Here is a 144,179-nt window from a genome sequence, read left to right as displayed (position 1 = left end):
TGATATCACTGTATATACATCACTGGTGAGAGGTCATCTAGAGTATAGTGATCAGTACTACACCCGGATCTCCAGTATATAGAGCTAGTGATAACACTGTATATACATCACTGGTGAGAGGTCATCTATAGTATAGTGATCAGTACTACACCCGGATCTCCAGTATATAGAGCTAGTGATATCACTGTATATACATCACTGGTGAGAGGTCACCTAGAGTATAGTGATCAGTACTACACCCGGATCTCCAGTATATAGAGCTAGTGATATCACTGTATATACATCACTGGTGAGAGGTCATCTAGAGTATAGTGATCAGTACTACACCCAGATCTCCAGTGTATAGAGCTAGTGATATCACTGTATATACATCACTGGTGAGAGGTCATCTAGAGTATAGTGATCAGTACTACACCCGGATCTCCAGTATATAGAGCTAGTGATATCACTGTATATACACATCTCTGGTGAGACGTCATCTAGAGTATAGTGATCAGTACTACACCCGGATCTCCAGTATATAGAGCTGGTGATATCACTGTATATACATCACTGGTGAGAGGTCATCTACAGTATAGTGATCAGTACTACACCCGGATCTCTAGTATATAGAGCTAGTGATATCACTGTATATAGATCACTGGTGAGAGGTCATCTAGAGTATAGTGATCAGTACTACACCCGGATCTCCAGTATATAGAGCTAGTGATATCACTGTATATACATCACTGGTGAGAGGTCATCTACAGTATAGTGATCAGTGCTACACCCGGATCTCCAGTATATAGAGCTAGTGATATCACTGTATATACATCACTGGTGAGAGGTCATCTAGAGTATAGTGATCAGTACTACACCCGGATCTCCAGTATATAGAGCTAGTGATATCACTGTATATACATCACTGGTGAGAGGTCACCTACAGCATAGTGATCAGTACTACACCCGGATCTCCAGTATATAGAGCTAGTGATATCACTGTATATACATCACTGGTGAGAGGTCATCTAGAGTATAGTGATCAGTACTACACCCGGATCTCCAGTATATAGAGCTGGTGATATCACTGTATATACACATCTCTGGTGAGAGGTCACCTAGAGTATAGTGATCAGTACTACACCCGGATCTCCAGTATATAGAGCTAGTGATATCACTGTATATACATCACTGGTGAGGGGTCATCTAGAGTATAGTGATCAGTACTACACCCGGATCTCCAGTATATAGAGCTAGTGATATCACTGTATATACATCACTGATGAGAGGTCATCTAGAGTATAGTGATCAGTACTACACCCGGATCTCCAGTATATAGAGCTAGTGATATCACTGTATACACATCACTGGTGAGACGTCATCTAGAGTATAGTGATCAGTACTACACCCGGATCTCCAGTATATAGAGCTAGTGATATCACTGTATATACATCACTGGTGAGAGATCATCTAGAGTATAGTGATCAGTACTAGACCCGGATCTCCAGTATATAGAGCTAGTGATATCACTGTATATACATCACTGGTGAGAGATCATCTAGAGTATAGTGATCAGTACTACACCCGGATCTCCAGTATATAGAGCTAGTGATATCACTGTATATACATCACTGGTGAGAGGTCATCTAGAGTATAGTGATCAGTACTACACCCGGATCTCCAGTATATAGAGCTAGTGATATCACTGTATATACATCACTGGTGAGAGGTCATCTAGAGTATAGTGATCAGTACTACACCCGGATCTCCAGTATATAGAGCTAGTGATATCACTGTATATACACCACTGGTGAGAGGTCATCTAGAGTATTGTGATCAGTACTACACCCGGATCTCCAGTATATAGAGCTAGTGATATCACTGTATATACATCACTGGTGAGAGGTCACCTAGAGTATAGTGATCAGTACTACACCCGGATCTCCAGTATATAGAGCTAGTGATATCACTGTATATACATCACTGGTGAGAGGTCATCTAGAGTATAGTGATCAGTACTACACCCGGATCTCCAGTATATAGAGCTAGTGATATCACTGTATACACATCACTGGTGAGCAGTCATCTAGAGTATAGTGATCAGTACTACACCCGGATCTCCAGTATATAGAGCTAGTGATATCACTGTATATACATCACTGGTGAGAGGTCATCTAGAGTATAGTGATCAGTACTACACCCGGATCTCCAGTATATAGAGCTAGTGATATCACTGTATATACATCACTGGTGAGAGGTCATCTAGAGTATAGTGATCAGTACTACACCCGGATCTCCAGTATATAGAGCCAGTGATATCACTGTATATACATCACTGGTGAGAGGTCATCTAGAGTATAGTGATCAGTACTACACCCGGATCTCCAGTATATAGAGATATCACTGTATATACATCTCTGGTGAGAGGTCATCTAGAGTATAGTGATCAGTGCTACACCCGGATCTCCAGTATATAGAGCTAGTGATATCACTGTATATACATCACTGGTGAGAGGTCATCTAGAGTATAGTGATCAGTACTACACCCAGATCTCCAGTATATAGAGCTAGTGATATCACTGTATATACATCACTGGTGAGAGGTCACCTAGAGTATAGTGATCAGTACTACACCCGGATCTCCAGTATATAGAGCTAGTGATATCACTGTATATACATCACTGGTGAGAGGTCATCTAGAGTATAGTGATCAGTACTACACCCGGATCTCCAGTATATAGAGCTAGTGATATCACTGTATATACATCACTGGTGAGAGGTCATCTAGAGTATAGTGATCAGTACTACACCTGGATCTCCAGTATATAGAGCGAGTGATATCACTGTATATACATCACTGGTGAGAGATCATCTAGAGTATAGTGATCAGTACTACACCCGGATCTCCAGTATATAGAACTAGTGATATCACTGTATATACATCACTGGTGAGAGGTCATCTAGAGTATAGTGATCAGTACTACACCCGGATCTCCAGTATATAGAGCTAGTGATATCACTGTATATACATCACTGGTGAGAGGTCATCTAGAGTATAGTGATCAGTACTACACCCGGATCTCCAGTATATAGAGCTAGTGATATCACTGTATATACATCACTGGTGAGAGGTCATCTAGAGTATAGTGATCAGTACTACACCCGGATCTCCAGTATATAGAGCCGGTGATATCACTGTATATACATCACTGGTGAGAGGTCATCTAGAGTATAGTGATCTGTACTACACCCGGATCTCCAGTATATAGAGCTAGTGATATCACTGTATATACATCACTGGTGAGAGGTCACCTAGAGTATAGTGATCAGTACTACACCCGGATCTCCAGTATATAGAGCTAGTGATATCACTGTATATACATCACTGGTGAGAGGTCATCTAGAGTATAGTGATCAGTACTACACCCAGATCTCCAGTATATAGAGCTAGTGATATCACTGTATATACATCACTGGTGAGAGGTCATCTAGAGTATAGTGATCAGTACTACACCCAGATCTCCAGTATATAGAGCTAGTGATATCACTGTATATACATCACTGGTGAGAGGTCACCTAGAGTATAGTGATCAGTACTACACCCGGATCTCCAGTATATAGAGCTAGTGATATCACTGTATATACATCACTGGTGAGAGGTCATCTAGAGTATAGTGATCAGTACTACACCTGGATCTCCAGTATATAGAGCGAGTGATATCACTGTATATACATCACTGGTGAGAGATCATCTAGAGTATAGTGATCAGTACTACACCCGGATCTCCAGTATATAGAGCTAGTGATATCACTGTATATACATCACTGGTGAGAGGTCATCTAGAGTATAGTGATCAGTACTACACCCAGATCTCCAGTGTATAGAGCTAGTGATATCACTGTATATACATCACTGGTGAGAGGTCATCTAGAGTATAGTGATCAGTACTACACCCGGATCTCCAGTATATAGAGCTAGTGATATCACTGTATATACATCACTGGTGAGAGGTCATCTACAGTATAGTGATCAGTGCTACACCCGGATCTCCAGTATATAGAGCTAGTGATATCACTGTATATACATCACTGGTGAGAGGTCATCTAGAGTATAGTGATCAGTACTACACCCGGATCTCCAGTATATAGAGCTAGTGATATCACTGTATATACATCACTGGTGAGAGGTCACCTACAGCATAGTGATCAGTACTACACCCGGATCTCCAGTATATAGAGCTAGTGATATCACTGTATATACATCACTGGTGAGAGGTCATCTAGAGTATAGTGATCAGTACTACACCCGGATCTCCAGTATATAGAGCTGGTGATATCACTGTATATACACATCTCTGGTGAGACGTCATCTAGAGTATAGTGATCAGTACTACACCCGGATCTCCAGTATATAGAGCTAGTGATATCACTGTATATACATCACTGGTGAGAGGTCATCTAGAGTATAGTGATCAGTACTACACCCGGATCTCCAGTATATAGAGCTAGTGATATCACTGTATATACATCACTGGTGAGAGGTCACCTACAGTATAGTGATCAGTACTACACCCGGATCTCCAGTATATAGAGCTAGTGATATCACTGTATATACATCACTGGTGAGAGGTCATCTAGAGTATAGTGATCAGTACTACACCCGGATCTCCAGTATATAGAGCTAGTGATATCACTGTATATACATCACTAGTGAGAGGTCATCTAGAGTATAGTGATCAGTACTACACCCGGATCTCCAGTATATAGAGCTAGTGATATCACTGTATACACATCACTGGTGAGAGGTCATCTAGAGTATAGTGATCAGTACTACACCCGGATCTCCAGTATATAGAGCTAGTGATATCACTGTATATACATCACTGGTGAGAGGTCATCTAGAGTATAGTGATCAGTACTACACCCGGATCTCCAGTATATAGAGCTAGTGATATCACTGTATATACATCACTTGTGAGAGGTCATCTAGAGTATAGTGATCAGTACTACACCCGGATCTCCAGTATATAGAGCTAGTGATATCACTGTATACACATCACTGGTGAGAGGTCATCTAGAGTATAGTGATCAGTACTACACCCGGATCTCCAGTATATAGAGCTAGTGATATCACTGTATATACATCACTGGTGAGAGGTCATCTAGAGTATAGTGATCAGTACTACACCCGGATCTCCAGTATATAGAGCTAGTGATATCACTGTATATACATCACTGGTGAGAGGTCATCTAGTGTATAGTGATCAGTATTACACCCGGATCTCCAGTATATAGAGCTAGTGATATCACTGTATATACATCACTGGTGAGAGGTCACCTAGAGTATAGTGATCAGTACTACACCCGGATCTCCAGTATATAGAGCTAGTGATATCACTGTATATACATCACTGGTGAGAGGTCATCTAGAGTATAGTGATCAGTACTACACCCGGATCTCCAGTATATAGAGCTAGTGATATCACTGTATATACATCACTGGTGAGAGGTCATCTAGAGTATAGTGATCAGTACTACACCCGGATCTCCAGTATATAGAGCTAGTGATATCACTGTATATACATCACTGGTGAGAGGTCATCTAGAGTATAGTGATCAGTACTACACCCGGATCTCCAGTATATAGAGCTAGTGATATCACTGTATACACATCACTGGTGAGAGGTCATCTAGAGTATAGTGATCAGTACTACACCCGGATCTCCAGTATATAGAGCTAGTGATATCACTGTATATACATCACTGGTGAGAGGTCACATAGAGTATAGTGATCAGTACTACACCCGGATCTCCAGTATATAGACCTAGTGATATCATTGTATATACATCACTGGTGAGAGGTCATCTAGAGTATAGTGATCAGTACTACACCCGGATCTCCAGTATATAGAGCTAGTGATATCACTGTATATACACATCTCTGGTGAGACGTCATCTAGAGTATAGTGATCAGTACTACACCCGGATCTCCAGTATATAGATCTAGTGATATCACTGTATATACATCACTGGTGAGAGGTCACCTAGAGTATAGTGATCAGTACTACACCCGGATCTCCAGTATATAGATAGTGATATCACTGTATATACATCACTGGTGAGAGGTCATCTAGAGTATAGTGATCAGTACTACACCCGGATCTCCAGTATATAGAGCTAGTGATATCACTGTATACACATCACTGGTGAGAGGTCATCTAGAGTATAGTGATCAGTACTACACCCGGATCTCCAGTATATAGAGCTAGTGATATCACTGTATATACATCACTGGTGAGAGGTCATCTAGAGTATAGTGATCAGTACTACACCCGGATCTCCAGTATATAGAGCTAGTGATATCACTGTGTATACATCACTGGTGAGAGGTGACCTAGAGTATAGTGATCAGTACTACACCCGGATCTCCAGTATATAGAGCTAGTGATATCACTGTATATACATCACTGGTGAGAGGTGACCTAGAGTATAGTGATCAGTACTACACCCGGATCTCCAGTATATAGAGCTAGTGATATCACTGTATATACATCACTGGTGAGAGGTCATCTAGAGTATAGTGATCAGTACTACACCCGGATCTCCAGTATATAGAGCTAGTGATATCACTGTATATACATCACTGGTGAGAGGTCATCTAGAGTATAGTGATCAGTACTACACCCGGATCTCCAGTATATAGAGCTGGTGATATCACTGTATATACATCACTGGTGAGAGGTCATCTAGAGTATAGTGATCAGTACTACACCCAGATCTCCAGTATATAGAGCTGGTGATATCACTGTATATACATCACTGGTGAGAGGTCATCTAGAGTATAGTGATCAGTACTACTCCCGGATCTCCAGTATATAGAGCTAGTGATATCACTGTATATACATCACTGGTGAGAGGTCATCTAGAGTATAGTGATCAGTACTACACCCGGATCTCCAGTATATAGAGCTAGTGATATCACTGTATATACATCACTGGTGAGAGGTCATCTAGAGTATAGTGATCAGTACTACACCCGGATCTCCAGTATATAGCGCTAGTGATATCACTGTATACACATCACTGGTGAGAGGTCATCTAGAGTATAGTGATCAGTACTACACCCGGATCTCCAGTATATAGAGCTAGTGATATCACTGTATATACATCACTGGTGAGAGGTCATCTAGAGTATAGTGATCAGTACTACACCCGTATCTCCAGTATATAGAGCCAGTGATATCACTGTATATACATCACTATTGTATGTCGCCTGTGTGATTATTTTGGTAATGTCTCTCTTTGTGCAGTGGCCCCCGGTTGTCCTCTTTCTTCCTTGACACATAACGAGGGAATTTTACCAATCGTACCTCCACAGCAGATGGTCTCCACATCTCCCCCTTCTACACCAAACCACAATTCGCAGAGCAATGGGTACCCATCACCCCCCAAGCAGCCTTATCACAGTAAGTATAGCACATACACTATATCGACAAAAGTTGTATCCCGGTGTTTCCTCCATCCAGTGTATAACATCCGGCACTCGCAGTCGCTTTACAGACATTAGTGATAGAACGGGTCGTGGTAAAGAGATCAGTGACCTCCAGCGCGGTCCTGTAATAGAACGTCACCAGTGTAACATGTCAGTCCTGGAAATGTCTCCCCTCCTGGATATCCCCCCCCCCCCCCATAACCTGTGGCTGATATTATTAGAAAATGGGAGGAACCGACGCAACTCAGCCACGAAGTGCAGACCACGTAATGTTACAGAGCGGGGGGCCGAGTGCTGAGGAGCAAGTGCAGAAATGTCACCAACGCTCAGCTGACTCGGTCGGCTCGTTGTTGGTTGGTTGGTTCGTTGTTGGTCGGTTTGTCGGTCGGTCGGTTCATTGTTGGTTGGCTGGTTTGTTGGTTGGTTGGTTCGTTGTTGGCTGGTCGGTCGGTTCGTTGTCGGTCGGTCGGTTCGTTGTCGGCCGGTCGGTTCGTTGTCGGCCGGTCGGTTCGTTGTCGGCCGGTCGGTTCGTTGTCGGCCGGTCGGTTCGTTGTCGGCCGGTCGGTTCGTTGTCGGCCGGTCGGTTCGTTGTCGGCCGGTCGGTTCGTTGTCGGCCGGTCGGTTCGTTGTCGGCCGGTCGGTTCGTTGTCGGCCGGTCGGTTCGTTGTTGGCCGGTCGGTTCGTTGTTGGCCGGTCGGTTCGTTGTTGGCCGGTCGGTTCGTTGTTGGCCGGTCGGTTCGTTGTTCGCCGGGCGGTTCGTTGTTGGCCGGTCGGTTCGTTGTTGGCTGGTCGGTCGGTTCGGTTCGTTGTTGGCTGGTCGGTCGGTTCGGTTCGTTGTTGGCTGGTCGGTTGGCTGGTTCGTTGGTTGGTTCATTGTTCGTTGGTTCGTTGTTGGCTGGTCGGTCGGTTCGTTGTTGGCTGGTCGGTTCGTTGTTGGCTGGTGGGTCGGTTCGTTGTTGGCTGGTGGGTCGGTTCGGTTCGTTGTTGGCTGGTGGGTCGGTTCGTTGTTGGCTGGTCGGTCGGTTCGGTTCGTTGTTGGCTGGTCGGTCGGTTCGGTTCGTTGTTGGCTGGTCGGTTGGCTGGTTCGTTGGTTGGTTCATTGTTCGTTGGTTCGTTGTTGGCTGGTCGGTCGGTTAGTTGTTGGTTGGTTTGTGGTTGGTTCGTTGTTGGCTGGTCGGTTCGTGGTTGGTTGGTTGGTTGGTTGGTCGGTTGGTTCGTTGGTTGGTTCATTGGTTCGTTGTTGGCTGGTCGGTCGGTCGGTTCGTTGTTGGCTGGTCGGTCGGTCGGTTCGTTGTTGGCTGGTCGGTCGGTCGGTTCGTTGTTGGCTGGTCGGTCGGTTCGTTGTTGGCTGGTCGGTCGGTCGGTTCGTTGTTGGCTGGTCGGTCGGTCGGTTCGTTGTTGGTTGGTTCGTTGTTGGTTGGTTCGTTGTTGGCTGGTCGGTCGGTTCGTTGTTGGTTGGTTCGTGGTTGGTTCGTTGTTGGTTGGTTCGTTGTTGGCTGGTCGGTCGGTTCGTTGTTGGTTGGTTCGTTGTTGGTTGGTTGGGGTAGTTTGCGGTGAAGATCTTGACCGGCCGCACAGAGTCCTGACCTCAACCCCATCCGACCGCTTTATCATTAGCTAGAACAGAGAATACGAGCCCGGCCCCCTCCCCCAACATCACTGTCTTACCTCACAAATGATCTTCTGGATGAAGGGGAAAAAATTCGCACAGACCCCAAAATCCTGTAAAAAAAATAAAAACAGAAGAGGGGAAGATGTTTTACTGCAAAGGGCGGAACAACCCCATATTAATGTGTGGATGTAGAATGGGACGGGATAAAAGCCCCTGCAGTGTAATGTAGGGGGGGGGGTCACATACTTTCCTCCATATAGTGTAATGTGGGGGGGGGGGTCACATACTTTCCTCCGTGTAATGTGGGGGGGGGGGGTCACATACTTTCCTCCATGTAGTGTAATGTGGGGGGGGGGTCACATACTTTCCTCCGTGGATCTTCTCACTATGGCTTTGCCGTTAGACTGAGTCTTGGGATTTGTCACTGACTTTTCTTCTCCCCGTTTGATTTTCTGCAGATAATTGGACCGGAAGTAACACGGCGGTCTATGCCCCCGCTCCGGTGTCCCAGCCTAACGGGAGGGGAAGCCAACAGCCCCCCCTGCACCACCCGAACCATTACTGTACGTGCGTCACTCCACCGGCTGGAAGCTGCCGCATAAAATAATTCCTCCCGCCCCCCTGTAACCCCGCGATTAACCCCTGGTCTTCTATGTCGCCCCTGCAGGGCCCCTACATCAGAGCTCTCCCCAGTACTCCCACCCTGTATCCAACCACCCAGGTACGTCACCCCTGCAGCCCCCCCCCCCCCCCTACACTCCCCCCTCCCCCATCTTTGTGTGTTAATGATCCTCCTTCCTGCCAGGCCCTGAGTTTTGGTGTTCGGTCGCCTACTTTGAAATGGACGTTCAGGTGGGAGAAATCTTTAAAGTGCCGGCGAACTGCCCGGTGGTGACCGTGGACGGATACGTGGACCCATCAGGAGGAGACCGCTTCTGCCTCGGACAGTTGTCCAACGTGCATCGTACAGATACGAGCGAGCGGGCGAGGTGAGGCCGGGGGGACCGCTGCCGTCTCTTCTGTGGACTGTTTACAAAGATCGGCATCTGTGTTGTTTCTCCTCAGGCTGCACATTGGGAAAGGAGTCCAGTTGGAGTGCCGCGGGGAGGGGGACGTCTGGATGAGGTGTCTCAGCGATCACGCCGTTTTCGTGCAAAGCTACTACCTGGATAGAGAGGCGGGCAGAGCTCCGGGGGACGCCGTGCACAAGATTTATCCCGGAGCTTACATCAAGGTAATCCGTGATCAGCGGCGATCACCGGCGGAAAGATGAAATAAACAGCCCGGGAATCGGGATCAGCTGTTTCTGGGACGTGACCGCTTCTCTTTAACCCCTTAGTGACCCGCCTGTTTTGGGCCTTAATGACCAAGCAATTTTCTTTTTGTTTTTTTTTTTCGTTTTTCCATCATTGCGTTAAAAAAAAATTAGCTCTTTAATTTCCCCGTCTACACGGCTGTATGAGGACTTTTTTTTTTTTTTTTGGGGGGTACATACCATTTTTTTTATTACATTTTATTAACTTTTTGTTAGGGGGTAGAAAAAAAACAAAAAAACTCTTTTGAACAAAAATGATTTGTTTTTGCATCGTCGCTCTCCAAGAGCCGTAACTTTTCCTTTTTTTGTTTATTTATGGGGGCTTGGTTTTTGGCGGAATGAGACTTGGTTTTCATTGGTGCTTTTTGGGGGGTACATGGGACTTATTGATTAACTTTTATTATGACTATTATGGGGGGCAATGTAAAAAAATAGCCATTCCGCCAGTTTATTTATTTTTTCATTTTTTCACGGCTTTCACCTTGCAGTTTAAATTACACGTTAACTTTTTTATTTCTTTTTTTTACCGTAATTTTTATTTCACATTTGTTTTGTATTTTTTAGTCCCAGCAGAGGATTTACTATACGACCTGATCGCTGCTCTAATGCTTTGGTATAATTAGTATAGTGTAGAACTCGCAGGCAATCTGTTAGGACGCACCTCTGGCATGGCTCAATAGGTATATACCCAGGGCAGACCCATGGGCCTTAGTTAGGCACCATGACACCCTGTCGGATGCCCGCGCTCCCTACCTCTGTAAACAAATCAAATGCCGCGGTCGTTATAGGCCGCAGCATTTAACAGGTTAAACGGCGGCGAACTAAGTCAACTTCGATCGCTACCGAGCCGAGCACCCGTTTTAGCCTGCAGGGGACACTTGTGAAAAGGCGGCAGCTTAGCCTAAGGCCCCTTAGTGACCGCTGTAAAAAAGGCGTATTGGTGGTCACTAAGGGGTTAACCTGACGCTTACTGTTTATTTTTATTAATAGAGCGCCGTCTGGTGGCCAAAAAAATAAATAAATCTTGTCTGCCACTTTAGGCCCCATGCACACGACCGTAATTGTGGACCTGCCCGGTTCTATTGGCCGCGGACACCTTTCCGTATCGCTACTGGAGGGTGTCTGTGCCGTACAACCGTGCCGGGCAATATGGAGCATGTCCTACTTTTCGGATTTTGCGGTCCGTGCTCCCATACTTTGTGTCGGCGGCCGGTCGTGCCGTGGTTACTGCCCCGGCCGTGTGCGTGAGGCCGTATTCCAGGACGTGAATGAAGCGACTACAGCGACACCATTCGCATGTAATCTCGTGCCTGGAGAGTCGCGATGGCTTGAATGTGACTTGTTGCGGCACGAGGCCCCGCACTTTTCTCGGTGTCGGCCGCTGAGTATATTTGCGGCCCCGCTCGTCACCTGAATGTCCTCCATCTATTGGATATGACTTTAAACTATTTCTTTTTTAGGTGTTTGACCTTCGGCAGTGTCATCGACAAATGCAGCAGCAGGCGGCCACAGCGCAGGCAGCAGCGGCAGCCCAGGCGGCAGCCGTAGCCGGAGCAATCCCAGGCCCAGGATCTGTGGGTGGCATCGCACCCGCTGTCAGTGAGTATGGGCGGAGGAGGGGCGGTTGTATTTAATAGATCCATCTTTAGTTACTTACCCTGTCGCCATATTATCCGCGCCCGCTCCGGTGTATGGCAGAGACGCCATCATGGTGAGGACTCCACGCCTGGCGCTGTATGTGAGTACCCGGGAGATCGCTGCTCCATGCCTCATGTGTCCTCTCTCCGCACAGGTCTGTCAGCGGCTGCCGGCATTGGTGTGGATGATCTCCGTCGCCTCTGCATCCTGCGCCTCAGTTTCGTGAAGGGCTGGGGCCCCGACTACCCTCGTCAGAGCATCAAGCAGACGCCGTGCTGGATAGAAGTTCATCTCCACCGAGCGCTGCAGCTTTTAGATGAAGTTCTTCACACGTTGCCAATGGCAGATCCGAATTCGGTCAACTAGCAATGAGGGGTCTCTAAGAAGAGACGGGGACTGTGCCGATTGCTGCTTGATGCCAAAGGAAACGTGCGGGGGGTGAAGCAGCTGCCGATCGGGAGCCGGACGTCTTATATGGTCTGATTTTTCATTGGAACTACTTGGTTGGGACTGGGACTTCGAGGGGCGACGTTCTTGGACTTCATCTCGTCCTCATTTTGTCGTGTGCAGAAAAGTCCCATATTTGGGGTTTACCTTGGTGCGCGGGCGCTGTGAACACTACGCCAGATGTTTTATTTGAACTCTGAAGTCCCACACGAGGACGGAAACCCTTCCTGTCCTGAGGACAACATTGCAAAGACTGGTGGAAACCTTGAAGCCTCCGAATTGTAAAAAATAATAGTCCTTGTCTTTTTATGTCATGATGAGACCGCTCTGTGGCTCCCTCACGTGCGCGCTCCCCACCTGGAAACGGACAATCCTGACTTTTTTTTTTATGTTGGTTTTAGGGCAGAGCAGGGACTGCATCTTAATAACAATGTGCAAGGCCGAAAATACCAAAAACTTCAATGAGGAGGAGGAGGAGTAGTTGTCTGCTTACTGATATTTCCACATCCAAACTGACTTATTAAATAAACTATTTATGTACTGCTGCTGACAGGCCTCTGTATATGAGCCCACGTGGGCTCTTCACTGAACCGGCATATGATTTATGGGTAGAGAAAGCCGAACACGTCAGGTCTTCATGGAGCTCAACAAATGTTCTACCAGCTAGAAAACAATAATCCCAACCAGGAATATCTAAACAAACCGGAAACTAATCCTTGTACATCTCTTCATGTGACCACAGGTCTATATAATCCTCACACGTCTTTTCGTCTTCATGTGATCACAGGTCTATGTAATCCTAACACGTCTCTTCATGGTATCACAGATCTATAGAACCATCATGTCTCTTCTTCATGTGACCACAGGTCTATATAATCCTTACATGTCCCTTCTTCAAGTGACCACAGGTCTATATAATCCTCACACGTCTCCTCTTCATGTGTCCACAGGTCCATATAATCCTCACACGTCTCTTCATGTGACCACAGGTATAATGATGGGGGTAGGGAAACGGACAAGTGAACCCTAATCTACCCGCCACTCAGTCCCTGCCTACTTGCAACGACCCGCCCTAGGCGACGGGGTACAACTGGGCGACGGTCCCTACGCTCAATAAGTGCACGACAGACAAACCGACAAGGATACACAGAAGCTGAGGGAAATGGGGCAGTTGCCCACGGCAACGCTGTGAGCAACAAGAGTGGTGAATGAGTCAAACCAGGAGTGTACGAGGTACCAAACGCAGAGCAGGAGAGTAGTCAGTAAGCCAGGGTCAGTAAGAAGCAGGGACAATAGTACAAGGCGCTGCAGCAGGGCCAGGAAACCACACGAAAGAATCACAAGCAAAGGAGGAACAGGAAAGGCAGGTATAAATAGACAGAGGGCGGGAGCTAGCTCCGTCTGGCCAGGCTGTGATAGGCTCTCCCACTCCTAAGCCTGCCATGCTGAGTGGTGGAAGATGAAGTCAGTCTCACAGACATAGAAGCAGGTGCAGACTGATTACCTATGGGCGTTGACACAGAAGCTGTGCCTGGCAGATCCTTTACAACAGGTCTATATAATCCTCACATGTCCCTTCATGTGACCACAGGTCTATATAACCCTCACACGTCTCCTCTTCATGTGACCACAGGTCTATATAACCCTCACACGTCTCCTCTTCATGTGACTACAGCTCTATATAATCCTCACACATCTCTTCATGTGACCACAGGTCTATATAATCCTCACATGTCCCTTCTTCATGTGATCACAGGTCTATATAATCCTCACACGTCTCTTCATGTGATCACAGATCTATAGAACCATCACGTCTCTTCTTCATGTGACCACAGGTCTATATAATCCTCACACGTCTCTTCATGTGATCACAGGTCTATATAATCCTCACACGTCTCTTCTTCATGTGATCACAGGTCTATATAATCCTCACATGTCTCTTCATGTGACCACAGGTCTATATAATCCTCACATGTCTCTTCATGTGACCACAGGTCTATATAATCCTCACACGTCTCTTCATGTGATCACAGGTCTATATAATCCTCACATGTCTCTTCTTCATGTGATCACAGGTCTATATAATCCTCACATGTCTCCTTCATGTGACCACAGCTCTATATAATCCTCACACGTCTCTTCTTCATGTGATCACAGGTCTATATAATCCTCACACGTCTCTTCATGTGATCACAGGTCTATATAATCCTCACACGTCTCTTCTTCATGTGACCACAGGTCTATATAATCCTCACATGTCTCTTCATGTGACCACAGGTCTATATAATCCTCACACGTCTCTTCATGTGATCACAGGTCTATATAATCCTCACATGTCTCTTCTTCATGTGATCACAGGTCTATATAATCCTCACATGTCTCTTCATGTCACCACAGGTCTATATATCCTCACATGTCTCTTCTTCATGTGATCACAGCTCTATATAATCCTCATGCGTCCATAAGACATGGGTATTAGGGATCTCTATTATGTGGTTGGGGTCTGTATATTCTTACTAGACTCTTGCCGGTTTCATAAAACTTTCAACATGTCAGTGATTGGTAAAAGTCCGGGTGCTGAGACCCCCACCGATCACTGAGACAAAGCCGAGCATAGTGCCCCTTTGACTGTGATCACTTTGGCTCTCCTCGGGGGGATTGGGTCAGACGTCTGAGAGCCGGTGTTCAGCTGACCCTGCCTGAGAAGAGCTGCCGTTACAGTGTTAGGGTATGTTCACACGGCTTATTTACGGACGAAAATGCGGCTCGATAGCGTTGGCAAACATCTGCCCATTCATTAGAATGGGTCTTACGATGTTCTGTGCACACGGGCATTTTTTTTATGCCCCGCTGTCAAAAGGCGGGGCGTAAAAAAGACGCCCGCGTCAAAGAAGTGCCTGTCACTTCTTCAGACGTAAATGGAGCCGTTCTCCATGGAAAACCAGCTCCATTTAACGTCCGTAATGGACACCGCAAAATCGCCTCAACATGCCATTACGGCTGAAATTACGGAGCTGTTTTCTCCTGAAGCCGTTACGGACGCTGCCGTGTGAACATACCCTTACAGTGGAGGGGCGCTGGGCACGGCTGATACTTCTGCCCCTCAGTGATCAGTAAATATGGGCTGTATTTTTATTTTTAACGTGGAATTTGCTGCGAATACAAATTCGGATGAAAAGCCTGCAGGGTGTTCGCTACGTGTGAACGTACCGCAAGTCTGAGAGCCGCAGACAGGTGCTGGCTCCCTGTACCTCATCCACTGAGGCACATCTGTGTGCGCCGGGAAGGATAGAACCGTGCCAGCTGCGCGGGGGGGGGGGGGCATAACTGCTAGAATTAACTGACGCAAAGTAATGCATTTTCCAACGCTAAGTCGTCGCAAAGTTTTCCACAAATTGCGACTTTCTACGCGCCCTTGATCACCCCCCTTATGTGGGTTTTTTATGTGAGTATTTTTGGAAGATTATTGCTTCGGTTACCCCGTGATCCCTATGAGGTATTCTGCATCCTGTGACTCTCATTACCTCAGAGAAGCCTCTTGTATATCGCGGCATTTATGTCTTCACAGTCACTGGGCTCAGGCGCCATCTTCTCGTAGACTGAATGTAATAGCGCGGGCGCGGCTGTCTCCGGCAAGATGGCGGAGTTACTGGAGACTATTTGTATGTCGCCCTCTAGCGGCCGTGCCCTATATTTACTCGATAAGGCGGCGGACCGGAGTTGTTGTGGTGACGTCACTCCCTGTTCAGTGATGATGGCGGCGCCGGTGTCTCCGGGGCGGGATGTGTTCGCAGAGGGGCTCTTGGAGCTGCTGAAGCCGGCGGTGCAGCAGCTCGACTCCCACGTTCATGCTGTTAGGTGCGGGGTCCCCAACATTGACCTTGTAATAACTAGAAGAGGGGGCATTCTATGGAAGGTATCGGGGTTCGGTGTATATATACCTGAATAGGGGAGGGGGGGGGGTGCAGTGCCCTCTGTTATGGGCAGGGATATAGGGGATATGCTCGGTGGCAGTGCCCTCTGATATTATGGGCAGGGATATCCTCAGTGGCAGTGCCCTCTGTTATGGGCAGGGATATAGGGGATATGCTCGGTGGCAGTGCCCTCTGTTATTATGGGCAGGGATATAGGGGATATGCTCAGTGGCAGTGCCCTCTGTTATTATGGGCAGGGATATAGGGGATATGCTCGGTGGCAGTGCCCTCTGTTATGGGTAGGGATATAGGGGATATGCTCGGCAGTGTCCCCTGTTATTATGGGCAGGGATGTAGGGGATATGCTCGGTGGCAGTGCCCTCTGTTATTATGGGCAGGGATGTAGGGGATATGCTCGGTGGCAGTGCCCTCTGTTATTATGGGCAGGGATGTAGGGGATATGCTCGGTGGCAGTGCCCTCTGTTATGGGTAGGGATATAGGGGATATGCTCGGCAGTGTCCCCTGTTATTATGGGCAGGGATGTAGGGGATATGCTCGGTGGCAGTGCCCTCTGTTATTATGGGCAGGGATGTAGGGGATATGCTCGGTGGCAGTGCCCTCTGTTATTATGGGCAGGGATGTAGGGGATATGCTCGGTGGCAGTGCCCTCTGTTATTATGGGCAGGGATATAGGGGATATCCTCAGTGGCAGTGCCCTCTGTAATTATGGGCAGGGATATAGGGGATATGCTCGGCAGTGTCCCCTGTTATAATGGGCAGGGATATAGGGGATATGCTCGGTGGCGGTGCCCTCTGTTATTATGGGCAGGGATATAGGGGATATGCTCGGTGGCGGTGCCCTCTGTTATTATGGGCAGGGATATAGGGGATATGCTCGGTGGATGTGCCCTCTGTTATTATGGGCAGGGATGTAGGGGATATGCTCGGTGGCAGTGCCCTCTGTTATTATGGGCAGGGATGTAGGGGATATGCTCGGTGGCAGTGCCCTGTGGTATCTGGGGTGTCTTCTATAATGAGGGGGTATAGGGAAGATCTGTGGGGGTCAGGGGTCCCGGTGTTGTATATCTGCTGTGATGAGCAGTTTTGGGGACCCCTGTTTCATTACTGTCCCTCTTTTCCCAGGGAGAGCCAGGTGGACCTGCGGGAGCACATTGACAGTCTGGCGTCCGGTGAGTGGGAGGGGCCTGTGATGTCACCGTTCTGGTTCTACGTCCTCCCGGTTCGTTGACCGCCGTGTTCGTCTGATCGTCTGGGTTTTCTCTCCGTAGAGCTGTGTAAGATAAACGAGGATCAGAAAGTGGCTCTGGACCTGGACCCGTACGTCAAGAAGCTGCTGAATGCCCGACGCCGTGTGGTCCTGGTGAACAACATCCTGCAGAACGCACAGGTAGCGGCGATCAGCCGGGGCCCCTCCTGCCCGATATTGGGGTGGGCGACTACGCCTTTAAAAGTCTGGCTGCCGTCCGTTGCCGTTCTTCATGCTTTTCTCTGGTTTGTTTTCAGGAGAGACTGAGACGCCTCAATCACAGCGTGGCCAAAGAGACGGCCCGGAGGAGAGCCATGCTGGAGTCAGGACCCCACCATCCCCAGACGTCCCCCAATAAGTGAGGAGGCGGGGGAGGAGCTCTGGAGCTGAGCCACGTGTAGCGCCCGCGGATGAGGTTTCTGGCGTCACCTTCCCGGGATCCAAGAATGAGGCGGCCGGTGATCCGCGCTCCACCCACGACCGCCCGCGCTCCACCCACGACCGCCCGTCTTCCATGCATGAACATTACCATGTAGCAGGGTCCTCGGCGGAGGGGACGCATCTCCGGCCGGCTCAAGGATTTTCGCAGCGTTTCATTGGCTAGTGATCCATGCGCAGGGGGTGGAGCTTCAGAGGCGTTTCGGTGGCTGTGTATATATGTATACAGTCTAGGTGGAGCCTTTTCAGCTTGATTCTTCATATCTGCAGGAAAAGCATTGTGATCAGAGACGATGGGGTGACACCCGGCTGTGGGCGGGCGCTCGGGGAGGGGGGGGGGGCAGGGTTTGTTGGACGCTTTATATCCCCTTTGTGCCGCCATCTGTTGTAGCGTGATCCTCAGCCGTCCGCAATAAATGTTCTGTATATCAACCAATGACGCCTCTCGTCTGGAATCCTTATTCAGGTAGAAATGATGCTATGATGATGGGGGGTGATGGTGGCCGCTGTCCGGGGCTTATACCACCATCTGGAGGTTATTTAAAGTACTGCACCTCTACAAGGGTGAGTAAGTTTAGAAAATGTCCTGTATTATAAGCCACTCCTATAAAGTAGAGAACAATTCCCCTCCAGCGGGTGAACACAGGCTGCAGTTCACCGGGCTGCCCTCAGGGGGCAGCGTTATCCTTCTATCCAGCCATCACATTGATCGCAGGAACTTTGTTGGTGAACCAAGCCCAGGATGGAGTCTTCCCGAATATGAATGCTTTATCACTATGTCCCCCTCGCCTCTCGCACTAAGGGATCACGGGTGTTCTGTAACCTGAAGGCCTCCAGCTGTGGAAACTACAACTCCCAGCATTCCATGATCTCCTGCCTCAAATGACTGATAACAGAGAGAAGTAGCTTACATTCACCTGCATTGCAAATACCTCCACTAATGAACCAATAAACATCTAGTAATTTGGAGGTACGAGCCCGATGTCTGCGGGGGAGGGGTCTGAGCGGAGGTTCTCCACACCGCAGCAGTTGCAGATTCCCCGCTTTGTCTTGCTGACACTTGTAGTCCCACAATTATCTCGCTGTTGCCGTTTGGTCCTATTTGCATTTTAATGAGAAAATCTATAGAATGGTTAATGTGACCGGGGGGGGGGGGGGGTCTCCATTGACCGTAGATGATTGTGTGTTCCACATGACTGCGCACGTCCCGGGTCCTCCGCCGCTTATCTCGCAGCTCCTAATAAGTTCTATGGAATATTCATGAAGCCTCATTGTGGCCGCGGCGGTGACGTCAGCGCTGATTGTCAGACGGTGTTTGGAGCAGTTTTACCTTCTATCCCACGCCCCCCCCCCCCCCTCATCACGGCCCGGACAACGCAGGACGACGTTATTATACCTGTTATTAACTGTCTGTGTGCCGGACGTTACACCCGGACCCCCGTATTGCTACTGAACCAAATTTACACCACTATGAGGATTTTGATTTGTACAACTGTGGAGGGTCCGGGACAGATGAACACGGGTACAATACATATTATATCAGTAACAGGGGGCGGGGCTGTGACAACCTCTCACACATGATATACAGGCTGGTTGTCAGTAGTGATAGATGAATAGCTGTTACTGTATATAAGATGTGTGGATCTCATGTCTGATCACAGTGTAATTATATTATATATCAGTGATGTCAGTAACAGGGGGCGGGGCTGTGACAACCTCTCACACATGATATACAGGCTGGTTGTCAGTAGTGATAGATGAATAGCTGTTACTGTATATAAGATGTGTGGATCTCATGTCTGATCACAGTGTAATTATATTATATATCAGTGATGTCAGTAACAGGGGGCGGAGCTGTGACAACCTCTCACACATGATATACAGGCTGGTTGTCAGTAGTAATAGATGAATAGCTGTTACTGTATATAAGATGTGTGGATCTCATGTCTGATCACAGTGTAATTATATTATATATCAGTGATGTCAGTAACAGGGGGCGGGGCTGTGACAACCTCTCACACATGATATACAGGCTGGTTGTCAGTAGTGATAGATGAATAGCTGTTACTGTATATAAGATGTGTGGATCTCATGTCTGATCACATGTAATTATATTATATATCAGTGATGTCAGTAACAGGGGGCGGGGCTGTGACAACCTCTCACACATGATATACAGGCTGGTTGTCAGTAGTGATAGATGAATAGCTGTTACTGTATATAAGATGTGTGGATCTCATGTCTGACCACAGTGTAATTATATTATATATCAGTGATGTCAGTAACAGGGGGCGGGGCTGTGACAACCTCTCACACATGATATACAGGCTGGTTGTCAGTAGTAATAGATGAATAGCTGTTACTGTATATAAGATGTGTGGATCTCATGTCTGATCACAGTGTAATTATATTATATATCAGTGATGTCAGTAACAGGGGGCGGGGCTGTGACAACCTCTCACACATGATATACAGGCTGGTTGTCAGTAGTAATAGATGAATAGCTGTGACTGTATATAAGATGTGTGGATCTCATGTCTGATCACAATGTAATTATATTATATATCAGTGATGTCAGTAACAGGGGGCGGGGCTGTGACAACCTCTCACACATGATATACAGGCTGGTTGTCAGTAGTAATAGATGAATAGCTGTGACTGTATATAAGATGTGTGGATCTCATGTCTGATCATTGTAATTATATTATATATCAGTGATGTCAGTAACAGGGGGCGGAGCTGTGACAACCTCTCACACATGATATACAGGCTGGTTGTCAGTAGTAATAGATGAATAGCTGTGACTGTATATAAGATGTGTGGATCTCATGTCTGATCACAATGTCATTATATTATATATCAGTGATGTCAGTAACAGGGGGCGGGGCTGTGACAACCTCTCACACATGATATACAGGCTGGTTGTCAGTAGTAATAGATGAATAGCTGTTACTGTATATAAGATGTGTGGATCTCATGTCTGATCACAGTGTAATTATATTATATATCAGTGATGTCAGTAACAGGGGGCGGGGCTGTGACAACCCCTCACACATGATATACAGGCTGGTTGTCAGTAGTAATAGATGAATAGCTGTCACTGTATATAAGATGTGTGGATCTCATGTCTGATCACATGTCATTATATTATATATCAGTGATGTCAGTAGCAGGGGGCGGGGCTGTGACAACCTCTCACACATGATATACAGGCTGGTTGTCAGTAGTAATAGATGAATAGCTGTTACTGTATATAAGATGTGTGGATCTCATGTCTGATCACTGTGTAATTATATTATATATCAGTGATGTCAGTAACAGGGGGCGGGGCTGTGACAACCTCTCACACATGATATACAGGCTGGTTGTCAGTAGTAATAGATGAATAGCTGTTACTGTATATAAGATGTGTGGATCTCATGTCTGATCACAATGTAATTATATTATAGATCAGTGATGTCAGTAACAGGGGCGGGGCTCTGACAACCTCTCACACATGATATACGGGCTGGTTGTCAGTAGTAATAGATGAATAGCTGTGACTGTATATAAGATGTGTGGATCTCATGTCTGATCACAGTGTAATTATATTATATATCAGTGATGTCAGTAACAGGGGGCGGAGCTGTGACAACCTCTCACACATGATATACAGGCTGGTTGTCAGTAGTAATAGATGAATAGCTGTGACTGTATATAAGATGTGTGGATCTCATGTCTGATCACAATGTAATTATATTATATATCAGTGATGTCAGTAACAGGGGGCGGGGCTGTGACAACCTCTCACACATGATATACAGGCTGGTTGTCAGTAGTAATAGATGAATAGCTGTTACTGTATATAAGATGTGTGGATCTCATGTCTGATCACATGTAATTATATTATATATCAGTGATGTCAGTAACAGGGGGCGGGGCTGTGACAACCTCTCACACATGATATACAGGCTGGTTGTCAGTAGTAATAGATGAATAGCTGTTATGTATAAGATGTGTGGATCTCATGTCTGATCACATGTAATTATATTATATATCAGTGATGTCAGTAACAGGGGCGGAGCTGTGACAACCTCACACATGATATACGGGCTGGTTGTCAGTAGTAATAGATGAATAGCTGTCACTGTATATAAGATGTGTGGATCTCATGTCTGATCACAGTGTAATTATATTATATATCAGTGATGTCAGTAACAGGGGGCGGGGCTGTGACAACCTCTCACACATGATATACAGGCTGGTTGTCAGTAGTAATAGATGAATAGCTGTTACTGTATATAAGATGTGTGGATCTCATGTCTGATCACATGTAATTATATTATATATCAGTGATGTCAGTAACAGGGGGCGGGGCTGTGACAACCTCTCACACATGATATACAGGCTGGTTGTCAGTAGTAATAGATGAATAGCTGTTACTGTATATAAGATGTGTGGATCTCATGTCTGATCACAGTGTAATTATATTATATATCAGTGATGTCAGTAACGGGGCGGGGCTGTGACAACCTCTCACACATGATATACAGGCTGGTTGTCAGTAGTAATAGATGAATAGCTGTTACTGTATATAAGATGTGTGGATCTCATGTCTGATCACAATGTAATTATATTATATATCAGTGATGTCAGTAACAGGGGGCGGGGCTGTGACAACCTCTCACACATGATATACAGGCTGGTTGTCAGTAGTAATAGATGAATAGCTGTGACTGTATATAAGATGTGTGGATCTCATGTCTGATCACAATGTAATTATATTATATATCAGTGATGTCAGTAACAGGGGGCGGGGCTGTGACAACCTCTCACACATGGTATACAGGCTGGTTGTCAGTAGTAATAGATGAATAGCTGTGACTGTATATAAGATGTGTGGATCTCATGTCTGATCACAATGTAATTATATTATATATCAGTGATATCAGTAACGGGGCGGGGCTGTGACAACCTCTCACACATGATATACAGGCTGGTTGTCAGTAGTGATAGATGAATAGCTGTTACTGTATATAAGATGTGTGGATCTCATGTCTGATCACAATGTAATTATATTATATATCAGTGATGTCAGTAACAGGGGGCGGGGCTGTGACAACCTCTCACACTTGATATACAGGGACTATTGATAGGAGTTTCCCCTTATTTCTGATAATTCTCGGCTGCCTGCAGGGTGGTCCCCGGCTCTCCCAGTGGGTGGATATCAGGTGGGACTTCCTGTACAGGGCTCTGGTAGATCTCGGTATTGGGAGCGGTTGAGTCACTCTTGTTGGTTGTCACTCGGCTTTACCGGGAGCAGAACTTTCAAATTGCTGATAGAAATATTCGGAAACCTCCAGGAGAGGAGAATCCGCCCGTCCTGCCGCCATTGTTATGTCCTGGAGGTTTATATGCATCTCAATCAGACAGGAGGGGCTGATAACAGATGACAATAGCACAGACCGGGACTGTAAACACTCCTGACATGAATAATTCATTTCTGCAAATTACATCATCTGAGATGGAACTTTATGTATGAATGTAGAACTGTGAGACCGTACCACACATAAGATTAGATACACAGCTCAGCAGACAGTACCACACATAAGATTAGATACACAGCTCAGCAGACAGTACCACACATAAGATTAGATACACAGCTCAGCAGACAGTACCACACATAAGATTAGATACACAGCTCAGCAGACAGTACCACACATAAGATTAGATACACAGCTCAGCAGACAGTACCACACATAAGCTTAGATACACAGCTCAGCAGACAGTACCACACATAAGATTAGATACACAGCTCAGCAGACAGTACCACACATAAGCTTAGATACACAGCTCAGCAGACAGTACCACACATAAGATTAGATACACAGCTCAGCAGACAGTACCACACATAAGCTTAGATACACAGCTCAGCAGACAGTACCACACATAAGATTAGATACACAGCTCAGCAGACAGTACCACACATAAGATTAGATACACAGATCAGCAGACAGTATCACACATGATAGGATTAGATACACAGCTCAGCAGACAGTATCACACATGATGGGATTAGATACACAGCTCAGCAGGGAGTATCACACATGATGGGATTAGATACACAGCTCAGCAGACAGTATCACACATGATGGGATTAGATACAGCGTCACATTTATTAATCTTGATATTTTTATATATAAGAAGACGGTTGAGGTTTTTTACTTATGTTTTTCTTTGAATGAGAGACGTTTTGTATTGTTCGTGTATAAAGATCATAAATAAAGTTTTTTTCAAATTAATGGAACATCCGCCATTTTGTTAAAAACGTCTTAAGGGCGGGAGCAATTCGAGATTTTTCATTGGCCTATTACCTTGTCAGTCTACCTGACGTAGATATGTGAAGGCTTTTCATTGGAGTAAAACCGTTCAGTGGGCGGGGAATTAATAACGTCCTCACTGGTTGGACGTTCCGCCGGCGTTTATACCCAATACCAAAGTCGCTTGTTCGATCAGTGTCGTATCCTCGAGGGTCGAGCGGGTGTTCATTGTCCGGGAGCGTGTGGATTTGAAATCGGAACCATGAGGTAAGAGAGGCCGCGGTCAAAGCGGAGGACGCTGCCGGAGAAGCCGCGGGCCGGGGTTCATAGATCCGCGCCCTGGTTCTGCGCTGCTGCCGGATGCGGCCTCGGGGCCTGATAACGTTGCAGATACTCCGGCGGTCTCCCGGGGTCTGTAGAGCCTGGAGCTCGTGAACTCCCTGCGTCCTGCAGTTTCCCGCTCCCCAGCCCCGCGCCTCCTCCGCTGCCGCCACCTGGTCACTTCGGCTTTTCATATTGTTCATAATTTCTGGGGCCCCCATTGTGTTGGATTCCAGTGAAGAGTATAACCCCCATCATCTCCTCCTTCCTGGTGCAGGGACTTGACCCCCTGTAACGGCCGTGCCTCCTCCAGACTGTGGCTGCTGTGGGGTTCGTGAAGCGCCTCTGACTGCTGTATTGCCGGGACGTGTAGTCCTCCAGTCTGTGGGGGGGATGCCGGGACGTGTAGTCCTCCAGTCTGTGGGGGGATGCCGGGACGTGTAGTCCTCCAGTCTGTGGGTGGGGGGATGCCGGGACGTGTAGCGTTGGGGGAGATGACTCCTCGGACCCCCACTTCTGAGCCTCCCCCATATACAGGAGGTGCCCTGTTTTCCATACATATTGTGTGGAGGAGGGGTCAGTCCGGTCCCTTCTCTGGAGTCCCCCTTTACTTCCTGTCATGTGACCTGTGTTCTCGTTTTTCAGGGGAGAGCGAGGCCGCGGTCGTGGACGTTTTGGCTCCAGGGTGGGCCCTGGCACTAAGTATGTATGGTCCTCGCTGTTGCCACGGTAACGCTTCTTTGCCGGCGCCGCTCATTAACTTCTCTTGTCTTCCAGTTTCAGGCCCTTCGTTCCGCACATTCCCTTTGACTTCCACGTGGTGAGTGATTTCCGTCGTCTGCCGCGTCTCCGGCCGCTCGGCTCCTCCTCCGGTAAATAACGTGTGTTCTGTCTCCTCCGCAGTGTGAGATGGCGTTCCCCCGGGTGAAGCCCGCCCCCGACGAGACCACCTTCAGTGAAGTGCTGCTGAAACGTAACCAAGACCTGGCCCCGACACCCGCCGAGCAGGTAACGTCTGAGTGGACGGGGTTAATATCGGGTCAGCGGCGCCTCTAGAAACGCCTTCCCATATATGGTCGTCCTCCCTCGTACACTGTGCCGGTCTCACGTCCCGCTCCTTCTCTCTTAGGCTTCCATCCTCTCCCTGGTAACGAAGATTAACAACGTCATCGACAACTTGATTGTGGCCCCCGGAAACTTTGAAGTGGTAAGAACGTCCCCTCTAACCTGGTCCTGCTGACTCCTCTTGGGGTTTGAACTCCTCTGACTCCCCCGTCCGCACGCACGCTGGTCTCGTCTGTGCACGTGTTCTGCATGGGGTGTGGGCAGCAAAGGATCGGGCATGGTGACATCATCGGTCCTCGTTGTATGAGCATCTTTACAGTAGGGAGCGGAGCTGCAGGATACGGGGGTCCTCAGTGCCATATCCCCACTTTAGCCTGTGATGCCGGTTCTGATGTTGGAGCGGCGGCTTCTTATTGGTCAGAATATAACATTCTTTATCTTGCAGCAAATTGAAGAGGTGCGGCAGGTGGGTTCTTACAAGAAGGGCACGATGACCGCCGGGCACAACGTGGCAGACCTGGTCGTCATCCTGAAGATCCTCCCCACATGTGAGTCGCTGATTCTGGCTGCCTGAGCTCTGCAGCCCCTCCCCCTTAAGATGACCCCTCCCCCTTTCTTGCCCTTGTGCTGACCCCCTCCCCCTTTCTTGCCCTTATACTGACCCCTCCCCCTCTGGTCTTTCAGTGGAGGCCGTTGCTGCTCTGGGAATGAAGGTGGTAGAAACCCTCCGGACACAGGACTCGTCTGAAGGTGAGTGCCCCCTCCGGGCTCTGCTACATGTGGCCGGGTGACTTTCTCTCGCTCACGTCTCGCCTGTCTTCTCTCTCCAGTTCTGACAATGCTCACCAACGAAACCGGCTTCGAGATCAGCTCCGCGGACGCCACCGTGAAAGTCTTGATCACAACCGTTCCACCAAACCTGCGGAAACTGGACCCCGAGCTGCACTGTAAGTGACGGACCCCCGGCCTGGCGTCATGCTGGATCCTGTGTGGTCACTAACCCCCCCCCGCTCCTCTCTTACAGTGGACATCAAGGTCCTCCAGAGCGCGCTGGCCGCCATCAGACACGCCCGCTGGTTCGAGGAGAACGCGTCTCACTCCACGTAAGTTTCGCAGATTCTCCTATAGATCATGTGGAAAGGGGTGGTTGTGGGGTAACCAGTGGACGTATGTGACCCCCCCCCCCCCTGGAACGTGGTTCGTGGCCGGGTCTCGTGGACCTCACTGTCTTTTTTTTTTTTCTCCAGAGTTAAAGTTCTGATCCGATTGTTAAAAGACGTGCGTGGCCGGTTCCCCGGGTTTGAGCCTCTGACTTCGTGGATCCTCGATCTCTTGGTACGTCTCCTCCCTCAGTGGCCCCGTGTCATCCTCCTCTGGGCCCTGGCTGTAATACTCATGGTCCCTTTCTTTTTCAGGGACATTATGCCGTCATGAACAACCCCTCCAGGCAGCCGCTGGCACTGAACGTGGCTTACAGGCGGTGCCTCCAGATCCTGGCCGCTGGCCTTTTCCTTCCTGGGTCAGTGGGGATTACCGATCCCTGTGAGAGCGGCAACTTCAGGGTCCACACAGTGATGACCCTGGAACAACAGGTGGGTGAACGGCCTCTCGTCCTCGGAGGGCGAGTGCTGCTGAACTAGACGACACTTGGGATCGCGGTCACACAGCTGGCTGTCCCCTTCCCACGTGGTCCTCATGTTGTTGTCTTGTGCCCCCTGCAGGACATGGTGTGTTACACGGCTCAGACCCTCATCCGCATCTTATCGCACGGCGGATACCGCAAGATCCTCGGCCTGGAGGGCGATGCCAGTGGTAAGTGTCCTAGTGCATTATGGGGGAGGGGGGGGGCCTTGTCCTGAGATCTGTCCTCATCGCCATCTCTCCACAGCTCTGGCTTCAGAGATGTCCACCTGGGACGGAGTCATTGTGACCCCCTCAGAGAAGGCTTATGAAAGACCCCCAGAGAGGAAGGAGGGAGAGGAGGATGGGAGTCCGGGTATTCCAGAGGGAGCGGAGGAAGAGGAGAACATGGAAACGCAGGAGTGACCTGTAAAGGTAGGAGGATGCTGGGAGTAGTCGCTCTATCATCCACGCTGGGTCACACGGCCCGGAGGTGGCGCTCCCTGTCTATTCAGTGTGGTACTACATGTGGGGACTCGTCTTAATGGCTGAATTTTTCCTTTTTTCTCTCCGCAGATTGTGAAATGTTTCTAGTTTTTTGCCCTCGGCCCCGGACCGCGCGACGCCATATTTTTTCCCGCCTGTGTTGTGACTTGTTTTATACTGTAGGGATTTTCAGTTCTACAATAAATTTTTATTTCAACCATTTGTTCCGGTCCCTTGTGATTGTGGGGGTGGGGAGGAGATAATCCCGGCAGCGAGCAGGGTCATCGTCCGCTCGTACGTCTTTCCCGGGCTCCTGCAGGGCTCATCTCTCGTGTAGCCGCTGAGGATTCTCTGGTTTAGGTGTTTGAACGTGTAAGGGTTAACACGTGACCTGTTTCCCGGCTGCGCTCGCTTATTACGATGTCTTTTCCGTGAGCGTTTCTAGATCTACCGCGCCCCAGGGAGTCCAGGCGGCGGCGCTCTCCATGCGGCTGAGTTATTGTTTAATTTGTCTTTGACCAGCGCCGTGCACAGATCGTGCGTCGTCATGGCAACGTGTGTCCAGCTGCCAACTCGTCCCCACTACACCAGCAGCCGCCGCGCGGAGACGGTTTAATCGCTGCTCCTGGGTTATTGTTACTGGTTGCGCCGGTAAGGACTCAGATCCTCGCTGGTACTGGCGTTATATAGACGGAAGTCTTCATGTCACATCAACTGAAATACTCTGTGCTGCTGGGGGTTTCTGCTTCCATTGTGTCTGGTTGTTATCTGCCACAAGATTAGCAGTCTCCTGAAATACTCTGTGCTGGTGACCCTGATCTTTTCGTTATTGAAAGCCTCATAATTTGAGGGGCTGTCGGAGGTTCTGTGCATGAATAAGTTGGATCTGCAGTACCGGACGTGTGCGGCGGAGCCTCTGTCTGCGAGGGAGCGTAACCTGGCGTCCAATCTCACCCCGCCTCTAGTAAATGATGGGGGGGGGGGGGGCTGAGTGGTGCCAGTCTTGTGTGCTTCATGACAATTCCTGTTCCCACATTTGTCCACAAGAGGGCGCCCACTTCCTGCTGTCCCACTAATGCTGACCTCTGAGTGCAGTTCGTGGCTTCCGTGGAGAAACTTTTTTTTTTCTTCATCAGTGAATCGAGGTCACGGGAAGGTTTATATTATATGTGAAGAGCGCGGCCGACGCAGCGACGATGTTCTAACACGGAATGCGTCGTATAATGGAACATGGACATCCTTTTACTAGATCACATGACGCAGCGTTTCCGGCTCAGGAATTCATGACCGCGACAATCTGACAAACGGTGTCTTATTAACAAACCCCAATAGAATGGAACGTCTCGGCCGCCGCAGGAGACTGCACAGCGGAGCCCCATTATCACCACCTCCTACTTTCCACGTCAGCAGTTGCAATAAGGGCTGATTATCGGCTTTTCGGGCCGGGGTGTTGGTATTTCTCTCACTGCGCGGTTTGTGTACTGTCCGCGTGCTGCTTTGGTGACTGTCGTGAGAGGAGAACCGACGTGGAAACTGCGGAGCACCAAGCGCCATTGATGTGAGAGGTGAACGGCGGCTGCGAAGGTGCGCGAGGCCTGAACACGCTACAGTGGAGCAGCTCATTGAGAAAATCGTCCAGGGGCGACCAGACGTGTGTCTAATAACTGCAAACTGACTGCACATGTGGCTCCGGAGCCGACTGGATCTCTCCTCTGCCAGGCTGGAATACGGGGTGACACCGCCACCTGCTCTGACGTGTACGTTTATTACACACTTATAACCAATCTGTTAACCCCGTCATCCTCACCCAGCGACGCTATAGCCCCTCCCCCACTATCCGTGATCACTGGATCTCATTATGGCAAGCGAATGTCAATCCAAGATGGCGGAGACTGGAAGACTCCCCGGCGCCATGTGCGTTTAGTTCTGCGCTGATCAGCCTTAACATTACAACCACCGGCCTAATACTGTGTGGTCGCCCTCGTGCCCCCGCAGTTCTGACCCGTCGTCATGGACTCCACAAAATGTCCTGTGGTCTCCCGCATTAGACTGCAGTGTGGCAGGGCCATTGTCCCGCAGGGTGGCGGTGGCGTTGTCCCGCAGTGTGGCGGTGGCGTTGGCGTTGTCCCGCAGTGTGGCGGCGGCGTTTTCACGCAGTGTGGCGGTGGCCATTGTCCTGCAGGGAGCTGGTTGCCTGTCCTTGGAGCACTTCAGTTAGGTACTGACCACTGCAGACCGGGGACACCTCCTCGAGACCGGGGACACCTCCACGAGACGTGGCCGTTCTGGAGATGACCCCGTCGTCTACACATCACAATTTGGACCTTGTCACAGTCGCTCAGATCTTTACACTTCTCCATCTGCTTCCAACATCAACTTCAAGACCTGGGTGTATGTCTGTATGTGAGAAGCGATATGAAGGTGTGAATGAGACATTAGAGCCCCCCCCCCCCCCCCCCACGTTGTCAGGCGCCATTATAACCAGATGATCAGAGTTATTCACTTCACCTGGCAGAGGTATTATGTCATGTCAGATCGGTGTATAATGTACATGTATGATCAGATCACATGACTGTCCTACAGAAAAGAGGCGGGGCTCTGACACGACAAGCTGTGACTAGAGTTGTCAGATACCCGGCAGAAGTCATCAGGACAGAGATGCCGTATTGAAGGAATGTTCTATCAGCCCCACCGTGCCGGTCACACGGATCTTCTCTGATTGTCACTGTCATTATCGTGTACCTGTGACCATCGCAAAATCACAAACATTGTCCCATAAATTCAGCGTAATGCAGATTTTCCCACATGAAATGATCGAGGGGGGGCGGCGTTGCCCCCGGGCAGTCCGCTCTCCAGGCGACGCCCCTGAGGTAAGTGATTGGTTTATGAATGCCCCGTTTATACCATCTCCTGGCTCTGGATGCAGCAGGACGGGTTTATCAACACAACAAAGTTCCACAGATAATGCCAGAAAAACGGCATGACACCCACCAGTTGGCACAGCCCCCAGCGTATCATCCCTTACAGGAGATAAGAGCGGTGGGATCCTTGGGCTGGTGTCTCCACCCTTGGCTGCTAGGGGAGGGGGAGCCATTAAAGTGTCATACCACCCAAAGGGAAGGGGGATAGAGAAAATTTGCTGCCCCTCTCCACAGGCCCCATAGATTATATCTGATCGTAACGCATGAATCTCCACAAGTGTTATGTCTTCTCTGATTTTCAGTGATGTCAGAAACAGGGGGCGGGGCTGTGACAACCTCTCACACATGATATACAGGCTGGTTGTCAGTAGTAATAGATGAATAGCTGTGACTGTATATAAGATGTGTGGATCTCATGTCTGATCACAATGTAATTATATTATATATCAGTGATGTCAGTAACAGGGGGCGGGGCTGTGACAACCTCTCACACATGATATACAGGCTGGTGGTCAGTAGTAATAGATGAATAGCTGTTACTGTATATAAGATGTGTGGATCTCATGTCTGATCACAGTGTAATTATATTATATATCAGTGATGTCAGTAACAGGGGGCGGGGCTGTGACAACCTCTCACACATGATATACAGGCTGGTTGTCAGTAGTAATAGATGAATAGCTGTTACTGTATATAAGATGTGTGGATCTCATGTCTGATCACAGTGTAATTATATTATATATCAGTGATGTCAGTAACAGGGGGTGGGGCTGTGACAACCTCTCACACATGATATACAGGCTGGTTGTCAGTAGTAATAGATGAGTAGCTGTTACTGTATATAAGATGTGTGGATCTCATGTCTGATCACAATGTAATTATATTATATATCAGTGATGTCAGTAACAGGGGGCGGGGCTGTGACAACCTCTCACACATGATATACAGGCTGGTTGTCAGTAGTAATAGATGAATAGCTGTTACTGTATATAAGATGTGTGGATCTCATGTCTGATCACAATGTAATTATATTATATATCAGTGATGTCAGTAACAGGGGGCGGAGCTGTGACAACCTCTCACACATGATATACAGGCTGGTTGTCAGTAGTAATAGATGAATAGCTGTTACTGTATATAAGATGTGTGGATCTCATGTCTGATCACAGTGTAATTATATTATATATCAGTGATGTCAGTAACAGGGGGCGGGGCTGTGACAACCTCTCACACATGATATACAGGCTGGTTGTCAGTAGTAATAGATGAATAGCTGTTACTGTATATAAGATGTGTGGATCTCATGTCTGATCACATGTAATTATATTATATATCAGTGATGTCAGTAACAGGGGGCGGGGCTGTGACAACCTCTCACACATGATATACAGGCTGGTTGTCAGTAGTAATAGATGAATAGCTGTTACTGTATATAAGATGTGTGGATGTCATGTCTGATCACAGTGTAACTATATTATATATCAGTGATGTCAGTAACAGGGGGCGGGGCTGTGACAACCTCTCACACATGATATACAGGCTGGTTGTCAGTAGTAATAGATGAATAGCTGTTACTGTATATAAGATGTGTGGCTCTCATGTCTGATCACAATGTAATTATATTATATATCAGTGATGTCAGTAACAGGGGGCGGGGCTGTGACAACCTCTCACACATGATATACAGGCTGGTCGTTGTGCTTGTGATTTGCGGTTTCATTCCTCTGGTCTCATTTCTTTTTATTTCTCTTTTTCATGGTTTTTATGTTTATTTGTAAAAGTGTCACTACCGCTGCTTATAATAGTGCAGGAGCGTTATAAGAGGAGCGGCTGAGATCAGTCACAATGGAATGTAAATGTCTATGGACGTTCTCCGCACTGGAAATATATGACACAAAGTAGAGATCCCAGGGGTGATGGGGGACGACCCTCATGGAACCTGCTCCACTGGCGACAAAACACGTGGCTTTTCCTTCACGCTGTTTCTAGGTGACGCGTGGCTCTTCCTTCACGCTGTTTCTAGGTGACGCGTGGCTCTTCCTTCACGCTGTTTCTAGGTGACGCGTGGCTCTACGTTCACGCTGTTTCTAGGTGACGCGTGGCTCTTCCTTCATTCCTTCACGCTCTTTCTAGGTGACGCGTGGCTCTTCCTTCATGCTCTTTCTAGGTGACGCGTGGCTCTTCCTTCTCGCTCTTTCTAGGTGACGCGTGGCTCTTCCTTCTCGCTCTTTCTAGGTGACGCGTGGCTGTTCCTTCACACTGTTTCTAGGTGACGCGTGGCTCTTCCTTCACACTGTTTCTAGGTGACGCGTGGCTGTTCCTTCTCGCTCTTTCTAGGTGACGCGTGGCTCTTCCTTCACGCTGTTTCTAGGTGACGCGTGGCTCTTCCTTCACGCTGTTTCTAGGTGACGCGTGGCTCTTCCTTCACACTGTTTCTAGGTGACGCGTGGCTCTTCCTTCACGCTGTTTCTAGGTGACGCGTGGCTCTTCCTTCACGCTGTTTCTAGGTGACGCGTGGCTCTTCCTTCTCGCTCTTTCTAGGTGACGCGTGGCTCTTCCTTCACGCTGTTTCTAGGTGACGCGTGGCTCTTCCTTCACGCTGTTTCTAGGTGACGCGTGGCTCTTCCTTCACGCTGTTTCTAGGTGACGTGTGGCTCTTCCTTCTCGCTCTTTCTAGGTGACGCGTGGCTTTTCCTTCACACGGTTTCTAGATGACGCGTGGATGAGAATTTTTGATATTTCGATTTTTGCTTTGATTTGAATAATTTCCCACAAGAATAACATTCTAATGAGCCCCAATAGTGAATGTACGGCTTGTAATGCCTGCTTTGTCCAGCAGGTGTCAGTGCTGCCTCCTGATCTGGTACCAGACCCAGGTAGCTGAGATAAAGCGCGCTGCTTATTTATTGCGCTGTTTCCGCCTCTGCACATCCTGACGGTCACAGGACAACGCTCATGTTTACGGGGCTCATTCTCTCTTCCAAGCAGCAGTAAACCATGAAACATCCCGGTGTGTGCACCGACGTGAGGAAACGTGGAGGACGTGACCAGGGCCGGAAGCGTAGAGGCCCAGAAAAGAGGGACGGTAGAGTGGCAAAATAACACCGCCATGCAGTCCCAAATAACACCGCCATACAGTCCCAAATAACCGCCATACAGTCCCAAATAACCGCCATACAGTCCCAAATAATACTGCCATACAATCCCAAACAACACCGCCATGCAGTGCCAAATAACACCGCCATACAGTGCGAAATAACACCGCCATACAGTGCAAAATAACACCGCCATACAGTGCAAAATAACACCGCCATACAATGCCTACATAATACCACCATACAGGATCTACATAATACCGCCATACAGTGCTTACATAATACCGCCATACAGTGTCTACATAATACTGCCATACAGTACCTACATAATACCGCCATACAGTGTCTACATAATACCGCCATACAGTGCCTACATAATACCACCATACAGTGCCTACATAATACCACCATACAGTGCCTACATAATACCGCCATACAGTGCCTACATAATACCACCATACAATACCTACATAATACCGCCATACAGTGTCTACATAATACCGCCATACAGTGTCTACATAATACCACCATACAGTGCCTACATAATACCACCATACAATACCTACATAATACCACCATACACTGCGTACATAATACCACCATACACTGCGTACATAATACCACCATACACTGCCTACATAATACCACCATACACTGCTCACATAATACCGCCATACAGTGCCTACATAATACCGCCATACAGTGTCTACATAATACCACCATACAGTGCCTACATAATACCACCATACACTGCCTACATAATACCACCATACACTGCGTACATAATACCACCATACACTGCCTACATAATACCACCATACACTGCGTACATAATACCACCATACAGTGCCTACATAATACCACCATACACTGCCTACATAATACCACCATACAGTGTCTACATAATACCGCCATACACTGTCTACATAATACCCCCATACAGTGCCTACATAATACCGCCATACACTGCCTACATAATACCGCCATACAGTGCCTACATAATACCACCATACAGTGCCTACATAATACCGCCATACAATGCCTACATAATACCACCATACAGTGTCTACATAATACCGCCATACACTGTCTACATAATACCCCCATACAGTGCCTACATAATACCGCCATACAGTGCCTACATAATACCGCCATACAGTGTCTACATAATACCGCCATACAGTATCTACATAATACCACCATACAGTGCCTACATAATACCACCATACAGTGCCTACATAATACCGCCATACAGTGCCTACATAATACCGCCATACAGTGCCTACATAATACCATCATACAGTGCCTACATAATACCACCATACAATACCTACATAATACCGCCATACAGTGCCTACATAATACCGCCATACAGTGCCTACATAATACCGCCATACAGTGCCTACATAATACCATCATACAGTGCCTACATAATACCACCATACAGTGCCTACATAATACCACCATACAATGCCTACATAATACCACCATACAGTGTCTACATAATACCGCCATACACTGTCTACATAATACCCCCATACAGTGCCTACATAATACCGCCATACAGTGTCTACATAATACCGCCATACAGTATCTACATAATACCACCATACAGTGCCTACATAATACCACCATACAGTGCCTACATAATACCGCCATACAGTGCCTACATAATACCGCCATACAGTGCCTACATAATACCGCCATACAGTGTCTACATAATACCGCCATACAGTGTCTACATAATACCGCCATACAGTGCCTACATAATACTGCCATACAGTGCCTACATTATACCGCCATACAGTGCCTACATAATACCACCATACAGTATCTACATAATACCCCCATACAGCGCCTACATAATACCCCCATACAGCGCCTACATAATACCCCCATACAGCGCCTACATAATACCGCCATACAATGTCTACATAATACCGCCATACAGTGCCTACATAATACCACCATACAGTACCTACATAATACCGCCATACAGTGCCTACATAATACCACCATACAGTACCTACATAATACCGCCATACAATGTCTACATAATACCACCATACAGTGTCTACATAATACCGCCATACAGTGCCTACATAATACCGCCATACAGTACCTACATAATACCGCCATACAATGTCTACATAATACCGCCATACAGTGCCTACATAATACCACCATACAATGTCTACATAATACCACCATACAGTACCTACATAATACCACCATACAATGTCTACATAATACCGCCATACAATGTCTACATAATACCGCCATACAGTGCCTACATAATACCGCCATACACTGCCTATATAATACCGCCATACAATACCTACATAATACCACCATACAGTGCCTACATAATACCGCCATACAGTGCCTACATAATACCGCCATACAGTGCCTACATAATACCGCCATACAATGTCTACATAATACCGCCATACAGTGCCTACATAATACCGCCATACAGTGCCTACATAATACCGCCATACACTGCCTACATAATACCGCCATACAGTGCCTACATAATACCGCCATACAGTGCCTACATAATACCGCCATACAGTGCCTACATAATACCGCCTGGGTGCACAAACTACTGCACGTCCCTCATGTGTAGATTGTAAGCTCTTGGGTCTACTCCACTTCTACAGTCAGGTCTCCTGGATCCCACGAGTTGTGCTGGTGAAGGCCCGGCCCCCCCCCCCATCGGAGCGATAATCTATCTGTAGTGACGATCTAACCAATGGAAATCTGTTCAATCAGCCCCACAATTTCTCATTGGTCGCGGCGGCGGTCGTCGCGTTTATTTGCAGTCGTCGAGGTTTTCCAAGGATCTTTGTACTTGATGTGATCAATATCCGGTCGTGTGCGATGCCAACGTTACCACAATTATACACCGGATGAGGCACCTAAATATCTGCAACGCGCTTCATCGTTCCCGTTAAATACGACACAGCCCATCCTGCCCTGCCGCCATCTAGAATCCATGTGGAATGTGATTCCGCCTGTCCTGCGCCCGCCTCGGTGTTCGTCTCTGTGTACGCGGTTCTGACATGGTGCCCGGGAGTCAGCAGGAGCTGAGTGCAGGGCAGCGGATACAGTCACCCCTCCCTCCGGCCTTATCATTTCCATGCAGATTGGAGAAAATTTAATTATAAACGTGGCATGGACCAGAGGCGGCCATGTGGTCAGCCCAAAACGATGCCACAGGGGCTGCTGCCTGGCACCAGGGCTCAGGGTGGGCAGAGGTCACCGGCTTCAGGCTGAATAACTGGAATAAGCTCCCACAGAGAGGCGGCAGAATCCATAATAAAGGGGCAGCGCAGGGGGCAAAACATTGCGGGTAGTGGTCGGCGGGTCAGAGGAGGTCACACTGCAGGCTGGACAACTCTTAAAGGGTCCGAACGTCACAAAATCCCCAGCAACGCCCGATCCTGGATTCTCCCCTTGTGTTTCTTCGTTATATCTGTATGTATTAGACACCAGGGTCCGGGCGTGACTGCCCCCTATAGTTATGCCCCTGTTTTTCAGATATGTTATGCAGGGCGCATCACTGCCGTTCAGGAGTCTGGGACAGCTGGGTGAGCACTCCTGTGAGAGCTGCGGTGGTCATGATGGTGTGAGGCAGGGATGAGCAGCGCCTCCACAGTGGAGGTGGCCGCTGTTCTCCTGCTTCCCCTTTATATGAGGAGTCGGGGAGATATCTTGGACTATAAATCATGGCGGTGACACATTTATAGCAGCGTGGAGCGGGTGTGACTCATGTGAGAACCTTGTTACATGTTACAGGCCGGTGAGAATCCTCATGTAACAAGGTTAATAGAATCCATCACGGCTCTAAACGTCAGAAGTACGTCGCTATGTGGGCGCAACTCTGAGAAACGGCGGCGGATCGGTCAAGGAAGAATTCTGAGGCTGTGGAACCACAAGTTCAAGAATGACCGGGAGGGCCTGATAATACTAGGAGGAACAACAGTGTGTCACAAGATGGCAGGATTATTTCTACAGGCTTTATACTTTATAGAAATACACATTATACCCATATATATATATATATATATATATATACACATCATACACACATCATACACACATCATACACATATATACACATTATACACATATATACACACATCATACACATATATACACACATCATACACACATCATACACATATATACACATTATACACACATATATACACATATATACACACATCATACACATATATACACATTATACACACATATATACACATATATACACACATCATACACATATATACACATTATACACACATATATACACATATATACACACATCATACACATATATACACATTATACACACATATATACACATATATACACACATCATACACATATATACACACATCATACACATATACACACATCATACACATATATACACACATCATACACATATATACACACATCATACACATATATACACACATCATACACATATATACACATTATACACACATATATACACATATATACACACATCATACACATATATACACACATCATACACATATATACACATTATACACACATATATACACATATATACACACATCATACACATATATACACACATCATACACATATATACACATTATACACACATATATACACATATATACACACATCATACACATATATACACACATCATACACATATACACACATCATACACATATATACACACATCATACACATATATACACACATCATACACATATATACACATTATACACACATATATACACATATATACACACATCATACACCTATATACACACACATCATACACATATACACACATCATACACATATATACACATATACACATATATACACACATCATACACATATACACACATCATACACATATACACACATCATACACATATATATACACATATCATACACATATATACACATATCATACACATATATACACACATCATACACATATATACACATCATACACATATATACACACATCATACACATATATACACACATCATACACATATATACACATATCATACACATATATACACACATCATACACATATATACACACATCATACACATATACACACATCATACACATATACACACATCATACACATATATACACATTATACACATATATACACACATCATACACATATATACACATTATACACATATACACACATCATACACATATATACACATTATACACATATATACACACATCATACACATATCATACACATATCATACACATATATACACACATCATACACATATATACACACATCATACACATATATACACACATCATACACATATATACACACATCATACACATATATACACACATCATACACATATATACACACATCATACACATATATATACACACATCATACACATATATACACACATCATACACATATATACACACATCATACACATATATACACACATCATACACATATATACACACATCATACACATATATACACACATCATACACATATATATACACATATCATACACATATATACACACATCATACACATATATACACACATCATACACATATACACACACATCATACACATATATACACACATCATACACATATATACACACATCATACACATCATACACACATCATACACATATATACACACATCATACACATATATACACATATCATACACATATATACACATATCATACACATATATACACATATCATACACATATATACACATATCATACACATATATACACATATCATACACACATCATACACATATACACACATCATACACATATATACACATATCATACACATATATACACACATCATACACATATATACACACATCATACACATATATATACACATATCATACACATATATATACACATATCATACACATATATACACACATCATACACATATATACACACATCATACACATATATACACACATCATACACATATATACACACATCATACACATCATACACACATCATACACATATATACACATATCATACACATATATACACATATCATACACACATCATACACATATACACACACACATCATACACATATATACACATATCATACACATATATACACACATCATACACATATATACACACATCATACACATATATACACACATCATACACATATATACACACATCATACACATATATACACATATCCTACAAATATATACACATATAATCCTGCAGATTTACCATACACATACCACATATATATAGTCATTCATATTTGGACACATATGAACGCACACTGATGTGCAGATATACAGGCGGCTTCGCTAGTTTCCATCCCCCAGCCAAGATCAATAACTCATCCCGTCTTTCTTATTCTGTTTCATATTCATACTTCTCCTCCTATTAATATTTAGCAGTGAATCCTGCGTCTCCGATCTCATCCCTGTACTCTCATCACTAATATGTGCTCCCCTTTATTACTCTCACTCACCCCTCACTCTGTCTCTTCATATAACGTAATCTGTATCTCCATCTCTCATACTCACCTGTGTAGTACTGTCCAGGAATCATACTCACCTGTGTATTACTGTCTAGGAATCATACTCACCTGTGTAGTACTGTCCAGGAATCATACTCACCTGTGTATTACTGTCTAGGAATCATACTCACCTGTGTAGTACTGTCCAGGAATCATACTCACCTGTGTAGTACTGTCCAGGAATCATACTCACCTGTGTAGTACTGTCCAAGAATCATACTCACCTGTGTAGTACTGTCCAGGAATCATACTCGCCTGTGTAATACTGTCCAGGAATCATACTCACCTGTGTAGTACTGTCCAGGAATCATACTCACCTGTGTAGTACTGTCCAGGAATCATACTCACCTGTGTAGTACTGTCCAGGAATCATACTCACCTGTGTAGTACTGTCCAGGAATCATACTCGCCTGTGTAATACTGTCCAGGAATCATACTCACCTGTGTAGTACTGTCCAGGAATCATACTCGCCTGTGTAATACTGTCCAGGAATCATACTCACCTGTGTAGTACTGTCCAGGAATCATACTCACCTGTGTAGTACTGTCCAGGAATCATACTCACCTGTGTAGTACTGTCCAGGAATCATACTCACCTGTGTAGTACTGTCCAGGAATCATACTCACCTGTGTAGCACTGCCCAAGAATCATACTCACCTGTGTAGTACTGTCCAGGAATCATACTCACCTGTGTAGCACTGCCCAAGAATCATACTCACCTGTGTAGTACTGTCCAAGAATCATACTCACCTGTGTAGTACTGTCCAGGAATCATACTCGCCTGTGTAGTACTGTCCAGGAATCATACTCGCCTGTGTAGTACTGTCCAGGAATCATACTCACCTGTGTAGTACTGTCCAGGAATCATACTCACCTGTGTATTACTGTCTAGGAATCATACTCACCTGTGTAGTACTGTCCAAGAATCATACTCACCTGTGTAGTACTGTCCAAGAATCATACTCACCTGTGTAGTACTGTCCAAGAATCATACTCACCTGTGTAATACTGTTCAGGTATCATACTCACCTGTGTAGCACTGTCCAAGAATCATACTCACCTGTGTATTACTGTCCAGGAATCATACTCACCTGTGTAATACTGTCCAGGAATCATACTCACTTGTGTAGAACTGTCCAAGAATCATACTCACCTGCGTAGTACTGTCCAGGAATCATACTCACCTGCGTAGTACTGTCCAGGAATCATACTCACCTGTGTAGTACTGTCCAGGAATCATACTCACCTGTGTAGTACTGTCCAAGAATCATACTCACCTGTGTAGTACTGTCCAGGAATCATACTCATCTGTGTATTACTGTCTAGGAATCATACTCACCTGTGTAGTACTGTCCAAGAATCATAATCACCTGTGTAGTACTGTCCAGGAATCATACTCACCTGTGTAGTACTGTCCAAGAATCATACTCACCTGTGTAGTACTGTCCAGGAATCATACTCGCCTGTGTAGTACTGTCCAGGAATCATACTCGCCTGTGTATTACTGTCCAGGAATCATACTCACCTGTGTAATACTGTCCAGGAATCATACTCACCTGTGTAGTACTGTCCAAGAATCATACTCACCTGTGTAGTACTGTCCAGGAATCATACTCGCCTGTGTAATACTGTCCAGGAATCATACTCACCTGTGTATTACTGTCCAGGAATCATACTCACCTGTGTAGTACTGTCCAAGAATCGTACTCACCTGTGTAGTACTGGACAGGAATCATACTCACCTGTGTAGTACTGTCCAGGAATCATACTCACCTGTGTAGCACTGTCCAAGAATCATACTCACCTGTGTAGTACTGGACAGGAATCATACTCACCTGTGTAGTACTGTCCAGGAATCATACTCACCTGTGTAGCAATGTCCAAGAATCATACTCACCTGTGTAGTACTGGACAGGAATCATACTCACCTGTGTAGTACTGTCCAAGAATCATACTCACCTGTGTAGTACTGGACAGGAATCATACTCACCTGTGTAATACTGTCCAGGAATCATACTCACCTGTGTAGTACTGTCCAAGAATCATACTCACCTGTGTAGTACTGTCCAGGAATCATACTCACCTGTGTAGCAATGTCCAAGAATCATACTCACCTGTGTAGTACTGGACAGGAATCATACTCACCTGTGTAGTACTGTCCAAGAATCATACTCACCTGTGTAGTACTGGACAGGAATCATACTCACCTGTGTAATACTGTCCAGGAATCATACTCACCTGTGTAGTACTGTCCAAGAATCATACTCACCTGTGTAGTACTGGACAGGAATCATACTCACCTGTGTAGTACTGTCCAAGAATCATACTCACCTGTGTAGTACTGGACAGGAATCATACTCACCTGTGTAATACTGTCCAGGAATCATACTCACCTGTGTAGTACTGTCCAGGAATCATACTCACCTGTGTAATACTGTCCAAGAATCATACTCACCTGTGTAATACTGTCCAGGAATCATACTCACCTGTGTAGTACTGTCCAAGAATCATACTCACCTGTGTAGTACTGTCCAAGAATCATACTCACCTGTGTAGTACTGTCCAAGAATCATACTCACCTGTGTAGTACTGTCCAAGGATCATACTCACCTGTGTAGTACTGTCCAGGAATCATACTCACCTGTGTAGTACTGTCCAGGAATCATACTCACCTGTGTAGTACTGTCCAGGAATCATACTCACCTGTGTAATACTGTCCAAGAAACATACTCACCTGTATAAGTATGAGTATGATTCCTGGACAGTATTACACAGGTGAGTATGATTCCTGGACAGTACTACACAGGTGAGTATGATTCCTGGACAGTACTACACAGGTGAGTATGATTCCTGGACAGTAATACACAGGTGAGTATGATTCTTGGACAGTACTACACAGGTGAGTATGATTCCTGGACAGTACTACACAGGTGAGTATGATTCCTGAACAGTACTACACAGGTGAGTATGATCCCTGGACAGTACTACACAGGTGAGTATGATTCCTGGACAGTACTACACAGGTGAGTATGATTCTTGGACAGTGCTACACAGGTGAGTTTGATTCCTGTACAGTATTACACGGGTGAGTAAGATTCCTGGACAGTATTACACAGGTGAGTATGATACCTGGACAGTACAACACAGGTGAGTATGATACCTGTACAGTACAACACAGGTGAGTATGATACCTGGACAGTATTACACAGGTGAGTATGATTCTTGGACAGTACTACACAGGTGAGTATGATTCTTGGACAGTACTACACAGGTGAGTATGATTCTTGGACCGTACTACACAGGTGAGTATGATTCCTGGACAGTAATACACAGGTGAGTATAATTCTTGGACAGTATTACACAGGTGAGTGTATGATTCCTGGACAGTACTACACGGGTGAGTATGATTCTTGGACAGTACAACACGGGTGAGTATGATTCCTGGACAGTAATACACAGGTGAGTATGATTCTTGGACAGTATTACACAGGTGAGTATGATTCTTGGACAGTACTACACAGGTGAGTATGATTCTTGGACAGAACTACACAGGTGAGTATGATTCCTGGACAGTATTACACAGGTGAGTATAATTCTTGGACAGTATTACACAGGTGAGTATGATTCTTGGACAGTACTACACAGGTGAGTATGATTCCTGGACAGTATTACACAGGTGAGTATGATTCTTGGACAGTACTACACAGGTGAGTATGATTCCTGGACAGTACTACACAGGTGAGTATGATTCCTGGACAGTACTAAACAGGTGAGGATGATTCTTGGACCATACTACACAGGTGAGTATGATTCCTGGACAGTACTACACAGGTGAGTATGATTCCTGGACAGTACTACACAGGTGAGTATGATTCCTGGACAGTACTACACAGGTGAGTATGATTCTTGGACAATACTACACAGGTGAGTATGATTCCTGGACAGTACTACACAGGTGAGTATGATTCCTGGACAGTACTACACAGGTGAGGATGATTCTTGGTGTAGTACTGTCCAAGAATCATACTCACCTGTGTAGTACTGTCCAGGAATCATACTCACCTGTGTAATACTGTCCAGGAATCATACTCACCTGTGTAGTACTGTCCAAGAATCATACTCATCTCATTCTGTCTCTACAATAAATTCAATCTCATACTGTGTCTCTCTAGAATACTCTCCATCTTTCATACACCATCTCTCTATAATACTCCCCATCTCTCATACACTATCTCCCTATAATACTCTTTATCTCTCATACACCATCTCCCTATAATACTCTTTATCTCTCATACACAATCTCCCTATAATACTCTCCATCTCTCATACACTATCTCCCTATAATACTCTCTATCTCTCATACACCATCTCCCTATAATACTCTCCATCTCTCATACACTATCTCCCTATTAGGCTCTCCATCTCTCATACACTATCTCTCTAGAATACTCTCCATCTCTCATACACCATCTCTCTATAATACTCTCCATCTCTGATACACTACCTCTCTAGAATACTCTCCATCTCTCATACACTACCTCTCTAGAATACTCTCCATCTCTCATACACTATCTCCCGATAATACTCTCCATCTCTCATACACTATCTCCCGATAATACTCTCCATCTCTCATACACTATCTCTCTAGAATACTCTCCATCTCTCATACACTATCTCCCGATAATACTCTCCATCTCTCATACACTATCTCCCGATAATACTCTCCATCTCTCATACACTATCTCTCTAGAATACTCTCCATCTCTCATACACCATCTCTCTATAATACACTCCATCTCTCATACACTACCTCTCTAGAATACTCTCCATCTCTCATACACTATCTCCCGATAATACTCTCCATCTCTCATACACTATCTCTCTAGAATACTCTCCATCTCTCATACACCATCTCTCTAGAATACTCTCCATCTCTCATACACTACCTCTCTAGAATACTCTCCATCTCTCATACACTATCTCCCGATAATACTCTCCATCTGTCATACACTATCTCCCGATAATACTCTCCATCTCTCATACACTATCTCTCTAGAATACTCTCCATCTCTCATACACTATCTCTCTAGAATACTCTCATACACTACCTCTCTAGAATACTCTCCATCTCTCATACACTATCTCCCGATAATACTCTCCATCTCTCATACACTATCTCTCTAGAATACTCTCCATCTCTCATACACCATCTCTCTATAATACACTCCATCTCTCATACACTACCTCTCTAGAATACTCTCCATCTCTCATACACTATCTCTCCAGAATACTCTCCATCTCTCATACTCCCTCCTTTCCCTTCTATCTTGTGTAATAATTTGCTGTGATATCTGTTCTACCATTGGATGTTACTGTTACCACGATGAGACTCGTTAACCTGCCCTCCCCTGTCTTTATTGCTGACCTTCTGCCCCAGTTGTTTGTTGAGTACCTTTCTTCCCCCTCTTATTAATACTCACTCTTGATATCTCCTTCATTTCTCCGCCACTGTTGTCACCTTCCTGACTTTGTGTGTCTCGGTATTACCACACCCTCCTGTGCCCCCGGCTTTCTTCATACTCCGTTCTCTTCTCGCTCTCATTCTGCTCCTGCCTGTTACCTGTCTCTCTCTCTCTGACACAATCCCTTTCTTCCCGTCTGTCTGCCACCTATTCTCACTTTCCCACCCTCCTTTTCTTGCTCATCCTCCTGTGTCCTCTGTACCCCAAACCTCCTCACCCCCGACTCCCTCCTGACCGCTCTCCCCTCCCAGCCAACTCCCTTCATCCCTGTCCTGTGGTCATTACCTGGCAGAACTTCCTGGGAATCTGGCTTTTTCAGTCTGATGAATTTTATTTAGAATTTTCGAAAATTACCCGACCTCGGGATAAATATTCGTTTCATTTAAAGAAAAAGAAAACAAAAGCCAAATATCTCAGTTCTGCTTTTCTGTAAAATTCTGGGCGCCCTCCAAGTTTCAGGGTTGGAAGAAAAGCCTCCCCCGCGCTTTCACCGACGGCCCCCCTCGTGGATTCGCCTGAGATCCAAAGCTGGGGCGAAACCTGGATGCTTCGGGTCATCCCCAATCTGTGGTATACAGCCATTGAAGGGTTAACCAGCAGGGCTTATGATAACAACCCTTTTGTCATTGAGTCAGGGGAAGGAAAAAAGGAAGCCAGCCTCCAGATAATCGGAATCCTGTCCTCCAGTTACTTCCAGCAGTGGGAATCTAATGGCTGAGTGCGACGCTCTCTCTCACACACAGACGGGGAGATGATTAACAGGAGTCTAGATGTATCTCAAAAGCAGGAGCAGCAATAAGCAGCAGAAGGACGAGGCTGGAAGGAGCGCAGAGTGCTGACGACCTCTCCTGAGTTACCTTTCTTCTCGGCGTATGGGCACTCCAAGTATAAGGTCCCTCTAAAAATGGTTGGCGGTTGGGCGCTGGCGTTGCTGTTGGTTTGGTGCGTCGGTCGCAGTTCTCAAACAGACAACAAAGTTCAGAATTTGACGTTGGCCGTGGTGCTGCCCCAGACCAACACGCAGTATCCATGGGCACTGCCGAGAGTTGGACCGGCCATTAATCTGGCCATCGAACGTATCAACAATGACTCCAATCTTCTAGCTGACCTCAACGTTTGGCCTGTCTTCGGGAATAGTGAGAATAAATATGGGAGATGTTCGGACGCGTCCGCCCCGTTGGTGGCTGTCGACTTCCAGTTCACCTACAAGCCGGCCGTGTTCATCGGTCCTGGGTGTATGTATTCGGCTGCCCCGGTGGGACGCTTCACGGGGCATTGGAAGGTCCCTCTGATCACGGCTGGGGCCAGCGCCTATGGTTTTGGTGAGAAAGATGAGGAGTACAAGTTTACCACCAGGATGGGACCCATCTATCTCAAGCTCGGGCAGTTTGTTGTCCACCTCCACCAGCAGTATAACTGGAGCCGGCGCGCTATGGTGCTGTACAGCATGGACAAGCAGGACGACCGGCCGTGCTATTTCACCATTGAGGGTCCTTATGTGGAGCTGGGAAAGCTCAAAAACATGACCGTCCCCGATATGAACATAAACGAGACCGAACCAATCAACTTCACCCCCATTATCCAGGACATTATGCAGAAAAGTCGCAGTAAGTAGCTCCTAAAATTATTTCTCTGGGAATCGGAGGGGTGGGTGGCAGCAGGTACAGGAGGCATTTCGAGCCATCGTAGTTAGGCAGATATAGCAGAGCTGAATTTGTTATTGAACTCCTCCGACTACGCTGTTTATAGCATGATAACCCTCTGAGCACAGATGATGCAGTAGGTGTTACCAGCAGTCCTATGTAACATCCTGCTGGTGTTCCAGATCTCAAAGTCAGCTCTGCTACATCTACACATGGCGAGCACTTATGACATTCAGCTCTATAATATCTAAGTTAGCCTCGCTAAACCTGCGCACACTAAGTCCTGCTACATCTGATAGTCAGCTCTTCTACACCGGAGTCAGCGTCCTCACATTTGTGTCAACACTGCCGCATCTGACAAACTCAACTTGGCTGCTTCTATATATCGGCTCCGGCATATCTGACAGTCAGCTCTGCTACATCTGCCAACATTAGCTCTGCTGCACAGTCAGCTCTGCTACATCTGCTAACATTAGCTCTGCTGCATCTTCACAGTCAGTTCTGCAGCATTTTACAATGTCAGCTCAGCTACATCTGTACTTTATTGTACTAGTTACACAGCCGGCAGTCCCTGGAGCGGCTCCTCTTCTTTTCTGAATTCATTTTAAAGTGATCCGGCAAAAACAAATTAACTTCTGCAGTTAAAATTGCATTAAAGTTTAATCACACGGAGCCCCCGACACTCGTTCTTGATTAGTGGGAAAGGACGGCGCAGTTCTGAGCTCGGCCGTGTCCAGACGCGGTGACAACTGCTCCACGTAACGTCAATTTCCACCCCGAGAGGTTAATTCTCCGATGACATCAGTAAAACGACGACAAATCTGCCGTTAATGAGTTTTAAGATCTCCTGGAGGAGTTTGGGATCAGCAAAATTCCTCACTGACAGGCGGCGTTACACCCAAGCGCTGCCAAGCCCACACGCCTGTCCAGAAGTATTCCCATACGTGCGCCCCCAGGGGTGTAGAACGAAGCCGGGGGACTACAAGTCACATCATGCCCGGATATCTACTAGGGAAGGAAGGCCAGACGAGGCATGAAGAACTACAAATCCCAGCATTTATCGGCATAATGTGCTGGGCCTTGTGGTTCTCCACAATCTGGGGGGGGGGGCACAATGGCTCTTGCACACGAGGAGACTATTGTACTTCTTCTGGATACACATCGCCTGTGCTGCCCCCTCTCCAGTTCTCTCCTCTTCCCTCCAGCAGTGCAGGGGTTAATGATCTTTTTTTTGGGGGAGTCGCATAGTTACAGCCCCGGTGAATGAGTAACCGGTCACATTACCAGGAGCTGCGAGACGCACAGACATTTTCCCACAAACTCTATTAAGGTACGAAGGGGGGGGGGGGGGGCTGGCACAAAAAGCTTCCTGCCAATGACGGCAACGTGCCAACTATAGAGAGTCATTGTTACCTACACTGTGCCAACCACATCACCTCCACCCTGAACACAGGACTTAGTCTGTGCCATATCTGTGGTGCGTGAATGACACCCTGGGGGGTGGGGGGTGGGGGTTACTAAACTAAAGGCGCCAAAAAACTTGTGTACGTCTTATACCAGATTTATAATGTGTTTTAGACGCTTGTTGCGCAGAGAAAAAGTGATGTAAAAGGGTGTGGTCTATAGAATCTTCACATGTCTCCTTCATGTGATCACAGGTCTATATAATCCTCACATCTCTTCTTCATGTGATCACAGGTCTATATAATCGTCACATGTCTCCTTCATGTGATCACAGGTCTATATAATCGTCACATGTCTCCTTCTTCATGTGATCACAGGTCTATAGAATCCTCACATGTCTCCTTCTTCATGTGATCACAGGTCTATATAATCCTCACATCTCTTCTTCATGTGATCACAGGTCTATATAATCGTCACATGTCTCCTTCATGTGATCACAGGTCTATATAATCGTCACATGTCTCCTTCTTCATGTGACCACAGGTCTATATAATCCTCACACGTCTCTTCTTCATGTGACCACAGGTCTATATAATCCTCACACGTCTCTTCTTCATGTGACCACAGGTCTATATAATCCTCACACGTCTCTTCTTCATGTGACCACAGGTCTATATATTCCTCACATATCTCTTCTTCGTGTGACTACAGCTTTATATAATGGGCCTTTCTATACTGGTATTATGTATAGGTAGATAAGATGATGATTTTATACTGTAAAGTGATGTTTACCCTAGATCCGGTTATAATTCCCATCTATAATCTCTAAATCTCTTGTAGTTTTAGTCTTTTTTTGTTCCTGGTCCCTGGTGCTGGGACTATAGATTGTTTATATAAAGCTCCCGGCATCATATGGAGAGATTTCTGTAGATTAGTTATTATGACCGCAGCAAAATCTATCCTCACCCCAAACCTGTACTGAGAGCCAACCCCAGGCCCATAACAGTGACCTGACCGCAGAGTAGAGTAGGACTGAGTCCACATCTTACCAATCATACGTGAGGACCGTGATAAACATAAACCCGGATATATGCCCACATGTATGAGCCCGCACGGTGTATACAGGGGAAGCCGAGAGTCACCTGTATACATTGTGCTCTTCATAGACAATGACGTCTGACCCTTTCTCATATGACCAGGGGTAATTCTTCTCACTGACATCAATGGAACAGCGCCCCCGGTGGTGACATAGGTTAGAGCGTTGTGACCACCTCATCCTGAATATTTCCTTACATATAGATTTACTTGCACACGTCAGTAAATGTCCTCACCGGTCGTGTTACTGAGCAGTATACGGACACTTTTGATGTAAACACTCACATTCGGGAAGGAAGGCTCGCACTCCCTGACAGCGGCTTCCACCCCTCATCCTGCGGAAGGATCCAGGCAGCAGGAGGAAGCGGTGAGTGACATTCTGCGCTGCCACCGCTCCCTGAACCTTCCTCAAGGTTTAACCCCTGCCCTGCCGCTAAGAGTGTGCTAACTGTGCCCGCCATGGTGCACTAAATACCCCTCCACCACTGAAGAGCCGCAGTGAATCCACTGACTGCTGAGTACAACATACCCCGAAATGCCCCTTACCCACTGACATGTAATTATTAACTGCCCCGTACCCACTGACATCTAATTATTAACTGCCCCGTACCCACTGACATCTAATTATTACCTGCCCCTTACCCACTGACATCTAATTATTAACTGCCCCTTACCCACTGACATCTAATTATTACCTGCCCCGTACCCACTGACATCTAATTATTAACTGCCCCTTACCCCCTGACATCTAATTATTACCTGCCCCTTACCCCCTGACATCTAATTATTACCTGCCCCGTACCCACTGACATATAATTATTACCTGCCCCTTACCCACTGACATCTAATTATTACCTGCCCCTTACCCCCTGACATGTAATTATTACCTGCCCCTTACCCCCTGACATGTAATTATTACCTGCCCCTTACCCCCTGACATGTAATTATTACCTGCCCCTTACCCACTGACATATAATTATTACCTGCCCCTTACCCACTGACATATAATTATTACCTGCCCCTTACCCCCTGACATGTAATTATTACCTGCCCCTTACCCCCTGACATCTAATTATTAACTGCCCCTTACCCCCTGACATATAATTATTACCTGCCCCTTACCCACTGACATCTAATTATTAACTGCCCCTTACCCTCTGACATCTAATTATTACCTGCCCCTTACCCACTGACATGTAATTATTAACTGCCCCTTACCCCCTGACCTCTAATTATTACCTGCCCCTTACCCACTGACATGTAATTATTAACTGCCCCGTACCCCCTGACATCTAATTATTACCTGCCCCTTACCCACTGACATATAATTATTAACTGCCCCTTACCCACTGACATCTAATTATTAACTGCCCCTTACCCTCTGACATCTAATTATTACCTGCCCCTTACCCACTGACATGTAATTATTAACTGCCCCTTACCCCCTGACCTCTAATTATTACCTGCCCCTTACCCACTGACATGTAATTATTAACTGCCCCGTACCCCCTGACATCTAATTATTACCTGCCCCGTACCCACTGACATCTAATTATTACCTGCCCCGTACCCACTGACATCTAATTATTAACTGCCCCTTACCCACTGACATATAATTATTACCTGCCCCTTACCCACTGACATCTAATTATTAACTGCCCCTTACCCACTGACATCTAATTATTACCTGCCCCTTACCCACTGACATCTAATTATTAACTGCCCCTTACCCACTGACATATAATTATTACCTGCCCCTTACCCACTGACATCTAATTATTACCTGCCCCTTACCCACTGACATCTAATTATTACCTGCCCCTTACCCACTGACATCTAATTATTACCTGCCCCTTACCCCCTGACATCTAATTATTACCTGCCCCTTACCCACTGACATCTAATTATTAACTGCCCCTTACCCTCTGACATCTAATTATTACCTGCCCCTTACCCCCTGACATGTAATTATTACCTGCCCCGTACCCCCTGACATCTAATTATTACCTGCCCCTTACCCCCTGACATCTAATTATTACCTGCCCCTTACCCCCTGACATCTAATTATTACCTGCCCCTTACCCCCTGACATCTAATTATTACCTGCCCCTTACCCCCTGACATCTAATTATTACCTGCCCCTTACCCCCTGACATCTAATTATTACCTGCCCCTTACCCCCTGACATCTAATTATTACCTGCCCCTTACCCACTGACATGTAATTATTACCTGCCCCGTACCCCCTGACATCTAATTATTACCTGCCCCTTACCCACTGACGTCTAATTATTACCTGCCCCTTACCCACTGACGTCTAATTATTAACTGCCCCTTACCCCCTGACGTCTAATTATTACCTGCCCCTTACCCACTGACATCTAATTATTACCTGCCCCTTACCCCCTGACATCTAATTATTACCTGCCCCTTACCCACTGACATCTAATTATTACCTGCCCCGTACCCCCTGACATCTAATTATTACCTGCCCCTTACCCACTGACATCTAATTATTAACTGCCCCTTACCCACTGACATCTAATTATTACCTGCCCCTTACCCCCTGACATGTAATTATTACCTGCCCCTTACCCCCTGACATCTAATTATTACCTGCCCCTTACCCACTGACGTCTAATTATTACCTGCCCCTTACCCCCTGACGTCTAATTATTAACTGCCCCTTACCCACTGACATCTAATTATTACCTGCCCCTTACCCACTGACATCTAATTATTACCTGCCCCTTACCCCCTGACATCTAATTATTACCTGCCCCTTACCCACTGACATCTAATTATTACCTGCCCCTTACCCACTGACATCTAATTATTACCTGCCCCTTACCCACTGACATCTAATTATTACCTGCCCCTTACCCACTGACATCTAATTATTACCTGCCCCTTACCCACTGACATCTAATTATTACCTGCCCCTTACCCACTGACGTCTAATTATTACCTGCCCCGTACCCACTGACATGTAATTATTAACTGCCCCTTACCCACTGACATCTAATTATTACCTGCCCCTTACCCACTGACATCTAATTATTACCTGCCCCTTACCCACTGACGTCTAATTATTACCTGCCCCTTACCCACTGACATCTAATTATTAACTGCCCCTTACCCCCTGACATCTAATTATTACCTGCCCCTTACCCTCTGACATCTAATTATTACCTGCCCCTTACCCCCTGACATCTAATTATTAACTGCTCCATACCCCCTGACATCTAATTATTACCTGCCCCTTACCCTCTGACATCTAATTATTACCTGCCCCTTACCCTCTGACATCTAATTATTACCTGCCCCTTACCCACTGACGTCTAATTATTACCTGCCCCGTACCCACTGACATGTAATTATTAACTGCCCCTTACCCACTGACATCTAATTATTACCTGCCCCTTACCCACTGACATCTAATTATTACCTGCCCCTTACCCACTGACGTCTAATTATTACCTGCCCCTTACCCACTGACATCTAATTATTAACTGCCCCTTACCCCCTGACATCTAATTATTACCTGCCCCTTACCCCCTGACATCTAATTATTAACTGCCCCATACCCCCTGACATCTAATTATTACCTGCCCCTTACCCTCTGACATCTAATTATTACCTGCCCCTTACCCTCTGACATCTAATTATTACCTGCCCCTTACCCTCTGACATCTAATTATTAACTGCCCCGTACCCCCTGACATCTAATTATTAACTGCCCCGTACCCACTGACATCTAATTATTAACTGCCCCTTACCCCCTGACATCTAATTATTACCTGCCCCTTACCCACTGACATCTAATTATTAACTGCCCCTTACCCCCTGACATCTAATTATTACCTGCCCCTTACCCCCTGACATCTAATTATTAACTGCCCCTTACCCACTGACATCTAATTATTACCTGCCCCTTACCCACTGACATCTAATTATTACCTGCCCCTTACCCCCTGACATCTAATTATTAACTGCCCCTTACCCCCTGACATCTAATTATTACCTGCCCCTTACCCACTGACATCTAATTATTAACTGCCCCGTACCCACTGACATCTAATTATTAACTGCCCCGTACCCACTGACATCTAATTATTAACTGCCCCTTACCCCCTGACATCTAATTATTAACTGCCCCGTACCCACTGACATCTAATTATTAACTGCCCCTTACCCCCTGACATCTAATTATTAACTGCCCCGTACCCACTGACATCTAATTATTAACTGCCCCTTACCCCCTGACATCTAATTATTACCTGCCCCTTACCCACTGACATCTAATTATTACCTGCCCCTTACCCCCTGACATCTAATTATTAACTGCCCCTTACCCCCTGACATCTAATTATTAACTGCCCCTTACCCCCTGACATCTAATTATTACCTGCCCCTTACCCCCTGACATCTAATTATTAACTGCCCCGTACCCACTGACATCTAATTATTAACTGCCCCTTACCCCCTGACATCTAATTATTAACTGCCCCGTACCCACTGACATCTAATTATTAACTGCCCCTTACCCCCTGACATCTAATTATTACCTGCCCCTTACCCACTGACATCTAATTATTACCTGCCCCTTACCCCCTGACATCTAATTATTAACTGCCCCTTACCCCCTGACATCTAATTATTAACTGCCCCTTACCCCCTGACATCTAATTATTACCTGCCCCTTACCCCCTGACATCTAATTATTAACTGCCCCGTACCCACTGACATCTAATTATTAACTGCCCCGTACCCACTGACATCTAATTATTACCTGCCCCTTACCCCCTGACATCTAATTATTACCTGCCCCTTACCCCCTGACATCTAATTATTACCTGCCCCTTACCCACTGACATGTAATTATTAACTGCCCCGTACCCCCTGACATCTAATTATTACCTGCCCCTTACCCCCTGACATCTAATTATTACCTGCCCCTTACCCACTGACATCTAATTATTACCTGCCCCTTACCCACTGACATCTAATTATTAACTGCCCCTTACCCCCTGACATGTAATTATTACCTGCCCCTTACCCCCTGACATCTAATTATTACCTGCCCCTTACCCACTGACGTCTAATTATTACCTGCCCCTTACCCACTGACGTCTAATTATTAACTGCCCCTTACCCCCTGACATCTAATTATTACCTGCCCCTTACCCACTGACTTCTAATTATTACCTGCCCCTTACCCCCTGACATCTAATTATTACCTGCCCCTTACCCACTGACATCTAATTATTACCTGCCCCTTACCCACTGACATCTAATTATTAACTGCCCCTTACCCCCTGACATGTAATTATTACCTGCCCCTTACCCCCTGACATCTAATTATTAACTGCCCCTTAACCCCTGACATCTAATTATTACCTGCCCCTTACCCCCTGACATCTAATTATTACCTGCCCCTTACCCACTGACATATAATTATTACCTGCCCCGTACCCCCTGACATCTAATTATTAACTGCCCCTTACCCCCTGACATCTAATTATTACCTGCCCCTTACCCACTGACATCTAATTATTAACTGCCCCTTACCCACTGACATCTAATTATTACCTGCCCCTTACCCACTGACATATAATTATTACCTGCCCCGTACCCCCTGACATCTAATTATTAACTGCCCCTTACCCCCTGACATCTAATTATTACCTGCCCCTTACCCACTGACATCTAATTATTAACTGCCCCTTACCCACTGACATATAATTATTACCTGCCCCTTACCCCCTGACATCTAATTATTAACTGCCCCTTACCCCCTGACATCTAATTATTACCTGCCCCTTACCCACTGACATCTAATTATTACCTGCCCCTTACCCACTGACATCTAATTATTACCTGCCCCTTACCCACTGACATGTTATTATTAACTGCCCCTTACCCACTGACATCTAATTATTAACTGCCCCTTACCCCCTGACATCTAATTATTAACTGCCCCTTACCCACTGACATCTAATTATTACCTGCCCCTTACCCACTGACATGTAATTATTAACTGCCCCTTACCCACTGACATCTAATTATTACCTGCCCCTTACCCACTGACATCTAATTATTAACTGCCCCTTACCCCCTGACATCTAATTATTAACTGCCCCTTACCCCCTGACATCTAATTATTAACTGCCCCTTACCCACTGACATCTAATTATTAACTGCCCCTTACCCACTGACGTCTAATTATTACCTGCCCCTTACCCACTGACGTCTAATTATTACCTGCCCCTTACCCACTGACATCTAATTATTACCTGCCCCTTACCCACTGACATCTAATTATTACCTGCCCCTTACCCACTGACATCTAATTATTACCTGCCCCGTACCCACTGACATCTAATTATTACCTGCCCCTTACCCACTGACATCTAATTATTAACTGCCCCTTACCCACTGACATCTAATTATTACCTGCCCCTTACCCACTGACATCTAATTATTAACTGCCCCTTACCCACTGACATCTAATTATTAACTGCCCCTTACCCACTGACATCTAATTATTAACTGCCCCTTACCCACTGACATCTAATTATTAACTGCCCCGTACCCACTGACATCTAATTATTACCTGCCCCTTACCCACTGACATCTAATTATTAACTGCCCCTTACCCACTGACATCTAATTATTAACTGCCCCGTACCCACTGACATCTAATTATTACCTGCCCCTTACCCACTGACATCTAATTATTAACTGCCCCGTACCCCTGACATGTAATTATTACCTGCCCCTTACCCACTGACGTCTAATTATTAACTGCCCCTTACCCACTGACGTCTAATTATTACCTGCCCCTTACCCACTGACATCTAATTATTACCTGCCCCTTACCCACTGACATCTAATTATTACCTGCCCCTTACCCCCTGACATCTAATTATTAACTGCCCCGTACCCCCTGACATCTAATTATTAACTGCCCCTTACCCACTGACATCTAATTATTAACTGCCCCTTACCCCCTGACATCTAATTATTACCTGCCCCTTACCCACTGACATCTAATTATTACCTGCCCCTTACCCACTGACATCTAATTATTAACTGCCCCTTACCCACTGACATCTAATTATTAACTGCCCCTTACCCACTGACATCTAATTATTACCTGCCCCTTACCCACTGACATCTAATTATTACCTGCCCCGTACCCCCTGACATCTAATTATTACCTGCCCCTTACCCCCTGACATCTAATTATTACCTGCCCCTTACCCACTGACATCTAATTATTACCTGCCCCGTACCCACTGACATATAATTATTAACTGCCCCTTACCCACTGACATCTAATTATTAACTGCCCCTTACCCACTGACATGTAATTATTACCTGCCCCTTACCCACTGACATCTAATTATTAACTGCCCCTTACCCACTGACATCTAATTATTACCTGCCCCTTACCCACTGACATCTAATTATTACCTGCCCCGTACCCACTGACATGTAATTATTACCTGCCCCTTACCCCCTGACATCTAATTATTACCTGCCCCTTACCCACTGACATCTAATTATTACCTGCCCCTTACCCCCTGACATCTAATTATTAACTGCCCCGTACCCACTGACATCTAATTATTAACTGCCCCTTACCCCCTGACATCTAATTATTAACTGCCCCGTACCCACTGACATCTAATTATTACCTGCCCCTTACCCACTGACATCTAATTATTAACTGCCCCTTACCCACTGACATCTAATTATTAACTGCCCCTTACCCACTGACATCTAATTATTAACTGCCCCGTACCCACTGACATCTAATTATTACCTGCCCCATACCCACTGACGTCTAATTATTAACTGCCCTGTACCCACTGACATCTAATTATTAACTGCCCCTTACCCACTGACATCTAATTATTAACTGCCCCTTACCCACTGACATCTAATTATTACCTGCCCCGTACCCCCTGACATGTAATTATTACCTGCCCCGTACCCCCTGACATGTAATTATTACCTGCCCCTTACCCACTGACATCTAATTATTACCTGCCCCTTACCCCCTGACATCTAATTATTACCTGCCCCTTGCCCACTGACATCTAATTATTACCTGCCCCTTACCCCCTGACATCTAATTATTAACTGCCCCTTACCCACTGACATCTAATTATTACCTGCCCCTTACCCACTGACGTCTAATTATTAACTGCCCCTTACCCACTGACATCTAATTATTACCTGCCCCTTACCCACTGACATCTAATTATTAACTGCCCCTTACCCACTGACATCTAATTATTAACTGCCCCTTACCCACTGACGTCTAATTATTAACTGCCCCTTACCCACTGACATCTAATTATTACCTGCCCCTTACCCACTGACATCTAATTATTAACTGCCCCTTACCCACTGACATCTAATTATTACCTGCCCCGTACCCCCTGACATGTAATTATTACCTGCCCCTTACCCACTGACATCTAATTATTAACTGCCCCTTACCCACTGACATGTAATTATTACCTGCCCCTTACCCACTGACATCTAATTATTACCTGCCCCTTACCCACTGACATCTAATTATTACCTGCCCCGTACCCCCTGACATGTAATTATTACCTGCCCCTTACCCCCTGACATATAATTATTAACTGCCCCTTACCCACTGACATGTAATTATTACCTGCCCCTTACCCTCTGACATCTAATTATTACCTGCCCCTTACCCACTGACATCTAATTATTAACTGCCCCTTACCCACTGACATCTAATTATTACCTGCCCCTTACCCACTGACGTCTAATTATTACCTGCCCCTTACCCACTGACATCTAATTATTACCTGCCCCTTACCCACTGACATATAATTATTAACTGCCCCTTACCCACTGACATCTAATTATTAACTGCCCCTTACCCACTGACATCTAATTATTACCTGCCCCTTACCCCCTGACATGTAATTATTACCTGCCCCTTACCCCCTGACATATAATTATTAACTGCCCCTTACCCACTGACATGTAATTATTACCTGCCCCTTACCCTCTGACATCTAATTATTACCTGCCCCTTACCCACTGACATCTAATTATTAACTGCCCCTTACCCACTGACATCTAATTATTACCTGCCCCTTACCCCCTGACATCTAATTATTACCTGCCCCTTACCCACTGACGTCTAATTATTACCTGCCCCTTACCCACTGACATCTAATTATTACCTGCCCCTTACCCACTGACATATAATTATTAACTGCCCCTTACCCACTGACATCTAATTATTAACTGCCCCTTACCCACTGACATCTAATTATTACCTGCCCCTTACCCACTGACGTCTAATTATTACCTGCCCCTTACCCACTGACATCTAATTATTACCTGCCCCTTACCCACTGACGTGTAATTATTACCTGCCCCTTACCCACTGACATATAATTATTACCTGCCCCTTACCCACTGACGTCTAATTATTACCTGCCCCGTACCCACTGACATCTAATTATTACCTGCCCCTTACCCACTGACATATAATTATTAACTGCCCCGTACCCACTGACATCTAATTATTACCTGCCCCTTACCCACTGACGTCTAATTATTACCTGCCCCTTACCCACTGACATCTAATTATTACCTGCCCCTTACCCACTGACATCTAATTATTACCTGCCCCTTACCCACTGACATGTAATTATTAACTGCCCCTTACCCCCTGACATCTAATTATTAACTGCCCCTTACCCACTGACATCTAATTATTAACTGCCCCTTACCCTCTGACATCTAATTATTACCTGCCCCTTACCCACTGACATCTAATTATTACCTGCCCCTTACCCCCTGACATCTAATTATTAACTGCCCCATACCCCCTGACATCTAATTATTACCTGCCCCTTACCCACTGACGTCTAATTATTACCTGCCCCTTACCCACTGACGTCTAATTATTACCTGCCCCTTACCCCCTGACATCTAATTATTAACTGCCCCTTACCCCCTGACATCTAATTATTACCTGCCCCGTACCCCCTGACATCTAATTATTAACTGCCCCTTACCCTCTGACATCTAATTATTAACTGCCCCTTACCCCCTGACATCTAATTATTAACTGCCCCTTACCCACTGACATGTAATTATTAACTGCCCCTTACCCACTGACATCTAATTATTACCTGCCCCTTACCCACTGACATCTAATTATTAACTGCCCCTTACCCCCTGACATCTAATTATTAACTGCCCCTTACCCACTGACATCTAATTATTAACTGCCCCTTACCCACTGACATCTAATTATTACCTGCCCCGTACCCACTGACATCTAATTATTACCTGCCCCTTACCCACTGACATCTAATTATTAACTGCCCCTTACCCCCTGACATCTAATTATTAACTGCCCCTTACCCCCTGACATCTAATTATTAACTGCCCCTTACCCACTGACATCTAATTATTAACTGCCCCGTACCCCCTGACATCTAATTATTACCTGCCCCGTACCCCCTGACATCTAATTATTAACTGCCCCTTACCCACTGACATCTAATTATTACCTGCCCCTTACCCCCTGACATCTAATTATTAACTGCCCCTTACCCACTGACATGTAATTATTAACTGCCCCTTACCCACTGACATCTAATTATTACCTGCCCCTTACCCACTGACGTCTAATTATTACCTGCCCCTTACCCCCTGACATCTAATTATTAACTGCCCCTTACCCACTGACATCTAATTATTACCTGCCCCTTACCCACTGACATCTAATTATTAACTGCCCCTTACCCACTGACATCTAATTATTAACTGCCCCGTACCCCCTGACGTCTAATTATTACCTGCCCCGTACCCACTGACCTCTCATTATTACCTGCCCCTTACCCCCTGACCTCTTCCTCGCTGGTGACCACGTCACACTTTCCACCATTAGGGACATATTTGCCCGCAGCAAAAGGCTGAAAATAGTGACAATGATTGCGAGGACGTGACTATAACGGGTGCAGAACAGGGTAAGTGACGGTATAAAACACCAGCTCTGTCGCTACAGGGACGTCCCTCATAATTACATCATTATAATGAGGCTGCCACTGTCAGGTGACCCCTCCGGTCAGACCCCGGGCAGACGACCTCTACCGGACGAGTCTTCCCCACCGGTAACAAAAGATGAAAGCAGCAAAAATACTCAACCCGGAAAACACTAATCATGGTGGGCGAGGGTCTCCAGTCCACTGCAACAGTCATGCTGTATATACAAGCACTAATTACCCCTGTCCCCTCTACCTGCCCCTACTGACTGCCCCCTCTACCTGCTCTCTCTACTTGCCCCCTCTACCTGCTCTCTCTACCTGCCCCTACTGACTGCCCCCTCTACCTGCTCTCTCTACCTGCTCTCTCTACCTGCACCCTCTACCTGCTCCCTCTACCTGCTCCCTCTACCTGCTCTCTCTACCTGCTCTCTCTACCTGCACCCTCTACCTGCTCCCTCTACCTGCTCTCTCTACCTGCACCCTCTACCTGCTCCCTCTACCTGCTCTCTCTACCTGCACCCTCTACCTGCTCTCTCTACCTGCACCCTCTACCTGCTCTCTCTACCTGCACCCTCTACCTGCACCCTCTACCTGCTCTCTCTACCTGCACCCTCTACCTGCACCCTCTACCTGCTCCCTCTACCTGCACCCTCTACCTGCTCTCTCTACCTGCACCCTCTACCTGCACCCTCTACCTGCTCCCTCTACCTGCTCCCTCTACCTGCTCTCTCTACCTGCACCCTCTACCTGCTCTCTCTACCTGCTCCCTCTACCTGCTCTCTCTACCTGCACCCTCTACCTGCACCCTCTACCTGCACCCTCTACCTGCACCCTCTACCTGCACCCTCTACCTGCTCTCTCTACCTGCACCCTCTACCTGCTCTCTCTACCTGCACCCTCTACCTGCACCCTCTACCTGCTCTCTCTACCTGCACCCTCTACCTGCTCCCTCTACCTGCACCCTCTACCTGCACCCTCTACCTGCTCCCTCTACCTGCTCTCTCTACCTGCTCCCTCTACCTGCCCCCTCTACCTGCCCCCTCTACCTGCCCCCTCTACCTGCACCCTCTACCTGCTCCCTCTACCTGCACCCTCTACCTGCTCGCTCTACCTGCACCCTCTACCTGCACCCTCTACCTGCACCCTCTACCTGCTCCCTCTACCTGCACCCTCTACCTGCTCTCTCTACCTGCTCCCTCTACCTGCTCCCTCTACCTGCACCCTCTACCTGCACCCTCTACCTGCTCTCTCTACCTGCACCCTCTACCTGCACCCTCTACCTGCACCCTCTACCTGCACCCTCTACCTGCCCCCTCTACCTGCACCCTCTACCTGCTCTCTCTACCTGCTCTCTCTACCTGCTCCCTCTACATGCTCTCTCTACCTGCTCTTTCTACTTGCCCCCTCTACTTGCCCCTGCTGACTGCACTCTGCTGATCATTGATGGCAAATGTCAGTCCTGGCAGTCAGGAGCCCCTCGGGGGTTCCCCAGATATTACAGAACAGCTGAGGACACAGCGGTGGGTGCCGCTTTACATCTCCATATATCCTGATTTCTCTTCTCAGCTTTAACCCCTCGGTGGGTGGCAGCGCCCGCTTTGCTGAGCTACTTATTATAATGATAATATTGAGGATTTGTGTTCTGTTATCTCAATAGTCAGGTCCTCATGAAACACTCCGAACCCGACAGCTACAACAGTCACCAGAAATATCACATATATGTCCTGTACATCAGACTCACGTGTGACAGGGGAGCGGAAATATTCATGAGAGGAGCAAAGCCTAATGATCCCCTGAGGTTGCAGTCTTCAAATACACAGACAATGCTCCAATCTCAGTGATGTCACCGCTGCTCTCTAGTGAATGGATAGGCTGCATTCTCAGTGATGTCACCGCTGCTCTCTAGTGAATGGATAGGCTGCATTCTCAGTGATGTCACCGCTGCTCTCTAGTGAGTGGATAGGCTGCACTCTCAGTGATGTCACCGCTGCTCTCTAGTGAGTGGATAGGCTGCATTCTCAGTGATGTCACTGCTGCGCTCTAGTGAGTGGATAGGCTGCATTCTCAGTGATGTCACCGCTGCTCTCTAGTGAGTGGATAGGCTGCATTCTCAGTGAGGTCACCGCTGCTCTCTAGTGAATGGATAGGCTGCATTCTCAGTGATGTCACCTCTGCTCTCTAGTGAGTGGATAGGCTGCATTCTCAGTGATGTCACCGCTGCTCTCTAGTGATTGGATAGGCTGCATTCTCAGTGATGTCACCGCTGCTCTCTAGTGAGTGGATAGGCTGCATTCTCAGTGATGTCACCGCTGCTCTCTAGTGAGTGGATAGGCTGCATTCTCAGTGATATCACCGCTGCTCTCTAGTGAGTGGATAGGCTGCATTCTCAGTGATGTCGCCGCTGCTCTCTAGTGAATGGATAGGCTGCATTCTCAGTGGTCACCTCTGCTCTCTAGTGAGTGGATAGGCTGCATTCTCAGTGATGTCACCGCTGCTCTATAGTGATTGAATAGGCTGCATTCTCAGTGATGTCACCGCTGCTCTCTAGTGAATGGATAGGCTGCATTCTCAGTGATGTCACCGCTGCTCTATAGTGATTGAATAGGCTGCATTCTCAGTGATGTCACCGCTGCTCTCTAGTGAGTGGATAGGCTGCATTCTCAGTGATGTCACCGCTGCTCTCTAGTGAGTGGATAGGCTGCATTCTCAGTGATATCACCGCTGCTCTCTAGTGAGTGGATAGGCTGCATTCTCAGTGATGTCGCCGCTGCTCTCTAGTGAATGGATAGGCTGCATTCTCAGTGGTCACCTCTGCTCTCTAGTGAGTGGATAGGCTGCATTCTCAGTGATGTCACCGCTGCTCTATAGTGATTGAATAGGCTGCATTCTCAGTGATGTCACCGCTGCTCTCTAGTGAATGGATAGGCTGCATTCTCAGTGATGTCACCTCTGCTCTCTAGTGAGTGGATAGGCTGCATTCTCAGTGATGTCACCGCTGCTCTATAGTGATTGAATAGGCTGCATTCTCAGTGATGTCACCGCTGCTCTATAGTGATTGAATAGGCTGCATTCTCAGTGATGTCACCGCTGCTCTCTAGTGATTGGATAGGCTGCATTCTCAGTGATGTCACCACCGCTCTCTAGTGATTGGATAGGCTGTACCTGATTATTAATCATTGCGTAATTGTGTTAGGGAAAGTTTTGTGCAGAACATATTTGCCTCCTTATGCAGTTGCAGTAACAAGTGCCGCCATCTTGGTGTTCCGGTCCTTCCCTTTGCCATGTCACTGTAGACGCAGTATTCTGCTGCTTCCGTGTGGGACCTGCGCTCCTTCTAAGACAGTATTCTGCTTAGTGACTAGTTTCCTGAGTCAGCTCTAACAACCTGCAAGTGCCGGTGCCGTCCATGTCCTTCACCGTGTTCCCCGATCGAGCCCCTCAGACCCCCTCGCTATTATGTAATGTTCTTCTCTCAGCCTCGGGCTTTTAATCCATTATCTTCAGCCTGGTCCTTGAGGGCTGAGTCCGGTGGAGATATGTGGTGGGCGCGCATCGCCACCTCTGACGCTTCTGCTGAGACCCAGTAATCAAATCTTGAGCAATTTGGCATTAAACCGCTGAAATGTCACATGAAATTAGAATTTCTCCACAAATTGTGCAATAGCCGAGCGCAGGAGAATTCTGTTCCAGGCAGATGTAGAATTTTACATGATTAATGTTACGGTTTATATAAAGAATATAGAAAACTCACACTTAGGGAGCGTTCACACAGGTCAGATTCTCAGCGGAAAACTCGGCAGCAAATCCGACCCAGATTCTATATCGTGTTTGCAGAAGTTCCATACTCACCTTCCCTAGTGCTCCCGTACCGACACGCCCCTGCTCCCATTGGCTGTCCCCGTTCAGCCTCCCGGTGTGATGTCTCCTCCCATATGACCTGGCAGCCTATGAGTGGCTGCACTGATCACATGGGACATCCCAGGAGGTTGGATGAACACACCAGCCCGGGGAGCAGGGACGCGTCACTACGGGAGACCAGGGGAGGTGAGTGCGGTACTTTTTTAATTTAAAGTGTCAAATTTTATTAATTAATTTTTTAATTCTAGTTGCGACCGCAATAATTGCCATTTGTTGAAAATCTGCAGCAATTGCGTTAGGTGTGAACATGGCCTTATGGTCAGACTAGTCTATATCTAGTAAGAGCCCATCTACAAGCTGCTGACATCTTCTACGGTGCGGCACAGTGTATGTGCCCAATTATCATATTTCTTCTTCCGGTCCAGGTCACTGGGACAAGCTCTCTGGGTGCCCAAGACAGAATTTAAAGAATGTGCCCCCCCTGTAGAATTTTTAACATTATAGCAGACAGATAGTCTTGATTATATAGACCCCCGGTGCAGTACAGGAACGTGCTGAGCAGACCCCGGTGCCTGCAGCTTTATCCGCATCTGCTCATAGTTGGTTCTGCAAAGAATTTTTGGGACCCATAAATTGCCCCCCCCCCCCCAGCTCAGTGGCTTCACTATACCAAGCCCTGGTCCCGGCCCTGGGTCACTGTCTACTTTTGCTACCTTTGTGTTACGGATCAGGACACCCTTAGAATGAGGCACCGTACTGTAATGGCTGGACACATCAGCTTATATATTATTAAGGGAACCGGTCACCAGGACGGGTTACAAGTCCCCAACTGAACGGCCTCTGCAGTAAATGTTGCTCCGCTCTATAATTCCTACCAGACGTCCGGCGGAGCCAGGAGCGCTCATACGGCCCCGACTCCTAAGAGACAGCACAAGTCCCCTCATTGGGCCCCTTATTGGCACTTTGGGGGCCATTGGGTGGAAACGATTGCATTTTCCAGCTTTCATAGCAAAGACGCTTGGAGGGAAAGTGCGTCTGGTTCCCTTTAAGTGAGAGATACAAGGCGTTTCGTGTTCATCTTTTTTCTCTCTCTTATTTATGGGATTTCGTGTCTTGTTAATTGGTGAATATGGCTTTAATGTTTGTTGTACCTTATGGTGACATTTTATGTGCTGTGCTATTAGTGGCCCTCCTCCGCTGCGACTGTTTACTTTCAATGTTCAATGACGTGTAAAACGATGACCTACGCAAACGGCCTCCGGTGACTAAAACTTGCGCAAGAGCCGCTCTGGTGTCAGTATCGTCTACAAAAGACAATGGGGTCGACTCGCTGTACCGGTGATACTTCCCTTAATAAAGGTTAGAACTATAAAGCCTTCTTTACTGGATCTGCTCCACCTGTAAACACTATGGAGCCTTCTTTACTGGATCTGCTCCACCTGTAGACACTATAGAGTCTTATTTACTGTATGTGCTGCACCTGTAAACACATGAAGTCTACTAGATCTGCTCCACCTGTAAACACTATGCAGTTTTATTTACTGTATCTGCTCCGCCTGTACACTATAGAGCCTTCTTTACTGTATCTGCTCCACCTGTAAACACATGGAGTCTACTAGATCTGCTCTACCTGTAAACACTATAGAGCCTTCTTTACTGGATCTGCTCCACCTGTAAACACATGGAGTCTACTAGATCTGCTCTACCTGTAAACACTATGGAGCCTTCTTTACAAGATCTGCTCCACCTCTCAACACTAGGCTGTTTTATTTACTGGATCTGCTCCACCTGTAAACTCTATGGATCCTTCGTCACAGGATCTGCTCCACCTGTAAACACTATGGAGCCTTCTTTACTGTATCTGCTCCACCTGTAATCACTTTGGAGCCTTCTTTACTGGATCTGCTCCACCTGTAAACACAATGGAGCCTTCTTTACTGTATCTGCTCCACCTGTAAACACAATGGAGCCTTCTTTACTGGATCTGCTCCACCTGTAAACACAATGGAGCCTTCTTTACTGGATCTGCTCCACCTGTAAACACAATGGAGCCTTCTTTACTGGATCTGCTCCACCTGTAAACACTTTGGAGCCTTCTTTACTGAATTCACCTGTACCTTCTTATCACATCTGCATACAGTGAGAAGCACATTGAAGCATCAGTAGCCCAAACCTGTCCGAAATCCCCCGTCCGAATCCTCCATGTGATCCCGGCAGCTGCACGAGACGCCGATCGTAACACACAGACTCATGCTCTTACTGTAAATATAGGGGCAGTTTTGTAAAAATAAGCACCTCCGCCATCTAATATAAGCAGCTAATGTATTTATCCTCATGTGATAATATAACTGCGGACTCCGCTCCACTAGCCCGCAGGTAAGAAGAGCCTTGGCGTCCCACCTGATGTGTCGGTATTACTACTCCCGGCTTCCCCCTATAGGGCACCCAGCGCTGCTGGATTCATTTGATAAGAGTAAATAATGAGGCGTGGGATGTTCACATATCCATTATGCATGAGATGAACATTACCGAGCGCTATTAGCGTTTTAAACACACATCAAGTGTGCGGAGATTGGAGAGGAGCGCCCCCGCTGTGCCGCACTAGGGGTCCAGCCGGTGAGAGTTGTGTTTACCGTCCCTGTCGCTCCTTCCATCTTTTCTCGTGGATAATCCTCCAGTGTAACAGATTTTTAATTCTTTCTCCTTTATAAATCTTCTTTTCCGTGTCTTGCCGCCCGGCATACTGCTCTATAATAGAGTGCGACGTCTTCTGCTGGCTGTATGGTCGGGATCTTGGCTTTATCTTTATACATTGTATTTATGGCTGTTTTTGGGGTATCCATGCCAGTGCGTACAGGATCTGTGGTTACAGGGAGCATTGAGTCTTTGGTGGACCTGCTTATTACGTTGAGTCTGGTAAGGTTTTGTAGAGTTTTCGGTTGATGGGGCTGTGTGGTTCTTGAACTATTGTGACCAGCGTTGTTCTAGATCCATGGCAGACAAGATAGAGATGCATCTCGAGAGGTTTGTTTGTCTAGTTGTGTTGGATCCATGTGTAGAAGGATTGTCTTTGCCTAGCTGGGTTGTCTTTAGTTGGTCTCTGGTTGACTTCTTGGCAGCCATGGTGTTTCATGAGGTCTTAGGTTTCTACTTGGCTTGGCGATGTTGGGTCCCAGTTGACTATGGTTGGCCGAGTTGCACATAAATTGGTCGAATTCTTTGTAACCCTTGACAGGCCGGTTGTGTTAGGTTTTGTCTTGCAGGTTCTTTCGTCTCTGGTTGACTTCTTGGCAGCCATGGTGTTTCATGAGGTCTTAGGTTTCTACTTGGCTTGGCGATGTTGGGTCCCAGTTGACTATGGTTGGCCGAGTTGCACTTAAATTGGTCAAATTCTTTATAACCCTTGACAGGCCGGTTGTGTTAGGTTTTGTCTTGCAGGTACTTTCGTCTCTGGTTGACTTCTTGGTAGCCATACTGGTTCATGAGGTCTTAGGTTTCTACTTGACTTGGCGATGTTGGGTCCCAGTTGACTATGGTTGGCCGATTTGCACTTTAATTGGTCGAATTCTTTGTAACCCTTGACAGGCTGGTTGTGTTAGGTTTTGTCTTGCAGGCTCTTTTGTCTCTGGTTGACTTCTTCGTAGCCACGGTGGTTCATGAGGTCTTAGGTTTCTACTTGGCTTGGCGATGTTGGGTCCCAGTTGACTATGGTTGGCCGAGTTGCACTTTAATTGGTCAAATTCTTTGTAACCCTTGACAGGTTGGTTGTGTTAGGTTTTGTCTTGCAGGTTCTTTCGTCTCTGGTTGACTTCTTGGTAGCCATGGTGGTTCATGAGGTCTTAGGTTACTTACTACTTGCCTTGTCGATGTTGGGTCCCAGTTGACTATGGCTGGCCGAGTTGCACTTAAATTGGTCGAATTCTTCGTAACCCTTGACAGGCTGGTTGTGTTAGGTTTTGTCTTGCAGGTTCTTTCATGTCTGGTTGGCTTAGTTGTGTTAGAGCCACATGTAGATGGATTGCTATGAGTATACACGGCAGGGTTGGGTTGGATCCTTGGCAGGCTGTCACAGTTTGGCCTCAATATCTTGGGTTCATGTCTAGAAGTGATGTCATACACTTTGACATCAGAGTAGTCTATGTTGTCATTGGTTGGCAGGATTGGATATTTTGGTTGGCAGAACTTTTGCTTGGTTACAACGGCTCCAAATTTGGAAGAAATGTTTGGGTCTCTGGTTACCAAGTTTTCCATGTCATGTCTTTGGAAGGAGCATCGTCATGGATTTGTGTAGAAAATATCTCACTTGGGGTTGTAGAAGAACAAAAATAATCTCTACTTGGAAAAGAACCCAAGTAAGCTGTACTCAATTATTTAAAGAAATACAGACACAGCCAAAATATAAAGTGCAGAACAATGTTACCACGGCCGCGCCAGGTCCTGGGAATTCAATGTCTCGAGCCTGGAACCTCTTTGTTTCCTGAACTTCTCCTGGTTTCCTTGTGTCTGTCTCCGTTGAGGACTACCATGACTATAATGTTGGCACACACATAAACCAGGTTTGCTCCGGGGCTGTTTTGTGAACAGTGGATCTCATATTGTGGAGCTTCTCCTTGGAACTTGTTTTTAAGGTGAAATCTACATGTCCTTTGCTTCGCTTATCTAGTGCTGGGCTTGAGTTGTGTCATGTCCTAAACTCCAGTCCCATCCAGAGCTACATTCACAATTCTGGTAGCTGCTGCTTAGAATCTGTCAGCGCCTTGTCGACAGACACACCCTTATCCTCAAGATCTTATGAGATGAATGGATCTGTAATCTTTGATATCTGACTAGATTATCTCATTACCTATGGGTTACATGTGTTTTGCTTTTCCTCCTCAGTTGTCTACATTTGCTGCTCTCCCAACACTTTCCGACGGCTCATGCTTCAAGCGTATCAACAAGGTCTGTGCTCCGGCGACTACGTATTTTTCTATGTTGATATCTTCGGTGCCAGCCTCCAGGGCTCAAGATACCCAGACTTCAAGCGGCCATGGTACAGAGGAGACGCGGATGACGCTAAAGCCAAGAAGGCATTTGAGGTAAAGATGGTTCTGTCCGTCCTATAATAACTGGTGCCGGGAATCTTATTAGGGTGATTTATATGAACGAGGGAGACATCGATGGGGCCCTAAACATGTCCACAGTTTATACCAGATGAAGGTATTAGAAATACGAAAGTGAAGACTTGGAGGCCGAGAGGTGAATTTACCAAAAAATGGACTCAGTTATAGGGACAGCGGCGATGAGGAGGAAAGAAACACAAAAACACCAGGAGCTGAAATAATATTCACACTTTTTTATTTTAACCCCCTCCCAAAAAAAATTCACTGACGAGCATCACAATATGGCCATTTATTAAGGAGAATCAGCTCCCAATCCCCTGACGTGTCGCTCCTGCGGATGGATGAAGGTCCCCCCTGCAGCGACCTGTCACCCCGTGCGCAGTCACCCACGAACACTGAAATGACAGCTGGAGCTGTCAACACACGTCCTGCCCACGTCAGTCTGCAAGGAAGGGGTTAAGCAAGGGGGGTCATTGCCTTATGTGCAATCAGGTAAAACCTCAGTATAAAGTCAAGAAGGCGTCAACGCCGGGGCCCTATTGCCTTTGTACCGGTGACCAGAGACTATTAAATGTTCTCCAATGGGTTGAACACACTGACCCGTCGCCTTAGTAATGCCTTAAACTAACAAAGGGCCAGGAAGGGGTTAACCGCAGGTACATATTGACATGCTACTGTATACATAGAGGTGACAAACAAATAAAGAACGAGTATTTGCGTTGCAATTCTAGGACGGCGACAAACGTAAATGATTAAAAAAATGTACCGACCAATTTCGGAAGCGATTATTTTGTGGCGTCTGATGAGAGTGATGATTGGCGGCCAGTTTTATGATGGCGACTGACACTTTGTGTCTCCCGACAGGCAGTGATGATTATCACCATCAAAGAGCCGGACAACCGCGAGTATACGCAATTCCTGCAGGACCTGGGGAACTACGCTCCAAAATACAACTACACTATGGAGAGCACGCTGGTAAGTGGGGCCCGGGAGGCCACGGAGCCCAGACCTGCTCAGACACCGTCATTAGTCCCTGACTGCTCCAGAACCGGTGTGCGGTTATAATCCAGGACGCGGTGGGGGCGGGGGTGGCGGCTTCATTCTCCGGGATGCAGATTAGTGTTCAGTAATTTACCACTTGGGCCTGATGGGCGAATTATTGTGTACGTCAGCAGTAAATGTTTCATTGCCGGCCCGTGGGCAGAAGACAAAGAGATTAAATCTAGGACACGGTCCAGCGTCAGCGCTCAGTGCCGGGATTATAGCGAGTGTGCAGGGATGAGGGGGTGCGTGTGACACTGGACGCGGGCAGGTGGTCTGTTATTACCTGGCAGTCTGAGCGTGCGAGGGAGTGTGTGCGTGCCCATGACGTGTCTGTGTGTTGTCTACAGATGAACACGGTGGCTGCCGCTTTCTACGATTCGGTCATGCTCTACGCCCACGCGGTCAACGACACCAGGGCAAAGGGGTACAGTATGAAGAACGCCTCCGCCATCACTGATCATATGTGGAACAGAACCTACTACGGTGAGTTCATGTCCCCAACGTGTCCCTACAATGTGGCCCCATCACTAGAGATACCGCATGTAGTTTGGGTCAATGTCTGTGAGAACTGGACCACGTGGGGTGCAGACAAGGAACCCGATAACGGTACTCAGCATCTCAGAAGAAGATTTTCCAAATTTTTGGGATGAATATGATGTCATCTATTTGTCATAAAAAGGTAAATAATCGTGATCACGACTGAGAAGGTCCGAGAATAGACAATCATCCGCGGTCATAGGTACTGCTGATATCATATACAGGGGAACATCTGCTGATATCATATACAGGGGAACATCTGCTGTATATCCTGCACTGCTGATATCATATACAGGGGTAACATCTGCTGTATATCCTGCACTGCTGATATCATATACAGGGGAACATCTGCTGTATATCCTGCACTGCTGATATCATATACAGGGGAACATCTGCTGTATATCCTGCACTGCTGATATCATATACAGGGTAACATCTGCTGTATATCCTGCACTGCTGATATCATATACAGGGGTAACATCTGCTGTATATCCTGCACTGCTGATATCATATACAGGGGAACATCTGCTGTATATCCTGCACTGCTGATATCATATACAGGGTAACATCTGCTGTATTTCCTGCACTGCTGATATCATATACAGAATAACATCTGCTGTATATCCTGCACTGCTGATATCATATACAGGGGAACATCTGCTGTATATCCTGCACTGCTGATATCATATACAGGGGTAACATCTGCTGTATATCCTGCACTGCTGATATCATATACAGGGGTAACATCTGCTGTATATCCTGCACTGCTGATATCATATACAGGGGTAACATCTGCTGTATATCCTGCACTGCTGATATCATATACAGGGGTAACATCTGCTGTATATCCTGCACTGCTGATATCATATACAGGGGTAACATCTGCTGTATATCCTGCACTGCTGATATCATATACAGGGGTAACATCTGCTGTATATCCTGCACTGCTGATATCATATACAGGGTAACATCTGCTGTATATCCTGCACTGCTGCTATCATATACAGGGGAACATCTGCTGTATATCCTGCACTGCTGATATCATATACAGGGTAACATCTGCTGTATATCCTGCACTGCTGCTATCATATACAGGGGAACATCTGCTGTATATCCTGCACTGCTGATATCATATACAGGGGAACATCTGCTGTATATCCTGCACTGCTGATATCATATACAGGGGTAACATCTGCTGTATATCCTGCACTGCTGATATCATATACAGGGGTAACATCTGCTGTATATCCTGCACTGCTGATATCATATACAGGGGTAACATCTGCTGTATATCCTGCACTGCTGATATCATATACAGGGGTAACATCTGCTGTATATCCTGCACTGCTGATATCATATACAGGGGTAACATCTGCTGTATATCCTACACTGCTGATATCATATACAGGGGAACATCTGCTGATATCATATACAGGGGAACATCTGCTGTATATCCTGCACTGCTGATATCATATACAGGGGTAACATCTGCTGTATATCCTGCACTGCTGATATCATATACAGGGGTAACATCTGCTGTATATCCTGCACTGCTGATATCATATACAGGGTAACATCTGCTGTATATCCTGCACTGCTGATATCATATACAGGGGTAACATCTGCTGTATATCCTGCACTGCTGATATCATATACAGGGGAACATCTGCTGTATATCCTGCACTGCTGATATCATATACAGGGGAACATCTGCTGTATATCCTGCACTGCTGATATCATATACAGGGGTAACATCTGCTGTATATCCTGCACTGCTGATATCATATACAGGGGAACATCTGCTGTATATCCTGCACTGCTGATATCATATACAGGGGAACATCTGCTGTATATCCTGCACTGCTGATATCATATACAGGGTAACATCTGCTGTATATCCTGCACTGCTGATATCATATACAGGGGTAACATCTGCTTTATATCCTGCACTGCTGATATCATATACAGGGGTAACATCTGCTGTATATCCTGCACTGCTGATATCATATACAGGGTAACATCTGCAGTATATCCTGCACTGCTGATATCATATACAGGGGTAACATCTGCTGTATATCCTGCACTGCTGATATCATATACAGGGGTAACATCTGCTTTATATCCTGCACTGCTGATATCATATACAGGGGTAACATCTGCTGTATATCCTGCACTGCTGATATCATATACAGGGGAACATCTGCTGTATATCCTGCACTGCTGATATCATATACAGGGGAACATCTGCTGTATATCCTGCACTGCTGATATCATATACAGGGGAACATCTGCTGTATATCCTGCACTGCTGATATCATATACAGGGTAACATCTGCTGTATATCCTGCACTGCTGATATCATATACAGGGGTAACATCTGCTGATATCATATACAGGGGTAACATCTGCTGTATATCCTGCACTGCTGATATCATATACAGGGGTAACATCTGCTGTATATCCTGCACTGCTGATATCATATACAGGGGAACATCTGCTGTATATCCTGCACTGCTGATATCATATACAGGGTAACATCTGCTGTATATCCTGCACTGCTGATATCATATACAGGGGTAACATCTGCTGTATATCCTGCACTGCTGATATCATACACAGGGGTAACATCTGCTGTATATCCTGCACTGCTGATATCATATACAGGGGTAACATCTGCTGTATATCCTGCACTGCTGATATCATATACAGGGGAACATCTGTTGTATATCCTGCACTGCTGATATCATATACAGGGGAACATCTGCTGTATATCCTGCACTGCTGATATCATATACAGGGTAACATCTGCTGTATATCCTGCACTGCTGATATCATATACAGGGGTAACATCTGCTGTATATCCTGCACTGCTGATATCATATACAGGGGTAACATCTGCTGTATATCCTGCACTGCTGATATCATATACAGGGGTAACATCTGCTGTATATCCTGCACTGCTGATATCATATATAGGGTAACATCTGCTGTATATCCTGCACTGCTGATATCATATACAGGGGTAACATCTGCTGTATATCCTGCATTGCTGATATCATATACAGGGGTAACATCTGCTGTATATCCTGCACTGCTGATATCATATACAGGGGAACATCTGCTGTATATCCTGCACTGCTGATATCATATACAGGGTAACATCTGCTGTATATCCTGCACTGCTGATATCATATACAGGGGAACATCTGCTGTATATTCTGCACTCCTGATATCATATACAGGGGAACATCTGCTGTATATCCTGCACTGCTGATATCATATACAGGGGAACATCTGCTGTATATCCTGCACTGCTGATATCATATACAGAGGTAACATCTGCTGTATATCCTGCACTGCTGATATCATATACAGGGGTAACATCTGCTGTATATCCTGCACTGCTGATATCATATACAGGGTAACATCTGCTGTATATCCTGCACTGCTGATATCATATACAGGGGTAACATCTGCTGTATATCCTGCACTGCTGATATCATATACAGGGGAACATCTGCTGTATATCCTGCACTGCTGATATCATATACAGGGGAACATCTGCTGTATATCCTGCACTGCTGATGTCATATACAGGGGTAACATCTGCTGATATCATATACAGGGGAACATCTGCTGTATATCCTGCACTGCTGATATCATATACAGGGTAACATCTGCTGTATATCCTGCACTGCTGATGTCATATACAGGGGTAACATCTGCTGATATCATATACAGGGTAACATCTGCTGTATATCCTGCACTGCTGATATCATATACAGGGGAACATCTGCTGTATATCCTGCACTGCTGATATCATATACAGGGGAACATCTGCTGTATATCCTGCACTGCTGATGTCATATACAGGGGTAACATCTGCTGTATATCCTGCACTGCTGATATCATATACAGGGGAACATCTGCTGTATATCCTGCACTGCTGATATCATATACAGGGGAACATCTGCTGTATATCCTGCACTGCTGATATCATATACAGGGGAACATCTGCTGTATATCCTGCACTGCTGATATCATATACAGGGTAACATCTGCTGTATATCCTGCACTGCTGATATCATATACAGAATAACATCTGCTGTATATCCTGCACTGCTGATATCATATACAAGGGAACATCTGCTGTATATCCTGCACTGCTGATATCATATACAGAATAACATCTGCTGTATATCCTGCACTGCTGATATCATATACAGGGGTAACATCTGCTGTATATCCTGCACTGCTGATATCATATACAGGGGTAACATCTGCTGTATATCCTGCACTGCTGATATCATATACAGGGTAACATCTGCAGTATATCCTGCACTGCTGATATCATATACAGGGGAACATCTGCTGTATATCCTGCACTGCTGATATCATACACAGGGGTAACATCTGCTGTATATCCTGCACCGCTGATATCATATACAGGGGAACATCTGCTGTATATCCTGCACTGCTGATATCATATACAGGGTAACATCTGCTGTATATCCTGCACTGCTGATATCATATACAGGGTAACATCTGCTGTATATCCTGCACTGCTGATATCATATACAGGGTAACATCTGCTGTATATCCTGCACTGCTGATATCATATACAGGGGAACATCTGCAGTATATCCTGCACTGCTGATATCATATACAGGGGAACATCTGCTGTATATCCTGCACTGCTGATATCATATACAGGGGAACATCTGCTGTATATCCTGCACTGCTGATATCATATACAGGGGTAACATCTGCTGTATATCCTGCACTGCTGATATCATATACAGGGGTAACATCTGCTGTATATCCTGCACGGCTGATATCATATACAGGGGTAACATCTGCTGTATATCCTGCACTGCTGATATCATATACAGGGGAACATCTGCTGTATATCCTGCACTGCTGATATCATATACAGGGGTAACATCTGCTGTATATCCTGCACTGCTGATATCATATACAGGGGTAACATCTGCTGTATATCCTGCACTGCTGATATCATATACAGAGGTAACATCTGCTGTATATCCTGCACTGCTGATATCATATACAGAGGTAACATCTGCTGTATATCCTGCACTGCTGATATCATATACAGGGGTAACATCTGCTGTATATCCTGCACTGCTGATATCATATACAGGGGAACATCTGCTGTATATCCTGCACTGCTGATATCATATACAGGGGAACATCTGCTGTATATCCTGCACTGCTGATATCATATACAGGGGTAACATCTGCTGTATATCCTGCACGGCTGATATCATATACAGGGGTAACATCTGCTGTATATCCTGCACGGCTGATATCATATACAGGGGTAACATCTGCTGTATATCCTGCACTGCTGATATCATATACAGGTGAACATCTGCTGTATATCCTGCACTGCTGATATCATATACAGGGGAACATCTGCTGTATATCCTGCACTGCTGATATCATATACAGAATAACATCTGCTGTATATCCTGCACTGCTGATATCATATACAAGGGAACATCTGCTGTATATCCTGCACTGCTGATATCATATACAGAATAACATCTGCTGTATATCCTGCACTGCTGATATCATATACAGGGGTAACATCTGCTGTATATCCTGCACTGCTGATATCATATACAGGGGTAACATCTGCTGTATATCCTGCACTGCTGATATCATATACAGGGGAACATCTGCAGTATATCCTGCACTGCTGATATCATATACAGGGGTAACATCTGCTGTATATCCTGCACTGCTGATATCATATACAGGGGAACATCTGCTGTATATCCTGCACTGCTGATATCATATACAGGGGTAACATCTGCTCTATATCCTGCACTGCTGATATCATATACAGGGGTAACATCTGCTGTATATCCTGCACTGCTGATATCATATACAGGGGAACATCTGCTGTATATCCTGCACTGCTGATATCATATACAGGGGAACATCTGCTGATATCATATACAGGGGTAACATCTGCTGTATATCCTGCACTGCTGATATCATATACAGGGGTAACATCTGCTGTATATCCTGCACTGCTGATATCATATACAGGGGTAACATCTGCTGTATATCCTGCACTGCTGATATCATATACAGGGGTAACATCTGCTGTATATCCTGCACTGCTGATATCATATACAGGGGTAACATCTGCTGTATATCCTGCACTGCAGATATCATATACAGGGGTAACATCTGCTGTATATCCTGCACTGCTGATATCATATACAGGGGTAACATCTGCTGTATATCCTGCAATGCTGATATCATATACAGGGGTAACATCTGCTGTATATCCTGCACTGCTGATATCATATACAGGGGAACATCTGCTGTATATCCTGCACTGCTGATATCATATACAGGGGTAACATCTGCTGTATATCCTGCACTGCTGATATCATATACAGGGGTAACATCTGCTGTATATCCTGCACTGCTGATATCATATACAGGGGTAACATCTGCTGTATATCCTGCACTGCTGATATCATATACAGGGTAACATCTGCTGTATATCCTGCACTGCTGATATCATATACAGGGGAACATCTGCTGTATATCCTGCACTGCTGATATCATATACAGGGGAACATCTGCTGTATATCCTGCACTGCTGATATCATATACAGGGGAACATCTGCTGTATATCCTGCACTGCTGATATTATATACAGGGTAACATCTGCTGTATATCCTGCACTGCTGATATCATATACAGGGGTAACATCTGCTGTATATCCTGCACTGCTGATCCTGCACTGCTGATATCATATACAGGGGTAACATCTGCTGTATATCCTGCACTGCTGATATCATATACAGGGGTAACATCTGCTGTATATCCTGCACTGCTGATATCATATACAGGGGAACATCTGCTGTATATCCTGCACTGCTGATATCATATACAGGGGAACATCTGCTGTATATCCTGCACTGCTGATATCATATACAGGGGAACATCTGCTGTATATCCTGCACTGCTGATATCATATACAGGGTAACATCTGCTGTATATCCTGCACTGCTGATATCATATACAGGGGTAACATCTGCTGTATATCCTGCACTGCTGATATCATATACAGGGGTAACATCTGCTGTATATCCTGCACTGCTGATATCATATACAGGGGAACATCTGCTGTATATCCTGCACTGCTGATATCATATACAGGGGAACATCTGCTGTATATCCTGCACTGCTGATATCATATACAGGGGAACATCTGCTGTATATCCTGCACTGCTGATATCATATACAGGGGTAACATCTGCTGTATATCCTGCACTGCTGATATCATATACAGGGTAACATCTGCTGTATATCCTGCACTGCTGATATCATATACAGGGGTAACATCTGCTGTATATCCTGCACTGCTGATATCATATACAGGGGAACATCTGCTGTATATCCTGCACTGCTGATATCATATACAGGGTAACATCTGCTGTATATCCTGCACTGCTGATATCATATACAGGGGAACATCTGCTGTATATCCTGCACTGCTGATATCATATACAGGGGAACATCTGCTGTATATCCTGCACTGCTGATATCATATACAGGGGTAACATCTGCTGTATATCCTGCACTGCTGATATCATATACAGGGGTAACATCTGCTGTATATCCTGCACTGCTGATATCATATACAGGGTAACATCTGCTGTATATCCTGCACTGCTGATATCATATACAGGGTAACATCTGCTGTATATCCTGCACTGCTGATATCATATACAGGGGTAACATCTGCTGTATATCCTGCACTGCTGATATCATATACAGGGGTAACATCTGCTGTATATCCTGCACTGCTGATATCATATACAGGGGTAACATCTGCTGTATATCCTGCACTGCTGATATCATGTACAGGGGTAACATCTGCTGTATATCCTGCACTGCTGATATCATATACAGGGGTAACATCTGCTGTATATCCTGCACTGCTGATATCATATACAGGGGTAACATCTGCTGTATATCCTGCACTGCTGATATCATATACAGGGGTAACATCTGCTGTATATCCTGCACTGCTGATATCATATACAGGGGTAACATCTGCTGTATATCCTGCACTGCTGATATCATATACAGGGGTAACATCTTCTGTATATCCTGCACTGCTGATATCATATACAGGGTAACATCTGCTGTATATCCTGCACTGCTGATATCATATACAGGGGAACATCTGCTGTATATCCTGCACTGCTGATATCATATACAGGGGAACATCTGCTGTATATCCTGCACCGCTGATATCATATACAGGGGAACATCTGCTGTATATCCTGCACCGCTGATATCATATACAGGGGAACATCTGCTGTATATCCTGCACTGCTGATATCATATACAGGGGAACATCTGCTGTATATCCTACACTGCTGATATCATATACAGGGGTAACATCTGCTGTATATCCTGCACTGCTGATATCATATACAGGGGAACATCTGCTGTATATCCTGCACTGCTGATATCATATACAGGGGAACATCTGCTGTATATCCTGCACTGCTGATATCATATACAGGGGTAACATCTGCTGTATATCCTACACTGCTGATATCATATACAGGGGTAACATCTGTTGTATATCCTGCACTGCTGATATCATATACAGGGGAACATCTGCTGTATATCCTGCACTGCTGATATCATATACAGGGGTAACATCTGCTGTATATCCTGCAATGCTGATATCATATACAGGGGTAACATCTGCTGTATATCCTGCACTGCTGATATCATATATAGGAGAACATCTGCTGTATATCCTGCACTGCTGATATCATATATAGGAGAACATCTGCTGTATATCCTGCACTCCTGATATCATATACAGGGTAACATCTGCTGTATAGCCTGCACTGCTGATATCATATACAGGGGTAACATCTGCTGTATATCCTGCACTGCTGATATCATATACAGGGTAACATCTGCTGTATATCCTGCACTGCTGATATCATATACAGGGGTAACATCTGCTGTATATCCTGCACTGCTGATATCATATACAGGGGAACATCTGCTGTATATCCTGCACTGCTGATATCATATACAGGGGTAACATCTGCTGTATATCCTGCACTGCTGATATCATATACAGGGTAACATCTGCTGTATATCCTGCACTGCTGATATCATATACAGGGTAACATCTGCTGTATATCCTGCACTGCTGATATCATATACAGGGGAACATCTGCTGTATATCCTGCACTGCTGATATCATATACAGGGTAACATCTGCTGATATCATATACAGGGTAACATCTGCTGTATATCCTGCACTGCTGATATCATATACAGGGGAACATCTGCTGTATATCCTGCACTGCTGATATCATATACAGGGGAACATCTGCTGTATATCCTGCACTGCTGATATCATATACAGGGGAACATCTGCTGTATATCCTGCACTGCTGATATCATATACAGGGGAACATCTGCTGTATATCCTGCACTGCTGATATTATATACAGGGGTAACATCTGCTGTATATCCTGCACTGCTGATATCATATACAGAATAACATCTGCTGTATATCCTGCACTGCTGATATCATATACAGGGGAACATCTGCTGTATATCCTGCACTGCTGATATCATATACAGGGGTAACATCTGCTGTATATCCTGCACTGCTGATATCATATACAGGGTAACATCTGCAGTATATCCTGCACTGCTGATATCATATACAGGGTAACATCTGCTGTATATCCTACACTGCTGATATCATATACAGGGTAACATCTGCTGTATATCCTGCACTGCTGATATCATATACAGGGGTAACATCTGCTGTATATCCTGCACTGCTGATATCATATACAGGGGTAACATCTGCTGTATATCCTGCACTGCTGATATCATATACAGGGGAACATCTGCTGTATATCCTGCACTGCTGATATCATATACAGGGTAACATCTGCTGTATATCCTGCACTGCTGATATCATATACAGGGTAACATCTGCTGTATATCCTGCACTGCTGATATCATATACAGGGGTAACATCTGCTGTATATCCTGCACTGCTGATATCATATACAGGGGGAACATCTGCTGTATATCCTGCACTGCTGATATCATATACAGGGGAACATCTGCTGTATATCCTGCACTGCTGATATCATATACAGGGGTAACATCTGCTGTATATCCTGCACTGCTGATATCATATACATGGGTAACATCTTCTGTATATCCTGCACTGCTGATATCATATACAGGGTAACATCTGCTGTATATCCTGCACTGCTGATATCATATACAGGGGAACATCTGCTGTATATCCTGCACTGCTGATATCATATATAGGAGAACATCTGCTGTATATCCTGCACTGCTGATATCATATACAGGGGAACATCTGCTGTATATCCTACACTGCTGATATCATATACAGGGGTAACATCTGCTGTATATCCTGCACTGCTGATATCATATACAGGGGAACATCTGCTGTATATCCTGCACTGCTGATATCATATACAGGGGTAACATCTGCTGTATATCCTACACTGCTGATATCATATACAGGGGTAACATCTGTTGTATATCCTGCACTGCTGATATCATATACAGGGGAACATCTGCTGTATATCCTGCACTGCTGATATCATATACAGGGGTAACATCTGCTGTATATCCTGCAATGCTGATATCATATACAGGGGTAACATCTGCTGTATATCCTGCTCTGCTGATATCATATACAGGGGAACATCTGCTGTATATCCTGCACTGCTGATATCATATACAGGGGTAACATCTGCTGTATATCCTGCACTGGTGATATCATATACAGGGGTAACATCTGCTGTATATCCTGCACTGCTGATATCATATACAGGGGTAACATCTGCTGTATATCCTGCACTGCTGATATCATATACAGGGTAACATCTGCTGTATAGCCTGCACTGCTGATATCATATACAGGGGTAACATCTGCTGTATATCCTGCACTGCTGATATCATATACAGGGGAACATCTGCTGTATATCCTGCACTGCTGATATCATATACAGGGGTAACATCTGCTGTATATCCTGCACTGCTGATATCATATACAGGGGAACATCTGCTGTATATCCTGCACTGCTGATATCATATACAGGGGAACATCTGCTGTATATACTGCACTGCTGATATCATATACAGGGGAACATCTGCTGTATATCCTGCACTGCTGATATCATATACAGGGTAACATCTGCTGTATATCCTGCACTGCTGATATCATATACAGGGTAACATCTGCTGTATATCCTGCACTGCTGATATCATATACAGGGGTAACATCTGCTGTATATCCTGCACTGCTGATATCATATACAGGGGAACATCTGCTGTATATTCTGCACTGCTGATATCATATACAGGGGTAACATCTGCTGTATATCCTGCACTGCTGATATCATATACAGGGGAACATCTGCTGTATATCCTGCACTGCTGATATAATATACAGGGGAACATCTGCTGTATATCCTGCACTGCTGATATCATATACAGGGGAACATCTGCTGTATATCCTGCACTGCTGATATTATATACAGGGGAACATCTGCTGTATATCCTGCACTGCTGATATCATATACAGGGGTAACATCTGCTGTATATCCTGCACTGCTGATATCATATACAGGGTAACATCTGCTGTATATCCTGCACTGCTGATATCATATACAGGGGAACATCTGCTGTATATCCTGCACTGCTGATATCATATACAGGGTAACATCTGCTGTATATCCTGCACTGCTGATATCATATACAGGGGAACATCTGCTGTATATCCTGCACTGCTGATATCATATACAGGGGAACATCTGCTGTATATCCTGCACTGCTGATATCATATACAGGGGTAACATCTGCTGTATATCCTGCACGGCTGATATCATATACAGGGGTAACATCTGCTGTATATCCTGCACGGCTGATATCATATACAGGGGTAACATCTGCTGTATATCCTGCACTGCTGATATCATATACAGGTGAACATCTGCTGTATATCCTGCACTGCTGATATCATATACAGGGGTAACATCTGCTGTATATCCTGCACTGCTGATATCATATACAGGGTAACATCTGCTGTATATCCTGCACTGCTGATATCATATACAGGGGAACATCTGCTGTATATCCTGCACTGCTGATATCATATACAGGGGTAACATCTGCTGTATATCCTGCACTGCTGATATCATATACAGGGGTAACATCTGCTGTATATCCTGCACTGCTGATATCATATACAGAGGTAACATCTGCTGTATATCCTGCACTGCTGATATCATATACAGGGGTAACATCTGCTGTATATCCTGCACTGCTGATATCATATACAGGGGAACATCTGCTGTATATCCTGCACTGCTGATATCATATACAGGGGAACATCTGCTGTATATCCTGCACTGCTGATATCATATACAGGGGTAACATCTGCTGTATATCCTGCACGGCTGATATCATATACAGGGGTAACATCTGCTGTATATCCTGCACGGCTGATATCATATACAGGGGTAACATCTGCTGTATATCCTGCACTGCTGATATCATATACAGGTGAACATCTGCTGTATATCCTGCACTGCTGATATCATATACAGGGGAACATCTGCTGTATATCCTGCACTGCTGATATCATATACAGAATAACATCTGCTGTATATCCTGCACTGCTGATATCATATACAAGGGAACATCTGCTGTATATCCTGCACTGCTGATATCATATACAGAATAACATCTGCTGTATATCCTGCACTGCTGATATCATATACAGGGGTAACATCTGCTGTATATCCTGCACTGCTGATATCATATACAGGGGTAACACCTGCTGTATATCCTGCACGGCTGATATCATATACAGGGGTAACATCTGCTGTATATCCTGCACTGCTGATATCATATACAGGGGAACATCTGCTGTATATCCTGCACTGCTGATATCATATACAGGGGTAACATCTGCTGTATATCCTGCACTGCTGATATCATATACAGGGGTAACATCTGCTGTATATCCTGCACTGCTGATATCATATACAGAGGTAACATCTGCTGTATATCCTGCACTGCTGATATCATATACAGAGGTAACATCTGCTGTATATCCTGCACTGCTGATATCATATACAGGGGTAACATCTGCTGTATATCCTGCACTGCTGATATCATATACAGGGGAACATCTGCTGTATATCCTGCACTGCTGATATCATATACAGGGGAACATCTGCTGTATATCCTGCACTGCTGATATCATATACAGGGGTAACATCTGCTGTATATCCTGCACGGCTGATATCATATACAGGGGTAACATCTGCTGTATATCCTGCACGGCTGATATCATATACAGGGGTAACATCTGCTGTATATCCTGCACTGCTGATATCATATACAGGTGAACATCTGCTGTATATCCTGCACTGCTGATATCATATACAGGGGAACATCTGCTGTATATCCTGCACTGCTGATATCATATACAGAATAACATCTGCTGTATATCCTGCACTGCTGATATCATATACAAGGGAACATCTGCTGTATATCCTACACTGCTGATATCATATACAGGGGTAACATCTGCTGTATATCCTGCACTGCTGATATCATATACAGGGGTAACATCTGCTGTATATCCTGCACTGCTGATATCATATACAGAATAACATCTGCTGTATATCCTGCACTGCTGATATCATATACAGGGGTAACATCTGCTGTATATCCTGCACTGCTGATATCATATACAGGGGTAACATCTGCTGTATATCCTGCACTGCTGATATCATATACAGGGGAACATCTGCAGTATATCCTGCACTGCTGATATCATATACAGGGGAACATCTGCTGTATATCCTGCACTGCTGATATCATATACAGGGGTAACATCTGCTCTATATCCTGCACTGCTGATATCATATACAGGGGTAACATCTGCTGTATATCCTGCACTGCTGATATCATATACAGGGGAACATCTGCTGTATATCCTGCACTGCTGATATCATATACAGGGGAACATCTGCTGATATCATATACAGGGGTAACATCTGCTGTATATCCTGCACTGCTGATATCATATACAGGGGAACATCTGCTGATATCATATACAGGGGTAACATCTGCTGTATATCCTGCACTGCTGATATCATATACAGGGGTAACATCTGCTGTATATCCTGCACTGCTGATATCATATACAGGGGTAACATCTGCTGTATATCCTGCACTGCAGATATCATATACAGGGGTAACATCTGCTGTATATCCTGCACTGCTGATATCATATACAGGGGTAACATCTGCTGTATATCCTGCAATGCTGATATCATATACAGGGGTAACATCTGCTGTATATCCTGCACTGCTGATATCATATACAGGGGAACATCTGCTGTATATCCTGCACTGCTGATATCATATACAGGGGTAACATCTGCTGTATATCCTGCACTGCTGATATCATATACAGGGGTAACATCTGCTGTATATCCTGCACTGCTGATATCATATACAGGGGTAACATCTGCTGTATATCCTGCACTGCTGATATCATATACAGGGTAACATCTGCTGTATATCCTGCACTGCTGATATCATATACAGGGGAACATCTGCTGTATATCCTGCACTGCTGATATCATATACAGGGGAACATCTGCTGTATATCCTGCACTGCTGATATCATATACAGGGGAACATCTGCTGTATATCCTGCACTGCTGATATTATATACAGGGTAACATCTGCTGTATATCCTGCACTGCTGATATCATATACAGGGGTAACATCTGCTGTATATCCTGCACTGCTGATCCTGCACTGCTGATATCATATACAGGGGTAACATCTGCTGTATATCCTGCACTGCTGATATCATATACAGGGTAACATCTGCTGTATATCCTGCACTGCTGATATCATATACAGGGGTAACATCTGCTGTATATCCTGCACTGCTGATATCATATACAGGGGTAACATCTGCTGTATATCCTGCACTGCTGATATCATATACAGGGGAACATCTGCTGTATATCCTGCACTGCTGATATCATATACAGGGGAACATCTGCTGTATATCCTGCACTGCTGATATCATATACAGGGTAACATCTGCTGTATATCCTGCACTGCTGATATCATATACAGGGGTAACATCTGCTGTATATCCTGCACTGCTGATATCATATACAGGGGTAACATCTGCTGTATATCCTGCACTGCTGATATCATATACAGGGGAACATCTGCTGTATATCCTGCACTGCTGATATCATATACAGGGGAACATCTGCTGTATATCCTGCACTGCTGATATCATATACAGGGGAACATCTGCTGTATATCCTGCACTGCTGATATCATATACAGGGGTAACATCTGCTGTATATCCTGCACTGCTGATATCATATACAGGGTAACATCTGCTGTATATCCTGCACTGCTGATATCATATACAGGGGTAACATCTGCTGTATATCCTGCACTGCTGATATCATATACAGGGGAACATCTGCTGTATATCCTGCACTGCTGATATCATATACAGGGTAACATCTGCTGTATATCCTGCACTGCTGATATCATATACAGGGGAACATCTGCTGTATATCCTGCACTGCTGATATCATATACAGGGGAACATCTGCTGTATATCCTGCACTGCTGATATCATATACAGGGGTAACATCTGCTATATATCCTGCACTGCTGATATCATATACAGGGGTAACATCTGCTGTATATCCTGCACTGCTGATATCATATACAGGGTAACATCTGCTGTATATCCTGCACTGCTGATATCATATACAGGGTAACATCTGCTGTATATCCTGCACTGCTGATATCATATACAGGGGTAACATCTGCTGTATATCCTGCACTGCTGATATCATATACAGGGGTAACATCTGCTGTATATCCTGCACTGCTGATATCATATACAGGGGTAACATCTGCTGTATATCCTGCACTGCTGATATCATGTACAGGGGTAACATCTGCTGTATATCCTGCACTGCTGATATCATATACAGGGGTAACATCTGCTGTATATCCTGCACTGCTGATATCATATACAGGGGTAACATCTGCTGTATATCCTGCACTGCTGATATCATATACAGGGGTAACATCTGCTGTATATCCTGCACTGCTGATATCATATACAGGGGTAACATCTGCTGTATATCCTGCACTGCTGATATCATATACAGGGGTAACATCTTCTGTATATCCTGCACTGCTGATATCATATACAGGGTAACATCTGCTGTATATCCTGCACTGCTGATATCATATACAGGGGAACATCTGCTGTATATCCTGCACTGCTGATATCATATACAGGGGAACATCTGCTGTATATCCTGCACCGCTGATATCATATACAGGGGAACATCTGCTGTATATCCTGCACCGCTGATATCATATACAGGGGAACATCTGCTGTATATCCTGCACTGCTGATATCATATACAGGGGAACATCTGCTGTATATCCTACACTGCTGATATCATATACAGGGGTAACATCTGCTGTATATCCTGCACTGCTGATATCATATACAGGGGAACATCTGCTGTATATCCTGCACTGCTGATATCATATACAGGGGTAACATCTGCTGTATATCCTACACTGCTGATATCATATACAGGGGTAACATCTGTTGTATATCCTGCACTGCTGATATCATATACAGGGGAACATCTGCTGTATATCCTGCACTGCTGATATCATATACAGGGGTAACATCTGCTGTATATCCTGCAATGCTGATATCATATACAGGGGTAACATCTGCTGTATATCCTGCACTGCTGATATCATATATAGGAGAACATCTGCTGTATATCCTGCACTGCTGATATCATATATAGGAGAACATCTGCTGTATATCCTGCACTCCTGATATCATATACAGGGTAACATCTGCTGTATAGCCTGCACTGCTGATATCATATACAGGGGTAACATCTGCTGTATATCCTGCACTGCTGATATCATATACAGGGGAACATCTGCTGTATATCCTGCACTGCTGATATCATATACAGGGGTAACATCTGCTGTATATCCTGCACTGCTGATATCATATACAGGGTAACATCTGCTGTATATCCTGCACTGCTGATATCATATACAGGGTAACATCTGCTGTATATCCTGCACTGCTGATATCATATACAGGGGAACATCTGCTGTATATCCTGCACTGCTGATATCATATACAGGGTAACATCTGCTGATATCATATACAGGGTAACATCTGCTGTATATCCTGCACTGCTGATATCATATACAGGGGAACATCTGCTGTATATCCTGCACTGCTGATATCATATACAGGGGAACATCTGCTGTATATCCTGCACTGCTGATATCATATACAAGGGAACATCTGCTGTATATCCTGCACTGCTGATATCATATACAGGGGAACATCTGCTGTATATCCTGCACTGCTGATATTATATACAGGGGTAACATCTGCTGTATATCCTGCACTGCTGATATCATATACAGAATAACATCTGCTGTATATCCTGCACTGCTGATATCATATACAGGGGAACATCTGCTGTATATCCTGCACTGCTGATATCATATACAGGGGTAACATCTGCTGTATATCCTGCACTGCTGATATCATATACAGGGTAACATCTGCAGTATATCCTGCACTGCTGATATCATATACAGGGTAACATCTGCTGTATATCCTACACTGCTGATATCATATACAGGGTAACATCTGCTGTATATCCTGCACTGCTGATATCATATACAGGGGTAACATCTGCTGTATATCCTGCACTGCTGATATCATATACAGGGGTAACATCTGCTGTATATCCTGCACTGCTGATATCATATACAGGGGAACATCTGCTGTATATCCTGCACTGCTGATATCATATACAGGGTAACATCTGCTGTATATCCTGCACTGCTGATATCATATACAGGGTAACATCTGCTGTATATCCTGCACTGCTGATATCATATACAGGGGTAACATCTGCTGTATATCCTGCACTGCTGATATCATATACAGGGGGAACATCTGCTGTATATCCTGCACTGCTGATATCATATACAGGGGAACATCTGCTGTATATCCTGCACTGCTGATATCATATACAGGGGTAACATCTGCTGTATATCCTGCACTGCTGATATCATATACATGGGTAACATCTTCTGTATATCCTGCACTGCTGATATCATATACAGGGTAACATCTGCTGTATATCCTGCACTGCTGATATCATATACAGGGGAACATCTGCTGTATATCCTGCACTGCTGATATCATATATAGGAGAACATCTGCTGTATATCCTGCACTGCTGATATCATATACAGGGGAACATCTGCTGTATATCCTACACTGCTGATATCATATACAGGGGTAACATCTGCTGTATATCCTGCACTGCTGATATCATATACAGGGGAACATCTGCTGTATATCCTGCACTGCTGATATCATATACAGGGGTAACATCTGCTGTATATCCTACACTGCTGATATCATATACAGGGGTAACATCTGTTGTATATCCTGCACTGCTGATATCATATACAGGGGTAACATCTGCTGTATATCCTGCACTGCTGATATCATATACAGGGGAACATCTGCTGTATATCCTGCACTGCTGATATCATATACAGGGGTAACATCTGCTGTATATCCTGCAATGCTGATATCATATACAGGGGTAACATCTGCTGTATATCCTGCTCTGCTGATATCATATACAGGGGAACATCTGCTGTATATCCTGCACTGCTGATATCATATACAGGGGTAACATCTGCTGTATATCCTGCACTGGTGATATCATATACAGGGGTAACATCTGCTGTATATCCTGCACTGCTGATATCATATACAGGGGTAACATCTGCTGTATATCCTGCACTGCTGATATCATATACAGGGTAACATCTGCTGTATAGCCTGCACTGCTGATATCATATACAGGGGTAACATCTGCTGTATATCCTGCACTGCTGATATCATATACAGGGGAACATCTGCTGTATATCCTGCACTGCTGATATCATATACAGGGGTAACATCTGCTGTATATCCTGCACTGCTGATATCATATACAGGGGAACATCTGCTGTATATCCTGCACTGCTGATATCATATACAGGGGAACATCTGCTGTATATACTGCACTGCTGATATCATATACAGGGGAACATCTGCTGTATATCCTGCACTGCTGATATCATATACAGGGTAACATCTGCTGTATATCCTGCACTGCTGATATCATATACAGGGTAACATCTGCTGTATATCCTGCACTGCTGATATCATATACAGGGGTAACATCTGCTGTATATCCTGCACTGCTGATATCATATACAGGGGAACATCTGCTGTATATTCTGCACTGCTGATATCATATACAGGGGTAACATCTGCTGTATATCCTGCACTGCTGATATCATATACAGGGGAACATCTGCTGTATATCCTGCACTGCTGATATAATATACAGGGGAACATCTGCTGTATATCCTGCACTGCTGATATCATATACAGGGGAACATCTGCTGTATATCCTGCACTGCTGATATTATATACAGGGGAACATCTGCTGTATATCCTGCACTGCTGATATCATATACAGGGGTAACATCTGCTGTATATCCTGCACTGCTGATATCATATACAGGGGTAACATCTGCTGTATATCCTGCACTGCTGATATCATATACAGGGTAACATCTGCTGTATATCCTGCACTGCTGATATCATATACAGGGGAACATCTGCTGTATATCCTGCACTGCTGATATCATATACAGGGTAACATCTGCTGTATATCCTGCACTGCTGATATCATATACAGGGGAACATCTGCTGTATATCCTGCACTGCTGATATCATATACAGGGGAACATCTGCTGTATATCCTGCACTGCTGATATCATATACAGGGGTAACATCTGCTGTATATCCTGCACGGCTGATATCATATACAGGGGTAACATCTGCTGTATATCCTGCACGGCTGATATCATATACAGGGGTAACATCTGCTGTATATCCTGCACTGCTGATATCATATACAGGTGAACATCTGCTGTATATCCTGCACTGCTGATATCATATACAGGGTAACATCTGCTGTATATCCTGCACTGCTGATATCATATACAGGGTAACATCTGCTGTATATCCTGCACTGCTGATATCATATACAGGGGAACATCTGCTGTATATCCTGCACTGCTGATATCATATACAGGGGTAACATCTGCTGTATATCCTGCACTGCTGATATCATATACAGGGGTAACATCTGCTGTATATCCTGCACTGCTGATATCATATACAGAGGTAACATCTGCTGTATATCCTGCACTGCTGATATCATATACAGGGGTAACATCTGCTGTATATCCTGCACTGCTGATATCATATACAGGGGAACATCTGCTGTATATCCTGCACTGCTGATATCATATACAGGGGAACATCTGCTGTATATCCTGCACTGCTGATATCATATACAGGGGTAACATCTGCTGTATATCCTGCACGGCTGATATCATATACAGGGGTAACATCTGCTGTATATCCTGCACGGCTGATATCATATACAGGGGTAACATCTGCTGTATATCCTGCACTGCTGATATCATATACAGGTGAACATCTGCTGTATATCCTGCACTGCTGATATCATATACAGGGGAACATCTGCTGTATATCCTGCACTGCTGATATCATATACAGAATAACATCTGCTGTATATCCTGCACTGCTGATATCATATACAAGGGAACATCTGCTGTATATCCTGCACTGCTGATATCATATACAGAATAACATCTGCTGTATATCCTGCACTGCTGATATCATATACAGGGGTAACATCTGCTGTATATCCTGCACTGCTGATATCATATACAGGGGTAACATCTGCTGTATATCCTGCACTGCTGATATCATATACAGGGGAACATCTGCAGTATATCCTGCACTGCTGATATCATATACAGGGGTAACATCTGCTGTATATCCTGCACTGCTGATATCATATACAGGGGAACATCTGCTGTATATCCTGCACTGCTGATATCATATACAGGGGTAACATCTGCTCTATATCCTGCACTGCTGATATCATATACAGGGGTAACATCTGCTGTATATCCTGCACTGCTGATATCATATACAGGGGTAACATCTGCTGTATATCCTGCACTGCTGATATCATATACAGGGGTAACATCTGCTGTATATCCTGCACTGCTGATATCATATACAGGGGTAACATCTGCTGTATATCCTGCACTGCTGATATCATATACAGGGGTAACATCTGCTGTATATCCTGCACTGCAGATATCATATACAGGGGTAACATCTGCTGTATATCCTGCACTGCTGATATCATATACAGGGGTAACATCTGCTGTATATCCTGCAATGCTGATATCATATACAGGGGTAACATCTGCTGTATATCCTGCACTGCTGATATCATATACAGGGGAACATCTGCTGTATATCCTGCACTGCTGATATCATATACAGGGGTAACATCTGCTGTATATCCTGCACTGCTGATATCATATACAGGGGTAACATCTGCTGTATATCCTGCACTGCTGATATCATATACAGGGGTAACATCTGCTGTATATCCTGCACTGCTGATATCATATACAGGGTAACATCTGCTGTATATCCTGCACTGCTGATATCATATACAGGGGAACATCTGCTGTATATCCTGCACTGCTGATATCATATACAGGGGAACATCTGCTGTATATCCTGCACTGCTGATATCATATACAGGGGAACATCTGCTGTATATCCTGCACTGCTGATATTATATACAGGGTAACATCTGCTGTATATCCTGCACTGCTGATATCATATACAGGGGTAACATCTGCTGTATATCCTGCACTGCTGATCCTGCACTGCTGATATCATATACAGGGGTAACATCTGCTGTATATCCTGCACTGCTGATATCATATACAGGGGTAACATCTGCTGTATATCCTGCACTGCTGATATCATATACAGGGGAACATCTGCTGTATATCCTGCACTGCTGATATCATATACAGGGGAACATCTGCTGTGTATCCTGCACTGCTGATATCATATACAGGGTAACATCTGCTATATATCCTGCACTGCTGATATCATATACAGGGGTAACATCTGCTGTATATCCTGCACTGCTGATATCATATACAGGGGTAACATCTGCTGTATATCCTGCACTGCTGATATCATATACAGGGGAACATCTGCTGTATATCCTGCACTGCTGATATCATATACAGGGGAACATCTGCTGTATATCCTGCACTGCTGATATCATATACAGGGGAACATCTGCTGTATATCCTGCACTGCTGATATCATATACAGGGGTAACATCTGCTGTATATCCTGCACTGCTGATATCATATACAGGGTAACATCTGCTGTATATCCTGCACTGCTGATATCATATACAGGAGTAACATCTGCTGTATATCCTGCACTGCTGATATCATATACAGGGGAACATCTGCTGTATATCCTGCACTGCTGATATCATATACAGGGGAACATCTGCTGTATATCCTGCACTGCTGATATCATATACAGGGGTAACATCTGCTGTATATCCTGCACTGCTGATATCATATACAGGGGTAACATCTGCTGTATATCCTGCACTGCTGATATCATATACAGGGTAACATCTGCTGTATATCCTGCACTGCTGATATCATATACAGGGTAACATCTGCTGTATATCCTGCACTGCTGATATCATATACAGGGGTAACATCTGCTGTATATCCTGCACTGCTGATATCATATACAGGGGTAACATCTGCTGTATATCCTGCACTGCTGATATCATATACAGGGGTAACATCTGCTGTATATCCTGCACTGCTGATATCATGTACAGGGGTAACATCTGCTGTATATCCTGCACTGCTGATATCATATACAGGGGTAACATCTGCTGTATATCCTGCACTGCTGATATCATATACAGGGGAACATCTGCTGTATATCCTGCACTGCTGATATCATATACAGGGGTAACATCTGCTGTATATCCTGCACTGCTGATATCATATACAGGGGTAACATCTGCTGTATATCCTGCACTGCTGATATCATATACAGGGGTAACATCTGCTGTATATCCTGCACTGCTGATATCATATACAGGGGTAACATCTTCTGTATATCCTGCACTGCTGATATCATATACAGGGTAACATCTGCTGTATATCCTGCACTGCTGATATCATATACAGGGGAACATCTGCTGTATATCCTGCACTGCTGATATCATATACAGGGGAACATCTGCTGTATATCCTGCACCGCTGATATCATATACAGGGGAACATCTGCTGTATATCCTGCACCGCTGATATCATATACAGGGGAACATCTGCTGTATATCCTGCACTGCTGATATCATATACAGGGGAACATCTGCTGTATATCCTACACTGCTGATATCATATACAGGGGTAACATCTGCTGTATATCCTGCACTGCTGATATCATATACAGGGGAATATCTGCTGTATATCCTGCACTGCTGATATCATATACAGGGGTAACATCTGCTGTATATCCTACACTGCTGATATCATATACAGGGGTAACATCTGTTGTATATCCTGCACTGCTGATATCATATACAGGGGAACATCTGCTGTATATCCTGCACTGCTGATATCATATACAGGGGTAACATCTGCTGTATATCCTGCACTGCTGATATCATATACAGGGGTAACATCTGCTGTATATCCTGCACTGCTGATATCATATACAGGGGTAACATCTGCTGTATATCCTGCACTGCTGATATCATATACAGGGGTAACATCTGCTGTATATCCTGCACTGCTGATATCATATACAGGGGTAACATCTGCTGTATATCCTGCACTGCAGATATCATATACAGGGGTAACATCTGCTGTATATCCTGCACTGCTGATATCATATACAGGGGTAACATCTGCTGTATATCCTGCAATGCTGATATCATATACAGGGGTAACATCTGCTGTATATCCTGCACTGCTGATATCATATACAGGGGAACATCTGCTGTATATCCTGCACTGCTGATATCATATACAGGGGTAACATCTGCTGTATATCCTGCACTGCTGATATCATATACAGGGGTAACATCTGCTGTATATCCTGCACTGCTGATATCATATACAGGGGTAACATCTGCTGTATATCCTGCACTGCTGATATCATATACAGGGGTAACATCTGCTGTATATCCTGCACTGCTGATATCATATACAGGGGTAACATCTGCTGTATATCCTGCACTGCAGATATCATATACAGGGGTAACATCTGCTGTATATCCTGCACTGCTGATATCATATACAGGGGTAACATCTGCTGTATATCCTGCAATGCTGATATCATATACAGGGGTAACATCTGCTGTATATCCTGCACTGCTGATATCATATACAGGGGAACATCTGCTGTATATCCTGCACTGCTGATATCATATACAGGGGTAACATCTGCTGTATATCCTGCACTGCTGATATCATATACAGGGGTAACATCTGCTGTATATCCTGCACTGCTGATATCATATACAGGGGTAACATCTGCTGTATATCCTGCACTGCTGATATCATATACAGGGTAACATCTGCTGTATATCCTGCACTGCTGATATCATATACAGGGGAACATCTGCTGTATATCCTGCACTGCTGATATCATATACAGGGGAACATCTGCTGTATATCCTGCACTGCTGATATCATATACAGGGGAACATCTGCTGTATATCCTGCACTGCTGATATTATATACAGGGTAACATCTGCTGTATATCCTGCACTGCTGATATCATATACAGGGGTAACATCTGCTGTATATCCTGCACTGCTGATATCATATACAGGGTAACATCTGCTGTATATCCTGCACTGCTGATATCATATACAGGGGTAACATCTGCTGTATATCCTGCACTGCTGATATCATATACAGGGGTAACATCTGCTGTATATCCTGCACTGCTGATATCATATACAGGGGAACATCTGCTGTATATCCTGCACTGCTGATATCATATACAGGGTAACATCTGCTGTATATCCTGCACTGCTGATATCATATACAGGGTAACATCTGCTGTATATCCTGCACTGCTGATATCATATACAGGGGTAACATCTGCTGTATATCCTGCACTGCTGATATCATATACAGGGGTAACATCTGCTGTATATCCTGCACTGCTGATATCATATACAGGGGAACATCTGCTGTATATCCTGCACTGCTGATATCATATACAGGGGAACATCTGCTGTATATCCTGCACTGCTGATATCATATACAGGGGAACATCTGCTGTATATCCTGCACTGCTGATATCATATACAGGGGTAACATCTGCTGTATATCCTGCACTGCTGATATCATATACAGGGTAACATCTGCTGTATATCCTGCACTGCTGATATCATATACAGGAGTAACATCTGCTGTATATCCTGCACTGCTGATATCATATACAGGGGAACATCTGCTGTATATCCTGCACTGCTGATATCATATACAGGGGAACATCTGCTGTATATCCTGCACTGCTGATATCATATACAGGGGTAACATCTGCTGTATATCCTGCACTGCTGATATCATATACAGGGGTAACATCTGCTGTATATCCTGCACTGCTGATATCATATACAGGGTAACATCTGCTGTATATCCTGCACTGCTGATATCATATACAGGGTAACATCTGCTGTATATCCTGCACTGCTGATATCATATACAGGGGTAACATCTGCTGTATATCCTGCACTGCTGATATCATATACAGGGGTAACATCTGCTGTATATCCTGCACTGCTGATATCATATACAGGGGTAACATCTGCTGTATATCCTGCACTGCTGATATCATGTACAGGGGTAACATCTGCTGTATATCCTGCACTGCTGATATCATATACAGGGGTAACATCTGCTGTATATCCTGCACTGCTGATATCATATACAGGGGTAACATCTGCTGTATATCCTGCACTGCTGATATCATATACAGGGGTAACATCTGCTGTATATCCTGCACTGCTGATATCATATACAGGGGTAACATCTGCTGTATATCCTGCACTGCTGATATCATATACAGGGGTAACATCTGCTGTATATCCTGCACTGCAGATATCATATACAGGGGTAACATCTGCTGTATATCCTGCACTGCTGATATCATATACAGGGGTAACATCTGCTGTATATCCTGCAATGCTGATATCATATACAGGGGTAACATCTGCTGTATATCCTGCACTGCTGATATCATATACAGGGGAACATCTGCTGTATATCCTGCACTGCTGATATCATATACAGGGGTAACATCTGCTGTATATCCTGCACTGCTGATATCATATACAGGGGTAACATCTGCTGTATATCCTGCACTGCTGATATCATATACAGGGGTAACATCTGCTGTATATCCTGCACTGCTGATATCATATACAGGGTAACATCTGCTGTATATCCTGCACTGCTGATATCATATACAGGGGAACATCTGCTGTATATCCTGCACTGCTGATATCATATACAGGGGAACATCTGCTGTATATCCTGCACTGCTGATATCATATACAGGGGAACATCTGCTGTATATCCTGCACTGCTGATATTATATACAGGGTAACATCTGCTGTATATCCTGCACTGCTGATATCATATACAGGGGTAACATCTGCTGTATATCCTGCACTGCTGATCCTGCACTGCTGATATCATATAAAGGGGTAACATCTGCTGTATATCCTGCACTGCTGATATCATATACAGGGGTAACATCTGCTGTATATCCTGCACTGCTGATATCATATACAGGGGAACATCTGCTGTATATCCTGCACTGCTGATATCATATACAGGGGAACATCTGCTGTATATCCTGCACTGCTGATATCATATACAGGGTAACATCTGCTGTATATCCTGCACTGCTGATATCATATACAGGGGTAACATCTGCTGTATATCCTGCACTGCTGATATCATATACAGGGGTAACATCTGCTGTATATCCTGCACTGCTGATATCATATACAGGGGAACATCTGCTGTATATCCTGCACTGCTGATATCATATACAGGGGAACATCTGCTGTATATCCTGCACTGCTGATATCATATACATGGGAACATCTGCTGTATATCCTGCACTGCTGATATCATATACAGGGGTAACATCTGCTGTATATCCTGCACTGCTGATATCATATACAGGGTAACATCTGCTGTATATCCTGCACTGCTGATATCATATACAGGAGTAACATCTGCTGTATATCCTGCACTGCTGATATCATATACAGGGGAACATCTGCTGTATATCCTGCACTGCTGATATCATATACAGGGGAACATCTGCTGTATATCCTGCACTGCTGATATCATATACAGGGGTAACATCTGCTGTATATCCTGCACTGCTGATATCATATACAGGGGTAACATCTGCTGTATATCCTGCACTGCTGATATCATATACAGGGTAACATCTGCTGTATATCCTGCACTGCTGATATCATATACAGGGTAACATCTGCTGTATATCCTGCACTGCTGATATCATATACAGGGGTAACATCTGCTGTATATCCTGCACTGCTGATATCATATACAGGGGTAACATCTGCTGTATATCCTGCACTGCTGATATCATATACAGGGGTAACATCTGCTGTATATCCTGCACTGCTGATATCATGTACAGGGGTAACATCTGCTGTATATCCTGCACTGCTGATATCATATACAGGGGTAACATCTGCTGTATATCCTGCACTGCTGATATCATATACAGGGGTAACATCTGCTGTATATCCTGCACTGCTGATATCATATACAGGGGTAACATCTGCTGTATATCCTGCACTGCTGATATCATATACAGGGGTAACATCTGCTGTATATCCTGCACTGCTGATATCATATACAGGGGTAACATCTTCTGTATATCCTGCACTGCTGATATCATATACAGGGTAACATCTGCTGTATATCCTGCACTGCTGATATCATATACAGGGGAACATCTGCTGTATATCCTGCACTGCTGATATCATATACAGGGGAACATCTGCTGTATATCCTGCACCGCTGATATCATATACAGGGGAACATCTGCTGTATATCCTGCACCGCTGATATCATATACAGGGGAACATCTGCTGTATATCCTGCACTGCTGATATCATATACAGGGGAACATCTGCTGTATATCCTACACTGCTGATATCATATACAGGGGTAACATCTGCTGTATATCCTGCACTGCTGATATCATATACAGGGGAACATCTGCTGTATATCCTGCACTGCTGATATCATATACAGGGGTAACATCTGCTGTATATCCTACACTGCTGATATCATATACAGGGGTAACATCTGTTGTATATCCTGCACTGCTGATATCATATACAGGGGAACATCTGCTGTATATCCTGCACTGCTGATATCATATACAGGGGTAACATCTGCTGTATATCCTGCAATGCTGATATCATATACAGGGGTAACATCTGCTGTATATCCTGCACTGCTGATATCATATATAGGAGAACATCTGCTGTATATCCTGCACTGCTGATATCATATATAGGAGAACATCTGCTGTATATCCTGCACTCCTGATATCATATACAGGGTAACATCTGCTGTATAGCCTGCACTGCTGATATCATATACAGGGGTAACATCTGCTGTATATCCTGCACTGCTGATATCATATACAGGGGAACATCTGCTGTATATCCTGCACTGCTGATATCATATACAGGGGTAACATCTGCTGTATATCCTGCACTGCTGATATCATATACAGGGTAACATCTGCTGTATATCCTGCACTGCTGATATCATATACAGGGTAACATCTGCTGTATATCCTGCACTGCTGATATCATATACAGGGGAACATCTGCTGTATATCCTGCACTGCTGATATCATATACAGGGTAACATCTGCTGATATCATATACAGGGTAACATCTGCTGTATATCCTGCACTGCTGATATCATATACAGGGGAACATCTGCTGTATATCCTGCACTGCTGATATCATATACAGGGGAACATCTGCTGTATATCCTGCACTGCTGATATCATATACAGGGGAACATCTGCTGTATATCCTGCACTGCTGATATCATATACAGGGGTAACATCTGCTGTATATCCTGCACTGCTGATATCATATACAGGGTAACATCTGCTGTATATCCTGCACTGCTGATATCATATACAGGGGAACATCTGCTGTATATCCTGCACTGCTGATATCATATACAGGGTAACATCTGCTGTATATCCTGCACTGCTGATATCATATATAGGAGAACATCTGCTGTATATCCTGCACTGCTGATATCATATATAGGAGAACATCTGCTGTATATCCTGCACTGCTGATATCATATATAGGGGAACATCTGCTGTATATCCTGCACTGCTGATATCATATACAGGGGTAACATCTGCTGTATATCCTGCACTGCTGATATCATATACAGGGGAACATCTGCTGTATATCCTGCACTGCTGATATCATATACAGGGGAACATCTGCTGTATATCCTGCACTGCTGATATTATATACAGGGGTAACATCTGCTGTATATCCTGCACTGCTGATATCATATACAGAATAACATCTGCTGTATATCCTGCACTGCTGATATCATATACAGGGGAACATCTGCTGTATATCCTGCACTGCTGATATCATATACAGGGGTAACATCTGCTGTATATCCTGCACTGCTGATATCATATACAGGGTAACATCTGCAGTATATCCTGCACTGCTGATATCATATACAGGGTAACATCTGCTGTATATCCTGCACTGCTGATATCATATACAGGGGAACATCTGCTGTATATCCTGCACTGCTGATATCATATACAGGGTAACATCTGCTGTATATCCTGCACTGCTGATATCATATACAGGGGTAACATCTGCTGTATATCCTGCACTGCTGATATCATATACAGGGGTAACATCTGCTGTATATCCTGCACTGCTGATATCATATACAGGGGAACATCTGCTGTATATCCTGCACTGCTGATATCATATACAGGGTAACATCTGCTGTATATCCTGCACTGCTGATATCATATACAGGGTAACATCTGCTGTATATCCTGCACTGCTGATATCATATACAGGGGTAACATCTGCTGTATATCCTGCACTGCTGATATCATATACAGGGGGAACATCTGCTGTATATCCTGCACTGCTGATATCATATACAGGGGAACATCTGCTGTATATCCTGCACTGCTGATATCATATACAGGGGTAACATCTGCTGTATATCCTGCACTGCTGATATCATATACAGGGGTAACATCTTCTGTATATCCTGCACTGCTGATATCATATACAGGGTAACATCTGCTGTATATCCTGCACTGCTGATATCATATACAGGGGAACATCTGCTGTATATCCTGCACTGCTGATATCATATATAGGAGAACATCTGCTGTATATCCTGCACTGCTGATATCATATACAGGGGAACATCTGCTGTATATCCTACACTGCTGATATCATATACAGGGGTAACATCTGCTGTATATCCTGCACTGCTGATATCATATACAGGGGAACATCTGCTGTATATCCTGCACTGCTGATATCATATACAGGGGTAACATCTGCTGTATATCCTACACTGCTGATATCATATACAGGGGTAACATCTGTTGTATATCCTGCACTGCTGATATCATATACAGGGGAACATCTGCTGTATATCCTGCACTGCTGATATCATATACAGGGGTAACATCTGCTGTATATCCTGCAATGCTGATATCATATACAGGGGTAACATCTGCTGTATATCCTGCACTGCTGATATCATATACAGGGGAACATCTGCTGTATATCCTGCACTGCTGATATCATATACAGGGGTAACATCTGCTGTATATCCTGCACTGGTGATATCATATACAGGGGTAACATCTGCTGTATATCCTGCACTGCTGATATCATATACAGGGGTAACATCTGCTGTATATTCTGCACTGCTGATATCATATACAGGGGTAACATCTGCTGTATATCCTGCACTGCTGATATCATATACAGGGGAACATCTGCTGTATATCCTGCACTGCTGATATAATATACAGGGGAACATCTGCTGTATATCCTGCACTGCTGATATCATATACAGGGGAACATCTGCTGTATATCCTGCACTGCTGATATTATATACAGGGGAACATCTGCTGTATATCCTGCACTGCTGATATCATATACAGGGGTAACATCTGCTGTATATCCTGCACTGCTGATATCATATACAGGGGTAACATCTGCTGTATATCCTGCACTGCTGATATCATATACAGGGTAACATCTGCTGTATATCCTGCACTGCTGATATCATATACAGGGGAACATCTGCTGTATATCCTGCACTGCTGATATCATATACAGGGTAACATCTGCTGTATATCCTGCACTGCTGATATCATATACAGGGGAACATCTGCTGTATATCCTGCACTGCTGATATCATATACAAGGGAACATCTGCTGTATATCCTGCACTGCTGATATCATATACAGGGGTAACATCTGCTGTATATCCTGCACGGCTGATATCATATACAGGGGTAACATCTGCTGTATATCCTGCACGGCTGATATCATATACAGGGGTAACATCTGCTGTATATCCTGCACTGCTGATATCATATACAGGTGAACATCTGCTGTATATCCTGCACTGCTGATATCATATACAGGGTAACATCTGCTGTATATCCTGCACTGCTGATATCATATACAGGGTAACATCTGCTGTATATCCTGCACTGCTGATATCATATACAGGGTAACATCTGCTGTATATCCTGCACTGCTGATATCATATACAGGGGTAACATCTGCTGTATATCCTGCACTGCTGATATCATATACAGAGTAACATCTGCTGTATTTCCTGCACTGCTGATATCATATACAGAATAACATCTGCTGTATATCCTGCACTGCTGATATCATATACAAGGGAACATCTGCTGTATATCCTGCACTGCTGATATCATATACAGAATAACATCTGCTGTATATCCTGCACTGCTGATATCATATACAGGGGTAACATCTGCTGTATATCCTGCACTGCTGATATCATATACAGGGGTAACATCTGCTGTATATCCTGCACTGCTGATATCATATACAGGGGAACATCTGCAGTATATCCTGCACTGCTGATATCATATACAGGGGTAACATCTGCTGTATATCCTGCACTGCTGATATCATATACAGGGGAACATCTGCTGTATATCCTGCACTGCTGATATCATATACAGGGGTAACATCTGCTGTATATCCTGCACTGCTGATATCATATACAGGGGTAACATCTGCTGTATATCCTGCACTGCTGATATCATATACAGGGGAACATCTGCTGTATATCCTGCACTGCTGATATCATATACAGGGGAACATCTGCTGATATCATATACAGGGGTAACATCTGCTGTATATCCTGCACTGCTGATATCATATACAGGGGTAACATCTGCTGTATATCCTGCACTGCTGATATCATATACAGGGGTAACATCTGCTGTATATCCTGCACTGCTGATATCATATACAGGGGTAACATCTGCTGTATATCCTGCACTGCAGATATCATATACAGGGGTAACATCTGCTGTATATCCTGCACTGCTGATATCATATACAGGGGTAACATCTGCTGTATATCCTGCAATGCTGATATCATATACAGGGGTAACATCTGCTGTATATCCTGCACTGCTGATATCATATACAGGGGAACATCTGCTGTATATCCTGCACTGCTGATATCATATACAGGGGTAACATCTGCTGTATATCCTGCACTGCTGATATCATATACAGGGGTAACATCTGCTGTATATCCTGCACTGCTGATATCATATACAGGGGTAACATCTGCTGTATATCCTGCACTGCTGATATCATATACAGGGTAACATCTGCTGTATATCCTGCACTGCTGATATCATATACAGGGGAACATCTGCTGTATATCCTGCACTGCTGATATCATATACAGGGGAACATCTGCTGTATATCCTGCACTGCTGATATCATATACAGGGGAACATCTGCTGTATATCCTGCACTGCTGATATTATATACAGGGTAACATCTGCTGTATATCCTGCACTGCTGATATCATATACAGGGGTAACATCTGCTGTATATCCTGCACTGCTGATATCATATACAGGGGTAACATCTGCTGTATATCCTGCACTGCTGATATCATATACAGGGGTAACATCTGCTGTATATCCTGCACTGCTGATATCATATACAGGGGTAACATCTGCTGTATATCCTGCACTGCTGATATCATATACAGGGGAACATCTGCTGTATATCCTGCACTGCTGATATCATATACAGGGGAACATCTGCTGTATATCCTGCACTGCTGATATCATATACAGGGTAACATCTGCTGTATATCCTGCACTGCTGATATCATATACAGGGGTAACATCTGCTGTATATCCTGCACTGCTGATATCATATACAGGGGTAACATCTGCTGTATATCCTGCACTGCTGATATCATATACAGGGGAACATCTGCTGTATATCCTGCACTGCTGATATCATATACAGGGGAACATCTGCTGTATATCCTGCACTGCTGATATCATATACAGGGGAACATCTGCTGTATATCCTGCACTGCTGATATCATATACAGGGGTAACATCTGCTGTATATCCTGCACTGCTGATATCATATACAGGGTAACATCTGCTGTATATCCTGCACTGCTGATATCATATACAGGGTAACATCTGCTGTATATCCTGCACTGCTGATATCATATACAGGGGAACATCTGCTGTATATCCTGCACTGCTGATATCATATACAGGGGTAACATCTGCTGTATATCCTGCACTGCTGATATCATATACAGGGGAACATCTGAAGTATATCCTGCACTGCTGATATCATATACAGGGGAACATCTGCTGTATATCCTGCACTGCTGATATCATATACAGGGGAACATCTGCTGTATATCCTGCACTGCTGATATTATATACAGGGGAACATCTGCTGTATATCCTGCACTGCTGATATCATATACAGGGGTAACATCTGCTGTATATCCTGCACTGCTGATATCATATACAGGGGTAACATCTGCTGTATATCCTGCACTGCTGATATCATATACAGGGGAACATCTGCTGTATATCCTGCACTGCTGATATCATATACAGGGGAACATCTGCTGTATATCCTGCACTGCTGATATCATATACAGGGGTAACATCTGCTGTATATCCTGCACTGCTGATATCATATACAGGGGTAACATCTGCTGTATATCCTGCACTGCTGATATCATATACAGGGGAACATCTGCTGTATATCCTGCACTGCTGATATCATATACAGGGGAACATCTGCTGTATATCCTGCACTGCTGATATCATATACAGGGGTAACATCTGCTGTATATCCTGCACTGCTGATATCATATACAGGGGTAACATCTTCTGTATATCCTGCACTGCTGATATCATATACAGGGGAACATCTGCTGTATATCCTGCACTGCTGATATCATATACAGGGGAACATCTGCTGTATATCCTGCACTGCTGATATCATATATAGGAGAACATCTGCTGTATATCCTGCACTGCTGATATCATATACAGGGGAACATCTGCTGTATATCCTGCACTGCTGATATCATATACAGGGGAACATCTGCTGTATATCCTGCACTGCTGATATAATATACAGGGGAACATCTGCTGTATATCCTGCACTGCTGATATCATATACAGGGGAACATCTGCTGTATATCCTGCACTGCTGATATTATATACAGGGGAACATCTGCTGTATATCCTGCACTGCTGATATCATATACAGGGGTAACATCTGCTGTATATCCTGCACTGCTGATATCATATACAGGGGTAACATCTGCTGTATATCCTGCACTGCTGATATCATGTACAGGGGTAACATCTGCTGTATATCCTGCACTGCTGATATCATATACAGGGGTAACATCTGCTGTATATCCTGCACTGCTGATATCATATACAGGGGTAACATCTGCTGTATATCCTGCACTGCTGATATCATATACAGGGGTAACATCTGCTGTATATCCTGCACTGCTGATATCATATACAGGGGTAACATCTGCTGTATATCCTGCACTGCTGATATCATATACAGGGGTAACATCTGCTGTATATCCTGCACTGCTGATATCATATACAGGGGTAACATCTTCTGTATATCCTGCACTGCTGATATCATATACAGGGTAACATCTGCTGTATATCCTGCACTGCTGATATCATATACAGGGGAACATCTGCTGTATATCCTGCACTGCTGATATCATATACAGGGGAACATCTGCTGTATATCCTGCACCGCTGATATCATATACAGGGGAACATCTGCTGTATATCCTGCACCGCTGATATCATATACAGGGGAACATCTGCTGTATATCCTGCACTGCTGATATCATATACAGGGGAACATCTGCTGTATATCCTACACTGCTGATATCATATACAGGGGTAACATCTGCTGTATATCCTGCACTGCTGATATCATATACAGGGGAACATCTGCTGTATATCCTGCACTGCTGATATCATATACAGGGGTAACATCTGCTGTATATCCTACACTGCTGATATCATATACAGGGGTAACATCTGTTGTATATCCTGCACTGCTGATATCATATACAGGGGAACATCTGCTGTATATCCTGCACTGCTGATATCATATACAGGGGTAACATCTGCTGTATATCCTGCAATGCTGATATCATATACAGGGGTAACATCTGCTGTATATCCTGCACTGCTGATATCATATATAGGAGAACATCTGCTGTATATCCTGCACTGCTGATATCATATATAGGAGAACATCTGCTGTATATCCTGCACTGCTGATATCATATACAGGGTAACATCTGCTGATATCATATACAGGGGAACATCTGCTGTATATCCTGCACTGCTGATATCATATACAGGGGAACATCTGCTGTATATCCTGCACTGCTGATATCATATACAGGGGTAACATCTGCTGTATAGCCTGCACTGCTGATATCATATACAGGGGTAACATCTGCTGTATATCCTGCACTGCTGATATCATATACAGGGGAACATCTGCTGTATATCCTGCACTGCTGATATCATATACAGGGGTAACATCTGCTGTATATCCTGCACTGCTGATATCATATACAGGGTAACATCTGCTGTATATCCTGCACTGCTGATATCATATACAGGGGAACATCTGCTGTATATCCTGCACTGCTGATATCATATACAGGGGAACATCTGCTGTATATCCTGCACTGCTGATATCATATACAGGGTAACATCTGCTGATATCATATACAGGGTAACATCTGCTGTATATCCTGCACTGCTGATATCATATACAGGGGAACATCTGCTGTATATCCTGCACTGCTGATATCATATACAGGGGAACATCTGCTGTATATCCTGCACTGCTGATATCATATACAGGGGAACATCTGCTGTATATCCTGCACTGCTGATATCATATACAGGGGAACATCTGCTGTATATCCTGCACTGCTGATATTATATACAGGGGTAACATCTGCTGTATATCCTGCACTGCTGATATCATATACAGAATAACATCTGCTGTATATCCTGCACTGCTGATATCATATACAGGGGAACATCTGCTGTATATCCTACACTGCTGATATCATATACAGGGTAACATCTGCTGTATATCCTGCACTGCTGATATCATATACAGGGTAACATCTGCTGTATATCCTGCACTGCTGATATCATATACAGGGGGAACATCTGCTGTATATCCTGCACTGCTGATATCATATACAGGGGAACATCTGCTGTATATCCTGCACTGCTGATATCATATACAGGGGTAACATCTGCTGTATATCCTGCACTGCTGATATCATATACAGGGGTAACATCTTCTGTATATCCTGCACTGCTGAAATCATATACAGGGTAACATCTGCTGTATATCCTGCACTGCTGATATCATATACAGGGGAACATCTGCTGTATATCCTGCACTGCTGATATCATATATAGGAGAACATCTGCTGTATATCCTGCACTGCTGATATCATATACAGGGGAACATCTGCTGTATATCCTACACTGCTGATATCATATACAGGGGTAACATCTGCTGTATATCCTGCACTGCTGATATCATATACAGGGGAACATCTGCTGTATATCCTGCACTGCTGATATCATATACAGGGGTAACATCTGCTGTATATCCTACACTGCTGATATCATATACAGGGGTAACATCTGTTGTATATCCTGCACTGCTGATATCATATACAGGGGAACATCTGCTGTATATCCTGCACTGCTGATATCATATACAGGGGTAACATCTGCTGTATATCCTGCAATGCTGATATCATATACAGGGGTAACATCTGCTGTATATCCTGCACTGCTGATATCATATATAGGAGAACATCTGCTGTATATCCTGCACTCCTGATATCATATACAGGGGTAACATCTGCTGTATATCCTGCACTGGTGATATCATATACAGGGGTAACATCTGCTGTATATCCTGCACTGCTGATATCATATACAGGGGTAACATCTGCTGTATATCCTGCACTGCTGATATCATATACAGGGTAACATCTGCTGTATAGCCTGCACTGCTGATATCATATACAGGGGTAACATCTGCTGTATATCCTGCACTGCTGATATCATATACAGGGGAACATCTGCTGTATATCCTGCACTGCTGATATCATATACAGGGGTAACATCTGCTGTATATCCTGCACTGCTGATATCATATACAGGGGAACATCTGCTGTATATCCTGCACTGCTGATATCATATACAGGGGAACATCTGCTGTATATCCTGCACTGCTGATATCATATACAGGGGAACATCTGCTGTATATCCTGCACTGCTGATATCATATACAGGGTAACATCTGCTGTATATCCTGCACTGCTGATATCATATACAGGGTAACATCTGCTGTATATCCTGCACTGCTGATATCATATACAGGGGTAACATCTGCTGTATATCCTGCACTGCTGATATCATATACAGGGTAACATCTGCTGTATATCCTGCACCGCTGATATCATATACAGGGTAACATCTGCTGTATATCCTGCACTGCTGATATCATATACAGGGGTAACATCTGTTGTATATCCTGCACTGCTGATATCATATACAGGGGAACATCTGCTGTATATCCTGCACTGCTGATATCATATACAGGGGTAACATCTGCTGTATATCCTGCACTGCTGATATCATATACAGGGGAACATCTGCTGTATATCCTGCACTGCTGATATTATATACAGGGGAACATCTGCTGTATATCCTGCACTGCTGATATCATATACAGGGGTAACATCTGCTGTATATCCTGCACTGCTGATATCATATACAGGGGTAACATCTGCTGTATATCCTGCACTGCTGATATCATATACAGGGTAACATCTGCTGTATATCCTGCACTGCTGATATCATATACAGGGGAACATCTGCTGTATATCCTGCACTGCTGATATCATATACAGGGGTAACATCTGCTGTATATCCTACACTGCTGATATCATATACAGGGGTAACATCTGTTGTATATCCTGCACTGCTGATATCATATACAGGGGAACATCTGCTGTATATCCTGCACTGCTGATATCATATACAGGGGTAACATCTGCTGTATATCCTGCAATGCTGATATCATATACAGGGGTAACATCTGCTGTATATCCTGCACTGCTGATATCATATATAGGAGAACATCTGCTGTATATCCTGCACTGCTGATATCATATATAGGAGAACATCTGCTGTATATCCTGCACTCCTGATATCATATACAGGGTAACATCTGCTGTATATCCTGCACTGCTGATATCATATACAGGGGAACATCTGCTGTATATCCTGCACTGCTGATATCATATACAGGGGAACATCTGCTGTATATCCTGCACTGCTGATATCATATACAGGGGTAACATCTGCTGTATAGCCTGCACTGCTGATATCATATACAGGGGTAACATCTGCTGTATAGCCTGCACTGCTGATATCATATACAGGGGAACATCTGCTGTATATCCTGCACTGCTGATATCATATACAGGGGTAACATCTGCTGTATATCCTGCACTGCTGATATCATATACAGGGTAACATCTGCTGTATATCCTGCACTGCTGATATCATATACAGGGGAACATCTGCTGTATATCCTGCACTGCTGATATCATATACAGGGGAACATCTGCTGTATATCCTGCACTGCTGATATCATATACAGGGTAACATCTGCTGATATCATATACAGGGTAACATCTGCTGTATATCCTGCACTGCTGATATCATATACAGGGGAACATCTGCTGTATATCCTGCACTGCTGATATCATATACAGGGGAACATCTGCTGTATATCCTGCACTGCTGATATCATATACAGGGGAACATCTGCTGTATATCCTGCACTGCTGATATCATATACAGGGGAACATCTGCTGTATATCCTGCACTGCTGATATTATATACAGGGGTAACATCTGCTGTATATCCTGCACTGCTGATATCATATACAGAATAACATCTGCTGTATATCCTGCACTGCTGATATCATATACAGGGGAACATCTGCTGTATATCCTACACTGCTGATATCATATACAGGGTAACATCTGCTGTATATCCTGCACTGCTGATATCATATACAGGGTAACATCTGCTGTATATCCTGTACTGCTGATATCATATACAGGGGGAACATCTGCTGTATATCCTGCACTGCTGATATCATATACAGGGGAACATCTGCTGTATATCCTGCAATGCTGATATCATATACAGGGGTAACATCTGCTGTATATCCTGCACTGCTGATATCATATACAGGGGTAACATCTTCTGTATATCCTGCACTGCTGAAATCATATACAGGGTAACATCTGCTGTATATCCTGCACTGCTGATATCATATACAGGGGAACATCTGCTGTATATCCTGCACTGCTGATATCATATATAGGAGAACATCTGCTGTATATCCTGCACTGCTGATATCATATACAGGGGAACATCTGCTGTATATCCTACACTGCTGATATCATATACAGGGGTAACATCTGCTGTATATCCTGCACTGCTGATATCATATACAGGGGAACATCTGCTGTATATCCTGCACTGCTGATATCATATACAGGGGTAACATCTGCTGTATATCCTACACTGCTGATATCATATACAGGGGTAACATCTGTTGTATATCCTGCACTGCTGATATCATATACAGGGGAACATCTGCTGTATATCCTGCACTGCTGATATCATATACAGGGGTAACATCTGCTGTATATCCTGCAATGCTGATATCATATACAGGGGTAACATCTGCTGTATATCCTGCACTGCTGATATCATATATAGGAGAACATCTGCTGTATATCCTGCACTCCTGATATCATATACAGGGGTAACATCTGCTGTATATCCTGCACTGGTGATATCATATACAGGGGTAACATCTGCTGTATATCCTGCACTGCTGATATCATATACAGGGGTAACATCTGCTGTATATCCTGCACTGCTGATATCATATACAGGGTAACATCTGCTGTATAGCCTGCACTGCTGATATCATATACAGGGGTAACATCTGCTGTATATCCTGCACTGCTGATATCATATACAGGGGAAAATCTGCTGTATATCCTGCACTGCTGATATCATATACAGGGGTAACATCTGCTGTATATCCTGCACTGCTGATATCATATACAGGGGAACATCTGCTGTATATCCTGCACTGCTGATATCATATACAGGGGAACATCTGCTGTATATCCTGCACTGCTGATATCATATACAGGGGAACATCTGCTGTATATCCTGCACTGCTGATATCATATACAGGGTAACATCTGCTGTATATCCTGCACTGCTGATATCATATACAGGGTAACATCTGCTGTATATCCTGCACTGCTGATATCATATACAGGGGTAACATCTGCTGTATATCCTGCACTGCTGATATCATATACAGGGGAACATCTGCTGTATATCCTGCACTGCTGATATCATATACAGGGGTAACATCTGCTGTATATCCTGCACTGCTGATATCATATACAGGGGAACATCTGCTGTATATCCTGCACTGCTGATATTATATACAGGGGAACATCTGCTGTATATCCTGCACTGCTGATATCATATACAGGGGTAACATCTGCTGTATATCCTGCACTGCTGATATCATATACAGGGGTAACATCTGCTGTATATCCTGCACTGCTGATATCATATACAGGGTAACATCTGCTGTATATCCTGCACTGCTGATATCATATACAGGGGAACATCTGCTGTATATCCTGCACTGCTGATATCATATACAGGGTAACATCTGCTGTATATCCTGCACTGCTGATATCATATACAGGGGAACATCTGCTGTATATCCTGCACTGCTGATATCATATACAGGGGAACATCTGCTGTATATCCTGCACTGCTGATATCATATACAGGGTAACATCTGCTGTATATCCTGCACTGCTGATATCATATACAGGGGAACATCTGCTGTATATCCTGCACTGTTGATATCATATACAGGGGTAACATCTGCTGTATATCCTGCACTGCTGATATCATATACAGGGGTAACCTCTGCTGTATATCCTGCACTGCTGATATCATATACAGGGTAACATCTGCTGTATATCCTGCACTGCTGATATCATATACAGGGGAACATCTGCTGTATATCCTGCACTGCTGATATAATATACAGGGGTAACATCTGATGTATATCCTGCACTGCTGATATCATATACAGGGGTAACATCTGCTTTATATCCTGCACTGCTGATATCATATACAGGGTAACATCTGCTGTATATCCTGCACTGCTGATATCATATACAGGGGTAACATCTGCTGTATATCCTGCACCGCTGATATCATATACAGGGGAACATCTGCTGTATATCCTGCACTGCTGATATCATATACAGGGTAACATCTGCTGTATATCCTGCACTGCTGATATCATATACAGGGGTAACATCTGCTGTATATCCTGCACTGCTGATATCATATACAGGGGAACATCGGCTGTATATCCTGCACTGCTGATATCATATACAGGGGTAACATCTGCTGTATATCCTGCACTGCTGATATCATATACAGGGGTAACATCTGCTGTATATCCTGCACTGCTGATATCATATACAGGGTAACATCTGCTGTATATCCTGCACTGCTGATATCATATATAGGAGAACATCTGCTGTATATCCTGCACTGCTGATATCATATACAGGGTAACATCTGCTGTATATCCTGCACTGCTGATATCATATACAGGGGTAACATCTGCTGTATATCCTGCACTGCTGATATCATATACAGGGGTAACATCTGCTGTATATCCTGCACTGCTGATATCATATACAGGGGAAATCTGCTGTATATCCTGCACTGCTGATATCATATACAGGGGTAACATCTGCTGTATATCCTGCACTGCTGATATCATATACAGGGGTAACATCTGCTGTATATCCTGCACTGCTGATATCATATACAGGGGTAACATCTGCTGTATATCCTGCACTGCTGATATCATATACAGGGGTAACATCTGCTGTATATCCTGCACTGCTGATATCATATACAGGGTAACATCTGCTGTATATCCTGCACTGCTGCTATCATATACAGGGTAACATCTGCTGTATATCCTGCACTGCTGATATCATATACAGGGGAACATTTGCTGTATATCCTGCACTGCTGATATCATATACAGGGGTAACATCTGCTGTATATCCTGCACTGCTGATATCATATACAGGGGTAACATCTGCTGTATATCCTGCACTGCTGATATCATGTACAGGGGTAACATCTGCTGTATATCCTGCACTGCTGATATCATATACAGGGTAACATCTGCTGTATATCCTGCACTGCTGATATCATATACAGGGGAACATCTGCTGTATATCCTGCACTGCTGATATCATATACAAGGGTAACATCTGCTGTATATCCTGCACTGCTGATATCATATACAGGGTAACATCTGCTGTATATCCTGCACTTCTGATATCATATACAGGGGAACATCTGCTGTATATCCTGCACTGCTGCTATCATATACAGGGGTAACATCTGCTGTATATCCTGCACTGCTGATATCATATACAGGGTAACATCTGCTGTATATCCTGCACTGCTGCTATCATATACAGGGTAACATCTGCTGTATATCCTGCACTGCTGATATCATTTACAGGGGAACATTTGCTGTATATCCTGCACTGCTGATATCATATACAGGGGTAACATCTGCTGTATATCCTGCACTGCTGATATCATATACAGGGGTAACATCTGCTGTATATCCTGCACTGCTGATATCATATACAGGGGTAACATCTGCTGTATATCCTGCACTTCTGATATCATATACAGGGTAACATCTGCTGTATATCCTGCACTGCTGATATCATATACAGGGGAACATCTGCTGTATATCCTGCACTGCTGATATCATATACAGGGGAACATCTGCTTTATATCCTGCACTGCTGATATCATATACAGGGGTAACATCTGCTGTATATCCTGCACTGCTGATATCATATACAGGGGAACATCTGCTGTATATCCTGCACTGCTGATATCATATACAGGGTAACATCTGCTGTATATCCTGCACTGCTGATATCATATACAGGGGAACATCTGCTGTATTTCCTGCACTGCTGATATCATGTACAGGGGTAACATCTGCTGTATATCCTGCACTGCTGATATCATATACAGGGGAACATCTGCTGTATATCCTGCACTGCTGATATCATATACAGGGTAACATCTGCTGTATATCCTGCACTGCTGATATCATATACAGAGGAACATCTGCTGTATATCCTGCACTGCTGATATCATATACAGGAGTAACATCTGCTGTATATCCTGCACTGCTGATATCATATACAGGGGAACATCTGCTGTATATCCTGCACTGCTGATATCATATACAGGGTAACATCTGCTGTATATCCTGCACTGCTGATATCATATACAGGGTAACATCTGCTGTATATCCTGCACTGCTGATATCATATACAGGGGAACATCTGCTGTATATCCTGCACTGCTGATATCATATACAGGGGTAACATCTGCTGTATATCCTGCACTGCTGATATCATATACAGGGGTAACATCTGCTGTATATCCTGCACTGCTGATATCATATACAGGGGAACATCTGCTGTATATCCTGCACTGCTGATATCATATACAGGGGTAACATCTGCTGTATTTCCTGCACTGCTGATATCATGTACAGGGGTAACATCTGCTGTATATCCTGCACTGCTGATATCATATACAGGGGAACATCTGCTGTATATCCTGCACTGCTGATATCATATACAGGGTAACATCTGCTGTATATCCTGCACTGCTGATATCATATACAGAGGAACATCTGCTGTATATCCTGCACTGCTGATATCATATACAGGAGTAACATCTGCTGTATATCCTGCACTGCTGATATCATATACAGGGGTAACATCTGCTGTATATCCTGCACTGCTGATATCATATACAGGGGTAACATGTCTGCATGAATATACCCTTTGCATTGCGGTTTCGGATAGAAGGGAACAATGGGCTCCATGTAACTGCTGCGTAAATGTAGATAAGTTTTAGAGTCGCTCTAAATATAGACAACCTCATAATACAGTATAAAGCGGCGGATTCCTGAACGTACAGGAAACAGCTGTGTCTCGGCCTTGACAGGCTCCGCACTATTTCCAGTGTTATGTCAGGTAAGATAACTTCACCTCCTAAACTCTGATTTTACAAGCTTTCCTTCCTCTGATATCTCTCGGTCTTATGGGTTCATCACCGAGATCTGAAGTCTTATTGTATATCTGGAACGCAGACAGTATCCCTCTCATATTCTCATCCTGGGACCAACCCCTCCTCAATTTCCTCCCTTTTTTCTTTATTTTTAGTCTCATCCTCCGATCTCTCTTACAGGATGTTCTACATCTACAATTGTTTATTAGAAAATCCTATGAATATGGACGATACAAGACAGAGAGAAGTCTTCTTGTCCCTTTTCTGACAGGCTGAGGCCTGACTAACATGAGATAGATTGGTTGCTAGGGATGAGCTGTCTGACAACCCCAGCTATGTAACCATAGCAACTAGACTGTCTTAAATGACAAATCAGAACACTAGGAATACATGCCATTTCACTAATCAGTCCCCTTTGGATATCCCCTCTCCATTAGACAGGCCCCTCGTGACCAGGTGCTATCCACCCGGTAAATTTCTCCTAAGGTGATACTGACAAGAGTGATCATGTAATTTGCAGATACCAGAAGTCCACCAGAACTGCTCCTTGCTCTGAGGAGGTCAAGACACCCCCAACTCATCTTTATACCGCCCAAAAGAGCATATTTAAAGGGATTATATAAAGCCAATGAGAATACCATAAGTACCCACAATCCTCGATTGAATGCATTATCTTGCCGAATGTATCTAGGACTACCTAAAGTAGGATGAACACCCAAGTCCAGCTGGTTGCAATTCATTGACGTAGCCTGTCCACCTTTAAGCCACTGCTATGTCCCACTGACAACTTTTCATGGACAGTTCTTGTAGTGACCTTCATAGGCCCATCTTCTGATATCGCAAAATAATAGTTGAGGAGCACTTCATAGATTATAAATCTCTTCTGGTCTGATGCTGGAGAACTTTATTGGGTCATTGGTGGTGGGAAAGATCAAAGAATATGTATCTTGACTGTCTTTCCTCTTCTCAGATCCTGTTATTCAGTTCCTTATTGACCTCTTTCCTATTTTCGTTCTTCATCGGGTCTTCCCTCGTTATTTTTCTGTCTCATCTAGATCACACCACTTTGACTTAGTAATAGTCTTGGTCTTTTTGTCTTTCACTTTGACATCTGTGGCACAAAACAATATTTCCATCTCTTGGCTTTCTCTCGAAATCACAATTAGCCATTTATAAACCCTGGGAGGACCTTAAGATGCCCAAAAAGTCTGCAGGCCCATAGGCCCTCAATAAAGTTTCTCCATATTTCTGATTGTATCCATTCAACCTTGAGGCTGCTCGTCATTTTCCTCGTGTCTCTTCATCTCTTACTACAATAATTGACATTTCCAATGAGCTCATAAGACGCCCAAATTAAGATGAAGCTTCAGTCTGGTCTTTGATGCTTCTTGGTATTCTTAAATGTCTTCTTCAACCGTCAACACCAGAAATCACAGCAGCAATGTTTTTCCGGTCCCTCTTCTTCATTGTCCAGAGTTCAGATCTATGTATAAAAAAAACACAGCCTGGACCATTCTACATGACGTTATAAGATCTTTTGTAAGGGCCATACACCTTCAATATCTGTCAAGTGAAAGCGCATTAGGCCGACAGCTATTCCTCCTGACCTCCCCATATACATACACACTTGGCTTGGCCGAGCATGTGTTCCTAATTGGTAGAGGGGAATAAGCTGCTAACAGACACCTCTGGGGGCGACTTGTCTCCCTTGAAAACAAAGGATCGAACTTGTTAAAATTCAACACTCCCGGTTCTTTTTTTCCCTGACTTCTGCCGAACGAATATCAGAAGAACATCTAACACACATTAGATGGTTGGCTGGTCCTGCCGAAATCGTCGGGTATAGATGATGTAAATCAACCACTTATTTCTTTCTTGGATCCCTTCTTGTTGGAGTGTATTCCTCTAAAGCCGACCACTTCTATCAGGTTGTGAAATATTCTGTCCAATATTCCAGTTATATCTGGTTGTTTTTTTTAAAAAGATAGACAACATCCTATAGAGTTTACTCCCTCAGATGCCTAGATATGCAGCTCCTGACAGTCTAAGTACTGTGCTAGAATGCCCACTGTATGGCGCCACCAGTCAGGTCCACTAGTGGTGCGTTTGGGTGGGTGTTGGGTCAATGTTAGTGGTGTCGGCATAGCGGTGTTCCAGTATTGCTCCAGTTAGGTGGTGGTTGGGTCAATGTTAGTGGTGTGCGGATGGTGGTGTTCCAGTATTGCTGATTGGGTCAATGTTAGGGGTGTGGGGACAGCGGTGGTCCACTAGTGCTGCAAGTTGCGTGGTGGTTGGATTGATTTTAGTGGTATGAGGACAATGGTGGTCCAGTATTGCTGCAGTTTGGTGGTGGTTGGCTCGATGCTAGTAGTGTGGGGACAGCGGTGATCCTATATTGGTGCAGTTGGGTGGTGGTTGGGTTAATGTTAGTGGTGTGGGGACAGCGTTGTTCCAGTATTGCTACAGTTGGGTCAATGTTAGTGTTGTGGGGACAACAGTGGTCCAGTATTGCTGCAGTTGGATCAATGTTAGGGGTGTGGGGACAGTGGTAGGCCACTAGTGGTGCAGTTGGGTGGTGGTTGGGTAAATGCTAGTGCTGTGACGACAGCGGTGGTCCAGTACTGCTGCAGTTGGGTCAATGTTAGTGGTGTGGGGACAGCGGTAGTCCACTAGTGCTGCACTTCAGTGATGATTTGGTTGCTGGTGTGGGAATAGCGGTGGTCCACTAGTGCTGCAGTTGGGTGGTGGTTGGGTCGATAGTGGCATGGGGACAGCGGTTGTCCAGTATTGCTGCAGTTGGGTGGTGGTTAAGGCCATGCTAGTGGTTTGGGGACAGCGGTGGTCCACTAGTGCTGCAGTTGGATGGTGGTTAAGTCCATGTTAGTGGTGTGTGGGCAGTAGTTGTCCAGTATTGCTGTAGTTGGGTGGTAGTTAAGTCCATGTTAGTGGTGTGGGGCAGTGGTTGTCCAGTATTGCTGTAGTTGGGTGGTAGTTAAGTCCATGTTACTGGTGTGGAGGCAGTGGTTGTCCAGTATTGCTGTAGTTGGGTGGTAGTTAAGTCCATGTTAGTGGTGTGGGGGCAGTGGTTGTCCAGTATTGCTGTAGTTGGGTGGTAGTTAAGTCCATGTTAGTGGTGTGGGGGCAGTGGTGCTCCACTACTGCTGTAGTTGGGAAACGATTGGGTTGATGTAGGGATAGTGGTGGGCGCAGGTGACTTTCATATTACCAGTGTGGATCTGACTGAACTGTGTTATCATCAATTGCACTGCATCTGGGATTTCTGAATTAGTAATTTTCAATACTTTGGTTCTCAGCATAATTGTCCTATTCCTTGGTAATTATCCTCTCATTACCAGCTACTTCAAACACGTATGATAATTACAAGCCATGCGGGCTCTCTCATACTGTGGGCTGTGCATGGAATTTGTGTTTTTAACCCTTTCTTTATAACTAGAAGAAAAACCGGAGCTAGGCCTTGAAATTATAGTGTGTTCCCTTGTATTACAGCCATTACCGTCCCCCCCATTTTCATGTATGTCAGTCATTAGTGTCCCCTCATCATTCTGTGTGTAACATTCATTACTGTCCCCTCATCTCCCTGTGTCATGATTATTATTGTCACCCTATGTCTCTGTATCACAGTTATTAGTTTCCCTTAATCCCACCCTCTATTGATATTGTAATGAGTTCGTGCTCAATCTCACTGCCATAAACTATTTGTCCATTCCACTGGTATGATTGGTCTTATTGGCCCATGGAGCTGTGAACATCCGGCTTCATTAACGCTCTGCCATGTTACAGGGGTTTCCGGGTTTATGAGGATTGATGACAACGGTGACCGGGAAACTGACTACGCCCTGTGGGACATGTCCCCAACTACTGGAGAATATCAGGTAAATGAGACCAATAACCTGCTAAGACGAGGAGTCCAGAATTTCTACAAATGTGTAACAGGTGAATCTCTGTTGCTCGTAGATTGTGGGTATTTACAATGGGACCTCGAAGAGCATTGATAAGGTGCCAGGACGGGAGATCCATTGGCCAGGGAATGGCTTCCCACCACTTGACTTTCCTCCCTGTGGATTCGATAACAACAATCCAGCCTGCAAGAAAAGTGAGTACGCATGGCGGGGCCCAGTCGGTGACTGGACATAACTAGGGATCCCATCAGTCATGCAATATATATCCTACTATTCTGGCAGTTCCAGTTAAATAAGGGATCCTAATTGTGCTCATGGGAGTTTCCTCCAGGTGGTATAGTGTGAATTTCCCCCTTAAAATGTGGAAACCCCCAATGGATAGCAAAACTTTAAAAAATTCTATCCTTAAATAACATTCAGTCATTTATTAGTTTATATGTTTTCCTTGGAAAACTGGATGACAACCTGGATGATTAACCCAACACGGTTGTCAGCACTTGTCTACGAGTCCCATACGGCTCTTCTCCGTTCCTTGGTGTGATGAATCTTTAAAGAGCCTGGTCTACATCCTTTACATGCTGAAAATAAACTGGTCCCATTAACTGCCTTGTGTGATGGATAACCGGCCTTGTCACCATGGGAATAACGTGTGCACTGCACTTTTGTATGATTATAGAGCTTGCAGGAAAGGTCCATTATGGTAAATAAGGGCATGTTTCCTAGTTATGGACAGGATACATCAGGCAATTTGGATCTGTCAGTAACTTGTATAATCACTGCCCTTATGTCGGTTATTTGCGTTGGACACATATGTAAGGTGAGACATTGTTCCGGTGTTGTACGTCACGTTGCTGAGCAGTTGTATGTTCTCTACGTTGGACATGTGTAGATATCATCATATTGCTCAACAGTTACATGTCCACTCTGTTGAACCCATGTAGGTTTCATCATATTTCTCCATGTTAGACACAAGTGTTCACTTCATCATGTTTATCACATTGCTGAGCAGTTGTATGATCTCTACGTTGGACATGTGTGTAGACTTTGTCATGTTCCTCAGTGGCTGTATGATCTCTTTGTTGGACATGTGTGTAGACTTTGTCATGTTTCTCGATAGTTGTATGATCTCTTTGTTGGACATGTGTGTAGACTTTGTCATGTTCCTCAGTGGCTGTTGTATCTCTTTGTTGGACATGTGTGTAGACTTTGTCATGTTTCTCGGTAGTTGTATGATCTCTTTGTTGGACATGTGTGTAGACTTTGTCATGTTCCTCAGTGGCTGTATGATCTCTTTGTTGGACATGTGTGTAGACTTTGTCATGTTCCTCAGTGGCTCTTGTATCTCTTTGTTGGACATGTGTGTAGACTTTGTCATGTTCCTCAGTGGCTGTTGTATCTCTTTGTTGGACATGTGTGTAGACTTTGTCATGTTTCTCGGTAGTTGTATGATCTCTTTGTTGGACATGTGTGTAGACTTTGTCATGTTCCTCAGTGGCTGTATGATCTCTTTGTTGGACATGTGTGTAGACTTTGTCATGTTCCTCAGTGGCTGTTGTATCTCTTTGTTGGACATGTGTGTAGACTTTGTCATGTTCCTCAGTGGCTGTATGATCTCTTTGTTGGACATGTGTGTAGACTTTGTCATGTTCCTCAGTGGCTGTATGATCTCTTTGTTGGACATGTGTGTAGACTTTGTCATGTTCCTCAGTGGCTCTTGTATCTCTTTGTTGGACATGTGTGTAGACTTTGTCATGTTCCTCAGTGGCTGTATGATCTCTTTGTTGGACATGTGTGTAGACTTTGTCATGTTCCTCAGTGGCTGTATGATCTCTTTGTTGGACATGTGTGTAGACTTTGTCATGTTCCTCAGTGGCTGTATGATCTCTTTGTTGGACATGTGTGTAGACTTTGTCATGTTCCTCAGTGGCTGTATGATCTCTTTGTTGGACATGTGTGTAGACTTTGTCATGTTTCTCAGTGGTTGTATGATCTCTTTGTTGGACATGTGTGTAGACTTTGTCATGTTCCTCAGTGGCTGTATTATCTCTTTGTTGGACATGTGTGTAGACTTTGTCATGTTAGACTTTGTCATGTTCCTCAGTGGCTGTATGATCTCTTTGTTGGACATGTGTGTAGACTTTGTCATGTTCCTCAGTGGCTGTATGATCTCTTTGTTGGGCATGTGTGTGTGGACTTTGCCATCTTTCTCTTTGTGGTTGTTTGGTCTTCAAGTTGGACTCAAGTATTCTCTTTATGATGTTGCTCAGAGGTTGCACGTTCTCTGTGTTGGACATGTGAGTGTAGATTTCTCAGGATGTTGGAGACATCTGTAAGCTTTGTTGGGCAGCCGTGGAGTCGTATGTGTGTATAGCCTTCGATGTGGTGGACTGCATGTTTGGTGTGTGAGACTGGGTATTTCATGAAACGTGTGTTTATATGTTGATCCATCTCTAATGGTACCTGTATTTTTTTTTTTATTAGCCAGTTTCTCCATCCTGGAGGTCACATCGATAGTGATCTGCTTCATCCTCCTGGTGATTGCAATCTCTTCCATCTTCATATACAGGTATCCTTCCTCCTCTTCTTCCTCCTTCTCCTAGTAGACAAACTTCACCTCCTTATACATCACTCGCCTCCTGTTCCCGCTTCCTCGGCCTTGTAGCTGCTAATTGAAAACTGGGATTCTCAGGATACTGGTAGACGGAGGGAGGGGATGTGTCATCTGGAGCCTCCAGACCTGCGTTTTGTTTCCATGAGAGCTGTAATTGGAAGGGACCGCTGCTTGACTTCAGCTTTCAAAATCGAAAAGGGTGAGGGGGGGGAATTACAAGGATTAAGGAAAGATCCCTAAGAGCAGCTGCTGGTCATAGCTGTAGGTTTTTGAACGGATAATTAGGACATACTGAGAGTCAGGGTAATATTTGGCCGGTGTATATTGTATTGTGAGTATATTGTATAGTGTTCTTACATCTTTGCCCATGCCTTGATTGTACTATAGCTTGAACCTGCACAATCTTTATCCTGCTGTCGTGTATTATGGATCGTCAGTCTACTGGACAATATAACTTTTAGGTCATGTAGCTTCATCCAGGGATATGATGGTCAACCAGAAAATCCGAAAAACACAGCTGCCTGCAGTATACACTAAGGGGAAGCTGTATTAAGTGACACCAAAGTTGCACAAGCTTTTTTACTTTCTTTGCCTTTGTTGTCATCAAGCCTTGGCCTTAGATGATGAATAAGCTTACACCCGATTTTTACTTTGAATGATATCACCCAAGGCTATCAGCTGCCAGACCTCCCTGTCAAATATGTGGTCCATGTCAAGAAGACATTTCGTCATGTGATTTCCATCAAGTAAACTTCTACCTTTCTCTCCCCAGGAAGCTGCGTTTGGAGAAAGAGTTGGCTGCAGAATTGTGGAAAATACGCTGGGAGGACATTCAGACAAGCAACATGGAGAAAAACCTCCGCAGGGCGGGCAGCAAGCTCACGCTATCACTGGTAACTGCACCAGAAGCATCTTGCATGCCTGCCTGCCTGCCAGCCGGGTCACATTATAGGGCACAGAACCAATAAAAGCTGATTTTTCCAAATGATGGGGGGACGGTGTCATAGCAGGACTATGTTATCCTCTCCCCGACACACAAATAATCCTGCTTTATGCTCAACATTCAGTAGAGTGTGATATCCGATAGTCATAGCAGGCTAAGCAGTAATGTATAAAGGGATAGAAGAGTCATAGACTCAATTTGATGTCCAAGAGAATATATAGACATCGTAGTTGCCTGTAGGCATGTTGGCATCTGATTTGGTGTGGCACCATGCTATAAAGTAATGGATTAACTTGGGTTTGGATTGAATTTGAATATCAAAAATTCATGGAGTTTTCGTACCCCACAGCAAATCCACAAAAGAATAGTGTAGAGTAAGAAGTTAGAGGCAGAGATGAACTAGCTAGTCGTGCTAACTCAAGATGGCCATACACAGGTGGCGTCTACCCTACTGGGTGGTAAGACCTCTGCACATCCTTGAAGCCAATGAAACCCTACGTGCTGCCAGCGAGATCTAATACATCTTGCCAAGTCACATGCATGGTAGACATCACATATTGGACGATTTCCTTGCACAATAATCTGCAGTGGTCATTGAGCTTGTTTTCCTCCTGATACATTGTCCATTGTTTGATCCAGAAATCCAGTTGGGTCAGAATTGCATTGACCAACCTTCGTTGGGTCCATCAGTGCAGGTTATGTTGCCGTCCTGTTTGTATTACCGGTGTCCATTCTGTCTTCTGTTACACTTTGAGCCCTCTAATAAAACATACCATTGTTGCACTCATACCGACTGGGCTCGCCTTTTCTACTGTGCGCAGAAGTCGCAGAACACATGCTAATTTGTGTCAATTGCCGAAAGTGATGAGATGGTGATGGATGTGCGGAAATTAGACCCAGTTCAATGGATATTTATTTGCTGTAGAAGAGAATTCACCAACCCGTGTAATGGAAGCTTTATGGCAATCAGTCCAAAGTCTGTCCTTTTTACTTTTCATTTTATGTTCTAGACCTTGTATGATTCAATCCTATAAGTCTAAGTCAATGGTTGGACATCCAATAGGAGACTTCAACTAATAACATAGAACCCAATGGAAGATGCAACCCTTGAGTCTGTTCATCCACTTGTATCACATCTTGTGCCTTCACTTGGAGGGTTCTTGAAAGCTTCTCCTGGAACTTCCATTTATAGCGGGTCATTCTGTCATTACATAGGGTATTACGGGAGACTTTACTACAGCTCTGTACATTGGATAGAGCATGTGCTTGGTTATCTTGCTTGAGAAAATAGACTGTAGTGCAAAATTGCAAAGAGTAAAACTCTAGTTTGTGAAAATAAAATGGATCTTACTCTTTGGAAAAATAACCCTCAAAGTCAAAAAGACAAGTGCCACCATCATCAAAATCAATATCTTCTTCTATATCGTACAGAGAGCTTATAGTAGGGGTAACTAAAACCCGTTTAGATTATTAACTTGGTTCTAGTGAATTACTTCTGTGTATATTGAGCTGTGAAAACCAAGATATTGATAAAAAATACTATCAGGAGCCACTAACGGCACTTGTTAGGATCATTTGTATAGTCATTTTGTTGAATTTATCTTCTACCGTAATGGTTTGAACCACCAGCCTTCATCTCCATGTCAACAAGCCAAGTGCCCCATGTTTGCCCTTCACTATTTCCTTTATTCACTTGTATCCATTGCCAAACCCTGTCTATTCCATGTCCTCTTCATTTCCATGCCTCTGCTTCACTTTCTACCCTTTTACCACCTCAAGTTTTGTCTTCATCCCCCTTGAACGTCCATGTCCAGTCACCTCCATCTCTTCTTCGTCTTGTCATCTCCATATCTACAGACCATCATTGCCAACTTCCTATCTTGTGCCGTTTCCCTTCTTTGTCTCTAATCCTCGTTAAACTTTTCTTCTCCTCTCGCCTTCACCTTCATCACCAAACTAAATCATCTCAATATGTTCTGTTACTATTTTCAAACCATAATCTACAATGCGGAGATAAGATCGCTAACCCAAGTTGGCTGCAGTTTCCAAAAATATTCACCGAGCGGCTCATTATATAGACGCTCAGGCTGATGTGTTTTTATTCTTTTTTTCGTCAGATCTTTTTTTTTTTTTCCAGGAATGCTGTTGTTCAATGGTATAAATAAAATGTATACTACACTAATCCATAAGTTATGCCTGAGGTCAAACCACCCACAGTCATTCCGAAGGTCGCTCATCATTTTCAACATTGTTTTTGAACTTCTGCACATCTCGTCGTCCTTGAGCTTCTCCCCATCATCTCTCTTCTGTCTGGTTGTTCCTTTCCATTACTTCTATTTGCCGGTGTAGATTTCTTATAGTTTTGCTTTCGTCCAGACATGTTTTGTACACTCTTCGACTTCAACATTCACGTCACTTGGTTTCTTTTCAAACTTCTGCACATCTCCTTGTTCTTGAGCTTCTCCTCGTCATCTCTCTTCTGCCTGGTTGGTCTTTTCCATTACTTCTATCTGCCGGTGTAGATTTCTTATAGTTCTTGCTTTCATCCAGACATGTTTTGTACACTCGTCACCTTCAACTTCAGTTGACTTGGTTTCTTTTCGAACTCTTGCATATTGCCTCGTTTTTGAACTTCTCAACATCTTCAACATTCACTCGGTTTCTTTTTGAACTTCTGCACATCTCGTCGTTCTTGAGCTTCTCCTCATCATCTCTCTTCTCCCTGGTTGTTCCTTTCCATTACTTCTATCTGCCGGTGTAGATTTCTTATAGTTTTGCTTTCGTCCAGACATGTTTTGTACACTCATCGACTTCAACATTGACTTCACTTGGTTTCTTTTTGTATTTCTATACATGGCCTCGTTCTTGAGCTTCTCATCATCTCCCGTCTGTCTGGTTGTTCTTTTCCATTACTTCTATCTGCCTGTGTATATTTCTTATAGTTCTTGCTTTCGTCCAGACACATTTTGTACACTCATCATTGCTGTTGATATTATTTTCACTCTAGAGAGGCTCCAATTACGGATCCCTGTGTACCACCGAAGGCCAGTTCCAGATCTTTGCCAAGACGGCGTATTACAAGGTACAATCCCTTCATGCCACCACTACCCATATAAAATCTGCACACAGTTTTCTCTCTCTCTCTCTCGTATTCATATTTTCTTCTTTCTCCAGAAGGGTCCTCGGGGAACGATCTTACATGAGTTGTTACCCTTCTTATTGGAATGTTGTTTTGTGGCCGGATCGTACCGCATTTCATTTTGTATTAACCTTTTCTCATTTACAGGGTAATATTATCGCTGTTAAGTACATCAACCGGAAACGTATAGAACTGACTCGCAGAGTCCTGTTTGAACTGAAGCACGTAAGCATTGTGTTGTCCGTCTATGTTGACCATCTGATGAGTGAGGATTGGTGGTCCCTCGCCATCTAAGTCCAGTTCTACGGTGTATCATCCCACCCCAATCATCCCTGGTTCCTCTCAGTTTTTACGCTGGCATCTGGGAGCCGTCTTTGCTCCGACACATCCTTGGCTCCCAGTCTCGGGAATTGCTGCTGACACCACAGAAATGCTGAACATTAACAGCTGGCTTGTTGTCATTTTTATTGTGAGGACTGGCTGGACCCTTCTGCTCTCCTCCACTTAACCCGAGTTCGTCAGCCATGGCTTCTCTCTCGTATCCAAAAAGAAACGGCTGCAGCCTGCTAATCTGTACGCTTGTCACTTGTTAAGTGGTGACAATAACGGCTCTTGTCTGGAGAGGGCTGAATAGGAACATGATATCCAGATAAGCGGCTGCCGTTCTGCCTCGCTGAAGAAAAAATGCAATCTAGGAGGATCGCTGGCCCAGAGGTTACATCTTATGGGTTAAAGAAATTCAGATTTAGAGCATTTACCCCTAAAATCAAAATCGGCCTCTCTCTAATTCATTGACGTTTTTTTTATTCTATTCAGCCAGTTTCTAGGAGACAACGACTAATATCCATTGTCATGCAGCTTTTCACAGACCCTGAATGGTCTCAAAATCTGCATTTTTATGTAACATTATAGTCCACCTATTCCCTCTACTGTTGCTCTACTACTGTGTCAGTCTTTACTGTTATTCTGCCATTATATTCATAAACCATAAAGAATAGGATACATAAAAAGCTATTGTAGTGCAAGTAACTGTGGGGAGGACGCAGAAAAAAAATCTTAATATGTTTATGACTCGTGGACCCGTAATTTACTGAAATTTTATGATTATAGGAAAAAATGCTCTTTATTATAGAGGGGTAGCCGTCCATAGTTTGCACCCTCTTCTCATTCTCCACCTCTGCTATGCCGCCTCTTTATTCTGGTGCCGTCTCTGCCCTCGTCTTTAGCATTCACTGTGTCTTCTCTCCCTCGGCTTCTTAAAACCTCGAGATAATGTTATTTTCTCTGCCCCAATATTAATCAGAACCAGCGCTGACATTTCGGTAATATTTGCAATCTTCAGTCTGAGCAGCTCTCCTCGTCTCCCTCCCTCGCCCTCGCTCTGTGGATGCGTAAATCAGGAATTATCTTGCCATTTAATGTCCAGTATCCATCACTGAGAAGATGAGACCCCACCAGCAATCCATGTGTGTGTGGCACTAATAGCCCAATGTCATATATTACACAGCAGAGACGTGTAGCAGTAACCCACCAGCTCCCAACACATAGCAGATGAGCCTCACAGGGTCACCCCATTATTATGACGTCTCACCCTAAAGGATAAAGTACCACCACCTCATAGTACTCTCATATGATGGAGACCCTGGAGGTAATAGGTCATTCATTAGGGTCTTCAAATACAGGGACTTGTCTGATAAGGTCTATATCAAGTCAAACCTAAAACGTGTTTTTTGATGGTACGCCCCACCGTCTTAGCAAGGGGTCTCATTCTCCAGAATCGGCAGTAAGTGAGCCTGGAAGTTTTTGCACCCCCGCTCTAATCCTCGGCTTCTGTTGAGTTGTGCTGTACTTGTGGAGCCTCACCCTATAACGATTCACCCTAATCTTATGGTAGAAAGTGTCGCCCCATAGTCATTGAGCCTTGCCACCCAATAGAGTGTTACCTTTAATAGTGAAGGGGAACCCTATAGTTATATGATTTGGAACCTCTTGCTGTGACGGAAGAGCAACGTCCCGTAATAGCAGGACCCGGTCCTATAATTCTGTATAGACTTCAGCATATGATACATATGTGGTGGGTGGTTGACCATACACACTTTTTCATTGTTTCTATGGTGTGTCTTCCAGATGAGGGACGTGCAGAATGAACACCTCACTCGCTTTGTGGGGGCCTGTATTGACCCTCCAAATATCTGCATCCTGACCGAGTACTGTCCTAGGGGCAGCCTGCAGGTAGGAGTTATATCAGTACGTCCGGTCACATCTGTATGTGTCCTCCAGACAGAGCTGAAGTTGCACAATTTTGTTTTCCCAGGATATTCTAGAAAACGAGAGCATCACTCTGGATTGGATGTTCAGATATTCTCTAATTAACGATATTGTGAAGGTGAGTCATGTGACCCATGCAACCCCCAAAATATTGATATTCTATAGGGTAAGAAGACATTTTTTCTTTCCTTTCCTCTTCCTATATCCTCTAATCTTTAATTCTCCAAAGATCATGCCAATATGGATACCGTTTTGGTGGACGTAGTGCCATACCGGATGGTAAACTAGCAGAAACCAAAACAAATCTGAATTTTGCTACTTACATTATCGGTCACCAAAGCGGTGGGTCTTGTGTATGGGTGTGGACTATTATATTTTGTGGCAACTTTTATTGTTTTTCCTCCAGGGGATGCTCTTCCTCCACAACAGTGTCATTATGTCCCATGGGAACCTGAAGTCTTCCAACTGCGTGGTGGACAGTCGCTTCGTGCTGAAGATCACCGACTATGGACTGGCCAGTTTCCGCAGTGCTGTAGACTTAGAGGATTCTCATTCTTATTTTGCTAGTAAGAAGTTCTGTAGGGTGACCCTATGGTTTTTTTATATTGGGTTGGAGCATTATTTCCACAGATCTCCTCTACCTTTGGTGACTAAACTTGTCCATTTGCACCAAATGTCATTGTCACTAGTATTAAATCTTAATTCTGTTCGCTAAGAAACAAAGCTGCGTTACTGGTTGTACTGGGGAAAGGAGAGTAAACTGAGGCAGCTGCTATGAGCCAGATGTGCTTTGCATGTGAAGGGAGGCATGCATTATTATAAGGTGATGATAGCACACACAGAGGGGGCTTGGCGTGAGCACACCAAGTTTTAACATAAAGTAGTAGTCACCATGAATTTAGGTCAGTGACTAGTGAGCGCGCAGTGAGGAAAGACAGTGGTCATGAGGAGGACTGTAGTCATAAGGAGAACTGAAATCATGAGGAGGACTGTAGCCAGGAGGAGGACTGTAGCCAGGAGGAGGACTGTAGTCAGGAGGAGGACTGTAGTCAGGAGGAGGACTGTAGTCAGGAGGAGGACTGTAGCCAGGAGGAGGACTGTAGCCAGGAGGAGGACTGTAGCCAGGAGGAGGACTGTAGCCAGGAGGAGGACTGTAGTCAGGAGGAGGACTGTAGTCAGGAGGAGGACTGTAGTCATGAGGAGGACTGTGATCATGAGGAGGACTGTAGTCATGAGGAGGACTGTGGTCATGAGGAGGACTGTGGTCAGGAGGAGGACTGTGGTCAGGAGGAGGACTGTGGTCAGGAGGAGGACTGTGGTCAGGAGGAGGACTGTGGTCAGGAGGAGGACTGTGGTCAGGAGGAGGACTGTGGTCATGTGGAGGACTGTAGTCAGGAGGAGGACTGTGGTCAGGAGGAGGACTGTGGTCAGGAGGAGGACTGTGGTCAGGAGGAGGACTGTAGTCAGGAGGAGGACTGTAGTCATGAGGAGGACTGTAGTCATGAGGAGGACTGTAGCCAGGAGGAGGACTGTAGCCAGGAGGAGGACTGTAGCCAGGAGGAGGACTGTAGCCAGGAGGAGGACTGTAGCCAAGAGGAGGACTGTAGCCAGGAGGAGGACTGTGGTCATGAGGAGGACAGTGGTCATGAGGAGGACAGTGGTCATGAGGAGGACAGTGGTCATGAGGAGGACAGTGGTCATGAGGAGGACTGTAGTCATGAGGAGGACTGTGGTCATGGGGAGGACAGTGGTCATGAGGAGGACAGTGGTCATGAGGAGGACAGTGGTCATGTGGAGGACAGTGGTCATGTGGAGGACAGTGGTCATGTGGAGGACAGTGGTCATGAGGAGGACAGTGGTCATGAGGAGGACAGTGGTCATGAGGAGGACAGTGGTCATGAGGAGGACAGTGGTCATGAGGAGGACAGTGGTCATGAGGAGGACAGTGGTCATGAGGATGTCCGTAGTTATGAGGAGAACAGTAGTCATGAGGAGGACTGTGGTCAGTACACATAAGTCTTGTTAAGCCCTAAAATGTTGTCCATCACCTTCCTTTTAACCTGATTTATAGTAAATATTCTGAAGTGAAATACTAATCACCAGCACACATTTGCTATAGAAAAACTATGGACGGCACCTGAGCTTCTGCGCATGGAATCTCCCAATCCACAGGGCAGTCAGAAAGGAGATGTTTACAGCTTTGGCATCATACTTCAAGAGATTGCACTGAGGAACGGGGTCTTCTACATGGACAGCGGAGACTATAGCCCTAAAGGTACATCCATTGTAAACAGATGCCACAACTAGGTTGCTCTTCCTGACAGATGCTACATCTAGGTTGGTCTTCCTCGCTGACATACTTATCATCTTTTTCCTTTTCCCAAGAAATCATAGAACGAGTAAGAAGCAGAGAGAAGCCATATTTCAGACCATCTACCAATCTTTACTGCCATATCCAGGAGCTAGGGATCCTTATGCAACGATGCTGGGCAGAGGATTCATTGGACAGACCAGACTTTAACCAGATCAAAGTTCTACTCCGCAAGTTCAACAGGTGAAACTTTATCCACATCCTAAATATCTTCTCAAGCTTATTCTTGGTCTTTGACTTCTGACCAACTTTACAGTCCTATGATGGACCCCTAGATTCTTCCTTCCATATAGTCCTTAAATTTAGCGGTGTTTAGTCATGACTATTTTTCCATATTACAATTGAGCAGAAAAGGATTATGCTGTTGGATCGCTAGGTCGACCCCCTATATTTTTAGATAATTTCAAAAGACTGACTTCTATATCATCCCTGCTGATGATCCACTAGACACCGTATTACGTAACACAGTTGACGGTTCTGTCTTGGACCCACCGTGGCCTCGTCATACACAGGCCTCTATTGGGCATGCCTCTTGCTTCCAGACATACTCAACACAAAATTTTCATCTTCTGGTCTGTGTCTTGTAGAGAAAACAGCAGTAACATCCTGGACAATCTGCTCTCTCGTATGGAACAGTACGCCAATAACTTGGAGGAGCTTGTAGAAGACAGGACACAGGCATACTTAGAGGAGAAACGTAAGGCAGAGGCCCTTCTGTACCAGATCCTGCCTCAGTAAGTATCAGAAGACTCCACCACAATTCCACATCTTCTATTACTATTTGACAACCGGAAATGGAAAAGTTCCTTCATGTTTCGACCATGAATCGTATAGTATTGAAAATGGTAAAACACTTTTTGAGGGTGGAAGCATCTTCTGCTGTGTTTACCAAAACTTTCCTATGTCTTAACTTCTTCAATTGCTCACAAGTTTCTCTCTCCATCATTCAGCTCTGTTGCCGAACAGCTCAAAAGTGGGGAAACCGTTCAGGCGGAAGCCTTTGATAGCGTCACCATTTACTTCAGTGACATAGTGGGATTCACAGCTCTGTCTGCTGAGAGCACACCAATGCAGGTATTCCAGAAGATCCAGGTAGACTAGCTCACCCGCTCCATACCGATAATCATGCGATGGGATTTTTTTTGTCTACCGTTTCGGACTACAACCTTCTTTCCTTTCCCTTCTCCACTTGTACCAAGAAATTGTTGAGCTCCAGTCTACATAATCCATGACAATGTCTTCTCCTCTCCCCGCAGGTTGTCACTCTACTGAATGATCTATACACCTGCTTTGACGCCATAATAGACAACTTTGATGTCTACAAGGTGGGATTCACAGCCTATGTTTTATAAGGCATGACCAACCGTGAATGGACCTTCATCATTGCTCTGTCTTCATAACTTCCAGGTGGAGACGATAGGAGACGCTTATATGGTGGTATCTGGGCTCCCAGTTCGGAACGGGAAACTCCATGCCCGTGAGATTGCCCGAATGTCTCTTGCTTTATTGGATGCTGTCAAAACGTTTAAAATTCGCCATCGCCCAGACCAACAACTGAGCCTTCGTATCGGAATACACACAGGTGAGTTAAAGGAGAGGATCGGAGGCTTAAACCTGGTCATGCACATTAAACAGTTCATTAAGACGACATCCCTATACACATTTCAGATGATGTCGGCCGTTATAGTTGTGCAATGTGTCCATACATGTCCGATGGAACAAGAAAACCCTTGACCAATGTAGGGCTGGAAGTGACCAACACTCCATCTCCCCTTTTTTGTGGTTTGTCATTTGCAGAACGATCGTGTCCCATATACATTCAACTCCTTTCGATACCGGAACGAATATTTAGCTAGCCATCGGGAGATGTAAACATCGTTGGCTTTATTTTCTAACCAATGATCGTTCGTTATGGTCGAAATTGTCCACTTTGATCAACTTTACTGTGTATGGCCAATGTTCTTCCGTGCTGTCTGAGGACTCTCCCACCTCATCTTTTGTCGTTGATTATTGTCAAAAACCTTGTACGTCCTCCAGGTCCTGTCTGTGCTGGAGTCGTTGGCCTGAAGATGCCACGGTATTGTCTGTTTGGGGACACGGTGAACACCGCTTCAAGAATGGAGTCCAATGGCGAAGGTGAGATTACAATTGACTGCTGCCCTGATAGATCAAGCAAAAATATCTGCTGCAAAATTTAATTTGTAGGATGAGTTTCGTTAGTTAAAAAATATAATTGTCATGTTTGGATGCCCAACCTTGAACTTTAGACATGTGAGGTCAAGGAAGTCGGTGACATCCCGGGAATAAATTGTTCCCTCGTGTTCTATTGTTGGTGATGATCATTCAAGTTCTCAGAGCTTTCATCATTGTGGTTACCTGTGACAGACGTCCTATTCCCATGTCGCTAATCACTGTGATTTCCCGTGTCTTGAAGCCCTGAAGATTCACGTCTCCACCACCACACGGAATGTTTTAGAGGAGTTGAACTGCTTCCAGCTGGGGTTGCGAGGAGACGTAGAGATGAAGGTAACATACGTTTCATATTTTTACCATTCATCATTTCAAAAGGTGTTGATTTTATTCCTTTCTGTGTTTCTAAAATGCTATTTCCCTCAGGGAAAAGGAAAAGTGCGGACGTACTGGCTATTAGGAGAAAGATGCAACAGCACCAATGGTTGACTCCTCATTTATCGTCAGTGGTGGATAAGACTCGGGGTACTCTCGACCATATTTGTACCTCTTGGATATAGTGGACAGATGTTTCCACCTCTCAGTTGAGTCCAGAACGCTAACATTTACGAGGGGAGTGGAGTCATATCCACAATGTGGACCAAGCAGAATGTACTGTAACATCGTTCAATGACACTATCAACTCAATGTGAGTGACCAATCGATGCCAAGTGTTGACCACAAATCTTTCCCAGATACGGACAGAGCCCAATGCGGTGTGGGGACTATGGAGATAGAAAGTAGACCACGCCATCTGATCTGTTGATCACCTTTCCCTATATATATTATTCAGTCTGTAGCTTCAGCTGGGCATAGACATTAGAGTAAAGTTAGCTGCCTCATGGATGACCAGGTGTTAATGGACTCGTGTACGAGGTTGCCAGCTATCTGCGGTCGTAGTCCACAGATATTGGCTGGAGAACATACCATTCCATACATATACGTAGCCTTACGAAAAAAGTTCGTACTGCTGATGACGTTCACCCTAAATGTGTATCCTCATTGCCATGACTAGCTGTTCGTACTTAGCTGTAAAGTCGGTAGATACTAGAAGATGAAAGACCCCAAAAAATCCGACCTGGCATGATTCAATGTCCGGTGTACCAATTGTACCCACCAGTTGGCTGATAATGGCTAACGTCTATGGGCAGCTCTGTTCTCTGTCCGACCAAACACTTCTCTGTCCAACCATGCCGTTCTAGAGGCACACCAAAGTCTACCATAACTCCCTTTAGCAGACTTCACATTGACATTGAGAAGACAAGTAACAGTTCCCCCATCGAGGTGCTGGTTTGTCTAAGCTCTTGAAGGTTACAAAGCCTTAACAAAGACCTTCTTTTCATTTACCTTGGTAATTCTTCAGCTTTATAAATGTATAAAATGGATTAAAATCCTGATACCGAGAGACTCCGGAAGCGCGCCCGCTGGTGCTTCATGACGGACGGTCACTGGACTGGAAAGAACATGTGACTTGCCGTCTCATCCGCCCAGATAGGATTCCCCGTTAACGAGCTACAAATGTGAAATGGACGTTCTCATTTTACCGCTATAAATATTTCTAAGTTCTATGTTTTTGGGGTGGAAATTTGTGCAGAGAACGATGACTAATGTACGAGGAAAAGTCGGGTGTGGATTGATATTTAGTTTTGTGAATGTTTGGTGGGAGAATGGTTTTCCCTACAGGTAGACCTTAAATCTGTCCTACCAGAGGTGGAGCTCCGATGCCAAATCTGCCCCTCATATATCACTGCCGTCTTCTCGTGTGGCACCTTTGAACACCCTATGGCACTAGGGCTTGGGTGTGACCGTAACCTCTGCACCCTTATATCTACGTAGATACTAAAGAGTCCCAATGTTGCTTGGTATGTTAACATCGCTATTGTTATCCGACCCGTCAGCGTACAACATCAGGATCCCGTCAGTCATATGTTGTGTGCTCTACCCACAGTGGAGCCCTCAGACAGCTGTAAATAGGTTGTGTCTCTTTAAGGCTGGCGGCAGGTCGCTCTCCGTGTTATTAGCGAGCTGTTTTCCATGATTAAGTGAATGAGAAACAGAGAAATTGGACAATTTGTTCTACGGCGGAAATAAGAGAAACGCGAGGGAACAGAACAGTCACCTCCCGTCTGTGACAATCACCGCTCATTAAAGTCTCCTCTGCTCCTCCGTCCCTCCAGAACTGTCCTAGACCGGCCACGTATGGCGTGAGGAATGTCTTCTCCTGTCCAGTGCCTGAAAATCCTATTAGGGTATATATATATACACACACAGGCAGTCAAATCACATTTTTTGCATGAAAATTGTGCCAAAAACCGCGATATGACCGCACTATGTGAATAAATCCTTAAGCCGTTACTTGAGAGCTGGTCATCCACTGTTCGGACCGGATTGTACTTTGGCGCAATTTGGGTTGTAAGTGGCATAAGCTGCAGGATGGGCACGGCTCTGATTCAGTTATGAGTCAAAGCTGGAATACCCAATGTGCGATCCCCGAAACCGTGGAAGTCATGTGACAGCGCTCTCCAGAAATGCGAAGCTCCGCCTCCAGTGAACAGGGAAATTTGCATATTGCTTCATCATTCGTTAGGTATAGACACGTTGCATTGTGGGAGATGCTTCTCTCCGCGATGTAACGAGAGGGGCAGCGAGACAAATGTGTCATCGGGACGTCCCTGGTATAATAAAAGGTGCCCATGAGGTGGTGGTGGTGCCCTCCAAGGAACACGGAATACACCACCTATTCCTCTATTACCAGTATGATGGGGGTTATACTTTTTTCCTTACTTTCCCTCCTATCAACCTCGGACTTCCCACCTTGCTCCTGGATCCAGGTATCCTGGGGGTCACATAGGAGACTACGAGGAAGGAGAATCCCACCCAGGCAAAGGCTTCGGTAAACTGAACCCGCCCTTAGTTTGAACTAGTAAAGTCAGGTATTTATCCAACTGGAACGTGATCTGAGAGTTGAGGGTGTGGCGGGGCACCCATCGATCACAGCCGCAGACGCAGCATTACTTCAGGTCATGGATTCATCGCTTTTTCTATGTCCTCTTACCATTTCTTGCACCACAGAACTAACCCGCCTGAGAGCGACCTATTGCCTTGTTCATGCCAACCCTCCTGGTTCGTGACTAAAATGCCAGTACTGCAGTGCGGACTGACACAGCGCAGCAGAGAGACGTCCAACTCTACCTAAATGACCGATTTTATACCATTCAGGGAGTGTGAAAAGCTGGGGGACGACTGATAGGGGCAGCGTGATGGCGGCCCTTAGCCATTGAAGGGTTATTTTAGTGCTACGTCCTGGTTTTCGTGCTTCCAGTCATATTCTAACACTGCTGCGCCCGGTATTGTCTTCGAGGGGCGTCTGATGTTACTGGTCTTATGCAATATCTAATCTATTGACAGAAATATTTCTTAGAAGACCCCCCCCCAGGGGGGATTCCTGATCATGGAGGTGGGGGCTTCTCCGCACATGTGAACTTTTCCAACATTGCACTGGTGTCATAGGTTTCTCTGTGGTAAGACAACCCAGAACTGGGGAGGGAGGGGGGGGCAGCCCTAAAAAAACATTTAGCAAATTATCGTGAAGTGCGCCATTCTTTAAAGAGAAATCCCAAGAGCTGTGTTTTATAAATGGCACCCGCACTCCGGTATCAATAAGGCAATGGTCGTCAAATGACGCGGCTGTGCCGGTTTGTACAGATCAGCACCCTCTGTGTCATATATTAGGTGCAGGCGCATGGCGGTTTTGAGATGTGTGCGCCATTTTCTTCACATCGCCGTTACACTCGATACTAGTTGCACAAAGTAATAGAATAATTAGTGATAATGTTGCCGGCCAGCCCTTGTCCTGGCATCGCTCTGCCCCCCCCCACAGCATTGATCCTTGCGCTCCACGCGCGGACATGGGACGTTCCGGCAGATGAAGTGTTACGCTGCTCCAGTCATCCGGGTGCCTGCTTTTTGGCCAGCGAGATCCCCTCCCGGGTGTTGTGCAATAGAACAGAGAAGCTGTCTCCTCTCATCTGTCAGGCAGAGCTCCATGGACGCTGCCCCCCTGACCTGCTGATTGATAACAGGCGTTCAGGCCTTTGCCTGCCCAGGACGGCTGTGGGCGCTGCCATGGAAAGAAAAGATGGCAGCCAAAGGACAGGAGACCTCCAGGATCCACCTCCGGACCCCAGCACAACGTATCACCGGGTCAACCACACAATGTAACGCGGTCAACAGTGCTGACAAAGATATGGAAATCAGGGGAATGGGCGTGGCCTGGCAATGAAGGCGTTAGAGGGCGGGGCCTGGCAATGAAGGCGTTAGAGGGCGGGGCCTGGTAATGAGCGCGTTAGAGGGGGGGGGTGTTACAGGAAAATATTATGTGGGGTCGTGTCCCCGCACTGGAGATATTATATGTACTAAAGAGAGACCATATCCAACAAGAGAAGCATCACTTTCTACATAACTTTGTATATTGTATCTAAGCCAATCAGGTGTGATACTGTAGAGCTGGTGTATCTAAGCCAATCATGTGTGATACTGTAGAGCCAGTGTATCTAAGCCAATCATGTGTGATACTGTAGAGCCGGTGTATCTAAGCCAATCATGTGTGATACTGTAGAGCCAGTGTATCTAAGCCAATCATGTATGCTACTGTAGAGCCGGTGTATCTAAGCCAATCATGTGTGATATTATAGAGCCGGTGTATCGAAACCAATCATGTGTGATACTGTAGAGCCGGTGTATCTAAGCCAATCATGTGTGATACTGTAGAGCTGGTGTATCTAAGCCAATCATGTGTGATACTATAGAGCCGGTGTATCTAAGCCAATCATGTGTGATACTGTAGAGCCGGTGTATCGAAACCAATCATGTGTGATACTGTAGAGCCGGTGTATCTAAGCCAATCATGTGTGATACTGTAGAGCTGGTGTATCTAAGCCAATCATGTGTGATACTATAGAGCCGGTGTATCTAAGCCAATCAGGTGTGATGCTGTAGAGCTGGTGTATCTAAGCCAATCATGTGTGATACTGTAGAGCCGGTGTATCTAAGCCAATCATGTGTGATACTATAGAGCCAGTGTATCGAAGCCAATCATGTGTGATACTGTAGAGCCGGTGTATCTAAGCCAATCATGTGTGATATTGTAGAGCCGGTGTATCTAAGCCAATCATGTGTGATACTGTAGAGCCGGTGTATCTAAGCCAATCATGTGTGATACTGTAGAGCTGGTGTATCTAAGCCAATCGTGTGATACTATAGAGCCGGTGTATCTAAGCCAATCAGGTGTGATACTGTAGAGCTGGTGTATCGAAGCCAATCAGGTGTGATACTGTAGAGCCGGTGTATCTAAACCAATCATGTGTGATACAGTCAGAGATTAAACAGCACTACATTCCCCATTATGTACTATAGAAGCGGTGTATCTAAGCCAATCATGTGTGATACATTTTCAGAGAACTAGATAGCACTACATTCCCCGTCATGTACTATAGAAGCGGTGTATCTAAGCCAATCATGTGTGATACAGTCTGGGGACTGGTGTGTCCTCTTGATTTCCTCGGGACGATTCCTCCATTTGTCAGGACGCGGTGGCTGCGACTTCCCCGGCGACGCTGACCGGTGTGAAAGAGTTTGAAAAGGTCACGGCCATCGCTGCGGCGGAGCAGGAAGCCCCTCCACCCGGACATGGCCGCATCCTCACATTATCTTATACAGCCCTTCCCTCTGTCATGTCCGGTCGTCCCCTCCTCCTCTGATGGCAGCCATATTGGTGGTCACCCGGAATCATGACTGACAGGAGCGGGGGATGTATCATGTGACTAGGCCAGTCAGGAAGGTGGAAAAGCTGAGTGACAGCGGCCATACTGGTGAATATTAGTGATTAGAGCGGTATACACTTCTATATTATCCTATATGTAGCCGCAACCATCGTAAAACAATGTAAGTAAATCCCGGGCCGCCATCTTATGGAGAGAGCACCGCGGCTTAATAAGACGTTTATGGCTTTTATTCCTCCGTCTGCTCCTCTGGGAAATTTGCCGCGCCTTGTGGAGGAAAACCAGAGCCGACAGGAAGTGAAGATGTTGCCCATAGCAACCAATCGGCTTTCCTTTTTCTGTTGAGAAAATGAAAGCAGCTCCCTGACTGGCTGCCCTGGGCAACGCCTCCTCTGTCTGCACCAGTTCTTACCCATGGGTGGAGCACTTGACCACAGCAGCCAATCAGCTCACTGCTTCCATTTTCTAACCATCATTGTAGAAATGAGAGCTGGAATCTGATTGGTTGTTACAGAGAACAGCCCCATTATTGTTTTTTACACAGGGATCTGCTTAATCTCCCTTATAAAACGGCCGCCAGACACAACATCATGTAATGTAAGTGCGAGGATGTGAGGAAAGGGGTTGTCACAGCCCCGCCCATATTACCATCATCACAGAATCTACAATATATAATTATTCCGCCTATAACCGCTTCAGGGCAGAGGATCGGGGCAGCGTTACTGGGAAATAGTGGCGGTCCAGGCTGCCGACCCCCCACCCATAGACGTTATCTTCTTAAGTGTCAGATGGAGTTCCCCTTTAAATATTTCTAGAGCTATTTATTGCTGAGGGAGAGGCTCATGTTACATCACGATCATGACCAGATCCTCTCCAGATAATTGTATGGAGTCACGACCCCCCCCCCCCACATCTTTGCGTTCGTCGCGTCTCGTATTGGCTGCGCGCGCTGGCTTTTGGCGTTATCCGATGGTTGGCGGCGGCATTCAGGAGGCACCTGTTGTCGTCCTCTCTTCACATGGAGAGGCTCGCCCTGCCCCCACCCCCGGCTGCTCTATTCTATACCCAGTGCATGTGCGGCCGCCTTTTTCCTGCGGTTTAATTAAAGATAATGGAGGCGGCAGCCGTTTCTTCCCGCCTCGGAGGCTGTAAACAATGCGAGAGGCGGCAGATCTGTGTTTCTTGGTTTGTTCATTATGTCGCTGTGAAAGTGACTGATAAAGCTGTAAATACCCGCTGGCGTCTAATCCATCCCCGCTGAAAGGGTCCCCGCAGTGCGGGCGGGGGAAGGGAGGGCGAACAGGGTGGTAAATACTTTAGAGACGCCGTCTGGTGGAGATTCTCGTATCCGATAGACGACGCGACTGCTGGAACGTGTAACATGGAAGCAAATATGGCGCCAGGAAGGCGGATCTGTAAACGGCGCCATTTCTTCCCTACATATTAATAGATAACAGTGCGGCACGTCTGCCGAGTCGTCCAGCGCCACATCGCACCCCCTCATATGGGAGGTCCGCCGCGCTGATGACCCGCGTGGGCGCCGATATATGTTGTGCACGGCTTCATTTTCTGGTGTTCACTCACAATAGGTCGGCGCTGGGCGTCAGCGAGCCCCCAATATTAACCCCCGCAGGGCAAAGTGCAAACAAAATCAAGACGACTCATTATCCACCAATAAAAAGTTCTTACCTGGGGTAAGATGGCGGCAACGAGCAGATCTCACCTCTAGGAGGCGCTCTAACCAGAACATGGGAACAAGACAAGATGGAGGAGCCGTCAATGTGCACTGGTGGCGTAAACATCAAGAGCGAAACCTGCAACATGAATGACACTTGGGGTACAGGATAATGACACTGACACTTGGGGTACAGGATAATGATACTGACACTTGGGGTACAGGATAATGACACTGGCACTTGGGGTAAAAGATAATGACACTGACACTCGGGGTACAGGATAATGACACTGACACTTGGGGTACAGGATAATGACACTGACACTTGGGGTACAGGATAATGATACACTGACACTTGGGGTACAGGATAATGACACTGACACTTGGGGTACAGGATAATGACACTGACACTCGGGGTACAGGATAATGACACTGACACTTGGGGTAAAAGATAATGACACTGACACTTGGGGTACAGGATAATGACACGCTGACACTTGGGGTACAGGATAATGATACTGACACTTGGGGTACAGGATAATGACACTGACACTTGGGGTAAAAGATAATGACACTGACACTCGGGGTACAGGATAATGACACTGACACTTGGGGTACAGGATAATGACACGCTGACACTTGGGGTACAGGATAATGACACCCTGACACTTGGGGTACAGGATAATGACACCCTGACACTTGGGGTACAGGATAATAACACGCTGACACTTCGGGTACAGGATAGTGATACACTGACACTTGGGGTACAGGATAATGACACTGACACTTGGGGTACAGGATAATGACACTGACACTTGGGGTACAGGATAATGACACTGACACTTGGGGTACAGGATAATGACACGCTGACACTTGGGGTACAGGATAATGACACCCTGACACTTGGGGTACAGGATAATAACACGCTGACACTTCAGGTAAAGAATAACGATACACTGACACTTGGGGTACAGGATAATGATACACTGACACTTGGGGTACAGGATAATGATACACTGACACTTGGGGTACAGGATACTGACACTTGGGGTACAGGATAATGATACACTGACACTTGGGGTACAGGATACTGACACTTGGGGTACAGGATAATGATACACTGACACTTGGGGTACAGGATAATGACACTCTGACACTTGGGGTACAGGATAATGACACTGACACTTGGGGTACAGGATAATGATACACTGACACTTGGGGTACAGGATAATGATACGCTGACACTTGGGGTACAGGATAGTGATACACTGACACTTGGGGTACAGGATAATGATACACTGACACTTGGGGTACAGGATAATGATACACTGACACTTGGGGTACAGGATAATGACACTCTGACACTTGGGGTACAGGATACTGACACTTGGGGTACAGGATAATGATACACTGACACTTGGGGTACAGGATAATGACACTGACACTTGGGGGACAGGATAATGATACGCTGACACTTGGGTGCAGGCTGACACTTGGGGTGTCAGTTATTACACGTGATCTCTTTCCTAGTAAGGCTATGTTCACACGGGGTATTTTGCCGAGTTTTTTTGACGCGGAAACCGCGTCGCAAAACTCGGCAAAAATGGCCCGAGAACGCCTCCCAGCGTATTTCGCGCTGTTTTATGCCCGCGGCGCTCAATGGCCGCGGGCGAAAAACGGCGCGAAAAACGGCGTGCAGGGGGAGGAAAATCTGCCTCAGACTTCAAAACTGAATTTTGAGGCAGATATTCCTCCTGCAAAATACCCCGTGTGAACATAGCCAAATAAATGTCACCTCTCCGCCGCCGCCGTCTGATAATCACATGACTTGGAGCGGTCAGTATTATATATCGGGGTATTCCTCCGGAGCATCGCTCACTGTGTTAGCGCTCGTCCACACACAATGGAATTGCTGCAGATTTTGCTGCGTTTCCTCAGTGTCGGGGGAGGGTGACGCCTCCTCTGAAAAACGCAGCAATTCAGTCACTTCCCGCAGCGGCGATTGAGAAGCCATGGAACTAAAATGAGGCACCGCAGGGACTTTCTGCTCAGTATTTGCGCAGCACGTGGACGAGCCGCGCCCCCCCGGTGGGGAATACGTGGCGGTTCTGGGCGCAGTCTGCACCCTGCAGCGGAGGA

At 45.0% G+C, this 144,179-nt stretch overlaps 3 protein-coding genes and 1 pseudogene across 3 annotated transcripts; all 4 read left to right on the top strand.

The window, feature by feature from the left end:
* Window positions 1-13,028, top strand: part of LOC142664320 (mothers against decapentaplegic homolog 4-like) — a 51,470-nt pseudogene extending 38,442 nt beyond the window's left edge.
* Window positions 13,029-16,105: 3,077 nt separating this feature from the next.
* On the top strand, window positions 16,106-18,539 carry SNAPIN (SNAP associated protein). Its single transcript, XM_075844854.1, has 4 exons — window positions 16,106-16,341; window positions 17,542-17,588; window positions 17,688-17,806; window positions 17,923-18,539. The coding sequence occupies exons 1-4, from the start codon at window positions 16,121-16,123 to the stop codon at window positions 18,025-18,027; spliced, it is 492 nt and encodes a 163-aa protein (XP_075700969.1). The 5' UTR covers window positions 16,106-16,120; the 3' UTR covers window positions 18,028-18,539.
* Window positions 18,540-24,560: 6,021 nt separating this feature from the next.
* Window positions 24,561-28,116, top strand: ILF2 (interleukin enhancer binding factor 2). Its single transcript, XM_075843335.1, has 14 exons — window positions 24,561-24,669; window positions 25,369-25,425; window positions 25,501-25,543; window positions 25,627-25,731; window positions 25,853-25,930; window positions 26,234-26,336; window positions 26,473-26,538; window positions 26,619-26,735; window positions 26,813-26,891; window positions 27,036-27,123; window positions 27,204-27,380; window positions 27,510-27,600; window positions 27,677-27,843; window positions 27,985-28,116. Exons 1-13 carry the CDS (start codon window positions 24,665-24,667, stop codon window positions 27,832-27,834), a joined length of 1,167 nt encoding a protein of 388 aa, XP_075699450.1. The 5' UTR covers window positions 24,561-24,664; the 3' UTR covers window positions 27,835-27,843; window positions 27,985-28,116.
* Window positions 28,117-46,112: 17,996 nt separating this feature from the next.
* On the top strand, window positions 46,113-136,151 carry NPR1 (natriuretic peptide receptor 1). Its single transcript, XM_075844674.1, has 22 exons — window positions 46,113-47,656; window positions 69,987-70,186; window positions 71,075-71,185; window positions 71,602-71,737; window positions 120,906-120,997; window positions 121,080-121,218; window positions 123,506-123,590; window positions 124,408-124,528; window positions 127,586-127,660; window positions 127,865-127,942; window positions 129,845-129,949; window positions 130,032-130,103; window positions 130,392-130,551; window positions 132,105-132,260; window positions 132,371-132,539; window positions 132,944-133,090; window positions 133,307-133,430; window positions 133,613-133,681; window positions 133,764-133,938; window positions 134,394-134,492; window positions 134,791-134,882; window positions 134,973-136,151. The coding sequence occupies exons 1-22, from the start codon at window positions 46,954-46,956 to the stop codon at window positions 135,033-135,035; spliced, it is 3,171 nt and encodes a 1,056-aa protein (XP_075700789.1). The 5' UTR covers window positions 46,113-46,953; the 3' UTR covers window positions 135,036-136,151.
* The last annotated feature ends 8,028 nt before the right edge of the window (window positions 136,152-144,179 follow it).

This window comes from Rhinoderma darwinii, chromosome 12, assembly GCF_050947455.1.
Source record: "Rhinoderma darwinii isolate aRhiDar2 chromosome 12, aRhiDar2.hap1, whole genome shotgun sequence".
NCBI lineage: Eukaryota > Metazoa > Chordata > Amphibia > Anura > Rhinodermatidae > Rhinoderma > Rhinoderma darwinii.
Note: the sequence above shows the minus strand (reverse complement) of the source record. Positions and strands in the feature narration are given on the sequence as shown.

Bases quoted from the DNA above. Each gene is read 5' to 3' on its own strand.
- SNAPIN (XM_075844854.1), top strand. From the start codon at position 16,121: ATGGCGGAGTTACTGGAGACTATTTGTATGTCGCCCTCTAGCGGCCGT. The intron at 17,589-17,687 runs GTGAGTGGGAGG...TTCTCTCCGTAG, and splicing joins CATTGACAGTCTGGCGTCCG to AGCTGTGTAAGATAAACGAG. The intron at 17,807-17,922 runs GTAGCGGCGATC...GTTTGTTTTCAG, and splicing joins ACATCCTGCAGAACGCACAG to GAGAGACTGAGACGCCTCAA.
- ILF2 (XM_075843335.1), top strand. The intron at 26,337-26,472 runs GTGAGTCGCTGA...CTGGTCTTTCAG, and splicing joins CCTGAAGATCCTCCCCACAT to TGGAGGCCGTTGCTGCTCTG. The intron at 27,601-27,676 runs GTAAGTGTCCTA...ATCTCTCCACAG, and splicing joins CCTGGAGGGCGATGCCAGTG to CTCTGGCTTCAGAGATGTCC.
- NPR1 (XM_075844674.1), top strand. From the start codon at position 46,954: ATGGTTGGCGGTTGGGCGCTGGCGTTGCTGTTGGTTTGGTGCGTCGGT. The intron at 47,657-69,986 runs GTAAGTAGCTCC...TTTCCTCCTCAG, and splicing joins CATTATGCAGAAAAGTCGCA to TTGTCTACATTTGCTGCTCT. The intron at 133,939-134,393 runs GTGAGTTAAAGG...TACGTCCTCCAG, and splicing joins TCGTATCGGAATACACACAG to GTCCTGTCTGTGCTGGAGTC.